Raw genomic sequence first — 103,619 nt, 5'->3', positions numbered from 1 at the left:
GTTCCTCGCTGTCGGTTTCGTCCAATGAAAGCAGAGAAACCCAATCGCTGATGCCAAAAGGACGCGGAAGGAAGCACAGAGATCAGCAGATGTGTGACTGCTGGTGACACCGAGCTCCGCGCAGCCCACGGCCAACAGGGAACCCGAGCAGGCAGTGTGCCACGGCCCCTCCCCTCCACCAACGGCAGAAGAAAACTTTTCCTCCCTTATAGGTAGAAATTTCAACTTCTTTTTCCCAACAATAAAACCTTCCCAGAATACAAACGCTATCGTCAAAAAATAACGAGTCTGCTCAGAAGAGCTCCTGGGATCTCTGTTTCTCATATACAAAACCAATTAAACTTCAGCATCTCATACACAAAACCCACGAGACGTGTTAAAAACTGGCACGTGACAGCAGCTCCCCTTTGCGCCGCCCCCAGTGGCTGCTCACACACACACTGTGCTCCCCTTTTACACATTTACACTGTTAAAAGGATGACTGTTCAAAGCCACGGACACCTGCTCCGACACAGGTTTTCCTCCAAGATCCGTGCCTGACTGGCAAGACAAAACTCTGCTGCTCCTGTACACCCGCTACAAAGCAGAACGCAGCCGTGCAGGGTGAGCCCAGCCGTGCACTGCTGCCCCCACACCCAGCTCAGCTCTTGGCTGCTCTGAGCTTCCTGCGGAAATAATCAGGTGCTGCGTCGTACAGCCACTCCGCATCCACCACGCACAGCTCCCGCATGTAGCACTTGTTGGTGTGGAGCAGCCCGTTGTAAACCACGCAGGAGGGCTTGCAGTGGAAGAGCACAGAAGAGGGGTGGATGGCCACGGACTGGTGAGAGCTCACGGTGCTGTAGGTGCCGTCCGGCTGCAGCTCGGCGGCGTTCATGAAGAGGCTGTGAGCCAGGCAGCGGCGGACGTTGGCAGTGTCGGAGCGGGAGGACTCTATTGGCATGGATAACTGGTGGGCAGTGAGACAGAGAGACAACGTGGTGGTCACATCTTACAGCACCCCACAGCACGGCCCAGACATCCCCAACAACACATGGAGCAAAGCCAGGCAGCACGCTGGGACTCCAGCTGAGCCAGGAGGCACGGATCGCTTCCTGATACTCCAACAGCTTCAATCCAGAGGACAGGGGAGCTAGATCCTACAGAGCCAGCTGAAGCACGACCCTATTTTCAGTGGCAGGCTCTCAGAGAGCCCTTTCTGCTGAGGACAGGCTGTGTCTGCTGCTCTGTCTGGGCTGGCATCCACGCTCTGCAGGGAAGCAGCAGCAGCCCTGGCAAGGTCTGCACACTCCTGAAGCTCCAAAGCTCCTGTGCCCATCCTACCCGTGCTGAAAGACCACTTCCCCTCCTGGGCAGCCTGGATGAGAGCTGGAGGCCACAGCAGCAGGCGTGCTGCAGGAACTGCCATCTGCATGCACTGTGATGCCAGAGAGCACTCACTGCAGCACTGTTCTCATCGTATAAATGTGCACTTGTCCAAAAGGACTGCAGTGGGGAGTTATTCTCATGGTGTACTCCTGAGAACAGACTAACTGCAAAGATAAGAATCACAGCACTGATTGAGACTCTCCTGCTGAGAGAGCTTCAGGTGAGCCAGCATTCAGTGGGACAGCAGTGCACAATGGCAGCTCCCACATAACAAACATCTGCAAGTAATTCAGGAGCAGTTCCCACACTGCCTGATGTTGTGCACCTGGCAGGAACGGTGCTGATGTGAAAGCTGCTGCTAAACTGAACGCCTGACTCTGTGAAGAAGCGAGTAAACGTGGGCTGCACAGGCTGACATCACTCAGTGGCAAGTATAGCACAGCCACATTCACATTAGAGCAGCAAAATGCACTGGGAATAACTGTCCTCTGAGTGAGCACCACTTCTCTCTTCACCCATCCTCCACCCACCAAGCCCTGCAGCTCTGAGATTTTGGGGTGCAGCTGCAGTTGGGACTTCTAGCCAACTGTTTCTGAGAACCTGAAAACAGCCACATTTTCTTGCTCGTAGGACGTGATGCAAAAGAAATCAGTTTGGGGACAACAGAAAAAAGCAAATAGAAGAAAGAGAGAAATGCAGTACAGGAACAAGTTACCTTTACACAAATGTCCCTGAGCTGAGCCCTCACATCAGACACAAGCATCATGTTCCTGCCATTGATAAAGTTTTCTTTGCACCATTCCTGCAACAGAGACATCAGGAGTTAGAAGGGACTGCTCCTTCACCCAGGAAGCACAACTGTCTTTGGATGCCATGCAGAGAAGAATCCTCCAAAGACACATCCTCTCCCAGAGAATACTGCTAACCCCTTTCCTTGTCAGACTGCTACCCCTGATTCCTCCCACAGAGCCAAGAAACTGCTTGTTGTTGTTCTCCTCCTACTCAGAGCTGCTCTGCAAGGTCACTGCACACTGCAAAACAGTTCTTGGCATCCCAAGGTGGTGAAAACAAATTACATGAGAGTTAACAGATGTTGCAAAGTATGGGATACACAGGTCCACAGATCAATCAAAGGAATTTATGGGGAAGTATAATTAAAAATCTGTTTTTAAATATGCCAGGTGTTCTTGCAGTGAATGGGACGTGTGTAGGTACTCAGCAGCAAGTCACAGCACCCTCTCACTCCCACATTTCCAGCTGTAACCAGGCAAGGAAGAGTCCTGGCTCTGTGATTACTGAGCTGTTCTCACAGCTCTGATAACCAGTTCTGCCTGCACCTCCCGGGGAAGGCTTTGGCATTGGAACAACTTCCTCTGTTACCCATGAGTATGAGGGCATGAGTAAGATCTCTGTTCTCACAGCTGCTCTGGAAGGATGCAGACTGCATCAGCTGTGAAGGATGCAGGTGCCACTGCTGTAAGCCAGAACTCTGCTCACCACCACAACCCCTGCAATCCTTGGAGCTTCCTACCTTGTTGCCACTGACATTTCTGAAGGCTCTGTACACGTTGAGCAGGGTAACGTGATCCCCCTCACTGGAGATAAATTTCTTCCTCACAGACTGCACTTCGTCCCTCCGGGATGGGGGGTTGTAAAGGACACTGTCCACTGACAGCAGTGCTACGATGGTCAGAATCTCTTCTGTGCAATGGAACTTTGGGGACAGGAGGATGGTCTGTAAGGAAGAAAAATTATTCCTGGTTGATCAAATGCACTCCAGGTGGGAAGGCCTCTGCTCACTGGCAGCCCAGGAGCTCTACCAAGCACTGCTTAGGGCAATTTCATGTACATTTGGGCTTAGGGACAACAGTAAGTCCTCCTACAGAACCAAAAAGCACCTTTAAGAGAAACTGTCGAGCTCTTCAGTTACAATACAAACACAGTGCCCAGAACCCAATACTGTATCAAACACTTCCCAAAACTGTCAAACTGTGCTGCAGGCAATCGCACAAATGGCAAGGGAATTAGCCTGGTTACAGCTTCAGATGTGTCAGAAGAAATCAAGCAGCATTTAAAAATCTCCTTTAAATGGACAAATGATGGGCAAACAGCACAGCTGCTGTAAAGAAAGCTGTGTTTCATTAAGGTACTGCAAATATAGTGGTACAGCTGCAGTCAGCCCAAATTCTAGACCTTGTTTTAGGGGTTTGAAAGAGAAATGCTAATGGTGCTGGGAAAAGAAGGTGAAATAAAAGTCAGCTAGTTGTTCTGCACTTCTTACTTTAGAGAACTTTGGTTCCAGTGGGAAGGCTGCCATCTTCCTTCCCAGGGGGGTTAGGACAAGCTGATCTTCCTTCCGCTCCACAGCCCCCAGCAGGTCCAGCTGCTCAATGGCTGCTTGAATAGCATCTGTCAAACCAAGAAGGTTTGGGCTGTGTCATAAACATCCCTGCCAGCGCCAACCTAAAGGACCAGCAGTGACCATCACTACCTCTTTCCCCAGACCAGAGGGACAAGCACTTTCAGTTTATCAGTTTAGAGAAACGAATGCCCCAAGCAACAATATATCCCCCTTTGTCCAGGGGAACAATCTTCTTTTACAATTTATATAGCAAGAAAAGAAGCAAAACTATAGGGATTTGATTTAGTAGTTGGGTAGGGATAGTGATAGGAGGATGGTTGGACTAGATGATCTTGTAGGTCCTTTCCAACCTTATGAACCTATGAACCTATGAAGTTGCCATCTCCAGCACTGAGCAGAATTCATGGGAGATTCTCTATTGCCTTCCTTAGTGTAGTCCTGTATGACTCAAAAGAGCTTGCTGCTCTGTTTGGAAGCTGTGCTCTCCGGCTTTCTGCTGTAACCTGCTCTGATGAGCACAAGCAATGAATGAACCTGAGACTTTGGTACCACCAGCAGATGTAGCAGAGAGACAGCTCCCTTTTCAAAGCCCTCGTTTTCCACAGTCCATCTTCTCACGCTGCCCTGAAGGCATTATTTTTAAGCAATTCCTCAGGGACTCATTTTTCTATTTTTTTCTTCCTTCTGCTCACATAAACACTTACCAGGAGATGGTTTGGACATGAAGTCAAAGGTGAGTATGTTGGGAATTCTCAGGGCCAAGAGCTGAAGCAGCACACTGGCCAAGTTACACCTGCATAGGCAGAAAAAAAACACAATTGAGATTACCTCATCTTATTGGCAAATTACAGTCTCAAAAAAAAAAAATGGGGACAAAAGTGAACAGAGTCCTCAGATTTGTGCTGTAACTTGAAAGGAGAGTATTCCAATGCTGCAGACAGGAAAAGCTCCCTGGCCAGATCTCTCAATTCTTTGATATTAATAATTCCACCACATGTTCTCACCTCTGTATCTCAGGCACTGTCATTTTGTCAAACTTCTCAAACTCATCCTCGGTGTAGAGCCGGTAGCAGATGCCACTGTCCTCCCTCCCTGCTCTCCCTGTTCGCTGCCAAGCCTGGGCCTTTGACACTCTCTGAACTGCCAGCACTTCCAGACCGATTTCTAAGTACAGAAAAAGCATCACTTCTGTCAATGACTGCATGATGGAGGAACTCAAATAACATACACTTGTGAAGTTAACAGAAACCCCAGGAGTTTCCTATCCAACTTCTGTACACATCTAAAACCCGGGATGTTAATCAAGACAGTGCAGAGGGCGCTTTAAATCAGCTGCCAGCAGGATATTATTGCCTCAAAAACCCCAAACTTCTACAACAGCACTTCCACTGTTCCTTGGAGCTCCTCACCAGGGTTGAACTTCTTTGCTTTGACCATGCCCGTGTCCACAACATACTTTATACCCGAAATGGTGATGGAGGTCTCTGCGATGTTGGTGGAGAGGATCACTTTGCGGCAGCCCTAAGAGGAGGAGCACACTGAAGTCAGTCAGAAGCCATCTTAGATCAGCTGCACTAGAGAAATGCCACTGATTTCAGCCAGCATGCTACTACAGCATGCTACAACCACATACTATGTTTGCTATACCAAGTCTTGTAAATGAAGATCATCTCCAGTTCCCAACCAGGTCCTGAAACATGCACCTACACTGGTAACAAAATGCCCCACCCAGGAGAACAGTTATCACTGTATCTTTAAACCACTTTGGTTCCATTTCTGTCACAAGCACAAGATCCCAATTCCTGTTTATCCACTGATAAAGGGGATCCAGGGCTGCAGAATTTCCTTTTCTTATGGCCCTGCCAAACACATCCAGGTGCTTGGCTTCCTTAGCACTTGGCTAGTTTGCTAACTGCCATAGCTTTTTTTCTGTGATACTGACATACAGTCACACAAAATAAGGCAAATTACAATCCCTCTGCCCTTTTTCCCTCTCCCTAATCCTTATTTCTTTTCGTGATCCCAGATAACTCATCTTCTGTCTCCTAACTCCATCAAAGCTACATCATCTTACATCACCTGGAATCATTCAGCCTAAAGTCAGTGGAGACAATTACTCACCATCAGTACAGACCATGTGAGCATCAAATTTCTATGTGTTTTTTTTTTTCAAACACTCATACAAGCAAACAGACAAACTTATTCAGATTGCCCATCACATTCTCTCACCTTGGGGGCAGCCTGAAAGACTCGGAGCTGTTGGGAGTAGGGCAGAGAAGCATAAAGAGGCATCACTGCCATCTGCGGGCAGCCATCAGGGAGATGCTTGGCAATGTCTCGACAGGTTTTGGTCATGGCTTCAATCTCTTCCTGACCAGTTAGAAACACAAGGATGTCCTGAGAGGAGGGTGCTTCCTGGAGCCAGAGGGAAAAGCAAGTGAGAAGTTACAAGAGATTGGGCAGGGAGGGAGAGCTGAGGTTGGGATGTCAGCAAGTGTGTCAGTATGCTGTCCTGTGAGCACGTCAGCAAAGCACATAAGAAAGAAAAGGCACATTCTGTGCAAGGTGTGGAGCAGTCCTAAGATCCCAATGGATTCACCAGAGGTGAAGGGTAAATGGCATTCCACAGTGTTGGGTCTTAACGAGGATGGAGGAATCACTCGAATTCACACATCTGTCCAAAACATGCAAGTGAGAGGGTGAGCAAGAACCCAGGTACAAGTCCATACACACAGAAAACTCAGGTGAGAGGAACATTTTGGTATGAATTAACACCAGAGCTTTGTATAGCAGTCTTGATCAACTCCAGCCTTGACGTAGAAGCCCCATAATTCTACCAGCAAGAACATCTTCAAAGCATTACATGCAGGATAACGAGCAGTTTAATCAAATGATTTAACTATCCATCAGTTTTGCGTTCAAACATCTCATCCCATCTCACTGCTACTTTAACAGATTTCTACTGGCAAACCTAGCATGCCCCACAGGTACCCACTTTTCCCAGAGGATGCAGTGAGCACTTCAGGGACACCTCTGATTCAGTGGCAGCAAGCTGAAGCCACCCCCAGGCCAGACAGGCTCAGAGCCTTTGCCACAGCAACCTGAGCCCCCCCAGCTGACAATCTGTGGCACCGGGGAGGTGCAGACTTGGTGAGAGAACCATACCTGGTGGATCTGGAAGATTGACACCAGTGCTGCTTGGAGGTAATCGCTCTGAGGCTGCTTGGTGTAGAAGAGCTGAATGGGATGCTGCCTGCCTTCTAAATAGAGAACAGGAGCTCCGTTGAAGTACTGAGAGAACTGATCGACATCCATTGTCGCTGACATGACGATCACCTACAGGATGAGCACGAAGTGGGTGAGCACTGCAGTTCAGACCCAGCAGGAGAATTACTGGTCAGGACTAACCACCAGCCAGCTTTCTGAGGCTGCAATACAGCAGCATATCACACAGCTGCTATAACACAGAGAAAGCTCCTGTCTCCAAGGCACACTCAGCAACATACTGTAATTTGTCCACTTCAAGCTACTCAAGAGTTAAAGGGATTTTTCAGGAAAGGAAAATATGCACTGCTGGCATCTGAAACACCCTGTAAAGTCCAGGTGTTGCTCATAGGGCACAGAGTCCATGCCCAAACCCTGCCATCCCAGCTGAACATACCTTCAGGGGCAGTTTGCCCAATTCCTTTCGTTTCTTTTGCGCAGCTTTCACCACTCCAAAGAGCACATCCGTATGAATGGTCCTCTCGTGGGCTTCATCCAGGATGACAATGCTGTACCTGCGCAGCATCGGATCCCCAATGGCTTCACGGAGCAGCATGCCATCCGTTAAGAACTTAATTCTGGTTTCATCAGACGTCAGGTCATCGAAGCGCACGCTGTAGCCAACCTAAGGAAGCCCCCGTTACAGAAGGCATAAACACTCAGCTCTCTGCATTTCTCATTGCTGTTGTGCCACGAAGGAGAACCACAAAGTGCCACACATCAGTCAGACCACTGCGACAGCCTAAGGAAGCTCCCAGCACTGCAGCCCATAAGCTTTTTCCCAACTGGAAGCTCATCAGAAATGCTGTAGGTTTCCTCTCCTTCAGCCTGTACTACAAACCACCCCGTGCTCTCTGAACAGTTTTACTGAATTCAACTGGTATCTTTTCAAATAATGGAAAACAGATAACCACCAAGAGCTACAGCCAAACGTGGGTTCCCCTGAGCCACAAAAGCAGCAAAGAGCCATTTTTTTCCAGTCAAGCACATTACTGAGGACTATCCACCACCTTTTAACGTTGTACCCATTCAGCTCACACTGCAGTGCTAAAGCAGCTCTGCAAAGGCACCTACCAGTTTCCCCAGCTCTGTCCTCTTCTCATCTGAGACTCTGGTAGCTAAGGAGATAGCTGCTACTCTGCGAGGCTGTGTCACAGCAATGATGCCCTGGCGGCCAATTCCTGCTTCATAGAGATACTGAGGGATCTGGGTGGTCTTTCCTGAGCCTGTTTCTCCTGAAGAACACCAAGGAAAGAGAAACAGAGTTGTAAGTGTCGGAAGGATCTCTGGGGATCATGAAGTCTGCTGAAGCCAGATCTCTCAGCCATTCGTTGTACGGGAGATGCTCCAGGCCCTGATTATGTTTGTAGACCTCTGCTGCACTCTCTAGGAAAGCCCCGTTTGTCTTTTTTTTTTCCAACCGAGGAGCTGAGAGGTGAACAGAGATCCGGGAAAGCGGAGTTTTCCCGTCTACAGCATCTTCAAACGGCTCATTTCTTACGGCAACCTTTACGCGCTGGCGAGGCCGAAAGGCAGGAAGAGTCAGGCCAACCCGCCCACAAACACAGCGCGCCGGCAGCAGCGCAGCCACGGGAACGTCCCGAGCGCGGCCCCTCCCCACGCCGCCGCCCCAAGCACAGCCCGGGCCCAAAGCGGCGCTCGAAGCGGCGGCCTCGCGACGCCGGCGGAGCGGAACGGCGAGCTGCGGAAAGCCCCCCCGGCCCCGCCCCGCTCACCGATGAGCACGGCGCAGTCCAGGCCCCGCAGCCGGCCGAGCAGCGCTGCCCGCACCCGGAAGATGGGCAGCGCATGGCGCTGCGAGGCGGCGGACGGCGGCGGGAGACGGCGAGGGGCGGCGGGGGAAGCGGGCAGCATGGCGGGGGAGGCGGGCAGCACCGCGGGGACGCGCATCAGCCGCTCCGGCCCGGGAACCGCGCGGCCGTCTCGCGGTGCCCTCAGCGCTGGAAGAGGCGGGCCGGGCCGGGCCGGGCCGGGCGGGGCGGGGCCTTCACTCCGCGCCTTCACTCCGCTCCGCGGCGCCGCCGCTCCCTCAGCCCCGCACGGACGGAGCGCGCGCCCATCGCGCCCCGCGAGCATCTTCTGCTCTGCGGACTCCTGGGAGCCGCTTTTCGCACCTCCGCCTTCAGCCTAGAGGGTTATCACGCAAATCGACACAAGGATCCAGAAAACATTTTATTCGACTCGTTATGTGAGATATCTGAGCGGTTCCGAAGCAGACAGGCTCTCTTTCCCAGTGCTGGTTATCACAGCACACGGCCTCCAGGGGACAAGCCACGGAAGCAGTCACAGCCTGCAGGTGTTCACACAGAGGCACGCTCCAACACGACAGCGTGCTGAATGATGTATTTCTTACACTTCAAACAAGACTGGAGACACTACCATCTCGGACTAAAAAACATTTACCACTGAAATAGGGACTTGCACTCTTACCCATCCTGTAGCTATTTCATCCAAGAATAAAAAAAAGGAGTTAAAGGCTTTTTTGTCCCCCATAAAGTTCCCCATGTAGTTTCCTGTATCAAATAACTTGGAAAAAATACTTTAGAAATCCCTTCAAACAAGTACTCGTGGTCTTGTTAACTGAAGTTAACAAGAAATGGTTTCCAGTTTCAGTTTTTTTTGGCTCCACTGGATTAATATTTGCATTACCAGCACAATAAATTCCCTGGCTACGGAAGACTCAGTTAGCCTGGAAGAATCTTGAATCAGACTGCCATTTCATAAAGTGCTTGTATTCAGAACCGTACAGCTGATGAAGAGTGTTCTTTCTGCGATGGAGAATGAGGGATCTCCCCAGGACAGAACTGCAGGTTCACTCCTCCCAGCCATCACTGGGCTTTGGCACAGCCATCTCATTAGCCTCCAAGACGTTGACCTTCTCCCCATGCAAATCCTCCTGGCAGTTCCTCTGGTAAGGGATTGTAGTTAGGATCATCTTCCGGTGTATCAAATATTGCTTTCCTGGAAAGCACAAAGCAATCTGTTTTCTTTATACTGCATGTTTAATAACAGAATCTAGACTGCTTCGATTCTACACATGCACATAAACTGGGTAGGTGCAGTACTCAATAACATAAACAATGACATCTGACAAAGCTGTGAAATGAGGATGTTTTTCAGATAAAAAATTATTAGCTGTATTTCACTTAATTACTCTGTTCACACACAGCTGGACTCTTACTCCTCACACACACTTTTGGTGCCACCAACAGGCAGAAATTGGTAAAGACTACAAAGCATGAACAATGAAATCGAGGACTACACGAACCCCTCAGCCCTTCCCCTCTGTAAGAAAGCTCCCCCACTTACACACCTGACACCATCCCCTCCCTCGTTTTAACACAAGGGAAATACAGAACTACAGACACTGCAACTCCGACTCAAACTCCCTCACTTGAGGAAGTTGCTCAGATTGAGTTGCATTTCCACACAAGCACTGTTTCTTTATCTGCTCCAAACCAGAATGCAGCACTTACAGGACAGATGGTGTTCTCAGAAGCCTTCTGCCACCAGGCTGATTGGGAAAGACATCCTCTAAGAAGAAATATATATGCCCCACTGCGATGCCTAGTGCACAAAGAAATATCAAATGGTTACTGTCCAATGCTTCCCTACAGCTCACACACTTAATAGGAAATTTCAGGGAAAAAGAAACAAAAACACACACTGACTCCATCACAGAAAATATAACAAGGTACAGAAACACAAAACCCAACGAAACGTTCTGACACCAGGTGATGAGCTTAACTTGCACTATAAGACATTAACACAAGCAGAACAGTTTGTCTTTAGTGATGCCATAATACCATCATTTTATACAGTTACTAAGAACAGTACTATGTCCTGTACCAGTAGTCTCATTCCAGTAACTACACTGTGTATCTGAGCACATTTCAAGCAAGAAGGAGCCAATGCCTGGGAAGCTCTTTTAATCTTTGTTACAGCACAAGATTTTAAACCAGAAAAGCCTGGTACAAATATACCATCATTACATGAGACCAACTAGCAGTAAGCCACAAGAGGCAATCAGCCTTTAGGGGCTTTTTTTTCCCACCCCGCGTTTCTTGTTTCACATCAAACATCAGCAGCAATATTACATTCTTACAGCATCTTACCCAGGAGATCCACAATGATGGAGTTCCCCAAAAGCAGTGAAAAGCCCATCAGAACCCAAGGCAGAAATGGAGCTTGAAAGATGAGAAGACCAAAGAAGTTCATACGGACGTAGGGATTCCTGCGGCTCCACACGTACACGAGCATTATTGTGAACGCCTGACCCAAGAAAACCAAGTTCACAAACAGGCCGAAGATCTCCGATGGGTAGTTAAAGAAATTCACCAGGTAACTGTTTGAGGTCGAACACGACAAGAATTCGACAGCTCGATCCATAATCCCACATTTTCCAAACAATTCTTCCTTCTTTCCCAGGTTCAAATAAGCCACATTTACGGCCAGTCAGATTCAATACCTGTAGCAGGATGCAGCACACCCAGAGACTTACAAATAAAATTTAGCACAAAACCACTGAAGAAGAAGCATTTATTAAATAACCTAGGCGTGATTATGGACCTGAGCAGTCCCCTCATCTACTCCCATAATTCTGTCAAGCAGCAGAAAGAGTGGAAGAGCAGCCTAACATCTGACAGCAGTGACAGTCACAAAGAGAGCTACCTAAAAATACTATTGCTTCTCATGCTACAAGAATAATATTATATACTAAGAATTAAGAGTAATTAACACCATAACTTGAGTTCTCTTCCATTTATCTTCAGCTTCACTACAGCATTTTGAAGACAAATAAAAGGATACAGTCATTAAGAGTCCTCCAAAAAGGAACATAAATACAAAATCTGCTGTCCGACCTCGAAAAGAGCCCTCTTCCAGCATTCGGCAGTAACGGTATCTGAAGTCACAGGTCAGGGAAACTTGACAACAAATGAGTTCAGAGAAAGTCCCAATAGGAAAAGACTGCAGTTACATAAGACGTGTATCAGTTTAGTTCATTCAGTGCCTCACTCTGCATGCCTCAGCACAGAGGTGGCTCCAGGAAAAAAAACACTACTACAGATTTTCTCCTGTACTTCAGAACTCAGCAGCTGGACACCCCAAAGGTCCACATATGAACAGCACATTCAAAACAGCACAGAAATAAATGGTGGAGCACTCGAGACGTTACAGAGGTCGTGTTGATGTCCACACCATTCAGCATTACTGAACTCTCATAAATTCAACGTGGAGCAGAATTGAACCTCATGTTTGTGCACAGAGCAATTACAGAGCTCTGCTTTCCAAAGAGGGAAAGCAAAAGTCATGAAGGATACAAAAAGATCATGTTAAATAAAAAATTAAAGCCAACTGGTCCGAAGAATAAGTAGTTGGTGATTAACCGCCATACCTGGAAACGACACAAAGCAGGGCATTTAGACACGACGATTTATTCCTATTTTCTGAATAGAAAAAATAATAACAGTAAACAGCAGTCTCCTTTACGGCCAAAGCATTTCAAAGTGGGGTCAGAGGCACTGATTTTTTTTAATGCACAGCTGCAATGTGAAGAGCGACAGCCACTTACAGCACTCCACTCCAAGAAGACAAGCACTTCCACACTCACCAGGTAACTTTAAAACCTCCCGCACCTTAGGAACCACTTACCTGGAAGTGTTTAAATATTAATTCAGGGTTGAAATACAGCTGGAATGGTGTAATTAGCTCTAATTGCTGGGAAAAAAGAAAACAGAACAGAATCACTGCACCAAGTAGCAGCTGCATAAACACAAATAAGTCATCCCAAACCGCCGCACACAGGGGGCACGGCCTTGGGGCGCGGCCCCGGGTACGGCCCGGCCCCGCTCACGCTCGCGGCGGTTCGGCTCCTGTCAGCCCCCACGGGGCCCTGAGGCGCTGCCCGCGCGGAGCCGCCCGTTCGGGAGCGCAAAGAACGGGACCTTCTCGCTGAGGGAACCCGCCCGCGGCCCTCAGCCCCGGCCCCGCCACCCATCTCACCACGGCGGCGGTGGTGAGCACGCAGGCCGTGGTGTAGGCCCGCGTCACCGGCGGCACCTGCAGGTACTCCTGCCGGAAGGTCTGGTACGCCATCTTAGTGCCCCTGCGCGCCTTCCGCTTCCGCTTTCGACTCGCGCATGCGCGCCACTCCCCCGCCCCTCCGCCAATCGGCGGCCGAGCCGCGCACCGCCCGCGCAGCCGCGCTGCGCCCTCATTGGCCAAGCGGCGAGCGCGGCCTTTCTCCTTCTCCACACATTCCCCGTCCCCGTGAGCTGGAGCGCTCGGTGATTGGGCGGAGCTTTCATCCTCTCGGTCACTTTCTGGTCGCTGATTGGCTGTCGCGCTGAGGGAGTTCGAACGGAGCGGGAAGTTCGGCCTGAGGAGATCGGGGCGTCTGAAGCGGGTGGGCGGTGGCGGCGGAGCGGATCGGAGCGGAGCGGATCCTGTGCCGTCGCGGATCCTCGTGTAAGGGCACAGGGGGTGAATCAGCTCCCCACCCCCCGCTCCCCGCACACTTCCAGGCCTCGACCACCCTCCCCCCGCCGCCATGTCGGTCCGCCCCATGGCCTACGAGACGCAGTTCTTCGGCTTCACCCCGCAGACGTGCATGCTGCGCATCTACCTGGCGTTCCAGGATTACCTCTTCGAGATAATGGTGGTGGTGGAGAGCGTCATCCTGAAGAAGCTCGAGGCGCTGCCGTCCTGCCGGATCAGCCGCTTCGAGATCCGCAAGAGCACCGAGAAGTTCCTGCACTTCATGAAGGCCCGCTTCGATCAGCTCTTCGGGAAGATGGAGGAGGTGCTCCTGCAGCTGGTGCTCAGCATCCCCGAGAACGTGCTGCTCCCCGAGGACAGGGCTCACCAGCAGTACCCCTGCAGCCAGGAGGAATTCCGTGCACTGCAGGATGAGATTGCACAGCTGCAGCAGCAGTGCAGGGCCGAGGCGGCCGCCGGGCAGGCGCTGCGTGCCGAGCTGGAGGAGCAGAGGGTCGTGCAGGCCGAGCTCGAGAAGGTTGTGCAGTGGTTTGATGGGCTGGAGAACATCTGCAGGGAGCACGGCACCGGCAACTTCAAGGAGAGCTTGGAGTTCCTGACACAGAACTGTAAGAAGCTGCAGGGTGTGCTGGGAGACGTTGAAAAGAAGAGCAAGAAAATAAAGAAGTGCAAATAGTTATTGTAACTGTGCAGTTACTGCACTACGTCCCCAAAAGGCCACAGAAAACATTGGGACGGTTCACTTCTTGCAACTGAGCTTTGTCTTTCCAGGAGCATCTCCTCTGTGCCTTCCCCCTTCAGTCCTGCTGGGATCCAGACCAAGTGCTGTTGGAGAGGGCTGCGTGGGACTGTGTCTGCACCAACGCAGTAAATATGGGAGCAGGGATGGGAAAAAGCCTCTGTTGTCTGACAGTGGTGATTGGGAGTGAATTCTTGGCTGGATAACCTTCCTGCCCTTACCGTTAACTCTGACCAACTAAAAGCATGTATGTGTGGTTGTGTAAATATAGAAGTGAACAGGTGCAGTGCTGCCCAGCCAGCTGACGCAGAAGCCACCAGAGGAGATGAACTCAGTCTCTGTCCCCTACTTCAGCTGACGTGATTTCTTTTTATTGCTCGGTGTCTTTTTTTCCTACTGAACAGCAAAGCTCATTTTATTACTGCTTACCGGGCTTTGCTGTGTGAATGCTGTGACACTCCTGGTGTGCTTGAGCCGTTTCAGGTCACTTAGTGAAGCTCTTTCTGTCTGTAGGTGCTGATCAGCAGCTCCCCTGGCCTCAGCAGGCTGTACCTCTCCATACAGGCTGATTTTCACGAAGTAGCGATGCTAGTTGGTAGCTAACCAGCATGGATGCTTGGGAAGCGTTAGCCATTGCTGCAATAAAAGATGTATTAAGAGCATAAAACGCATTTTGCGATTCATTCATCCAGAACTCGTGAAGATGCGGCGCAGAGGCGGCTCCTGAGGGCGGGCTGCGGGAAGGGCCGAGGTGCTGTGACCCCGCGGCTCTGGGCCCCGCGGAGGAGCTCCGCCCGCTGCAGCCCGTCACCCTCCCGCTGGAACTGATCATTATTCCCTCGCGCCGTTTTAATTTGTAATGACTGCTGCTTTGAACTAGCGCTAGAGCGGAAGTCAGTCCTTAATGAATATTATAATTAGGCGCCAAATTATAATTTGCCGCTGGCAACGCAATCCAATTGGGAGAAAATGAGAGGGAGCGTCCTTCAAACCGTTACACCGCCCCGCCCGCAGCGGAGCTCCGCAGTGGGAGCCTGAGGCGCTGCCCAGCGCGGCGCGGGGACCACCGCAGGAGCCGCGCTCAGCACGCGTCATTCCGTGGACTTTATTGTCGTTTTCTTTCTGGTTCCGGAGTACAAAAGCATGCGAAAAATAGCCTCTGTATTCATGGTACATATTTACAGGTAACGGCCGCACGCCATTACTGCACTGTGCGTATGCATCGTGCTGGAACCGGGGCAGGGTACGCGGAGCACTTCACATGGGGAAGAACGAGACTGCAATGCTCACGGCACAGCGTGAATCAGATACACAGAGCAAGGGTACGGCGCAGAGGATCACAATTATATCCTAAAAGTCACGGTTTTTCTTTTTTTCTCGAATCTACAGTTTTTCAGAGCACTGCATGCTGCTCAGGACATGCTCCTCTACACGGGGCTCTGGGCCAGAAAAGAAACCCCTCCTGCTGCTTTGCTCAGCAAACTGCACTGCCCACGAGCTTTGGCGAAGGGGACAAGTTTGGTAGCCAGTCTAAGCTACACGTACACGACAAGTCGTGACGTGCCTCGTGTCCGCAGCCCCACAGCACTGCGCTGCTGCTCCTGGCAGGGCTCCCCAGCGCTGCGGCTCTCCGTGCTCTGCAGACCCCTCCCTCGCTCACATCCCACCCCTCAGGCACAGCCTTCCCGAGCCAGGACCGTCCCCCTGCAGAGCGGCAGCACCGAGACTGCGAGGTCAACGAAGGAGCGTCTGATTGTGCACGGGATCTTCCCTGCGCGAGTCCAGCTCTGAATTAAATCCTGCCCTGGTGGTCACCTCACCTCACACAGACACTCCTGCCCAAAAGCGAACGCTGTGAGATGCACCGCAGACCCCACACGGCTGTTTCCTGGGGCTGCATCAGTGGGAATCGCTGTGCAGGAGCAGGACATGGACACGGCTGGCTGAGGCAGCTCCTAAGCAGTGTGAGTTGTTACCCATGCATCTATCCATGCTGCAGCGTGCCAGCAGATAGCTGCAAAGCTTTCCTTGCAAGTGTGGGATTCACAGCAATGTTTTCCTGATGAAATGTTAGGCGTACACTGCACTATTCCTCCCTATCAGACAGGAGTTATTACATGAGGATTCTTACTTAGCACAGCGTGCCCAGGTGGCCAAGAAATCCCACGGCATCCCAGTGCCTGTCTGCAGCAGTGCTGCGCCAGGGGGGAGTCAGGTTGGATGTGAGGAACACTCCTCTCCAAAAGAGCAGCGAAGCGCTGGCACAGCCGGGGGAGGGGGGTCACTGTCCCTGGAGGCATTCTAGAAACACCCAGATGTGGTACTAAGGGGGGAATACTGGTGCTAGGGGAACTCGGTGACCACAGAGGCCTTTCCCAACCTCAGTGACTCTGCTCGATGATTCACAATCCCCAAACTGAAGACCTGCAGCTATTAATGGGGCCAGAGAAACACACGACCTCCCAGAGATCAGAAAGATGCGCCGTTTCTCCAAAGGAGACGTTTCCATCAGAGCTTCCTGTGCTGGAAGGCTGACCAGAGCCGTCAGGAGGAGCCCTCTGCACAACGCACAGCCGCCGGGCACCTGCTTGCACAGAGCAGCACGGGAACCGGGGCTTGGGAGAGGAAACGCAGAGTGCCCACACCGCCCAGCAGCCACGCTGCTCACAGCAGCCCTGCCACGCCCGGTCCCACCCCCTGCTCACAGCGAGAACAGAGACAAATATTTGACATCCAGTTAACAAGAATGAGTTTCTAGAGCGAGGCAAAGGGCTGGCTTGCCAGGGCTGTTAGTTTCAAACACATTCTCGAGTCTCTCTCCTACTCTGAAGTACGAGTAGCATTGCTCCTCGCTGCCCTAACACTCATAGAAACGAACAATGGTTTCATTGCAGCGCCGTGAAAGGAACATCCTCGCAGAAGTCAAACCGAGCCTTCGGATGAGCTCAAGCAGTTCTTGCTGCCTGTGCTGCTCCCACCTTTTTGATTCGTGCAGACCATGGAGACATCAAGGGCAAACCCACAAAGCTGCCAGACTGGCTGGAGAAACAAGGTCTGCCAAAAGCTCTGCAATACTTTGTTCCCTGGACCTGCAGAAACAGCTCCAGAAGGATTTCTTTCACCAAAAAGGGCAATTTTCCAAAGCAGATTTTGGGATAATCATAACAAATTCCCACTCTCCTCAATTCCTCTCTAAAATTAAAGCAGTGCTCTATAGTTTCCGCTCTAAGAACATACAGAAAAATCTGTCATTATTTGCTTGGTCTCATTAATTGAGGCTGAGCAGCTTCCCAGCCACCTCACCCCATTAACTCCCCCAGCTGCACATTTTCAGGCTGACCCAGCAGCCACCTGTGTTAGCAAACTTCTCCCCCTTACCATCTGTCAAAAAATACAATAAACAAAACCCCATTTGTGGCCTTCCAGCTCTGTGAGCAGCACCCAAGCATTGCTCAGAGCTCAGCAGGCCCACGCTGACGAGGATTGCAGCTGCTCTCCTCTCCCACGCCCCATCCCCCTGCCACCACGGCCAGCCTCAGGGACCTGCTCAGAGCGCCATCTTTCTGCCCACTGCTGCTGCCCTTCCCCCGGGCTGCCCAGCAGGACCTGGTGGTGCCCTCGTGCTCTGCCACCAGTGAGGTCTCATGTGCCCACTGTGGCCAGCTGCGTGCAGGCACTCCATGCACAGCCATCCCCTCCATGCCGGCCGTGCACTTTGTCCCAGCGCATCCTTCCCCCCGATTTGCAGAGCCCCAGCTGTGCTCTCAGACTTGCCAGGGTCCCATCTTGGCTTTCCCTCCCTTTTGCTGCGTGTTCAAATCTCCGTTATGAGTCAGTGTGGCTCAGGTGTGCAGGGATGGGTCACAGTGCTCGGCTGAAGCAGCACCGCAGCCCTCGAGGACGCTGAGTGCACTGCAGGTGCACGCAGAGGCACAAATGCAGGCTCGACAGACCTGGATGCAAGTGATGCAGAATACAGCCCCCGAGCAGCAATGTCCACAGGATATGATCCTGGTGCCCTGCTTAAAATGGAAAGTCTCCTTGACAAAATAACTACAAGAATGCACCCCAAGCCAGGAGGCTCAGATGATATTTCTAGGCAGGACGTGGGGCAGAGCCCAGGCTGCAGACTGCCGGGCTTCCTCCAGCACTGCGAGGCAGCTGGAGATGGACGGAGAGGTGGCAGGCAGGGCACAGCAAGCAGAAGGCACTGGAAGCAAAGCTCAGCTACAAAATCATTGGGAACCAAACTAAACTGCAGTGAACACAATGGCAAAACTAGTACACCAGTTGCTACTCATAATCCATGTGTGCATATCCCCTTGCACAGAAGAATTGGGGGACTGAAGCCCCACGCCCTCAGGGTTAACCTACAGAAAGTTCAGTGAAATAATTACATATGAACCAAATTTAATCGTGTCCTTTAAGTACAAGAATTCAGTCCAGCGACTTCCTGGGGGCACGTTCAGACCCCCTTTGAAGCTCAAAGGGAAATACAGACGTGCACTGTGATGGATTGATGTCGCTGGCCTTTACTCTCAGCGTGCAGGAGTGACATTCCTGATGGCACAGTCTGTACAGCCAGCAGCTGATGAAACCACTGCATCTGCTCCGTGAGCGCAGTGCCTCACCTGTCACAAAACGTACAGATGGAGCTTCTAATCCCAAGTTCAGAAGCAGTCTATGGATTGCTATCAGCAGCATCAGCACATGCATAAAATTGCAGTCTTAAAGTTAAGAACTATGGCCTTAAGCAACAACTGGTCGAGTTTTCATTTCATCTCACTTGTGTTCTGTACCTTCCTTAGTTTAAAAACCTTCCACCAATGTTTTCCATCTGTAAGAGCTCTCCCATTTTGGGCCATTCATCAGGAAATCCGAGTTGAAAAGCATCAGGCACACATTTTAAAGGAGCTAAGAGGTGTGTGTGAAAGGAAATCACCCTTCAATGAGATAAGTGGCAAACCTGCCACTTCTTCTTAGAGTTCAGAACATCCATGCACACAGGGCTGGGTGCAGGTGGTGGGGTGATATCACAGCTCCTCAGGAAGAGCACAGTTCACGAGCAGACATGCCTGGTGCACTAAAGCCTCCTCGTGTAACAGCGTGTCCTGGTGGCTCAGCTCGCTGGCATTCAAAGGCTCATTGCAGCTTACAGGAAATACTGTGGTTGATGACACTGCCATGAATAAAGTTATCAACGCTGGCAGGATTTACACTGAGGGTTAAGAGGAGAAGGGAAAAAAAAAAAGGCATAGAGAGTGACAGTGTAAACACCAAAAGGAAGATCTCATCCTTCTGTGATTGCTATCGATAGAAACGTTATCACCAACTGGAACATGGCTGTGTCCTGGTATACAGAAGTGCTTTATGAGTGCATTAAATAGAAGTTGCTCTCTGGTATAAGACCTAGCTTTTGATGTCATTTTTTTTTCCTGATCTTTGAAATAGAAGATGAAAAAAAGCAAGAAAAATGTCTCCAGGGTGAACAACCCACGAGACCATGTTTGGTTTGTTGCATTGCAAATAAAAACATTCATTGGTCAAGACACCCAACTACAAAGCTCACATGTGAAGCACAAGTGGAGGGCAGTGGAGGGCAAGGCACACACAGAGGAGCACACAGACACCTCATATGAGGAACACAGCTGCCCAAGAGGCCAAGCCAGCCCTCTGCCAGCTGAGACTCGCTCGTTTCTTTATTGCTGCTCTTTTCCTCCGTGTCAGTTTGCTAGGTTGGTCCGTTTTGTTTTTTGCTTCGCAGGCCCTGGACTTTGCAGTGTGAGCAGATGTGTGTGAGACAACACCACGATGGGTACAGCAACAGCAGCGTGAGCAACCAGCCTGCGACAGCCACGTGGCTTCAGGATGCAGCTTCATCTTCACACACATCGGGCAGCTCCGAGTCCCTGCCTCCTTCTCTGCTCCCTTGTTTTCTACATGAACAGCACAGAAACAGAGAGATCATAGGTAAGTATCAGTGCAAAAACAATCAAGCAAAACTTCTTTTTTTTTTTTTTTTTTTTTTTTTTTCCAACAGGCAACACAGGCAACAGCATTAAGAGTAAGAGGGAACAGCAGCAAAGCAGCCCGCTGTGCTGCCTCCAGGTAGACAGCTTAGACATATCCCAGCTCAGTGCACTGCAGTGCTATGTGACTTTGCAGTTTTACACTTCCCTGGATAGGCCTGACACATTTTTCAATGTCACCCACTCACCTGCCACCCCTAAAGTAAAACAAAAAAACCAACAGCCACAGAAATCATCAAAACTGTGCCTCTGTGACAGTCCCACGACAAACCTGACCTTGAACTCTGAGCACGGACTGATTCCAAGGAGTCCAAAATACAGCCCCTTGTGCAGTGCCTGTCACCCCCTGCCTCAAACAGTGCAGCACCCTGAGCTCCCTGCTCAGCACAGCACAGCTCCACGCCTGCTGCTCCAGCGAGCAGCTCTGTGAGCACCTCGTGCCAGCACTGCCACTGCAGCACAAAGCACACTGACACCACGTCTGCACGCCAATTTGGGTGTTCACTAAACTCTGTATGCACAGCAGCAGAGATGGAGGTGCTCATGCTCTGCAGTCCACATGGGAGCCAGGGCTTGTGCTGCACGTGAGTCTCCACTAAACAGCTCTTCTAAAGAAATGACTCTTTCTGCTGTATTTTTAAAGCACATGCAAGTCAAGCCCAAACTGTACAATTATCCAGACTGCATTGCTGTTAACCAAAGCAACTACAAAAATATCACAGCCACTTAGTATTTATATGGGCTTTTGTGCCCATCAAGAGCCTCACAGCACTTCCAGCCTAAACATCAGTGGTACAGAACAGCAAAGGAGTGGCAAAACAACAAGGAGCTGAATCAGAGCGCACACACCCCTGGGAAATACTTCACACCTTCCCAGTGCCCACTGAGTCACCCATTACAACACCAAAATTCTGCACTCTTTTCAGCTGCTGATGCCCCCTTCCTCTCTTCCAAGAACATGGCCACACAGTGAGTGGGAAGAGAGGCAGGGAAGTTTGAATTCCTGCTTGTTTACAGAAAACTAGAAGCAAGAGTGCCCCTTCCCATCACTTGGAAGTGGTTTTCTATGAGCCCCAAGGACTGCTGCTGTCCCCAGGGGAGGCTGTGTGTGAGCCCTGTGTTAACTGGGGTGGGGGTGGCTGTGGGCTTCCTTCTGGGCCTGACCAGCTCCTGATCAGGACATTTTAGGTTCCTCTAACTGGAGCTGCTTCTTCAAGCCATGTCAGATGCAAAGGACCGCAGCTGTGCTGTGCCACTGCTTCTGAAATAAGGCTTGAGTGAAAAAAGATCGTTCCTCATGAGCAAGGCTTCCTTCACCCCTTCCTCCCAAAAGAAGGGAGCACAAAAAAATGATGAATAGTAATGATGAAAAAGTATGTATAAACATTAATGTCACACACACAGAGAATTACTGCACTAAAACTGCTCCTATAGGAAGGGAGGATGGAGCCGAACGCTCTCACTACCACACAAGTCACACAGGCTGAGGGAAGGTACATTTCTACAGCACCCAGGGGAAATATAAACACCAAATTACCTTAAAGATGGATGCAAATATATAGATGTGTTTAAGAGGAATCTGTCCCTGAGAGCAAAACAATGAGACAAAGGAAGAAAGTGATCATGAAGATGGTGACAGCAGGCAAACAAGCTTTTATTTCTGCACCTAACAAGCATAGCAAGCAGAGTGAAATGGCAGACAGAGCATCAGTCAAGTCTATTTGCAGCCCAAAGGAGAGATGAGGATGAGCAAACTCACAAACTCACTCCAGCTCCTGCCACTGCTAAAAGCTTCTGACTGCTTCCAGCACGCTGCTGACAGCTACAAGCACTTACCTGGGCCTCTCTATTTGGCACTTTGAGGGGAGAGTTAATGTCCCACCACAGCCACAGTGTTAGTAGCATGTGCCATGGGGAGCACTGGCTGACAGCTCAGTGCAGGCAGAGCCACATGAGCATGGGGTCTGTCACTGCAGGATCCTCGTGATGGTGAGGCTTTGTCAGAAGAGAATCCCATGCCACATTTGGTGATTCTGTCCTTAGTCACAGTGAGAATACCTACCTGCACTGCAGGGCACAGCCCTTCCTGGTGTGAGACTTGTGTCAGCTGTCAGCCACACTGCCCTCCTGTCTTGCTCAGTCCTACTCTACACGCACAGAAAGGCCCTAAGGACAGTGATGGCTCTCTGAGAGCAGGGCAGGCTGCTTAAATAGAGACTGATTCCCCATACAACATGTCATCAATAGCAGTAGCAGCCATAATGGGAAAGTAAATTGGGTCTGTCAAAACATAGCAATTAATTTGATAGGTAGTAGTTGCAATAAATGAGTGTAATAAAATGCGGTGAAGCCAGTGCTGATTCAATTAGGAGAAATCTAGAGCAAGCAGAAGAAATATGGCAAATACTAACAGAAACCCAGAACTTAGCTTTAAACAATGACCAGCTGGCTTAAAAAAATCCTCTGTATACTGCAATTGGAAGAATTAAGAAATGATCGGTGCCTTCTGCAAGTGCCATCAATATCAGGTCTGAACCTGGCCGTGGACTGCAGGATCTGCAAGGCTTGATGAATCGCTGCAGCTTCTGGGGCAGCATGAAAGGCAGAGCCAGAGGTGACTCTGCCTGCCTCATGCTGGTGCTGCCTGGACATCCAGCCCCAGCTACCCATGGGATTCAAGTGACAGATGGCAGCTCTCACACACAGCTCATAGACGTGCATGAGGCAGGTGCTGCAAAACAGGGTTTTTCTTTTTAGTTCCCTTCTGACTACCTGGTGAATGGGCTGCCATTCCAACTGCTGCCTTTTTATAACCTCTCTGTGCTATCAAACAAAGCAACACACAAGAGCAGGGACAGGACTGAGTCTTCCAGGCCTAAGCAGAGCTATAGAAGCCTTCCCTTCTGCCGGTACTAATTTAAAAACTACTTCAAATCACTAATGCCTTAATGGAATCCTCTAAAGAAATGAAAGCTACTACAAACATGAAAGATCTCCTTGTATTGCAAAGACTTCTGCCCATGCAATTTCTGCACCTAGCATACTGTTTACAGGCAATACAGAGATCAGGAGGAAATCAGGGAAAATTCAGCTATGAGATTTACTGTTTCCTCCACTGAATTCCAAAGAGTGAGCCATTCAGCTGGCTCCTTTCTCTTCTCAAGTGAAAAAGTCAAGTCCAAGTGTTCTCTGCTCTCTGTCTAAGCATCTCCATGGTGTCTGCCAGATCAGACACCCAGACTTGGACACCAGACAAACCATATCATTTCACTTCTAGCTTATAAAACACAAAAGCTGCTCATCTGATGCCTTTGCCATTATCCACAAAGACAGAAGTTTAAACCACCCAACTTTACTTTAACTTGTCTATCTCTAGTGGATCTTTGATCACAGAGTACTACAAACTTACAGGTTAAAAGCCAGACCCAAGCTCAATACCACAAGTGTGTTCAGGCCAAATCCATCTTAGAGAAAGAACTCCATCTATAAAGAGTCTTTAGCCTGTTTTATTGCATGGGATTTTAACCCTGGAGGACTTGAGGCAGAATTCAGCCTCAATATATGAGGCAAAAGCAAGTTTTGTCCTTAAATGATAAGGGAAACCATCTACAGGTATTTTCCCTGTCTTTTCTGTGCACTTTTACACTGCACACATGGCAGTCAGGCAAGGCTGTATATACGTACATTAGCAAGTTCCCTGGAGCAGACATGGATCTCTCCTCCCGTCTGGTCTGAGCTTCAAATGGATTTCCAAAGGAACGTTTTCTTAGCATGGCCTTCACTAAGATCTTTGAGGAAGAAAAACAGACCAGTGAGAACAACAGGACTGACATATCACCCCCCTGAAGTTAGTTGAGAGGGGACTAACAACAGCTCCTTTAGTAATTTATCAGATGTTTAACAGCATTATATCTAGAGCATGTACCAGGGAAACTCACAGAACAGCTACTTCCAAGCAGTTTCAACATCATTTCCTTAGGCAGTGAGCTCAGATTCCTGGACACAGACCACAGCAAAGCAGATACTGCTGACTGCTGCCTGCTGCCTATAACTTTGTAAGAAGGCAGCCTCAGAGCTCTCCTGGGCCAGGAGCATGCATGTACCCTTCAAACCTCCTTTACCAGTTGAGAGCTTCAAAGTGTCATGCTCTTGGCTCTTGTAGATAAAACTGCTGTGGTTTATACATACCACAGCAGGCAAACTTGGGATTGTCTTCACTGAGTTCTTCACTTCCTCCTCTGTCACCTCCACCACAGTACAGTGCTCTTCTTCCAGTGGCAGAGGCTGCTCACCACCCTTGGTTAGCCATGGGTGTACCTATGTGGAGAGGAACACAGCTCAAAGTCTGCCAAGCAAAATTAACAAACGCAACTCCAAAGCACTTCCCAGTGTCATTGGCTGTGGCTTCCTGGGCACGGAGGGAAGGGATGTCACCCTTCTTCTCAAAGTTCAACCTTCCTGCCATTAGCTTTAACAGAAAATGTGCTGGCGTTGGCCTGAGACAAAGCAGAGAGTAGTAGTGTGCCCTCTAAGGGATGCTAAGGCTTCAGTGAAAGTTGAAAGGAGGACAGAAAGCACACACAGAAACAGAATGAAACCAAACTCTGCAAAGCATTGTGCTCTATCAGGACTACTCGTTCTCTGTGTTAATAAGCATCCCCCAAGTAATACTGATAGAAGCAAATGTGATGCCTTGAGACCACTGCCACACAAGGAAGGCACTACCAGCCCCTGTAACACAGGTCTAGCATTCACAGCACGGCCTCTGAGGCAAACAGTTCCCATGACAGTGTTGATTCTACTGGGGATTCACTGAAGATCAGCCAGCTTTTGAGTAATTTTAATTTAAATAAGTAAACAAGAGAGCTTTTGTCAATATTCCCCAAGCAAGCAGCAGCAATAGAACACTGCAAAACGAGCACTCTCCCTTTCTGGGGCAGTTTGCCAGAAAAAGCTCACAAAACAAATAATGGGAACAGCTCTGTCTCATTAGGAGGTACCAAAGGAACAAAAAAAAATATCAGTTGAGACAAAAGACTGCAATATCAATGCTCAATTTACCTTAATTTCAGGGACTGTTATCCTTGTTTCCGGATTTTTATCAAGCATACGTAAGATCAGTTCCTTGAGCTCATCACTAATCTGTGCTCTGAGGAAAGAAAACAGCAATATACAGTTAACAAGAGAACCATCAGTGCTCAAGGCACGCACAATCCTTCCTGCAGTTACTGCTGTGCTCAAAAAGGTATTTTCTCTGTACACCAGCTAGAAAAAGAAAGATCTAGTTATCTTGGTTCCTTCTCAGGCACCATGGTCACTAAGATATCTAGCTATATTTTTCTGCCAACTAATATAGGTACACGTTTCTGACCTGTACAGCTCAGCCTCAGGATATCAAAAGGAGGGAAGGAACAGATGTAACTAAGAGATGAAAATACATCTGACTTTTTAGCACTGTTTTTGAGACTGCCTGAACCCAGAAGCCACTCTATTCTCATTAAGCCCTTGGTCCTTCTGTCCCACCCATCTCTAGTCAGAAGACTTCAGTGACTTCTGTTGCTAATGATGTATGCCCTATCTTTAAAAACACACTTGATCTGTATCATCAGAAAGTGCGACTGAAATAAGATGCCTGCATATGACACAACTGGATTAGGTTCTTGAAAATCTGTACCACAAATGGCTTTCAACAAAGCACACATCTGCACGGAGATGGATTTGGCAGCATAAAATGTCACCTGCCAGCAGGGCTGGATTTCAGTGCTAACATCACACCCAGAACACTGATGAGAACCAGGTACTGTGCCCACCTCCTCTGCACCCTCCCCAAGAAACAGAAGGAAGAAATTATCATAAAACTAAATGAAGGCCAAATGATAATAAGGGGTATTTTAGTCTGATGAAATCATAGCTGCTGCTGTTCAATAATTTATGAGCACTTTATGGGTTATGAGATCTTTCACAAACAGCCACAAGAAAACACTGCTCATTCAGTGGGAAGGGGCAGAAGGTGAGTGCAATTTAAAGCCCAAACATTTTCAGAGTGACATTGAGGGTCTACAGTGAATAGGCAATACAGCCCAGACGAGGGGATCAGCAGGAGGAGTTCTTGGAGACTTCCCACGTCCAAGGCGACATTTTAGGTGGGAATGGGAAGAACTGTGCTGTTCTTGAGATGAGATCCAGACACAGAGGAGCAGCTTTGGAGAGTGAAAGTGCATTCAGCAGGTCACAACAGACAGACTCCTAAGGGAGGACCACACTGAGACAGAGGTTTGACGGCATTTGTAAAACATTTAATGCCAGATCTGTGCCAAACTAGCAACATATTAACCTAAAATACAAGATACAGATTAAACAACCACCTAACATTTCTGGCACCACGCTGATTATTTCTACACAACAGGATTGATGCTGTAAGGAAAAGCCCTGTGAATAAGATCGCACAGCTCCTAGTGGGTTATAACTAGGTAACAGACTGCTTCACCCTGTCTCTGTTTTCCCTTCTGCCAGGGTCCATCCTGTACCCAATGACATTTTTCAGGTGAAAAGCCTGTTCTATCTGGAATTTCTCATAGTCATAGCACTGTAACAGTTTTCAGGAAAATACCAAGCATCACGGAGCTCAGCACCCATTTGGTGCTGAAGGGTTTGTCAGTCCCATACATCATTCTAGAGGGTGCACACAGGCAACAAGATCAGGGGTTATCGTCTTGAAATTCAGCTCTTTACCAGGAAGAGCTGCACAGAGCTTCTGGCTCTCTCAGCATGTGCCTGGCCAGGAACACAGCGTGCTTTTCGGTCGTGCCAGGATCATCAGGGTGTGAGCTGTAGTTAGCCTCATTCACCTCGTGTCATGCCAAGGACTGAACGACATGAACGAGAACGCTGGAGCAATAAATATTTATCCTACCATCTCTAAGGGAAGGGAAGGGAAGGCATGGGTACAGTCAGATTCATCTCTGTCCCAAAGGTTGTCAGGAAACAGGCAATGAATTTCCACGGACTGTCTGCACAAAGGAATGCATCTTTTGTAGCCATGGTGAAATGAAACCAAAATATTCCAACTGTCACGAGGTGCTAATTCTGTGGGAGGTCAGTGTGGACTCAGTCCAGTGAATTCCAGCTTCATGTGTGTCTTTGTTACTGATTTCGTCTAACGAACAGATGCAGTTTAGACAGGTGTCAACACCCAGCAGCTCTACTTATCCAGCAACCTAATGAGGGGCACAGCTTTTTGTTAGATTAAGAGACCAGGTGACTGAGAAGTGCAAATAAACCACAGAGCTGCATAACTGTTGAAGGAAATGTCTGAATGAAGAAAGCGTTCCTAGCACAACCTGGTTAGCCTGTTAAATGTTAATAACTTACTGCAGAGACAGATGGGAACAGACCCTTGTAAGCTGACTGCTAACCCAAATATACGATGGCTGAGAGGACAGGCACTCTGCCAGAACCCAAGCAAGCAGAGAGACCAGAAAGAAACAAACAGTATATTTTTATTTTTTGCTGCAGTGCTGTTACAGACTGAGTCCTGCATCAACTACAGAACAGTAGGTGGGCACGTAGCAATACAGCATGAATGGTCATCCTTTGTGCTCTCAGTGCTTGACGCCCTGTTGTGTGTCAAATCTCACCCATCACCAGAACTGTCCCACACCAGTGACTGGGGCCACTGGGACCTATGTTTGGCAGCAAATAAAAGCTTAGGTCTTTAGGAGTAGAGGTGTGCCCCACACAGACCTCAGTGTGGCTCCATCAGCCCAAGTAGTGATGGCTTCATGTGAGCTATCTGCAGTGGCTGTGCTTTATATCAGTGGAGAGGCAATTAATGCAGTCAGTGGAGCCTGGGTTATGAGTCATCCTATCTACAGCAGATGTCTAAAATAGGACATTCTAAGTACCCATTTCTCTTTGCAGACTCAGAAGGAAGCCTGGGATTGCTGAGGCAGAGCTCCAGCCCCTCACTGTGACTTGTCTAAAAATTCAGTGAGTATATCACAAATAATGTACCAGTAGATATTTGTACATTATCTGGGGTTGTCTCACAATATCGCTCCCTTCCTCTCTAATACTAGATCTGCTTTTCAATAGGTTTTCAATTTCCTCATGCTTGTTTTAAATCAAGTAATTTTATCTCTAAAAAACTCATGTTGGGAACAAGAAGAGAGACCCCAAAAGAGTGGCGTATGAGCCTGTCTGCCAGCACACAAAACAAACCCACATTTTCTTAGATCGCGTTGGATGAGGCAGAGGTTTGGGATTCTGCAAGCTGTGGGACAAGTACCCTCCAGAAGACATTTCCAGCTCCCAGGTAGGTCTGTGCAAGCTGTGGGTCTTTACTCAGACCAAGCCCAAGGTCTGAGTATTATTACAATAAACAAATTACTTTAGAAAACCATTGCATTGAGTCATTCCAGTATAAGCCACATGGCAGAAGCACAAAACTTCAATGAATCCCAGCTTCCAGCATCTTCATTCAAGTAAGCTGGGGAACTCAGTGGAGAAATAATTAAATCCCTCTACTTCCACCAAAAGTCTCCAGAGCAACTGTCTTTAGTCTCCAGCTGCACAATGTACAAACAGCAGCAGCAAAGGCAGCTTTTACACTGCTTTTACAGCAGGGCTGGCACAGGAACTCATGAAGGATCCAGGAGAATGCCAAGAACCTCACCTGCTCCTGCCCATCTCTCCATGGTGATCCACCAGCATTTACACTGCACGGTAAGCAATGTCAAAGACTGAACTTTACAGTAGCTAAGTAAAGTTTACTTACTCTTCTGGGAACTCCACGGGCTTGCTCTTGATCTTGTTATGAAGACCCAGAATATATTCATCTATAAAAGGACACTGTAAAACAAACAAAGATTTCCCAGTTGTCAAAGATCTTGGCACTGCTTTGGTGTTTGCCATTCATTCAACAGAAGTGAACTTCCTGTGTGCACTGTCTGGATTTGATGCGCAGACAGAAGTAAAAACTCCTCCACAAAATAAACACACTTCATTAAAATAATTAAGTAAATGAATACAGAAAAAAAGCAGAGGGACCAAACAAATACAGAACGTGATTGGGACACCCCCCTCTACCCAGCCTACCATGTGACCATTTTCCTTTTCTCTGCTACATTTTTTCTGTCTGTGTAACAGAGATACTGATACTGGCTGGCTTGTTTCATCGCTTGAAGATCCGTGACAAGCATAACTTAAGAGTTAGGTACTATCATTTAAACGTCTGTTTTTCCGCTCAGAGTACAGGGGTCAACTCTCAAAGTCCCTTTGCATCTGCAGGGCGATTTGGGCAAACAGAAGCCTGTAGGAAGTAGGCCCGTGCTTCTAACATTTGCCTTTATTTGGAAAGGAATGAGCCAAAAGGCAGGCAGGCAGGCACCCCCATGCGGGGCTCCAGCATCTGAAAGCCAGCTTACCTTCCCGTAAACAAAGCAGTACAGGGTAATTCCCATGGCCCATACATCAAGTGCCTGAAAGAAAGCAAGTGCAGGCAGTAAATCGGTTGCAACACAGAAGTGATAGAAATGAGCTGGATTTTCCCACTGACTCAAAGAACATTACTTGCACACATTTAACATTTTCTGCATTTAATTTTATTGCACAGAGGCTCTTTCAAATTGGGCTCCTAAAGGCATTTATGGCCTTCCTGGGGAATGGGACTGTTCTGGGTCAGATGCCACCACACTTGTCCTTGCTGTGGAGGGCAGTGTCCAGCTAGCAGCCCCTTCATAATGTAGGAGATGACAGTTCAAGGCTGAACCCCAAGTTTTTTATGTAAGTTCAAAGGGAAAAAAAAAAGGCAAAAAGCAAATGCTAGGCCCTGTTCTAACACCTGTATTCATCCACGCTGCTCACTTTCAGGGTATCAAGATATGACTTCGGTGCCCAGTAACTCTCTATGAAACTTGATTATTTTAGAAGGAAATGGGGACTTTTGTCCCTTCTTCATTGAGCAGGGAGAGGGTCCTGTTGGACTCCAACCCGCCTCCTTGTATTGGCAGGGACCTGATGTAAGTCCATCTACCTGCTGCACAGAACAACCACTGTGAGTTCTGCCTGGGCTGAACACAGAATTAGAGCTTTGATTTTACTTGAAAACAACACCAATTGATACCATAATGACAGAGAGGGCAAAATTCAAAGGATGCAGGTGTGGTGCTACCCTCTGCGTGGTGCCTGTGAGACCCCAGGGACGCTGGCTGTGAGCAAAGCCCTACCTTTCCACTGAAACTTTTGCCCGTGTCTGAAATGGCCTCTGGTGCCATGAAGGCTGGTGTTCCTGCTGTGCTGGAGAGCTGGGCATCGTTCCCTTCAAACTGATTACTGACTCCAAAATCAGCAATTTTGACATGTCCATCATCTCCTAAGAGCAAATTGGAAGGCTTGATGTCCCGGTGAATGATCTTCTGGTAGTGCACTAATAAAAAAAGAAGAATATGGTTTGCAATGGAGGTTGATCCATCTAGACAAAATCTTTCTGCAGTGATGCAAATAAAGGAGCAGGCTCACACATCCTGCTCTGAAAGCAGGAATCTTTCATTACAAGCTATCAATGAAGTAATACTGCAGCTGCAATAAAGCAATTTCTTGGATGCTAAGGAAAGCAGCAGCAGGGAACTGTAGAAAAATGACTCTCTGGAATGCAGAAAAGAGAATTAAAGAACAGCTTTCAGAACATGAAACGGCCCCAAAAGCAGAACTGCAGAAAATCCAACAGACTTTATTGAACAGAAGTGGAAGTGCTCTAGTTCTTACTGCTTTTCCCAGGAGAACAGACTCCTGCACCACACTGCTCCCCCAGCCTCAATTACCATTTTCATATTAGCTTTTGGTATCTTGTAGGAAACACGCAATTGGGAGGGGAAAATACTGATACCTAATCCTTTCCTGGTTTAAAAACTTGTTTAGCACATTGCCACAGAAGCAGCTTGTTCTACAGTGCAAATCAGCTTGCATTTTAGGAGCAATAATAAACAACCTCCATGTTACCATTCTGCTCTTCTCAAGAAAGCTTTCCAGCAGGCCTTGGCTGAGGAAGGGAAATCATGCTTGCAGATATTTTTTTCTGCAAAGACCTCTCCTTGGGTTAAAGCACTGCTGATTGATGTTGCCCTTGGCACATGAAAGAGAGCTTCAAGCACATGAAAGAGAGCTTCAAACACACGCAGAGATCTAGGATCACTTCCATATAACTCATCTGGGCAGCACAGTGAGGCTGGGTGGGATGGATTTCAAAGGTGCTATGTTAAGCAGCGTGCTGTGGCCAGCTGACTCATTAGCAGCACACACACCCACAGCTTAAGCGAGACATTCTACTCCCCTAAGAGCTGATCTAGAGACAGTGGACAAAAGCTTGATGGACAGCATTAGTTCAAACCACTGGTGGTTACATCCTCTTCCAGATGTGCAGCAACTGTGCGGCCATGCTGCGACGTGAGCCAGTTAACGCTGCAGCAGCCTGGCTAGACAGTCAGATTAACATTGAAAGCTCTGAGACAACAGTAATTATGAGGAGACATCTGCTATGCAGCAAAGCTGGTGGCAAGCTGACATTTCATTATGGTAATGGAGGCAGAGCAAAAAAAAAGAAAATGGGGAGGGGGGGAAGTAATGTTTCCCTTCAGGAAATGATTAGATGCCCTTCACGCACGTGTGTGGGTGAAGGCTGCTGAACAACATGCCTGATATCACAGAGCTGAGATTCACAAAACCTCTACTAAAATACAGGCCACAAAACATGGACCGTCCCTGGAGCTAAGCCTGGAAACAGAGGGATTTGCACTAGGGAAGCAGGTACCCTAGGCTCTTTATTATTTTTCCCCGTACTATTTATCACATAAAACACATTGCCTGCCTTAGAGCAATCAAATGAAAGTAGAAAGAAAATGTGGTCTGTTTTCTGTTTGCTCTGTATTTGTTCGGTTCCCACATCAGCCTGGTGCCCAGAGTGTCTGAGCACTGCAGCAGTATGACTGCTGAACAAAGAAGTAGAAAACATACCCTTTGCAAAAAGTAGTCAAACACTATTGTGCCTCCCAGACCAGAACATCCACTCTTGACACGAGCATTAGGGACAGAGACAGTCTATGACCTAGACCACTTAGAGGAGAAAATCAGCACAAGTGCCTCTGGGGCAGCAAAGCATAGGCTGTGCTTTCAGAAGTGAGACTGACATGTCCCAGGGCACTGCAATGTAACGTCAGCCAGGGGCAAACCTGGCACACAATTTAAATAGCAGTAAAGTGAGATGAGGAGTTAAGCACAGAGGGGATGTGGATGGCCAGGTCAGGAATGGTGGTGCTGGGAACAGTGCCCAACCCACACACCGTGCTGCTTTGCTACGCAGTCCGGGTGACACACAGAGGAAGAGATGGTGTTATCCCTGCAGACCTCCAAAGGGAGAGCGAAGCATCTCAGAAATAAAAACCAACCTCTGGCAACACCCTCCAGATTGCCAATGACTGTACAGAAGTAACAACAGCACAAGGAGCACACAACTTACTGAGACATCTTTAAGCTGATGACAGCCACAGTCAGTCAAAATGGAGAAAAAAACAACCATCAGCACAAATTAACTCTGACATTTCATCCCTTTGAAGTGTCTGGGAGCAAGAAATACACAAAACACAGCAATTCCCATGGATATGGATTTGTCTGCATCCTTCCCAGGGTTAAAATGGATGCTGAGCTGTCCAAAGCAGAGTGCTGCACGGAAGCTGCTTCAAAAAACTGATGAAATGGTTCCCCTCGCTGCTGTTATCTTGAAATAATTTTGCTTTTAAAAGTAGAGGTCAGCAGCTCACTGTAACAACTTCTCTGTGCTCCAAGATGCTCTGCACTCTGTGTTGACAGACCTAATTCAAAAAAAATAAATCGATGCAGTTTCATAATGAAAATGAAACTATGTAAGATATCACAGAGCCCTTAGGAGAAGGTCTGATTCTGGAGAGCTCCATTCAATTTGGTTTTATTAGATGCATTCTTCACTTCTGTGGAAAGGTAACGGTACTTCAGGCCAATCTGCATCTGAATAACAATCCTGAGAATTTGTAGAACATTTCTGAGGCACAGCTTCCAAACTGCATTAGAAATATCTGTTTGCTAAAACTCACAGCCACCCCATGAATGGAGCAGGCATGAAAAGTAAGGGAGCATGTGCCGCATTTCCATCACAACTTGTGTTTGAAAGCACGGCCAGGTATCTCCAAAGTTGGCCTTGGTGAACTCCTGGTTATATTCTGTCATCCAGATCACTCCAAGCCTTCAAAACAGTCTGGGTGCTGACTCTCCAGGGGACTAATTTGTAGATCACAGAACATACCCAGTTAGGGCAATGTTTTGGTACAACTGAACATCATCTCCACAAAAAGCCAGTGGATGTTGTGGGAAGGGTATTAAAGGAAGGCACAGGCTTATGCTGCCTCTGAACAAGTGACTTCTGTAACAACAAAAAGAAGACCTCGCAGAGAGCCATTCCTACAAGTGTCACTGCTTCAATAATCTGCACATTGTCCCTGGGAGGCTCTCACCACTCAGCTGTACCCTTGCCCCTCAGGAAGGCGTCGGTCTAGGAGTATTGCAACTGCAACCTGTACTGTATGGGTTACTGAAACATAAAAGCACCTATCAGGCAGGGTGAACCTTTGGTGCCTATACTGTAGTAGATGGGGCTGAGAAAGGGGGCAGATTTGCATGAGGATCTCTGCTGCTTGGCCAGCTGCTTCTGTGTGAGCAGCACATGGCCCTGCCTGGGCCCTCCACAGGTCTCCTGCAGCTCTGCCATCCTGCTTAGCAAATTACTTGTTTCTGTTCAGTCCCTTTGCTGTCTTCAGTAGGGCAAGCCAGCTTTTTTTGCAACATGCAACTCATTTCTCAAATGCTTCCCAATTCCAGATACCATGGGTTATTCAGGGTCTAAGAAGGCTTTCTTTTTCATTCAGAAGCAAATGCCTGGGAACTGCCTGCCTAGGCTAACAGCCAGTAAAGACCAAAAGGGAGCAGAGAGAGCAGTGCTGGGAAAAGAGAAATGAGATTGTTCCCTAGCCCTTTTTAAAAAGGTGCCTTATACTGCATTCCTTTCTGGAAACCTCAGAGCTCCAGCAGATTAATATCAACTTGCTAAAAGCCCATTTAAAAACTGCATATATAAAAACTTCGCAACGCACTGACACATCCTGCTATTTACTGAGGCTGATGTTGAATTATACTTGATTAAAAACAGAGCCCCATTCCCATTCAAGGGCAAAAGCAATCCATATGGTGCTACTGCAGAGTCTGCTTAGTATTATTTTCACATTACCCCTGTAGCAAAGAAATGATTTAACACTCTCCCAAGGAAGCTGCTGCACCACCATCCAGAGCTTAAAAGAGAGGCTGCTCTTTGAAGCAAGCCTCCCCACTAGTCTGCAATGCACTCAGAACGAGCTAGAGGAAATGATGCAGTGGACTACAGAACAGAATCACCTCCCATTCCACGCTTGGCCCATTGCAGGGGGTCTTGCTCAATGGCCGGGGTGAGGATCCCAGGTCGACTTTCCCAGCTCTATTCACTACCTTCACACTGTTCTCCTACTGATCCAACAAACCTCTGCCACTTGAATATGCATCTGGACAAGTCCTTTCAGAAGAGCCTGGTGAAAAGATGAGAGTTCAGCTTCCTTACTGGCTTGTGGTAGGGGTGCCCAGTCCTTCCAGCCAGGACAGCTGTGTTACAGAGTAACTCAGGCCCAAGGCTGCCTTCCACACCTGTCCTCCAAACCACGAGCACAGTACAGTCACAGAAGACTGGTACTGAACAGGTGCCTGCTGTGGCTACACATATGGCAGTGTTCAAGGGACCACTGGGAAAATTGGGAATAGGATGCATACAGCAAGTACTGCCAAAATGACCCGCAGAGCCTGTGCTTAGGGCTGCTTACAGCCCCAGGCATAACTGCTTACGTAACTCCTCAAATAAAATCACACTGCTTGATCTTTTATAAAAAGTTTTTATGCACCTCTCTGATCTACTTCATCAGCTAATTACTCTTACATATAGTACTCATTGATCATTTATCAGCAACACACACAACTACATTAAAGGAAGCCACCAGGAGAGCACACAACAGGCTGGGAGCTCATTCGAGCTCCACCATGGACTAGTGTTCAAATGTTGCTGCATCACATGAACACAACATCTGAGGAGCTCTCACCCGCCACGAGCCGGCACAGCCCAAACCCATCTGTGTCACTGATACTTGAGAGGCTCTACCCCTGGCTTACGTTGCAGTCGATATTCTTTAGAAGAGACAAGCCTGTGCTGACTAGGCTGTTGATTCACTTGCTTAACTTTAAAGATAATGGAGACTACATTCACATATTGATGACTGAGTAGATTTAAGTCTTATCTCAGGAAAGCCAGCCTTTGATTGGCATACCAGGTATTTTGTTACTGCTCCAGGCTTAGTGCACTGGGACTTTGAGCTCCACAGTCATCTGTACAGGCAGAGAACTGATTCTGTGAAGATAACTTTCCAGTGCCTTTAGCAGCATATCACAACTCTCCTTTGAGCTCAACAGTTCATACAGATGGGATAAGCATTCCTCTGCACAGGGAACCAGAATTGCTACCCTTGGCTTCTCTAGACACAAATGCAGTATGGAAATCATGCATTTTCTATGGAGAACACAGGCAAAAAGTGTTTCTTTTTCCTTTCAGCCACTCTGACAGCAATTCTTTCAGCTTCTCATGAGCCAGAAGGAGGGCCAAGTTTGCAGGCAAACAGCAGAAGGGACAGTCTCTGGGTTTCATCTAGACCATACAAGTCAGCAGAGTTTTCTCTTGGGTCAAGCTCACACGTTTGCCCTGTGCTACGTGTCTGCTCCTGGCTACTGTCAGAGCTAAGCTACCTGCTCAGACAGGCCCTTCACTCGCTTACTCTTATGCCTTACTTAAGCTCTCACTAAACAAAGCCACTTAAGCTCTTACTAAACAAAGCCACTTAAGCTCTTACTAAACAAAGCCACTTGTGTTCCAGCGATAACTGAATACCTGCCTGGCATATCCCTTCTGCTTTTTTACGTGTTCAACTTCCTCATACCTCTCCTGCAGCTCCCACCACTGGGGAAGAGTTTCAGGTATCTGTTCATTGTATTGAACCAATTGTCAGGTCACAAGAAAAACATTCCTTGCCAACAACAATGGGAGAAAACCCTCCCTTGTTACACACTTCACCAGGTACTGATTTCAACTGTTTATCTGACAAAGCAAAAGGGCATCATGCCAAATGCACTATCACTCAGCAAACCCATTCCCTGTGTAATTATGAAGTATCAGTCACCTCTCAGTGCAGAAGGGAACTTAACTACTGTCATGAAACCGAACCTGTACCTGGCTATCACCACATCCAAGGAATCAGAAGGAAAACAGTAAGTAAAGCACAGGAAAATACCTGACTGTCTGGAAAACCTGTATGTTTTCCTGGAGGGAAGAAAATGTTAAATTGTACAGTATTTCCAGCCTTGTTTGTAACTCCAAAATACAGTTGTGCCATCATTAACAAGGCCTGGGGGACTCCATGATTCCTTGTTTCTTCTAACAGATATTCAAAGGGATGGAAGGACATTTGACTTTAAAACGATGACAGAGATAAGAACTCTGTAGGTCCCACAAGACAGCTCTGAAGTACAAACTGTGGGTGGCACAAACAGGGCATGACTGTGTCTAGTCACTCCTTCTGTCAGCTGAAGCCTGCAGGACCAGATCCAAAGCCAGATAGGAACTGCTTCCCACACCAGTAAACAGGTAGTAGATGCTGAAAATTGACACAAGCTTAAAAAGGGACTGAACAAATTAATGGAAAAAAAATATCGGAGGCTATTATATATTAAACAAACAAACAAAAAACTTCTGGATAAGAAAATGCCTGATCCTGGAAGCACAGCTACACATCTGCCTGGCCCAGCATGGGGTCTGTGTGTTCAGCACCTCAGCATGCTGTGCAGTTTCTTGGGCCCACAGAGGAGCACCCCACTCACTCTCCAGTTTTCAGGACTGATTCCTGGTTTGGCTGCTGACTCCTGTGATTTGCCCCCCTAGCACATGCATTTCTCCTGATTGTCATTGGGAAAGCACTGTTCGCCCTACCAGAAAGAAGAATGAAGCTTAAATCACCCCAGATAAATGCTACTGGAGGCAAATTACAAGTGGAAAGGAAGGTAATTGCAAATATCCTTAATTCAGAGGCACTTAGCGCATGCTTTAGTTAATGACATGGATAATCCAGCAAAACTTTTCTACCCAAAACGCTTAAGTATCTTCTTAAATCACCATTCCAGTGGCATCTGCAACACACTGCCTCCCCAGCTCATGAGGGTGCATTCAACACCAACCTACCAGGGAAGTCACTCAAGCAGGAGGAAAAGCACTTTCTCTGCAGAGCCCATTTCACTATGGGATGTGAATTAAAGTATGTGTGCAATCAATTGACTCAAATGACTGTTTGGTACTGCAGCCACTTCCCTTCACTGTGTACCTCTGTTTGCAGAGGTACCTGGATTATCACCTTGCAGGAATCCAGTTTGCAACTTCTAATCGAATAAAACCCAGCCAGCAATGATGCATTTGCTGCTGTGATGACTGTGAGCTTCAAGCAGCTGCATGGTTATTGAGTCTCCCAAATTACATAACAATTATGTATGCTTCCATTAAAATTACCTTGCAATCTCTAGATTGCCTGGCAACACTTTTCCTTCAGTGTGCATAAATGGTGCACTTTCCCCCTGTAATTACATAATAATTGCCATGCATTTACCCAGCAGTTCTGAGAGAACACCATTTTTAACTTTCATTTGCTAATAAAATAAGTGCTTACTCAATAGCCCAAAATAAAGCATCCTATTGTTCCTGCTGTTATGAGTGCTTGGGCATCCTATAATTTATTGACCCATTTCATTCACTTTGCCAAGGACAACAGGAACTTCTTTTTTTACTGTCTTCTAAGCTAAACTTTGTTCTGAGCGAGAACTGTTACCTACTGCAAATGCCAGCATCATCCAGCACAGCACAGCCTGCATCTCCCAGCTGAGGCATACAGGTTCTGCTATACTGTGAATACTGATGAGAATATAAAAAGCTGCAGTCCTTGCTCTTCAAACTCTACTGAAAAACAGCCTTAAGCTTCCCATTCCCATCTACCCTTCAACTGACTGCTTCTTGATAGCTTTCAGCACACAATTCTCTGGACTGCCACAAAAGAGCAAACTGACTTCATTTCCACCCATCAGCTGCTACTTTCCCATTGATGTTAGATAAACAAAAGGAGGTGGTGGTGTATTTCAGTGAAGATGGACCACGGAACTGCAAAACACATTCCTCTGCCTTGGCAAGGGCCATCCATGTTCATCAGAAACCTGCTCTCTGCCAGAACTCTTCTCTGTTTGAAACCTGGTTATGTACCTCCAACAAAAGCCTGCAGAAAGTGAGGGGCTCACCCTGACTTCTCAGAAGTGCTGAGCTTGCAGAGGCCAATTGAAACTGAATGAAGAGGCAGATGAGGCTCGAGGGATTACAGCAGCATGAAATGCTCCTTTCATGTTTGACAGCTACCCGTTAGACCTCTGAAACTACATCTGAAACAACTCCTTCCCATTTCTGAGAGAAACATTTTCTTTCCAAGGTTGTAAGAGCCGGGAAAAATCTCACCTCAAATGATGCAGGGATGTGGCATAGCTCTCTGTCTTGCAAATATCTGACCTTTGCACACTGCTCTCTGGCCAGGGCTGACAACCATTTGATGAAATGTGTTTGCCCCTCCCTGCTGGCTGCTCTGCCTTCAGATTTGTCACTGAAACTATGTGCCCATACTGCCAAAATAAGCCAGGATTTTTAAAAGTTGCCACGCCTGAGAGATCTCAAGCTTAGATCAACCTCACAGGACTGGGCACAACAGTTACCTCTGTTGTCATGCGAGTGCAGCAATAACTTCAAAGACCACATAAGATAAGCTGCTGGAGGAGAGCAAAGGATGTGTCAGGGGCCCTCCTACTCCAGGAGTCCATCTTTTATCAGAGTCAACAGCTTGGAGGAAAGCGTTTGGCAGACAGATGCAAAACATGGAAGTACACACATTCCCAATGACAAACTGCTTGCATTCTCACATATAACAGCCCTTGATACACCTTTCCTCTACGGATTTGTCTAGGCCTTTCTGAGTCCATTAAGTTCAGGTTCTTTCCATCTCTTTCAGTAACAAATGTCACAGTTAATCACCTACCACCTGAAATAGTAATTCCTTTTTAAAACTTGCTACCTGATTATTTTGTTTGCTAACCCTCAGTTCCTTCTTTTGTTCACCTCTTCTCTGACACACAGGAGTTTATAAGTCTCTGTCGTATCCCATGATAATCTTTGAAACTGAAGAGCTTTAGTCTCATCCCTCTGTACAGGATCATTCTGATCACCCTTTTCAGGTTTTCTCAGCTCTAAAGAGCGGTTTCTGACACAGGCAGTGCAGAACTGTATACAGGATTTGAGGTAGTCCTCCCTGGTATCTAAGAGTTCTTACAGATCCAAGCCATTGCATAACGTTACGTTCTGCTTTATTATTTCTTTCATTCCCAGTAATCCACTAAACCCCATTAACTTGTTGACTATCTCTAGGCAATGGAATTTTCAAGAAAACTATCCAGAATGACAACTGAGTGAGCACAGCTCATTTAGAGCCCATCATGACGTGTATATTTTTAGTGCTGTTTCTCCCCCTCATACATTATCTGTATTTGGCAACAAGGATTTTTATCTGCCCTTTTACCATACCATCGCTCACTATCACGCCATCTCCCTACCAGTCAGTTCTAATGATGACTATTCTTGAACAACCACTTTTCATCACCAACCTCTCATATTGCATTGTAGTCTATTCCTGGGCATTTAGGAATATAACGAACAACCTAGACCACATTATGGACTCCTGTTTAACTGCACTAGTGACCTTTCTCCACTGTAAAAGCCGTGTTCCTGATCGTACAGTTATTAATATACAAGAAGTTAGCCAACAAAAATGCTTTTTTATGAGCTTCTGTTAACAAACCAAACCAATGGCAGCTTGGCAATCCAAGCATGCGGTACCAAAAGGATCACCATATCCACATTTTTGTTGACTCCTCCGGAACACCATCAGATCTGTGAGGCATAAATTCCCTCTGAACAAGCTCTATTGACTCTTTCTCCTCTTACAGAACCACGGCCGATTCTTTAGCACACCAGTGTTCAGAGATACCAGTCAATGATGAGATCATTAACCACTGTGGAAGGCCATCTACAAGGACAGCAGAATCAAACAAAAAGCCAAATGCTGCTCACCAGCACCTGACAACCTCCCGGTACATAAGCAGTTACCGTAGACCAGACAACTTATGGTTACACTTCTCGGATGATATCGTACAACATGGGTCCCTGGCAGCACCATGGGCACGAAGAGATTCAGTGTAAAGAGCAACAGAGAGAAGAAAGGCAAGGACCTTCTGTTAGAAAAGGGAGAGGCAATCTTAGGCTAGTATTGGTGACCAACAGAAGATCCAAGTTGTGCATTCTGACCTGGGAACAATGCTGGTACTAAAACTCAGGAGGAGTGGGAATGTACAGCATCATATGTTCAGACACAGCACAGGAGTAAGGCCAGCTAGCAGTGCTACACCACATCAAAGCACCAGGCTCTCTGACCCACGACCTCCTGGGTGGTATAGGTTTGTATCTGCATCCCTAAATGACCAGCTTTTCTGCACTAGCTATTTTCAGAGGCTGCTCTCCCCGTGGCCAGTTCTTGCTTTGCAAAGACGAAGACAGCACTTTGCTCTAGTTGAAGCTACTGACTCAGTTTATGTCACTACAAAAGTCTCTTTCCTAGCTTTGCCACTGCTTTCAAAGACTCTCTCCAAAAAGATAGGAGAGGAAAAAGCAAGCCACTGTTTTCCTAACGTCCCTTCCACAGAATGCTGCTTCCAGCATCTGTTATGCAACCAGGGTAAACCGGAGTTGAGCAGGACCACCAACTGCAAACCCTGTCACATGCAATTAGAGAGGATCTTGCTGGGTAAGCTGACAGCCTACTGATGTCGAGAGGCTTCTCTCCAGCCAAACAGGAAGCTGACATGCATTGCAAACTGCCATCAGTTTTAGTGGTACTCACAGTACTCAATACCCAGCACAATGTCCCGGAAGTAGAGCCGGGCCTGATCCTCGCTGAATGGCTCATCACTTGGTACCTCCATGACAGCCCTGTAAGGAAGAAGGAGAGTAACTGAGTTCTTGGCAAAACTGCAGCAACACTCATTACTGAGGTTTTACATTTCTGAAATTATTCTGCATCCCTGAGGATCCTAGAAGGTCCAGAACCAAGCCTCCATCTGAGCACAGGCTGATCCTGGGGCATTTCTCTCTTCCCCTTTGCTCCCATTTGCATTTTTCGGCCACTGCTTTCTCTCCCTCTTTATAAACATTTTTCTGTTGCTGAAACCAGGGAGAATAATGTGAGCAGCAGGACTGACAGAGCAATTAATGGAGTCTAATTGCCTCCCGCTAGAGGCAGGCAGGCTGTGCTCAGTCAAGCAGCACATTTCCTGGCCCTGGCCTCAGCTGACTGCAGGAGCTTCCCCCACCCACCTACAAGATAGTCATCAGCCTGGTCACCAGGGAGACTGGGAGCCTCCCACCAGCAGCCTGCTGGTGCTGGCAGTCTGCAAGAGGTTTGTTCAAAGGGCTAAAGAGAGAAATAAGCCCTTTGGGAATCTCCCCCACCCTGGGCTCAGCTCTCCCAACATTACTGCAACTCTGCAGAGCTGCAAATCCAGACCAGGTGTAGCAAAAAGTAGTGAGGAGGCACCCACCACCACATCTCTGCTCCTGCCATGGAAATGTGCCAACAAAATCGCCTCCCACAATATATTCATACCGAGGGCAAAGTAAAGCCGCGTGTGGCAAGTAAGCATTGATGTTATTTCATATTCTTGTGTCAGAGAAAGCTATGATATTAGGGAATATCCTACCCCAGCATAATATTCCCTATAAATACTTTATCTTCCAGGCATCTAATGGGGAAATGGCACCAAGTTCAGTATCAGGATCAAAACCTGACACCAAGACACATTTCCTCTGAGCCCATTATGATCCAATTAACTGCCCCAAGCTGTGACAGTATGAAGGTAACTACAGCTGGCTTGTCTCCTCTGTGTTTGTCTGTAGAGGGTGTTTTGCTCCACTGTGCACATCAAAACTTCAATTTCACCTGGGAAACTAACAATGAATACTGAAAATTTCAGCAAGGGATCCCAGGAGGGCTACTTACCCTTTTCTCAGGAGGTCAAACACTGCAAGGAAGGAAATCAAGCCATGAATGAGACAGAAGAGAGAACCAGGCTTATTCAGTTTGTAACACCTGTAACAATGCATTCCTTCCTATACCTACAAAATCAATTTATCTTCTTCACCTTTCTTTGTTCCCACGTGACAAGAACATCAAGGGATGATAAGTGAAAATATTTATCTCTTCAGCAAAGACAAGTATCACCACCTGCTGCCAGTTTCAAGCAGAAAGGCAGTGGGTGCTAATTTACCATCCACACTCCTGGTGATCCCAGTGTCAGTCCTTGTTGATTTGAGGCCTGTCTCATTCAGTACCTCCAGGGAGGGTGTTTGGTGATATTTCTGCCAAATCACTGATACTGAATTAAGTGCTCTAAGAACACACTGCTCTATTTCTGCTGCAAGAATCAGCAGCACAGCTATAGCACTATCAGAGAGGTAAATGCTCCCTGGTGGGTGCAATTGTAGAGAATTTATTGGCCTGAGTTAAGGTATGAAGAGTATGAGAGTTTGTGTGTCTGGTTAGGGGGTTAAATGGCAGCTTGCCTTGGATGCTTTTCTGGTCCTTTGGTGGCAATTACTGAGGTTTTATGAAATACAGTTTGGTAGCAATGCTAGGATATGAAGCAACTTGCAGGAAAACAAGATAGACATTTGATGTCTCCTAGCTCCAGCCTGGTGCTTGTGCCCCTTTGATCTTTTGAATGGGAATGCTCCTCTGCGTCCCCTGACACGTGCAACTTCCGAAAAGCCAGGCTACAAAACCACAGGGAACAAAACAGCAGTGGTGATGGGAACAATACCTCTGGAGCCAATTGGAGGCCTGTGTCCAATCCCTTCTGCAAACTAAAGTGGATACTTAATGTCACTCAGCTTCTGCTCTACAAAAGTCTAAAATGCTCAGCACCACTCCAGGGCCATGTCTGCATCTCAAAGAGTGCAGCACACTCCCACTGGAGGTCTTGGCACCAGATGTGCAGGGCACAACCAGAACTGCTGTCAGAACAATCTGCTGTTATCTGGTAGGAGAGCTCTTTCCTCATGAATTACTAAGGAATTTCTTGCACCTCTGAAGAAATCCTAGCAGACTTGCCCTCTCCAAAGCACACAGCAGCTTTGCTTACAGCTGTGACATCGATCAGCTGCAGTTACAAACACAAGCCAGGCTGCGTCAGCTAATCTTTCTCTCCAAGTTGAAGAAGCTGCAGCTTTTGGTAGCATTTCATTATTCAGCCACCTTGTATCATTTCAGGTTGCTCTGATTTCCATCAGCACTCTCAATCCTCTTTTTTTCTCACTGAACTTGCAGCTGGGTTCTCATAGTAAGTGAGTAACTCACAGTTACTATTAGCAATAATTAGCTACGAGCAGTCTTCTCTTCCTCTAATTGTGTTTTGCAGTGCCAATGAGATCAAGACATTCTCCACTTGCTGCCATTTTCAGCACTGATTATTATTATTTTTTTATTTTCTGCATCTTTTAGAACTGCCTCATGCATTTATTTTCATGCAATGAAAAAACCTGCTCCCTCATCTCTCCCCTTCTCTACATCCACAGGAATTCAGGCCTTAAAACAATGGCCTTGGTCGCCTTCCTCACTATGCATCTGCCATGGCTGCCAACTTTGGGATGCTGCCAGAACGCCAACAAGGCTCCAGCTGACAGGGAAGAGTGGCCTTTCAGAGGCAAATAGCTTCATTTGCTAGGCACAGACTCCTTGCACAGGCAGCTTCAAAGCATCCCATAATTATTTTTTTGAGAAGAAGCCTTTAGGCCTGTCTCAGCAGGAAACACTACAGAGCAGAGATGTAACACCATCAGATGTCCTTGTCTCCAAGGATCTGGCACCCTGGTGCTTTTCCTGTCCCTCTGGGTTTGACTCAAAACAGAGCACTTCCTAGATGTAAGAAAAAATGGACAAAAATTTCCCACCCTTTGCATAAATGCACTACAACCTCCCGGTCTGGACGCAAAAGCTAGGGGCTGGGCTAAGTGGCCAAAGACAGCAGTCCTATCTTAAGAGGTCCTGACAACCACCAAAGAGGTAAATGTGTCTGTTGCGGTCACAAGGAACACCTTGAGATTACTTTCTTGATTACTACCACTGTCCACAGTCTAAGGGAACCTAGAGAGATGATATCATACTGAGTACAAGAAACCCTCCTGCACTCTTCCTTTCTCCTGGCTCTGGTACTGGAACCTGCTGGAAAATATATAAGGAAGAGGGCAGAGCAGCTGTCTCACATCTTTTTAGTGTCTTTATGGTTAAGGACATGGGTGCAGCTCTACTGAGACACAAAGCTGCCTTACCCTAAACAAAAGGAGGGCTGCCTTTTCAGGAAAACTAACTGCTGAAGTTAGTACAAGCTTCCTCTTAGGTCCTGGTACAAGTTACTTGCATCACTAAGTCTAAAGCCCAAACAGTTTTGTTAGCATATAACGACTCACATACCCATGTACAAGTTGTCTTCTGCAGGATCATCAAGGACCTATAGTTGAAAATGGTAATGAGAGGAGAAAGAAAAATAGCAGGGTGTCATTTTTAATCAAATAGCATTTCACTGTTCCTTACGCACTATGCTAAGCTGCAAAGCATTAATAAAGAGTTATGTTGATATTTAGAGATTCCTGAGGGGACTGGTGGTGGTGTTTAAGGACACAGGACACATTTTCCTACTCCTCCCCATATTTGTAGAAACTGCTTACCAATAAAGAGGCACTGTTTATCATGACCTGATACCTGAAAATGGCAATGAAGCCTTGCATTTGTCCACCTTCCCGTGCTTGTCTATGCACAAGGTTCACAGGTCAAAGCTTGCTGCTGTTTCTACCAGCTGCCCTCACTTGGGCACTAGGCCAAAGTCCAGGATAAGTGTGTCAGTCTGTCACACACAACTGGTGTGATCTTATTCAAGATAACCAACCTATGTTTTTGAACAATTGTTTTAAAGCAATTTCAGCTGAAATAAGAGCAGTTGAAGAAATGTCCTCTTGTCACAATACAACCAGATTTGTTTCAGGGTAGCTTAGGGTGGAGAAGTAGCTCACCTCTATCAGTTTAACTATATTGATGTGGTCCAGTTTCTTTAATATGGCTATTTCCTGATAGACTCTGTCCAGTGGTGCCATTGTTTTTGACTGCTCTCCGGAGGATGTTTTTGACCCTCTAGGAGGAGGTCGACCTGCAATCACAATAACACAGTGAGGAAGAACTCAGCTTTCAGCATGCAGAAGTGAGCAGCCACTGTTACCTCTGCAGAGTATCTTCAGCTACTCTGGAAAATCTCATCACCTTACTACGATCCCAAAGCATTACAGGCTCCACCTTGAGCAGTGATTTCCACATCTAGGCTTTCTCCAACTGACTTTCCAGCCTGGTCTGTCTGTCAGATCCCGTGACCCCATCTTTGGGACGAAGTGCTAATCAAAATGGGCAGAAGAGCCCCAGGGAGGAAGGGGGTCTAACCCTACCTAACTTCCAGCCCAACTTCATTAGGCTTCATAGATGATGAACAGGGAAGAGCCGGTACTTCAAAGATTCAGAAAATCAAAGCCAGAAACCTAATTATCAACTGCTTTGAATTTCTCTGTGTTTGGTCTTTCACTACCCACTGTGTTTTAACCAGCCCTCCAACTACTTGGGAAGCCTTCAAACAAGGCAAAATTCTGCACTCCTTCCAGGCAGTGCTTCTATTGAGAGATTTGTCTGGCTGAGGACAACAAGCAGATCTCAGAATGTGAGATACCCACGTGGAAATCCATACTGCTTCAAGAGCTTCTTTTTGGAGAGGACTTTCATAGCCTGAAGGAAAATGAAAAAGCAGTGTTAAAAACCAAGCAAGGACTCAAGTGCTCACTGCTCTGATGATGGAGTATGCTGGCATCCCATGGAAAAAATAACTGGTTTTGATTCATTTCAAATAGGATATAGGAAAATTAGTCCAACTTTGGCATTTAAGGTCAGAACTTAAGGGAAGAGGTGGGTTCCTCAAGCAAACATTTATGTAACTTGTTTTTGGATGACACTATGGCTGTGCTGCAAGTCAGAGAAGTGTCCAGGTTGCTCCACAGTCCTTTTTGCTTTGCCAGAGGGTCTAGGAAGCAAGAGCTGGAGTGTCAAAGCTATACTACTAACATCCTTCATCATACACCTAGACAGCTCTGCCTTGCTGAAGGATGCCTTATGCATTCTCATGGATCATTTTTGCACTATAAAGTCCCTTCCATACTGGTAAAGCAACAGGTAGGATATTTGGTGTGATCTACCACCATACCCAAGGCCATTAGTGAGATATTTCATGGGAACTTGTCCCTGCTGCCTCATCAATGCTGCAGCCAGTTCTGTGCACCTTTCCAGCAGTTTCCCTCTCACCTCCCAGTGAGGTGGCACCAGCACAAACCTAAGAAGTGGAAGCATGCAATGCAATCAGTGTAATTTTTTCTGCCATCCAATTGGTATTAACATCATGAAAAAAGACAGTATGAATTTAATAAACAGTCTCTGTACCTCCACCTGATCTGCAAGTTCATAATCTTTCCAAGAGCCACAATACCGAGTGGCCCAGCAGATAAATATTTCGTGCAAAACTAGTTCTTGGTAAAAGTTGCTTAGAAAGATAGTCTCAACTACCAAGAGATGGGACAGTTACTTACTCCTTCCCCTAGGACGGGTAGTTACTCTTATTAACTCAACATACAAATCTGTAATTCACACCAGAGTGACCCCTGTGAAATACAATTAGCAAAAGACTCCTGCAGAAGACAGTCAAATGCCAAGAAATTCTGTATTACTACATGATGGCAGGCTCTGCACACTGCCTGTTATTAATGCATGCACCAGGAACAGATCACCAAAACCGTTTTGGCAAGCTCCTCCTCAAGCTGTTTTTGCTGGCAGCAATGCTGCTGCATGCCCCAGGTCCTCACCCACACTGCAGCCAGGTTCACAGCTCACTGAAAGGGTTGTTATTTTTGATACTGATCCAGTGAAATCCTTTGGATTTACACTCGTGTAACTGAGAAGAGAACCTGGCTCAGCTCAATGAGGTTCTCAATCTTGCCTGACAGTTCCTGAGCCAACTGTTGGAAATGACAGCATTGAGAGACAGGCTCCAAAGGACTTATCTTTCATTTAGCACAGTGCTGTGTCCCCTACAGGCAGCCAAATGATTCAGTCTATTGAAAGGGGATCCAAGACATGCAATACCACCTCCAAGGATGGCCAGGACCAAGCACAGAGGACTTCTTACATCCCTTACTTTTATCTCTCCACTAGGCAAGTTGTTAAGAAAAAAAAAAAAGACAAAAAACAAACAAACAAAAAAACAACCACAGGGCTCTGTATATTTATTTATCTTTCAACAGCACCAGACTGGGAGCAGAAGGCTCCCCTTGCCCCAGTCCCACCCTGAGACCTCCACCTTCTCGCAATTAGCTGTAGAGAAAGAAGAAACAGAAGATATAATTTGCTGCATAAAACTCCCAAGCTGCATCACAGCTCAAGGGACTGAACTATGGCCACAACATGCCCCCATCAGCCCAGTCCCAGCTGAGGCCAGCTTTGGGGAGGGTCAGATGAAAGCAGTAAGGGACAGAGAGAGGCAATAATGGAAAAGATACGCTGACATCAAGAGCTTCTGAAGTCACACAACCTCTCTTGAAGGATACTGTGAAGGGCCACAGGGAAACAAGTGGGAGTTATTGTATCATATATAAGCTGACTACAAACCACCTCTGCTGTCAGGAATCATCTACACCACCTCAAAGCTGTGGCTCCCGCTACCATTTAAGTAGGGCTGGATCAGAAGGGAGGACCTGTTCTGCTGAACTTTCAAATACAATGTGGGATGAGACTTTATCACGCAGAAGGTCAGAGCTGTTTAAGTACTGCAAGAGCAGAGATGCAAACACATGGCAGTGAGGCTGCCCTGTAATTACAGCATGGGGCTTCCTTGCTGAACTGTAGCTGCACATAACGGGAGCAACACAGAGCTGCTCCAGCAAATCGCTCCTTCCAGGCTCACATAAAAGCGCCAAAGGCATTTCTATTTGCAGGCAGAGCTAATTACCCAGATAATGCTTTTTTTTGATAATCAGCTCAGAGCCAAGCCAAGAGATTCTCCCTTTGTGCTGCTAAGCATTGCTTCAGCTTCCTCAGGAAAAGAGGAGGTCCTAGCGCGTTTCCCCCACGCACACCCTTGAGCCCACCTTCCAACTAGTCACACATGGACACAAGCCATGACATTTTTTTCAGAGGCAGTAGGAATCCTGCACTTCTCTTTGATGTCCATGTGTTATTTAAGTTACCTGCTCTCCACCTAGTAACCCTGCAGCTTGAAGTCACAGGGAAGTGGTTTCATGAGGACATCGAGGGAGGAGATCTCAGATTTATGCAAGAGGAGAGATGCTTGGGACACTGCAGTGAGACTTCAAACTCAACATCCTGCTTGTGCTAATGACAACTGGAAAATGTCCATTATCTTGGGGACCAAACAGTGACAAAGCAGACTGAGCCAAGGGAACCTATCACCTGTACCTTGTGATATTCTCACAACACCCAAGATATAATTTTATTTGGGAACAGGAGGACTTGCATTGAAAAGGACATAAATCCATGCAAGAGCAGAAAACTACACACAGTCCAGACCCACAGCTCCCAAGGGAAAGGGAAATGGCTCAAAGCCTCACTACTAACCACCTAAATCCCTTGCTAGTGCATCACCCAGCACCCCACGGGAGTGCTGAGAGGATCAGAGCTCATTCCCAGCCTTCCACCTGTCTTCTCTGACAGTGACACCCATGAGAGAAAGTGGCTAAGAAGCTCTGCCAGGAGAGAGGAATGCTGTGAGGCTAAAGAAAAGCCAATACCAGACAGGCTTAGCTGCCACATCCCAAAATCCTGCTCCCACTTTTACCCTGGGTGATTCAGCTCCTCATAGCATTCACAACTTGCTGGTGAGCATCTCTTCCTCACTCTGTGCTCATAAACTCAGAAGAGACTTCTCCCTACCAGGAAACTTGGTAGCAAACAGCCCTTGATACGAAGATTGCTAGGTATATACAGATAGACAGCCTGACCGCACAAATCTTGTTTCTTAGGAAACCAGATTTATAAATAAATAAATAAATAAATAAGCAACTCACTGACAACCTACAACGCTATTGCTTTTGTCCAGAACTAGCATAACAAATGCCCATCATAACCACTTTTCTCTGTGAGCTGATTTAAAGATTGAAAACAGGAAGGAGACATGACCTGAAGCATCACAGAATCAAATTCCATCAGCACAATGACTCCAAATTAGATCTCCACCTGGACACATTTCCCTTTGCTTTTTATTTGCTGCTCTTTCACAGAGCTTGGCTTTTTTTGCCTTTTAGCCCCACTCACTGTCAAAGCATCTCCTGCAAATTGTGACACTGAAAGCTTCCCAGCTGTAAAGAGTTCCCTGACAGATCCTTTCAAACATTGCTTTAGGAGCTCCACGTAGTACAGCAGCCAGGATTGTGAGCAGCAGGGGCAGCCTTCAGTCCCCAGCTCTGCAGCCAAACGGGTCTGTTCCCTGGAGGGAGCACCAGACACATGCTTGGCACTAGAAGTTCAGTTTCCCCAGGCTGAGATGTTCCCTGCATCCACTGATGTAACGAAGCACAATTTCACATCCCTTCACAGCGCTGCACCAACAAAGGATAAAAGCTCTTGGAAGCACTTGCTCATCTTTAATGGAAGGAAGAACAATCCACAAAATAAACACAACTCTACATTTTTCCCAGATGTGATCAGCTTTTTTTCTGTAAGAGTTTTCCTAATTCTAGGTCATGCCCAAAATTCATTCAAGCAAAAGCAATATTTCCATTCACTTTGTCGGGAGCTAGATTCAACTCCTGATATTTGCACTTACGAGAAGATCTTGCAAAAGGCCCTGTGCTTCAGCAAGAAACAGAGGTGTCGTGCTCTGAATTATACTCTATAACAAATTTTTCTGCTTCAAGATTTACTTCTTTTTATTGCAGCACACCAACTCAAAGAAAATAAAGCATGCAGCACCACTTTGGTCTCAAGCTAAAGCTGAAGCACTGTACGTGTGAATCAGCTACTGGGGATGCTCACTAAATGCCAACCAAAGCATGACTTCTACCCAATATCTGTTACTGCATTATACCACTAACACAAAAACAACCCTCCAGAGACAAATCTGTGAGAATGTACACAGAAAAGGCTCTCCCCGACTGTCAGAATCACAATTGCTTCTAGTAATTGCTGCTAACATACATTTGCATTAGTTATCCATACCCAGTGGGTCAGGGTGTGTTGCTGTAACACAGACTCAGACAGGAGTGATAAACAGAGCTGCACGGAGCTATCTCAGTGCTGGAAGCAGCACAGTGGTTAGACACACTGGGAGGCGTGGGGAGCTGAGCAACCATTAGCTAATTCTGCAATTTGCTGTTGTTTCTCTAAAGCTTTAAAAAAATCTTTTGCTGTGGTAAACGTATGCACGGCCATTTGGAAGCATGGGGGAAAGAAAAAGCTTCCACTACCCCAGGCAAAATATTAGCAAGGATGCGAAACACAGGCAACAGCATTGCAGCCTTTCTTTCTGCAGGTCAGCAGCATAGACACCTGCCCTTTCCCCTCCCATATGCTTACATTCACAACAACAAAATGCAGGTGACAGTCCTGATGCTTTTGCTCTGATTCCATCTCTGCCACTACTGCATCTCATCTCCCAGGCTCAGCTTCAGCCCCGCAGTCCCTTTTCTGTTTCAGCCCCTGTGTTAACACCCCACAACAAAGGAGAGCTGAAGAGTGCATCCCTGCAATGCTGGGTTTGTGCACCCTGTCTCTCTTAGGCTAGTGATGCTGAATCAGAGGTGTCCTGACATCAGAGCCACTCTCAGGTTACAGTAGCTTTAAAGCATTTGCCTAGATCAGGAAAAGAACTGGAGATTAAGCGGGGATTAACTAACACACAGCAGGCTAACCTGGACACAGGCTTTCACTTTTGACTTTGATTTGTCCAGTTAAATCTACATCCACGGTGCTCATCTACAGCCAAAACACCAACTTATACCAACCTCTTCCCTGCTGCAGTGTGACAACTGCTGTGACTGCTCTGAGCAGCCAAAGCACAGCATCAGGATTTCCACCACCAACTGAAAAAATACGCTCAGAGCAAAGTAAACATGATGTGGTGCACTCCTTACTTCATGCCATTGGCCCTGGCACTTCTGTAGGCTGATGAGACAGACAGATCAGGGGAGCCACAGCTGGCACTGCTGTTCTCGGCAGAGCTAACTATGTTGCTCCAGGACGCCGGGGGAGCATTCAGAGAGCAGCAGAAAAAGGGAGCCAACAGAAACAGAAACTGCTCCAGTGCGGTGGGTGAGTCAGCTTGCAAAGCACAAGGGATGGAAAGAATTGCAGCTCCTCTGCTGGCCAGCTTCAGGGCACCTCTTCCAGATTTTTGTCTCATCCCTTCCATCCTTCAAGGTATTTCTATAGTTTCATACTCTCTGGTAGGGAGGAAGGACTAAGGATCTTAACAGGCATGCAACTCCCACACAATCTCTCTAATCTTGTATGTCACTTGTAAATCCAAGAACCAGGGAGAAAAAACTAGCTGGGCTGACTGCAGTCACTCTCTCATTGCCAAAGGAGTGAATACATTTTACATTTCCATAGAACATTCCTATTCCCCTCTGCACTGCACCAACAGCACTGCACTCAGGGAGAAGCAGCAGCACACCAGTCTGTCAAAGCAATCCGATGGCTCTAGTCACAATCACACAAGGCTGCATCATTGCATCAGGGAAAGCAAGACTGACACATGCTTGCACAGGCACCGTCAGCAGCTGCACTGCTGGGCCAGACTGACAAGGCTGCTTGGAAGGCAGCTGGGTTTGGGTTTCACAGCACTGCAACACTGGGCCTTTCCCAGTACACACCTGCCCTGTCATTCAACAGAAACTGCTCAAAGCAAGCTGCTTTCCACAAGCCTTCAGGCACATCCACACACAACAAGGCAGTTTTCCTTTTGCCAGCTGCCCAGCTCCTGCTCTCAGCCCAAACAAAATTAACATATTTTTCACAAGTAGGTTTTACAGGAATCCCAGCTTGAATATTTAGGATTTGCCTGCTTCTGAAAAGAGAGTGACAGACAAGAAGCCTTCAGTATAAGCAGCCTTTCCGAATCCCAAACCCTCTAACTCTGACCTCAGCTCAGTGAAGCATTTAAAAGCCAAGGCTTGCACCCTCTGCACTGCATCCTACACCTGCATCCCTGTTTAGTTTATGGTGAGTCATTCTGCAAGGAGGTAAGAAGCACCAGAGCACGCACTACCCAGCAGAGCCACACCATTCAGCGTCTTTCTGATAAACCCTCCTGTTTCCTTTAAAGAAATATGCATGCTCATTGCAGGCTGATCTTCCAGCACCCACACATACCTCTCATTTCGGGTGACCTGCTTCACAGCTAGACAGTGTCAGGACAAATCACTGATACGCTTCCTGCCTGCAAGGCCCCTGTCTGTTACATAATGCAGCCCATCCAATTCCCTCTCACTGCAACACAGTGGTGCATGAGCAGGTGCACAGACAACTGCATATTGCTCAGTGCCCAGCAGGGGTGTTGGAGTCCTTGAATGCCACTCAAATCAGAAATGCATATGTTAAAAGCAGCAAGGCAAGGGAGACGTAGCTCTCATGGGTGCAAAAGGGAATGAGAAGCAGTGGTGGCAGTGAGGAGCGAAGGAGAGAGACACTTACATAATACTTGTCATCATCCTTGTTGTAGGCCAGCTTCACAACACCATAGGAACCCTGAAAATAAAACCAAATTGCAGTCAGTTCAGTAGCTTTGCTTTGTCTCCTTGCTGCTCCGGGCTGGTAGTACGTAGCCCTGTACGTTTGGTCACTGTAGGAGCCATGAGGTATGTGCTGAGGATTAACACTGACTGGTAGAGCTGTGTGTTAGTCCATTGCCTCCTGCCCCAAAATCAAGCTATTGTGCCTCAGCTGGCGAAGGGAGAGAATAACTTAAGCAGACTTTTTTGTACAAGTTTATATGCTTTTCATGGACAACTTTCTGCACTTCTGAGCAAAACCATTTTCAGCCAGAAACCCCTCCATTTCTTCAGAGTGAATGAACTTCAATCCAACATCTTGCTGGATTGTTGCTATTTCCACAGCTCCAGAAACAGCCTGAAGCCAAACTCCGCTCTTGCTTTGGAGAAGAGTTTGGGCTAATAAAACTTCCGGTGAAAGTCTCTGCAGAATGATATGCATTCAGCTGCAACCACCCACTGCCAAAGTAGATACAGCTTCCAGAAAGCATAATTGTTTGTGGATCCATCTGCGGTGATGGCAGATGTCCAAACATGCAGGTGTCTGAACTGCTCAACAGCCCAGACCTCTAAATAACTTTGAGGAATCTCTTTTGAATCATTCTGCAGCAGTGAAATATGGACTACAATTAGACTAGCAACTCATTCATAGAAATGAAAACTTAAGCTATTGCTGGCATGGACCAAACACCTGCCCCAGTCTTTTTGTTTTTGTTTTCTTCCCCTGATGGGTTGTATTTACGCATTAAAGTGATTTAGCGTTACATTTGGCAAGCAAATATCTTGGAAAGAAGCCAACTTAACCACCTTCAGAGGGAAGGAAAACAAATTTAGATCTCAGAGGAAGTCATTCCACTTTGACCTTGAACAAAACCTACTCAAACTAATAAGGCAAAAAAGAAAATAAGCAAAAAGCAAATTAAACCAAACACAAGTTTCAAGAAGTCTTGGCCAGTAAGGCCTCCCAGGTTAGCATAGTCTTTTCACCTACACTTTATGTGTGTGTATGCAGGCCTCTTATGAGGAACACCAGCTCCAGGAACATACCTTGCCTATTTCACTCTGCAACTTGTACTGGTTTAATTGCACACAGTCCTGTGGATTGAAAGGAAAACATAATTAGAGTATTGGTAAAAGGAAATTGTTTGATCCAGCATCAAGCAGAGGCCGAGTGTTGAACAGCCAAAGACTAAATCTTATTTAAACCATTATAAGTTGCACTGTAAACACTAATTTTATTTATGTATTTACTAAAGACAGCTCATAACAAAGTAATTATGAGCTGAGTTCCAACTCTGCTGCATTGGCTCCTATAGCAAATTCACCTCCAAAGCACCAGCACTGCTCCAGGCTAAGCCTGATGAGCCTGCCAACAGCACCTGACCCTTTACACTTACTGACTGCATCAGACTACAATGTCCAACACTCCAAGGACAAACACCAAACCCAACTCCACAGGGGACGTACAGCTCCCACAGACTACCATCCAGGCCCCCACGTCAGCCCCAGGGGAGCTGCAGGAGTGACACCATCCCTGGCATCAGCCTGGCAGAGGTGTCCATGCTCTGTGGGCTGTCTGTGAAAGCTGTGGCTGCACCTAGTGGAAGTCCCAGCTAACTCATGGATCGCTCTTTGAGCAGAAAATACAGAACCAATCTCCTGTGTTGTGTCCTGTGAGTAAAAGAACAAAACTCTGACATGCACACTGACAACAAAAGCTTAACATCCAGAGCCAGTGGGCTGCTGTAACCCCCTCCCAGCTTCCTTGGGAACTGAGTCTGAAGGTCAGGCTGCCCTTTCAGCAGCTTGTACTGAAAGGATGAGATGTTGAGGAAGGGAATTATGTATAGCATTAAAGGATTCTTGTAAGCATCCTGGCCTGTATTAGAAATAGTGTAGCCAGCAGGAGCAGGGAGGTGATCATCCCCCTGTACTCAGCTCTGGTACGGCCGCACCTCGAGTACTGTGTTCAGTTTTGGGCCCCTCACTACAAGAAGGACATTGAGGCCCTGGAGCGTGTTCAGAGAAGGGCAACAAAACTGGGGAGGGGTCTGGAGCACAAGTCTTATGAGGAGCGGCTGAGGGAGCTGGGATGGTTTAGTCTGGAGAAGAGGAGGCTCAGAGAAGACCTTATTGCACTCTACCACTTCCTGAAGGGGGGTTGTGGTGAGGAGGGGGTGGGCCTCTTCTCCCTGATAAATAACGACAGGATGAGAGGGAATGGCCACAAGTTGTGCCGGGGAAGATTTAGATTAGATTTGAGGAAAAAAATGTTCTCTGAAAGAGTGGTCAGGCACTGGGATGGCCTGCCTAGGGAGGTGGGTGAGGCACCGTCCCTAGCACTGTTCAAGAAGCATTTAGATGACGTGCTAAGGGATTGGATTTAGTAGTTGAGTGGGTAGGGATGGTGTTAGGAGGATGGTTGGACTAGATGATCTTTATAGGTCCTTTCCAACCTAATGTATCTATGAACCTATGTTTGTCAGTCTCAGAAAAAAACCCACAAACCAAACACACACACAAAAAACAATAACACAGAGTGCTGGCAGCGCTTCTTGAGAAATAAAGGTGAAATTCCATCCTGCTGGAGCCCATGTGTCAGTATTTTCTTAAGCCTATCCTGCACACGTCCCATGACAGCACGAAGTTCACACACCAGCACAGTGTGCGACAGCTCAGGGCACCAGGATCTTTCAGCACTAAGGACCTGGTCACGTGGGGTGCAGAGGCATCATCTCTTGTCCCCACCAAAGCACTGACATGTCCCTATCCCCAGGGTGAGTGCAGCATTAATCTGCAGTGTTCAGCAGCAATGCTGACTGCTCTCAGCTCACTATTTTGCAAACATTTATTCAGGACGGGATTCTGGGGATGCTGCAGTGTTGTAGGTTTTTGCTTTTTGTTTTGTTTTTTTTCCCACCTCAATCCTGACTTAACAAACAGCATTTAACTGCATTGCAGGGGACAGCACAGTCCTAAACTCCACTGAGTGAAGTAAGCAGAGAGTTTCCAACTAATGCAGATGAAATGTGCTGAGTCTTAGACAGAACGTGCTTCTCCAGACAGCATTTCTGTCTGCATTTCAGTACCAGCTCTCTCCCTGGGACTGCCAAGCACTAAAAAGCATGCTAGCAACCCACTTCTACCCTCTGCACTAGGCACTCTGTGAGCAAGGCTGACACCGAACATGCAGATAAGTGGATTAGACTTCCCACAAGCCTCAAAATACTGCAACCTACAGCAGCAGCACAGCAAAAGGGGTGCCAGATGTCTTCAGTGCACTTGAAAGAACAGGCAGATGTTACAGCCACATCCTCTTGCAGCATCCTCCCCACTAAAAGCAATACTGGTTTACATATAAAGATGCATTAGATCACTGATGCAGTAAATGATCGTTTTGGCACTTCCCCCATCACAAACCAGAAAGAATTTCCAAGGCAAGTGATCATCACAGTGAAGGAGAATAAAGAAATGTGGGAAATATGACTTTTTTTAGCTGGCAGTGGCTTGTAAGGAATAAAAAGAATGATTTAAGCCTTCATCTTGTTTCCAGTGAAGGAAGTTTTTTCCACCACCGTAACAACAGGGAGAAAGAGCCAACAGTGAGTAACGGACCCGCAGAAGTGCATTAACTCTATAGATAGCAAAGCTCATAAAATCTTAGCAATGGCAAAACCCAATCAATTAGAACTAGGAGCAACAAGAGAGGACACCACAACCCAGCAGAGGACAAGACATGAAGGAGAAGATCACTGAAATGTATGGAAGAGAATAAACTCAATGCATTTTAAGAAAAAATACTCCTTCCCAAAGAAGAGGCAGCGCTCAGAACCCAGGATATAGACACACGGGACAAATTCCCACAAAAGCACTAAGTCAGCAGATTCACTTCCCAGCCTGAAGCTGTGCTTTGCACTGTGGTGATCCACATGGATTAAGAAGGAACTGTTTTCTGTAGCTGTCTCCTGTCCTGGGTTCCCCACTTGCTCACCTTCATGCCCCTCACCTTGTCCAATTTGCTCCTTCTCTCACCACCCCTGGTGGCATTGTTTCCTACCAGAAGACCAGGGTCCCTTGTATGGGACACAAGCCATCCAACCTGACAAATCTTCCAAACATTTTATATTTACCACAATCAGTGACTGTCAGCCATGTGTGTCTGAGACACCAAGACTTTGACACTAATTGTCACCTTCCCATCATGCTTTGTACCTCTGGCTAGGAATTGTCACTTTTTCCAGCAAGATTTCTCCAGGGTTTCATAACTAACCCAACAAGATAACCACGTAGCTCTTTTATCCCATTCACATCCAACATGCTGTCAGATGGCACCCAGCACTGTTGCTCCCTACCACACCCACCCACCAGGCTGCTCACCTGTTATCTACTGGCCTTCTGCTACACAGATCTCATGAGCTATGGACGTCATGCCAGGACACTGGCACTGAGGAGATGGTTTTTCAAAAGAAATGGGTAAATGCTAGAATAGCAACACCAAGACAAGGGCCAAGGGAAAGCTGATGTCAGGGCACAGCTAGCTCACAGCCAGGGATCCCACAGCTCCTTCACTGCAGCACAGCTTCTGGACCTGACTCACACCTGCACTGCTCCCCATTCAGATGTGCTTTTCACATGCAGTTATCTTAGCTTCTGCAGTGCTCTGAGCACTTGTGCTCAACTCAGCAAAAATGAAACCAGCCTCTAGGTGCTTTTTAGCTCTTTTTTCTCCTTTCTTGCAGAAAGGCTGTAATTCACAGCTCCAGTGACTCCTGCCACATTGCCACATGTCACTGCAGATTGGCAGGTTTTGGATTACGTTCTTATTTGGTTCTCCTGCAGGAGGTGGGATAATTGTACTATTCTTTTATCAAACAGAAACACTTACCCCTGGGCCAAGTTGTTTTTTGGGTTTTTTTCCAAAGATATCATTGAACAATTCTCTTGATTTCATCACGCCAATGTTTTGCAACTGCTGGTAGCGTTCCTTATCTTGTTTGTACTTAATGAGAAGTGTCAGTAAATTAGACTGCTGCATCCATCTAAGCATGCAGCAATTGCCATTTGTTAGCATGTCCAAAATGTTACTCAAAAGAAAAAGGGGAGACGTCAGAAAATACAAAATGTGATCAAAAAAATCAAACTGCTGTGAAGTCCTGGCCCAATCCATAAATCCTGCTGCCCCCACTGTGTTACAGAAGCTTTGAGAAATGGAGAACTGAACCCTTGCTGCCCAAAGGGTTTGGGGTGGAAATGAAGAGCAAGGGCTGATTTCCAAAAGAAGACGTTTCCAAAAATAATTAGGCCAGCCACGTATACATACATTGGGAAATATTCTACCCCTGAAAAGAAGCCAAATTCACCAAGCTCAAAATAGTTACAAGTTTCATCAATGTAGATACACTTTGGAGAGAAAACATGGGAAAGGAAACAGGGAACTTCAAGTCACTAATGGAAATAGCGCTGCTTTAACCCCCCCCCCCCCCCCCCCCCAGCTGAAAGGGGAAGTGAAAGCAGTTCTAAATACAGACTAAATGAAAATAAAAGCCAGACAAGGGGCAGGAGGGGCAGCAATGCATATAAATTACAAAGCTGTTAAGGGACAGCGAAGGACACACAGGAAGAGCAGCGCTCATAAGAAGAAAAACAAACATTTTTAAACATCATCCAATAAGTGCAGGAATTGCAGCCCAGCACGGCGACTGGTTGTGCAGAAGGAACAACACAAAGGCTGAGCACCACAGTCTGGGTTCACCCGCCCCAAACCCCAGATCTGAATGCAGCATCCCAAGCATTTGCTGAATCCCTGGCAGCTCATTTGGAGAGTGGCTAAAAGACATTTTTTTCCAGACTTTCTCTCAAAGCTTGCTGGCATGGCTAATGGCTTTATATTTCCCCAGTACATAACGTGACAGCTCAGCTTCCCACACAGCTCTCGCTGAGACAAGGGTGAGGGGGCTGAGGGCAACGGATGGAGGCAGCCCCTCTGCAACTGTGGCTTTATGCTTTCTCCTCCTAACCATACCATTAAATGAGCTTTAGGTAAATTGGAAACGTAACTTTTAAATAAAGGTTAATTAGTCCTAGGAAAAGAAATTAGCAGTGTCGGTGGGGAATTGTTCTTTGAAGGAACCTTTTACAAGCATCCTTGATCTTTTCAAGAGAACTGCTTGAGCATTGCAGCAAGACTCTACAAGAAATAAGTTTGGCTGGAAAGGGAAGTGCTGCAGCCCATGCAAAGCCTCAGTCCACATTGCTCCTTTGGTCCCTAGAGAATTTATCTTAGTGTAAGGCAAGGAAATCGTGACCTTGTGAACAGAATCAGACAGCTCTCAGGGATTTGAAGAAGACAAAACCTGAGCTGACCCAACACCAAAGCACAGCTCCTGACACCAACTGCATCCACCCAGTTGAACAGACAAGCAAGATGTCTGTTGTAAAGCTGTGGAAAACTAAGAGAAGGGACAAAACCCTGATTTATTTTCTGTGCCTTTGGGGTGAGCTGTGGACAATGAGCATAGGAAAACACCTTTTCTCAGCTCACTGTCTGCCCTTGTGCTCAGGTCAGCAGCAGTGCTGAGGACCTGACTTCATCCTTTGCACTCCTGTTCAAGCATGCTTGGCTCCAGTCCTACCGGGCTGAGCAGGGCCACCCATGCAGCACAGAGCCAGAGCACCCTGCTGGCCCCAAAGGGAGACACTGCAGATAGAGGGTGGGAGAACCACACTGTCAGGCATGGGTGGATCCAGGAGAAAGGGAGGAATGATGATTCTAACAACCAGCAGACTGGAGAAGTATAAATTAACAGTGCTGGCAATTCTGGGGAAACATAATATTCTGTTCTTCACCTAGCTACTCTCCGAATGAAACTTTTCTCAGCTACCTCAAAAGGTTGGTTTAGGATGGCCAAATAAAAACAACACTGCATTTTCAAATGCAACTTCCCAGCAAGGAGCACACCCACCTGTGCAGATGCATGCCCTGCAATTTAGGTGGCACAAGCTCTGTCAAACCCAGTGACAAGATCCCTGTTGGTCTGTATGAACCTGTTTACTTATTTGCTCTTCTTACAGTACACAAAAGTGCCAGGGCATCATCCATGCAGCAAAGCAGAAGGTGCTTTTAGAGCCCTGTGGAAAGCTCTCTCCTCCTGCCACATTGGCAGTACGAAGCAGGAGCTGGGAATGATCACACCAATAAAGGCTACATGAGCCTGTGACCTAAATTCTTGGGCCTGTGCTTTAGTTCTGCAGTTCTGCACTTTTAACAGCTTCAGCTCAATAACTTCTGTGCCATAGCTAAAGGCAAAGCCATTCCTTTGTTAGAGCAAAGAGTTGGTGAGAAAAGCAAGAATGCTACCAACCCTACAGGCACCCCCACAGGGGAACACAACGCTGGAAGGACCTTCCTAGGCAATGGCCCACACAAAGCCTTAGACAGGAGATGAACAAGCAGGGAATCTGCCTCACACCCCATGGTTTGAAACTTATGGATTTGTTATCAGAGATGTGACAGACTGGGTTAACTAAGTACACAGTAACAGTGTCAGGAGAACAGAACGGGTTACTTCTTATACAGAGTTAATACTGCAGATCTAGATGTGTCAACAGAAGCTGCAAGACACCAGGCAGTTACCAATACTTTGTCACAGGGCAAACAAATAGCTGGTGGCCTAACTGCCAAATGACAACAAGCCCTGGCTCTGCTTCAGCCCTACCAGTCCAGGAGTCACTGCCTTCCTCAATCCTCACAAGGCATCCCCCTCCAAAGGCATATGCTGGCAGCAGAGTACCAGGGATGGGCTGTCATTGCCCACAGTGTCTGCCACAGCTTCAGCTCTCAGCCCTCAGATCTCTGAATATCAGTTTTCCTCCCAGCCTGTGAGCAAGCGTTAAACTAGAATTATAAAGCACAGCAGCACCACTAACGGAATGCACAGATCTTCCATAATTCAGAAGAGTACAACAGAAAACTCACACTGTCACATCCCTGCATCCAGCCTCCCCGGAACGTTTCTCCATTACTCTCCAGATGAAAGCATCACTGGAGGGGGAAAGCATTTTCAATCCTAGATCATTATCAGCATAACAAAGGAAATTTTGATATACAGCTGTGCCATCCATTTTGGCCCCTGATGGACGATGCCTGCACACCCTGATAAAGCCTGAATGCTCATAAGCTTCACCTTCATGCAGACTGCAAGTTACCCAGGTGGCAGCTGCAAGCTGTATCATATCCTGCCACTGGGAAGGCAGTGCTGATATCAAGTACTCATTGCAAGGAGAAAGGAGCAACTCAAAGGCTTTAAACAGGTAAGAGAGTGGTCACCGCCATGGTCAGCCTCAGATTTACCTCATAAACAACCATGCATCATCCCAGTCCTTCTGCTGTTTCTTACAGGATATGTACAGCAGCCCTATGAGCACTTCTGTCGAAGCATTGCTCCCAAGGGCCCTGCTGAAGGAGCGAGCGCTCACAGCCCCCACCTGACCTTCCCTTCCATCTGCTACTGCAGCAATTCCCTATTAATATGAGTGATGATTTCTAACAAGCACAGCTCTGTTAAGCACCCTCAGCTGCACTAGAGCAATGCTCTAAGCAGTTACAGCACATGACCATTACAAACACACTGCTGCCTGACAGACTGCTGCTGGGGCAGGGAAATGAAGGACTGTGCAGCTGCATCTCAAACTGAATGTTTCCTGTCCCAAGGTATTGCTCCCTGAGATGCAGATACTGTGAGAGGGGACTTGGTATTTTCAATTTCTTTTCAGACTGGAGTGCACCAGAGTTGTACTTGACTGCAGGTACTTAGAAGCAGATTTCAGACCATCCCCACTCTTGGCACAGGCAAAGCACTGCAGGAGGGCAGAGCTGGCACACCAGCTGGTACGTGTCTGAGAATCAGCTCCTCTCACTTCCACACCTCTCATTAAAGCACGTGGCTGCTGTCAAAGAAGTTGCAATCTCTGCAGTTTACCTCACACAGATATTCGCTTATCAGCCATGACCCACCGCACAGCTAACATGACTTGCAAAAATTCCCAGCACACAGTGGTTGATTTGCATGTGCACCCCACCAATCCTCTCAGCTGTACAGCAGGAAAATACCTGCTTTTCAGGAAGGAAACACTGAGCCACATGCATTAAACTCCAGGCCTAAATTCCAGTGATTTTGATCACTCAGTACACAGGGCAGGACTGGAGCAAGATTTAGGCCTTACAGCAGGGAGCAGCATAACACCCAAGAACAATGCAAGCTCCACTAAGGAGACATTCCCTGTCTGATACTCCAGTCAGCCCTCTTCCTACTTCACAATGATCCTAGCCATCAGCATTTAAGGAAGCATTTTTTTATTCAAAAAACATCCATTTACTCCACTTCTATCATGTTCAACTTTCTCTGAAAGTTCTGCTGAAGTTTCAGTTTGATCTATACCCAGTCCCTCACTGGCTCTGCTGCACCATGCACGTGACAGCTGCAAACTGTGGCATACTTGGCATCCTGTGTCCTTGATGTGACAAGGCAGCAAGGCCCCTCTCTGCTCCCAGTCCTCCCCAGTAACTCACATCACAGCATGCACACCAGCAGCTTGGCTAGAAAGAAAAGCTCTAAGTGCCATCCTGCTCCTTTCTCCTGGGATAGCAGGCAGCACAACCCACCAGCACTGCATCCTAGCATGACCCATGGAGCTGTAACCAGCAGCTGCTCCTGTCAACATGCTTGGCCAAAAGCAGTGTGTCATACCTCTGGGTATGACATGTCTGAACCCAGCTCTAATACTAGGAGAGGAGTTACAAGACAGGGCAGGAAGGACTGCAGCTACCCAAAGAAACTCATCTAAAGGAGAGGTAGCCCCTCAGCTACCACTGCTCTTATAAACACATGCAAACACTTTAAAGACAAAAGAAAATCCTGTTAAGTGTAGGAAATGCCAATGCATTTAAGCTCTTTATATAATAAAATCAAGCCTTCAATAATGGCTGAACACAATAACAGATGTATAAACTTCAGAAGTTTAAATCCATGAAAGACTACGGATTCACATTACCAGTTAAGACTTATCTGACCTCAACACCACAGTTACAGTGGAGAACACACCTACCTCAGCATCTGAGATGGAGACTCGATTGGACTCTATCGTTGGTCTCCGCATTATTCGTGGTGATGGCCCTGTGGCATAATGACCAAAACTCGGAGTGTTGCTTGAAGCCAAATGACTTCCTGATGATCTCTCCTGAAGAGACAACTTCCTACTTGATAGTACAGGTCTAGCAAGAGGTCTCTTGGAAGCATGCCCCCAGGGAGCACTGTCTGGCTGTTGGGAGAGTGGGAATTCATTTGTTTCAATGTCACTGTTGACTCCATTTCTTTGGATGTCTTTGGCATTATCAGAAAAGACTGTATCATTTTCTTCAGTGATGTCTTCACCGTTTTGGTCACTTCTGTCTGGGTGAACAGATACATCTATGGCTGCTACCCGCTCTGCCAGTTCAGCCTGTGTGTCTTGGAAGCTTGTGTCTCTGCCTTCACCCACAACATCTGCTGGAGAGTCCCCCATGGCTGCGTCCTGCCCGCACAGTCTCAGGTGGCACTGCAGAGCTGTGATGCTAGCACTCACAGACAGGATACAGCATGACTGAATGTCTCCTCAAAATATCTACAAAGAAACACAGAGAGGTGAGTGGCAATGTCTACTCAGCATAGCATAATCAAGGCACCCACCTCTGACTCCTTCCATTAAGAAAGAAAACGAAGACAAAGCACCATCAACAAAAGGCAAGCAGCCACCCAGAAGGGAAGGAGCATCAAGCTAGCTACAAAATTTATACCGGCGATAAAGATGAGATTTTATCTGTGTGCAACAAGTAACACAGATAAAGGGAACTTCTACTTCTGCAGTTGGAGTGACAGTCTGCCTAAGTTTACAATGAAGTGAAGAAGTATGGCTTCTTAACAAGCCAAGCATTAACGGACAAACTTTTGGCCTCTTGAATTCTTATTTGCAGAGTATAAGAACTTCCAGTACATATCCAAACACAACATGCAGAACAACAAACCCACAACCATTCAGGACTCCACCTGAGCCTCCTGGCTGCCCTGTATGGCCCCACAGAGTATCTCAGAACAGCCTGGAAGCCAGGCTATGGTCGGTGACTTGCTCCTGTCAGTTTAAGCAACTTATTCAACAGCAAAAAACGAATTTAAGAGTGAGTTGTGTTCTGGGACCTCCTCTGGACACTCATGGTTGCAGCCTATGTGAAAGCAAGCATCATCCTTTCTGCACACCATGTATAAAAGCTACACTGAGTTGCTTATGAGACTTAAAGATTATGAGCATGTAGAAATAGGCTTTTCCTTTGGAAAAGACCTATGAAACAAAAATGTAACACAAAGCTATAACTGATGAATAAAATTCACTGTTTCCTGCATGCTAATTTCAGTCTCAATTTAAAGCAGAGATTTCAGTCTTTCCATTGTGGTCCAGAGCAGGAAAAGATCCTCTGCAGCACATCTGTCAACCCTCAATCACTTCTGAAGATGTGCTACTGCCAGACACATCATTTGATCACTGTTTCTGGGGAGACTGAGGGAGAATCTAAACAGCATTAGTCACAGAGTCCTGGACTACATCCAGTGAACTTCACTGTAGGCTTAACATGGAGACATTGCAACGTTTGGTTTTCTACATGCAAAGCATCCACAGAAGCTAGATGTCACTCACAATGCCTTGTTTTCACAGTGACTACACTTAATTTACAGGAGGAACTGGTGGGCTGAGTGAGTTTAAAAAGCCACATCCAGCCACCAGCCTGGGAACACAGGTGACCTCCCCAAGAAGCAAGGAGCAAGGGTCAAGCCTGGCTTGAAGTTTCCCAGTGATGCTCAGTGAAACTCCAGCCCAATGCTGCTGCAAAGAGAAGCAACCTCCAGGTCCCCTGCAGAAGCACAGCAGTCAAAATCAAGCAAACCTTTTATGTCAATAGAGAAACCTGAGAAAGATCTGGATGGCAGATTTAACCCCAGGTCGCAAGCCAACCCCAGGGAAAGCATGCCGTGCACTGAACGTCACAGGAAGGAAACATCCAGATCCAACACGATCTTCACCACAGGCCTGCTGTTCACCTCCCTCTTCTCCTTCTCCTCCCTGGCATAATCTTCCCCCATCTTCTGCCTTTTCTGAAGTCATGGTTGAAACAAACTGACAGAAACGTCAGTCACTCAGAGCAGAAACAAAATGATGAAATCAACTTTAAAAGCATCTATTAAAACTATATTTAAATCCTTCAATCCTAAAGCACAAATCATTTCTGGTGCAGGAGGCAGGCAGTGGGGGTGACCTGCAGCAGCAGGGGAAGGGGTGCAGGACTCCAGTACAAAGCCAAAGGCAAACCAACACTAAAATCCCCTTTGCTAGACCTCCCTGCTCTCTCTAACCCCAAAACATGTTCACCTGCAATTCCCATTATTGAGCCTCACCAGTTTGTGCTTAATAACGAGCTTCATGATGGAGAGCCAGCTGCAGCCTGGAGCTGGCTCAGCAGTGAACCTTGTCTTCCAAAGTGCAATTGCATGAAACCTGTGGAGGATTTGCTGTCTGCAACACGGGCAGGGCTTACTCTTGCGAAGCTTCTGGCCCAACTTAGGAACATCAGGTTAGAGTGACTGCAAGCCTGTGCCTGCCCCATTACCTCCAAAGCTGCTCTCCTTGCGTTCCAGGACACCTCCAGGGCTGGGCTGCAAGCCCTATCCTCTTTGAACACTCTAGCTTCAAAGAGACAAAAGATTTTAACGAGATGGACTCACTGAAAGACTAACTGAAGGGAGCAGCCCACAGCTCATCTGCTTGCCTCCCGGTGTCAATGCTTCGAAGTAAATCTTCAGGCCAATTCACAACTTCACAAAAAGAAATCAACCCACATACGTGGTTCACCAGGTCAAAACAAATACATCCATACAGCATCAATGCTGTTAAATTATTAAAAATAAACTGTGAAACTGTAAATAATTGCTCATTTTTACAGTAAGGTTTGTCTTGTGCTGTTTTAAAGGATTTCTTTTCACAATTGGACCTCTCAAAAATGATCAAAAAGCAGTATTTTCTGACTAAGCAAATCAGTTACACATGGAGCAGTCTCACTGTGCAGAAAATTCAGGAAAAAAGGCAATTGTTTACTTCTGCAAGGCAAAATCAATGGTGGATTTGCACAGTTTGTCAGGCTGTAACACACCTGCACCTTGTTGCAACAGGAAATCACAGTGAAACAGAGACACCACAACTACCTTCTTAGAGCTCCTGTGTCTGAGGCTCCTCTCAGGCTCACCAGTCTGATCCCACACAATGCCGACCACCTGCTGCAGATCAGAGGACTCTGCTGCAGACAGGAACTAAAGCTGCAAACAAGCTTATATGAGCAGAATTAATTTACTTACACATATCTTATTTACCTTTAGCTATTCCTCTCCTGCAGGGAGACTGCGACTTCACCAGTGTTTTCTGCAGTGTACTTATCAAATGGCTGCACATGTTTCCCAGAGAGGCAGTGAGCAGAGCACAGTAAAAAATACATTTTAAAAGGAGCATGATTCTGGAAAACCTCTCTGTATTGTATGTGGAAGCAAGAGATGAGTGTATGTAATTAATTTTGCTGCTCCATGAAGTATTTCAAAGCACTGTCTGAAAAATAAAAATTGTAATCCTAGTTTACTGCTTGGTCCTTCCTTACAGCTAACTAGAAATGCTCTTACAGAAAGGACCAGGAGGTCACGGGGCCCTGGGCTCAGCGTATCCAGCTTCATTTCCTGACTTTGCTACAGGCTACCTAGAAAAATGACTTCACAGCTTCATCCATCGCAGTTTCCAGGTTAAGAATAATTATACTGCCCTCAGCCCACCTCATCCCGCTTCCTCTTTTTTGTCTCTGAGTATGTATCTGCCCTGTGCAAAGGAAACGAGGTAAAACAGATCACAGTGAAACATAACTACAACAAGCATTTTCAAGCAAAGCATTCAGGCAGCAATTTAGCTACTGCTCAAAGCTGGAGATTCCTTCAAATGCCTGTGGTTTGTGTCCTCTGTGGCAGCTTGGGGACTGGCAGGGACACCAGTGTATACTCATATGAAGGCCAACTCTATTTGGTGCCTCTAGATCTCACCAGACCCACAGGCACTTGCACAGAGAGAGATTCCAAAGCTTACGGATGGTTTAGTCTGCTCCATCAATATACAACAGCAAGGTTAGGAATCAGAGCAAGTTTTCTACACAGTGCAGACAGCTGTCTGCTGGGACAGACCACCTGCAGAGGTGATGTCAACTCCATGACAAGCATCTTTCAGGGCAGCACCCAATGCTGCCAGGTCTTCAGCCCTACCACGGGCCAGAGACAGCTGCACAGGCTCTCGTGGCTCCAGACAGCCCTCCCTCATGCTGCATTTCCTTCGGATATTCCCCCACAGCAACGCAGGATTAATAACCTGCTCTGGCTGCTGTCAATTAGAGCCAGAAACTCCCTTTAAGGAGAGAAGCAGCGAGACCTAGATAGGGCTGCCAAGTCCTGAACAGCTCCTCAAATGACATTTTTGAAATATTAGGTCAGTAAGTTCCTTGCAGAGCCTGAGCTGTCTCTCCACACCAAAGAACACAGCCTATCACTATTTCCATACCGAAGTCTCTCCTGCACTCCCTTTTCTGCATCTGGGTCTGCAGCACTTATCCAAGTGTAAACCCGCTACCCTGACACCAGGGAGATGCTGCCACACACACCACCCTGATGCCATCAGCCTCTCACACCTGGACAAGGCCCATGCCCAGAGTCCAAGCAGCTGGCTCAGACACCTTTAGCCTGGAGAAGCTGAAGGGGAACTCACCCTGAGCTGCCACAAGCCCCTCATGAAACACTCGAGTCCCAAAGGGTTTTTCACATGCTCCTTTGTACCTGAGAAAGCCGCCTTCAGGCATCCTCTGCCTGAATGGTGTCTCAGATGGGACACCAAAGAGCTATGAGAAGATGCAGCTCTGTGAAGCCCCCCCCAAAAAAAAGCAAATCCCGGCAATCTGTGTGGAGATAATCGAGACAGATGGACACCAGACCAACCATTCCTACTACGTTCTCACTGGGAAAAGGGTAAGCTACTTTCAGTACAGACTCACAGACCAGGAGACATCAATACAACCCAAATAATAAATAACATAGCATTTGTGCTTTTTACATACATGCCATACACGTGCCTCATTCTGTGCCTTTCAAGGCTCTTGTTTCACAGCACAATCACATCTTGCTGCAAATCTGCACAATCCTGCTATAATAATTCTAGTCTTTCTTCTCTTCTCACCACAATTCTTGGCAGTGAGCCTGGTTGTTTGTGGCACAGCTGCAAATTAGATCATAAAAGAGAGGAGCTTTGATTACTTCTGTGAAGCTCATAGCCCAGCTTCAAATGTAACCGCTGAATGACAAAAAATCCCCACAGTATTTCTGCAATTCAAGTGTTGTGTGAGAAATCTGAAGTGAGGTTCAGGCACCTGCCCTGCCACACTTCCCAAATGACAAACATCTGCCTGCCACATTCCTTGTTCTGGAAAACAAAGGAGATCTCCACCTCCTTCATCTTAGCAACTACGTGCCTTACAGAGGCAGGGTGTTTCCAAAAGGCATTTTAGGATCAGTTCAGCCCAAGCCACAAATGATGAGCACCCCAGGGACATAAGCCTCCATCCCTGACCTTCTCTTCCTCACTCCCCCTCAGCGAAGGAGACAGAACTGCTGCTTCTGTGCTCCTGGTGCAAGGTATGTATGCACATGTCAGACAGCAGACCTGAGCTCAGCAGCAGCTACCTAATACAATGCAAAATATATGCCTTTAAACCAGGAATACCATGATATCAATGTTGAGAGTAATAAAGAGCACATCTTAACTATGTTTTGGAACTAGATGGGATGCTGAACTAAAAGCTGCAGTCTACCAACCCACAGCATGAGAGATAACAACCACCCCATGCACAGGGTTCTGAGCTCTGGAAGTTTTACAACAGATTTTTCCAACTGCATTATATTTCATCGCTCCATGTTCTAATTACATGATTAAATAAATTTGCATAAGCAGATGCAATTACACTAATTGCATATATAAGCAATAATCAACCAAAAATTACTCTGAAGAAAAAGTTTCTACTTAAGGAAATTCCTGTAACAAGAAACACTGTGGAGTGCCAAATCCATCTAAGCAAGAGTGATATTAAAACACTAAATGCTCCAGATAATGCTGGTAAAGTAGGAGTCGAGTCAAGATCATTTTACTGGGTGCAGCAACACCTTCACAGTTAAACCATGGCTTTGGTGGGAACAGCACTAAGAAATTAGAGGACTCATGCTATCCTATATTCAGACTGTGCTATAAACATTTTCATGCAGCAGGTTTGGCTGATGTGTTTTGTAGCAGACAGAGGTTCAGCAACACTGGTTATCAGACTCTGATTCCAGACTACATTCATTTCTGCCTGAGTCTTCTAAAGCTGTTTGTCAGCATAGGAACATTAGAAGTGGTTTTATTTTGCAAGTTGCAGCCAAGGAGACATGGGGAATGGTCACTCAGCCCATGCAGCTGCAGAATGAATACTTCCACTCACCACCTCTACAGCATCCCCAGAGTGACCACATGTGGCACATGCCAACACCCACACCATCTCTGCAGACAACCCAAGCTCAGATTATAACAAATCCCATTTGCCCTTGTGACCACTGACATAATAAACTTGCAGGGAAAGGATCCTAGCTGCTGAACCAGGCTGATGATGTTAGCCCTACACGCAGTGGCTAAGAAGGATGGAGGTGGTGTGGGATGAGGGCACTGAGTCTGGTTACAATGGATGACCAAGCAGATGTCCCAGCACACCCCTGGCAACATGAGATTGGTTGCCCTACCTCCAAAAGACCCTGTGGACATTAACATGGAGGAACTGGGCTTAGTATAACAGGCACACAGCCTGAAGAACACCTAAATCCCACACAATTTGATATTGGAGGAGAGACCTGGCTTCCGAAGCTGCTCTTGTGCATGCTCCTGTCCAGCACTCAACCAACACTGACCTGGACCTCAGAACCTGCATGCTCCGCTGCCTTCTTCCAAAAGCCATAAAGAACACAGGCAACAGCAAAATGCAACCTGTACTGTGCACAGAATAAGCTGAACCACTCAATCCACAGGCAAAAAAAATTCTTCTGACCACCACCAACCAAAGTAAGAGCCACTACAGCTTGAGATTGCACAGGTAGGCACAGGCAACATCTAGTCACACAACACAGGTGCTCAGCAACAGGTCAGGCAGAATTTGTGCATCTTGGGACAGGACTCTTAGAGCTGAAGCTGAGCAGGGAGTAGGAGGAGGAAGTGTCACTGTTACTGTCACTTGCTGAGCTGAAAGGCAGCATGATTCCCTGGAGAGGGGGCAGCAGTGGCAGGGAACACAGCTTGCTGGAGGTGGCATTTGAACAGCCAGTGAGGGGGTGCTCCAAAAAATAACCGAGAACATCAAATTACACGAAGTTTGAAAGAGTTAGATTATTTTAAAAGTATTAATGAGCAAGGCAGTAGCCAGACCCAACTGACACATGAGCAAGAAACTTCAATATTTAGGGTCTTCATTCCAATAATGGCTTTTCAAATGTCTGTTCCACGTGAAGGTAAATGGCAGGTTAAAGAAAAATAACTGTTCTATGAGAGAGGATCAGTCTTAGATGAGCCATCTGCTGCTGCAGTCCACAACGATGTCTCAAAATTGCCACAGAGGAAGATGCAGTGAAGCTAGAACAAAGAATTCAAGAGCAGCTGAACAGCAGATCAGTCTCCACAGGTGAGTTTTAACTCTCTACAATGGCAAAATCCTCTCTGATCTTACAGGAGCAGAAGCAAGCACAAATCAAACCTGTTTCTAAAACCCTGCAATTGCTAAAAGCACCTTTGGGTGACTGTACAGCAAAGCAGGATGCAGCTGGTCAAAATAGGCCCAGGGCATGAGCAAGCAGGCAATGAAAAGCATTTCATCTAGCATGGAGAGAAAGGAAGGAGGGAAATAAGAGAAACAGAACCAAAAATGGAATTATCTTTATTGTAGTTTGTGTACATTGCTTCTTGATGAATCCAGATGTTTTCTTTCTATATCCTCCCCTGAGGCACTTACACACATGGAAAAGATGTACTCAATCCTTCTCTTCTCCAGGCTGAACAATCCCAACCACCTCATCTTCTCCTCACCCAGGAGGAGCATCAAGCTCACAGCCCACATTTGTGACCTTTCACTGGACAACAGCTCCATGTTTTCTCTCTTGTGCTATTTGTCAAGAAGCACAGTCATCTTAATATACCTTCAGGGCCCTGTTTTACAGCAACACTGGTTAAAAATCCAGCTTTTGAAAGTTTATATAGGTCCCATACTCCAATACCAAAGCAGAGGCGATCCCTGTCCCCCCTAGACTGTGTAACAGAGCATCCCACAGATATAATATCCCACAGCAGCCCACAATAGATTATCCCACAGCAAAGATCCTCCCACCCTTATCATTACCAATGGGAAAGGCATGGGATGAGCACTGCAGGGAAATCTTCTACTCAGGTTTGAGTTCCCTATTTCCAGTGAGCTGACAAGTTTGGTTATGTCTCTTTTTGGAGAAAAGATGCGTAAATAAGTTGTGCAAGCAAAGAAACCAATGTAGCTTGCTTGCCTCCAGGCTGTTCTCTCATCTCGATGGTTGCCAAGGTCAGGAAGCATATGCCCATGAGGGCATCTGATGGGACTGGAGCCTTCTTCCAGCCCTCTACCTCTCCACTCCAGTATGAGTGTACAGAAGTCTTATTAAAAAACAGGTTAAACTGCATTGCTTTGATCTCTTTCGCATCAAACCTGCTATGGTTACAAGCAAACCAAAGGGTTTCCTAACCACAAATGCCAGCTCAGCTGCAACTGTATTTCTATTGGAATTCCCTTGCCTGGAACAGATTCTGTAGTACGGCCCTGCGAGTGAGCAGCACTCTGTTCCCTTGGCTGAGCCTGCAACGTACACTGGTGAAATAAATAAACAGGAAGGAGTGAAGAAGCAACACAAGAGTGAGCAGACAGCCTTCTTTTCCAAAAGTGGTGTCTCAGCTCACCACTGCATGCTGGCACCCAGCACAGACAGCCTGCATACTTCCAGGCTGCCTCTTACTTCCTCACTAATTTATTGGTTTCAGCAGCCTATTTCCCAGGCTCAGCTGAAGAAGTAGGTGCCTGCCTACCTCCTCCCCCAACAGCATCTTGCTGTACCAACTGCCATGGCTTACTCTGCTTTTGAGATGCTCATGAATGCTCAGACTTCCTAGTGCTGCACAATATGGACGAGCTTGATGATACAAAAGCAAATCATTTCAGATCAACACTGTTGTCATTTAGAGCTGCAAAGTGGAACTGTGGAAAGTGCACGTCAAGTGTACAGCAGCAAAGTAACTCAGCATCCAATATCTCTGGCAGCCCCACATCTTCCAGCACAGACAACCACTGAAGTTAGTGCTGTTTAAAAAGCATCCCCAATAAACTGAACAAGTTCACGTTTTTACATGCTGGTCTTATAGGTTTATCTTCCTCTCAGATAAGGAGAAAGCTTCCAGCTGCCTTTGAGAGGTCTGGAGGTATTTCAGGGGATATACTGAGTTGCTCGGTTTTGTGAGAAAAGCTGCACTGAAAAATCTTCCTAAAATTTTAAAAACATGACTTCCCAGCTGCACCAGGATCACCAATAAGAATGTACAACAGAGAATAGCAGGCTTTCTTCTTCCCAGCAGTTCAAACATGAGTGGAGATTTCTGTTCAGGGTGATCTCTTTGAAAAGTTTTTACTTAGGGAAATTATCCCAACATACATCTCTCATCATCCATGGCCTGAATGTTTTCAGCTCTGTACATTTGCATGATCCAAAGTGAGACATCAAGTTCTGGAGAACTACACAGAGCAAGACAAAAACAGTGACAGCAATAAGACAACTGGACTTCAAATCCAGAGCTCTTTTTTTTTTTTCTGCATTTCCACACAAGTAACTCCCATCTTCTGATAATCCTCACATCTTTAGAAACCCCAGGACTTGAAAACACGGCCTCCATTCACCTGTGCAAAATCTAAAGCAGAAGTGGAGAGGCGGTCCATGCAGAGACCATGAGCTCCAGGGATCAGAGACAGCAGAGATCCCACAGAAGTCACAACCAGGTAACCTCCATGGCAGCTAACATTGTTAGTGCGCACACAGCCCACGCTGTGTGGAAATTTAAAGGGTTGCAGGTTTCTCAATTCCTTTGAAGCCTTAAGCTTTAGCTCTCTAAGTCAAATACACTTTCAAAACCCCAAGGTCAGTGACTGGAGGTTATCCAATGAGGCACTAAGCAAGCTGCTCAGCAGAAAGCTGTTCTTTTGAGTTCCTGCAACACCATTCCAGGAACGCAGGCATTCACTCAGAGCACAAAAAAAGGCCTTGAAATACCAAAGTACCAATGAAATTTTCCATGGGCAGGGTCACATGATAAAAAGGAATGTGAAAATGCCACCTGGGACACCTAATTTACCTCCCAACGATTCTGGTTCTGCACAGTAAGCCCAAGACCAATGGCAGCTGTGGCTGGGGTGCCAGCAGCCTTGGGACACCAAAGCACTGTCCCCATTTTCTGTGGCTCAGGACAAACACCACAAGCTACACCCAACCAGCCCAATCAAGTCAACACATGCCAGAGAAGGATGGGGAGTAAACCTGCTTGTACACAGATGTCCCTTTTCTGCAAGGTGCTGCTTTTGATGGCAATTTCCACCACCTGCTTGGCCAACACAGCCCTTCTCGTTGCCTTAAGAGCTCAGCAGCCTGAATGGCTGATCCTTTCTGCAAGTTACCTCAAGCCTGCAACCAGGATTAGGAAAGCCTGAGACACTTTCAGGCTCTCAAAAGCCTCCCCCTGCAGACATCCTGAGACAAAAGGCAGGGAAGCTCTTAGCCCTCCTCCTGGCAGCTAGAAGGATAAGACAGTCCAGGCCTTGCTCCTGGCTAAAGAGACATGCTGAGATACAGGAAATCTACCACCACAGAAAAAGCAGGGACAGAGCTGACAGTGATGGCAGAATGCAAGGGACTTTCTTTTAACAGAGTTACAATCTTCCTTCTGAGGCCATCACACCTTTCTCATGAACACAGCAGGCAAAGCTACAGAACAACACTGAAAACTCCACAAGCCAGCAGACCCCAGAGCCCTTATCCTGAGAGCTCCATCGTAGGCAATGCCACTTAAAAACACAACCTGAATTTGGCAGTTTGCCTGCAAAAACTAAAGTAACAGAAAACACGGGTCAAGAGGAGAGGCAGGAAAAAGTCCTTGAAGTTTAAGCAAGCACAGACAGGTGAAAACATGGCATGTGGTTTGCAAATGCAATCTGATCACGGCCTGGCAGTACGTCCTACCCCAAGCCCAGCAGAGGAGCACAGAAGAAAGAAGATGGAAAGCCAGCAGACCCAAACACCAGCAGCAATACCTGCCTGTGTCACAGGTCCCATGAGATGTCCCTGCAGTACAGATCAGGGTATCACTGGGAGATGAATTACACAGCTCCAGCTACTCAAGTATCCTTCTCTGGTTGCCGAGGAAGAGAAGTCAAAGAACAAAACTAGTAACAAGATGGAGTAAAAGGAAAGAATGTGTTTAAAAGCCTTGCTGGCTCCCAGCCACGGTGCTCAGCACCGTCCAGAATGCATCTCCAAGCAATTAGCTTGCACACTGCCACCAAGTTTCACCACGCACTGCTTGTCTCTGCAATGCAGATAGCAGCTCTACTACAGCAGAACACTTAAGCACATATCTGAACTTTAACTACAGTCCCAGGACATCAAAGGGGGCAACACTCACACGCATAACACTGAACAGCTCAGCTTCAAAAGATTCAATCAAGTGTCTGAATCAATATGTTTCATACATATCAAAATGAGAGCGCTGCCCAATCAGAGCTGTCCCAGGACTTCTTACCCAGGGCAGACTGAGGTCAATAGTATTTTCTCCCACTTGGAGCCATTCCTTAGGATACCAGGACTCACAGTGAAGAAGCACTGGAAATAATTCTGATTACATCAATCCCCTTAAATGGGGCTACCTCTGTCCAGGTATCCTCGCTCCACCTGCACAAGCTGCTCATGCAAGATGTGAAAAATCTAATAGGCACCTTGAGCCTTGTGCCCCTGTGCAGTGAGTGAGGAAGGGGCACTGCCTGTCAGCCCCAGGGCCCATGCACACCACAGCAGCAGGGTTAGATCAGGTGAGTTTGCAGCTGTGCATACAAGATGTGGGGTGAAAGGATGCACACTAGGCACGGGGCAGCGGAGCACTGTGGGAAGGTATCACCTGGTTATTCATATCAGCTACACCTGGAGTCAAGGCCTCCAAAAATCACTGCTACCACCATAGCAAGTAGACGCTCCAGCAGCTCACCAGGATGCAGCTCCTGCTCTGTTTCTTTCACATCATCCCACTCCAGCTCTAACCTACCGTGTTTGTTTGCTTTACAACTGCTCGAGTCCACAAGAGGTGCACGGGGAACAGGGAGTGAGGTGTTCTCCCATGCATACTAATTGCTTGTTGACATCTGGGAGGCACGCACACTCTTTTGGAAGGGCACACCACAAACACCCAATATCACCAACCAACCACTCAACAGAAATACAAATAAATCCACACCTGGAGGCAGGCAGCTTTTATCTGCAGCTCTATCTGCATTCTCTGCAAGTGAAGTAAGCCTCTATTGGAAGGATTTCTGTGCAGTAGCAAAACCAAATAGCTAAAATTTGCCTTTATTATTATAATCATTATTATATATTATTTCATAATTATATATTGCCTTTGAGGTTTAGCAGTAGTTTTGCAAATTAGTTAGGTCAGAAAACAGAACACAAACTTCTATTGGAATTAAAAATACAAAACAAACTGGAGAACATATTAAGTAATAAATTCCACTTTACTCGAATTCTCTCAAGGGAACTGCTGGTAAAGTCGTCCATGCCTGTAACCCAGGAGATCCAGCTGAAGCAAATACAGAGACCTTAAAACCTACAGGCCTGTGAATTATTCCCGAATACTTCAGAGAAGACGCTCATTAGAAAACTATTCTCAGCTTTCCTTCCACCAGTTCTGTTAGCAGCAAAACCCCATTCGTCAGCTTCCTGATTTTGAAATTGTTGCCTAATACATTTCACTGGGAAATCATCATTTACATACTATCCATCACCCATTGTAATCTATCCATATTCCAGAGATGCTGCCTATTCACCCAAGGCCAAAAGAACATTTAGAGAGAGGAGTTGGGACCAGACAGTCTGGATTCACAGAAGTCAGATACAGAACCCCAGACTTCTGATGACAAATCTCTGGCTATTTGATTTGCCTTTATACTCTTCCTACAACTGAACACACTCTTCTAAAAGTAGATCTAATGTCAGATTTTTTTATTTATTTTTTAAATACCATCAACACATCATTCCTGATAGAAACCAAAACATCTGCACCAGAGCTGTGATTAGTGACCTGGTTTTGACAGCCAGTGCATCCTCTTTTTCCATATTTGACATACTGGTTAAGAGTTTAGCCACATCCAGCTTAGCGAAGCCTACGCCTAAACTGTCAGCAACGCCCCACATCACTCCTAGTACAGGCCTCCCACGAGGGCTGCTACCCAGCTGTGCAGGCTGAGTGAGAAGCAGAGATCACCACCAGCCACTCCAAACTTGTCTGGTTAGATGAGGAGTGGCCTTTGTTATATTTGTTGCAGCGTGATTGTGACATTAGAAAGAAGATGAAAGATTGGAGGGAAAAAGGGAAAACCTCAGCTTATTTGCTATACATATAATCCACGTCCAGCTTTATGTAATGTAACTTCATTTGTTCCCCCAGGTTCTCAGATACACTGTTCACTTGTTTAAACACACGCACATTACTGAACAATCTGATTTCAAGGCAACTTCTTCAATATTCTAGTAATGGAAAAATATAGTTACAAATAAACAAAAAAGTAGAAAACAGCAAGGCTTTATTTGCACAGCAAGCTCAAGAGTGTTTCAAAGGACAGCTTCTAGCTAAACAAACTTTAATGTGCTGCTGGTGGCACAGGAATTTGAGAATAGGCTCAGACTGGTACTTACTCAGAATCTGGACACACTCAAGTACCCTGAGAACAAAGCCTGAGAAGTCTGACTTGGAAGCATGAGGTCACTGTGCCTGACCAAGAAACAAACAGCAAAATTAATCAGAGCCCTCCTATGAAATTCAGGCTAAGTTCCTGGGATACACCTTAATTGCCAGATAGAACTGTTCCAACTTCTGTCTGATGAACCCTTCATCACGTTCTTTCCAATGGCCTCGATTTAACAGCATTATATTCCCTCCCACAATCATTCTTTTTTAAGACATTAAAAAAAATCAAAGAGGGAGGTAAAAAAAATTTAAGCTTATCTCTAGCCATGCCATTCTGGGAGCACCCAAAAAGAGAAGCACTTTATTCTAAAGTGACTAAGATGTGAGTCATCTGATGAATAAGCACATTGGCTCTGGAAATCTCATCCAACTCACTACCAAATGCAAATCATTTCATTACCTAAATCACTTGCCATTCTCTGTGTTAATGCAGCAGCACTCTAAGGTCAGGAAGGGACTCCCATTTCAGATACAAGCATAATTGCTGCTGATCTTGTCATGCTAAGGTAGACAATGCGCTGCTAGGAAATCCCGTGATAAAAGAGTGGAGGAAAACCATGGTGTGAGCTTACATTTTAAACTGTTCTGAAAAAACAGCTTTCAAGACTCCTCCAAGCTCAGCTAACACTTGGGGTAAGTCACACAGGCTGCAGACATCAGCCTCTCGTTCAGCTCTGCACCCTGCAAATGCCCAGCTCTCAGAGCCAAAAGGGCTCTACGTAGGCAGGTGCCAAGGCTGCAGCCAAACTCAACATTCTGCTGCTGCTCTCAAAGCAGTTCTTTTATGAAGCTGCAAAAGCATTAAGTTAAGCCACTTAGGGTACTTCAATACTCCTCCATTCCAAAGGAAACCAAGCACCTTCTAAAACTAATGCATGGGTCTTCACGAACATGCCATGGTTTATGTCCTGAGGCAGGGGACAGAGCACCGGGGTACAGGTGTCTGAATTGCTGGCCTAAGTTCAGAAAGCAGGCCTAGAGCACATAGTCCATGTGCCCTCTCTCTAAAATGCAGACAGGAACATCAGTCAGCAAGTCTGGTCCCTCTCCCGAAGTCCCTTGCACAGCTGGCCCAGCTTCAGTGGCCACACACAAAGCAGCTGCAAAACATGCCCAGCAAACAGCCAGGCACCCCACGCTGGCAGGAGTGATTAGTCTGGTCAGTCTGTTTCACAGTCCAGTGCACAGCCTTTCTCTGCAGCCTCTAATTTCTTCATGTTCAATTAGCACAGCACAAAAAACAAACAAACAACTACAGTAAGTGGAATAAGTTCACAGAAATAACTTAAGTTGTTCTGCACCATACTACTGTCAAACCAAACACTGAGGTCAGTGCCTTGGTATTGCATATTCAGCTCACCTGCCATCCAAGAACACACAATTTAGGCTTTTTTAAGCTTTCTATGGACTCCCTGAATGCACCCAGGGTTTTCACATAGCTGGCCATCAGCACATGTTTTTGCATATAAAGGAATATAAAAGAATAGAGATTTCTCACTCAAGAGTGAATTCACAATTTGCATGTGCTGGACTAATGATGTTAACAGCCAACAATGCACTGGCTTTCTTCCATGGAGCTGAGACTGTTTCACCTTCATTTTCCCCTTTGGCACATAGGAAAACCTTGCTAGCAGCATATGCTAAACCCAGCTTTTCACAAGGTGCGGGTACAAATTCAGGGAGAGAAAAGCTGGCTTTCAGCATCCTTACAGCCAACAGCACTAATGCTGCAGGTGGGTCAAGGCAGCCCCCACTAAGGACTGAGAGCTTCAGGACTGACAGCTCAGATCCCACTCAAAGCCAGGTCTGGTGGCTGTTATCATTTAGATCCCTCTGGCATTATCAATTGCCCTCCATGGAGGTCATACCACTAAGAAGAGAGCGAGGGGGGAAAAAGATTAGACTTCAGGAAGTGCACAGAAGCTCCATGGAAATGGACACAGTACTGCAAACTAGTCACCTCCCCCACACTAAAGGCATCCTTCAAAACAAAGGGTAATTATCAGCTCTTACACCATGGCTATAGCATCATGAGATGCATTTGCTCCCTGCTGGGATAACTGCTCTGTTTGCTGCTACCCAAGCCACTCTCCAGATCACCAGTGCAAGACCTAACTAGCCACCTTCAGTTCCCCAGCCACAGCAGTAGCAACCACTGACTGCTAGGAGACTGCAAGCTAACCCACTACCACTGCACTTCGAACAGTAAAAACCAAACCCAAAAGGCAGATCTTCTCAGCAAATAAATAGTTGTACCTTGGGGATAGAGAGTCAGGGAGAAAGGAGCTTACTCCTATCAGGACACCTTAATCCCTTTCTCTAGAAGTGTGTTGGAGATGCAATGACAGCCTCACCCCTTTGTAATACTCCTGAAGCTGTCTGCATCCAACCAGCAGGCAAGGCAGGCCTGCTGCCAAGGGTCACTGACACTGATGGAGCTCTCTTTCCTGGCTGTTGAATTCCCAGAGCACTGGCGGGAGGAAATGACCACTAGGAAAAACACCCACAATCAAGCAGTTCATAGAGGTGCAGCCACTACAAGCCCATGGTTCCAGGCTAAGAGTTTAATCCTGTTCCAGATGGAAATCACTGGTGAGATACTGTTGACCCTCAGCTCTGCAGCAGCACAAGTCCCAGGGAGGTTACACACTTCACATACATTTCTCAACCCTGTAAGACTCCTTCTCACCTCACCATTAGCATGTCAGTAAAGTCAGCAATGACAGAACTCCCCAAGGACAGAGCTGGATGCATCTGTCATCATGCTCTCCTGCCACTGGCTCTGGATCTGCTCCACAGAGCACTTCCAGGGCAACTTCATCATCACTCTGTTTTTAAACAACCAGAGCTCTCTGAAGTCATTAATACATATAAACAGTTTGTGTCTGTTTTGGGAGCTCCATTTTTACAAGCATTCATACATGAAAAGCAATCACTAACTGCATTCAAAAAGAGGTGAAATTAGGAAGAAGCCTTTGCAGCAGACAGTGGAACATTTCTGACAGCACTCAGGCTGGGTAGCCTGGTTCACCCAGCTCTACACCACACTGCACTGTGTGCCTCACAGCCTTTAAACATCTGCATCTTCACTTTAAGTGCTGTGCATCCCTGTACTGCTGCTGTATTTTTCAGAAAGTCTAAGCAAGGCAGAACATTTGTAACCTATCCAGGGGACACACCATGGATAACTGGACGTTTGTTCACTTTCCCCACCACAGGGCTGCTAATTTCTTGCTATACCTTGAATATCTTGATCTTCACGTAAGAAGATTTTGAGCCTAGCTCTGTTACTGACTGCCTTGGTCCAGCAGCAGCGAACTCTACCCTGCCACCCCAGCAATATGAACCAAAAATAACAGAAAAGTAAAATTCTGCATGTACAGGTTCTGGTACAAAGCTCAGTGGAAAGATGCCTTTCTACAATGGCATGTAGACCAGAGCCATAACCAGCATGCAACAAAAATTGCTATTTGCAAAGCTAGCTATTTGGGGAATACAATCATGCAAAAACAGTCTTCCAGAAGAATGTCCTTCACACTTTCCACAAGACCAGAAAAAGTATGCATGCACATATATGTATGTACTTATCAAGTGCTTCTGGCGTAGGAAACATTGCGATGCCATGGTGACGGATGCTCCTGCAAAACCATGACATAGTAGACACAGATAATGCTGAAGCCAACTGGGAAAGCAGTGCTGCTTGTGCTTACACACACTGCAGCTACTATGAAAGGGATGAAAATTTAACTCATGAAAAAGATCAAAATGAAAACCCCCATCCATTGTTAAACAGATTAATCAGACTCCCAGAAAGCTCATCAGGGATTGAGTTCAATCTCTACTGCAGTTATTAGTATAAACCCTATTCAGCAATAACAAAAGACACCTAAACCCCACACTCTTAGTTTACTTTGCAGTGAGACTGCTCAGGCTCAGGCATTTAACACGCTTAATTAAGGGGACAGGGCCAAGAGGAAGAATTTAGCTGAAGTTTATCCTGCAGCAAAACAAAAGTCTTAATGGCCCTTTTTATAACAATCAAGCCACCAGTCCCTCCTCTCCTGAGCAAGGCTGGCTGACTCCAGAGCACTTGGGCAGGAATGAGCCACAGGCCAAGACAGTCAGACTGGAGAACAGCTGAAAGAAACCCAAGTGCAGCTAAGGCAAACCAGCTGAAGAGAAACAAACTGAAGTGCACCCCAGCACAGTTCTCCATGCTGTGGGGGCAGTTGGGTCCCTGCGTGCTGCTGGCTCTGTGACGCTGGGTGAGGCTGCAGGTAAGTTTTGTGTGAGGCAGGTTAGAGGCATCCAAAAAGAGGAGTCTTCACAGGAGTGCTGACAGGTAAATGGAGTGCAAGAATGACAACCTGATGAGAAACAACATCCTCAATTAGGTGTCAATCACGCATTCCCAAGAAACTCCCCAGCTTAGAATTAAATACAGTGCTGCTGCCTCTGCATCAAAAATTGTTCGACCCATAAAAAGCACATTCCTACATCTCTCCCTCATGACTCTCTGCAGGCCCCCTCACTCGTCTCCCCCACAGGAGTCATTTGGTTATGGAACTTTTCTGATTGCAACATTCTGCAAACTTCGCATCTCTACTGGGCAGCTCAGACACAGCTGTCTGATGCTGTAGAATAGGGCCCACTTCACGTTATGCTAACAATAGTGAGGGTAGGGCATTCTCATCATCACAACTGAGCTTAGTATCAGCTTAGCTGCATTGCAAAACTGCTCTGCAACCTGAGCATCGTTGCATCAGGTCACTCAGGCCTCAAGACAGCATGCCAAACGCACACCTATGTGCCCTGCAGAAGGCAGAGGGAGTCACACCACCTCTCCAGTGGAATTTAATTGAATTACTCCTCCAGATGTACAGACTGGAACTAAATAAGAACCTCAAAACACGTCTCATTTGCTTAGGTCTCATTTAGATAAGCACAAGCTTAGAAACTCATATTACTTGTGGAGATTAGCTTGATGGGACCTGTGCTTCACTCACTCAGTATGTCAGGTGGGTTTTTTAATAGAGTTCCCAGTCCACTCTGTAAGCCCAGGCAGGAAGGGAGATAGTGCTGCATCATCTTACTGCAGCATTTGGCAATGGGCCTGCAGAGGGCGTGGAGCAGACAAGGAGCTGCGTGGCATGCACTACAAGCTCGGGGAGTAAGAACAGTTTGCATGCCTGGGACAGGCAAGAGTCACCTCCTTCTTTCAATTACTTTAGACTTCTCCACTCCAGATGAGGAGTCACTCCTGCAGAGACAAGGAGCCTGCGTTCCTACTGGAAACTCGATGCTTGAGAATCAGGTTTTACTCCTGCCTGACACTACTTTATCACACAAAGTGAGTCACATTCACCACACCTTCCTGCCCTCCCAGGAATAGGGCCAACAGCCCCCCAGCCTGGGGCTGGGAGAGCTGAGCTGTCACCAGGCCTCTCAGTGCTCCTGGCTGCAGCAGATCTCACCCACCTTCACCCGGTCCCGCACTATCATCTTCCATCACCCAAATTCCTAATTCCCACAGATAAACAGCTGCACTTTCATCTCCAGTGATGTTTATCTGGGACAAGTGCCAGGACATGCACTGCCAGAGCACTGTCTGGGAGAGCACGCAGAGCCGAAACAGCCACCAAAAGGTTTCAAGTGATAATTAATCAGGTACAATAATAAATAATACATATACTTTCAAGCGTTCGCTCATTTCCTGAACATCTCCCATAAATACCTAACCAGTAAAGCATGCTTTGAACAGCAGTGTGTATCTTCTCGTTTCTAAGCTAACTCTGTGCTATTTACTTAAAATAGAAATTCAGTAGGAAAAACTTAGGTTGAAAGGGAAAAGGATTTTGGAAGCATTTTAAATACTCAGACCTGCTCTGAACAACAAACACTTCGTACAAGTGTTTACGCTTTTCTCAGTTTTTCATTATTTTAAAGTCAGATATTTTATATAGCAGTTTTAATCCCTTCAGTCAGCCAGCCTGCTGGTGAACAGCCCTCCGTACCGTACAGAAAGGTGCCAGGGCAGAGGCTCAGCAGCTGCACACTCAGCATCACAGAAACCAGCACCAAGACAAAAGCCTGGCCTCAATACAGCCTGAAGTGACGGTCTCTGAAGTATAGGAGTTTTGTTTTCAAGAATTTCTAGTACAGGATTTTGAAAGCAAGAGTTGCATTTAATAAAGAAACCAGTGCAGATCACACCTAGAAAACAAAGCAGAATTGTCAAGGCCTTTGCAATAGCACCATGCTCTCCATGGCCTCTAGCACTTGCTGAAGAACAAACTGGAAACGGTCACATCATCTGGCTCTTCCAAAGGATCAGACAAGCTTCAGCCCTTCAGGCAGTGCCTGACCAATCCAGCAGGGTTCACTCACAGTGCTTAGCCCTGATTCCCAGGAGAACAGTCCAGCACAGACAGAGCCAAAGATGTGCCCTACTCCAGTGCTCCTAGGGGACAGTCCTCAGTGTCCCCAGCCCCCCGCACAGCAGCAGATCCCCTCTAGCAGGGCATAGGCACACAGCAGCAATCCCCCATCCCATCAGGGCTGACTGGCCGTTTAAAGCTACAGATTTAGAAGGAAGTTGCCAAAAACGTACCTTAATATTCCAGCTGGAACCTAATCCCTTAAACTCTGGAGAGTACCTGGAGAGGCACTTTTCATTTCCAAATAAAAGTGAGTTAATGTTCTTGTCTGTGCTGTTAATCAGAGCAGCAAAGCCTCTTTTCATCAGGGAGGGCCCAGGTGACTGTTTCCAAAGGATTAGCTGTTACCACATTTAGTTCAGTAAAGGGTTTATCTCAGCCACATCCACAAAGGCCGACTATGAAGACATTTGCCTGCTGAATTCCTGCAGGCTGACACCTCTGAGCAACCATGAGGCTCAGAGCACACCCAGGAAAAGTATGAAATAATTGCTAGGAGAAGGGAGTTTTTCCAGAACAAAAAGCAAGGGAGAGCTCTCTGAGGGACATACCACTCAACGGGGCTCTGCAGACAAGATAAGGGTTGGGAAGATGGGCAGGAAAAGGCAGATTTTCAAAAGGACACTCAGGGCAGGCATCAAGTCTTACAGAAATCTGTCTGCTAATGGCTGTAGCAGCAGCTGACAGGCGTATCTGGTTGCCAAACCCATGAAAAAGCATATTCCAGAGAGCCTCTGAAAATTGGATGGGTTGAAACCACTGGACTTTTGCCACCAGCTTTAATCTAGAGCACAATCAGGCTCTGCTAAACGCTGTGAGCAAGAAGCAGAGCTTAAGGAAGCAGCAGTATCCGCAGCCACCTCTCAATGGAGACAGCAAGTTAAAAATCCAGGCTCTTGTCAAGCCAGTGCAAGGTTCCAGCTGACAAAAGCAATCATGTTTTAAATCTAGGTTTTTGTGTGCTATTGTTTCCTCTGGCATTGATCAAGTATTTCAGTTCCCAACTGAATTTTCCCTCACTGCCTGCTCCATCTTCTCGAGCAATGACTCCAGTTTCACCCGTGCCAAGGAGAAACACTGAAGCTACGGGACTGCTACCTAAACTTCTCAGCACACCAAAGGAAAATTTGTATTATCCCTCTTGCTCATAGGGAAAGCAAGCTGGGGTGTGTCTGGAAAGACTTAGAGCCACGGACACCCAAGGATAAGAAATTCCACTCAGAAGTTGCCTCCCCTGCTCCCCCCGAACTCACTGGCATCTTACTCTAGCCGCCCCAGGCTGAATGGGAGGGCTCCTTGCTGCATCACAACAACACAGCTGCCTGCGGCCACAGGGAGCTCTGTAACAGCAATGGCAAGTAGTGGAGTGAAGAAGCATCAGAAAAGGACTGGAAGGAGACAACCTGAAGATAACAGTGAGCCCGATGTCACCAGACATTTAGAAGAATGACAAAGGCAGTTTTCACAGTGAGAAGGAGTTGAGAGAAATGGGACTGAAGGATGAAAATTTCCTCGTGTTTGGCACGTTCTAAAATTAGTGCTGTAATGGATCTCATCAGCCAGCATTTATTTTCTGTTCTAAAGAACAGAATCCAAATAGGCAAGCTGCAGGACAAGAAGTGCTTGCTTGCCTGAACAACCAGCTCTGACACAGGCAGTGATGCAAACACAAACCCAGCAATTCCAATTCTTGCAGATTTCTGCAGAGGATTTTCGTAAAAGACGACACAATTTGGGATCTGTTTTACTTGATGACAGCACAAGCCCACCAGCACACAGAGACTCAGGAGCAAGCACTGACAGAAGTGCCTGCAGAAGTGCTCCAGAGGCTTGCTGTATACACAGCTGTGCAAGAGGAACTGGGGAGTTCCAAAATCATTCTGCCTGGACTCGAAGCAGCAGATTACATACTGCATCCTGACAGGTCTTCTTTCTGCAGCCCTGAGGAACACAGCCTACTCACCTGGCACCACACACCCGGTGCAGCTGTGAAGCTGCTGAGACATCAGCACTGCCCATATACCCCTGGAAAGTCCCCAAGATCAGCCAGGAGGGCTGATGTGATGCACCTACTGACCTGCCGAAGTTTCAGAACAAGTCCCTGATGGTGGAGCAGAGCTGGCAGCTTTGCTGCTACAAGGCGGCAGGGATATTTCAAGCAGCCAGATATTTCTGTACAGAAAGCTAGAAAAAGTCACCTCCTCACTCCCCCAGCTGCCTCTCTTTGCATTATTGCTAACATGAATGTGACTCACTAGAGTCAGGCTTATATTAAACTCCTGAAACAGATTGTTTGGCTGTTATGTAAATCCAGTAAATGTTAAAATACTAGAAAAAAATCAGTCAAGGAGCTACCATAGCCAGCTCTCTGGAGACATCTGAGAGAATTTTTTTGTTCTTAAAAGAAGGGAAAAGTGGCAAGAAATGAGCAAAAAAGAAAAAAGAAATCATGGCAACTTTTCAGGAGAAAGATGGGTGGGTGGTTGCAGGACCCCATGGGTACAGGCTGCCAACGGGCCAATCCTCCAGCTGCTGAGCTGCATAGGTGAAGTCGCAGAGCACTGCCTGTACAACCCTCACATTCTGTGGCAGTAGGACAGCTGCTGTACTGTGCCAAATGAAACAGAAGTGTAACCTTGGGAAGCCCAGCACAACAGCATTGATGCTGAGGTTAGGACTTCAGCTCTAATAAGCTTTAAAAAAAATAAACTTATAACTGGGTACAAAAGTGCCACTTAACATTCTGCCTGCCAGGAAGAAAACTCTGCTCCAGGAGCTACCCCTTTCCTGCAGAGCAGAGGGCATCTGCTAGAGGGAGAAGTCTCCAGCTAATGGTGACATCAGGGAACAGGCATAGAAACAGATCTGAAAATTTGCAAACAAGTATTCATAGCAGAAACCCGACTCCAGGATTCTAAACAGCCTACAGGCCAAAGCTTAGTCACAAAAATTAGCTGGCAAATAATCTGCAATAATAAGCAAAACCAGAGCACATGACCATCTGCTCACACAAATCCCCTAAGACAGAAATAAGGAACTTCCAAATTACAGTCTTCCTGTTGTATCTAACTGCAGACAACTGAGCCATCATATTTCAAACACCCCTATAAAACAAAGGAAACAGGTAGAACTTAGGACCACAAACCTCAGCTGTAATTTAAGGCATATTAGATGAGCCATCACTTGAAGAGAACACACTGTTCCACTCAAGCACCTGCTCAGATTTGGAGGCTGCCACAAGGTCTGCGTCCCCCCATCAGTACCAAGGAGCACCCAGAGCCTGCAGGTCCCCACGCACATCAGCATGCCACTGGGTCCATGGGGCAGCCCGACACAACACACCCCAGCCTAACTGCAGGCAGAGCACATGCTCCACACTTCTGCCTGCCCCAGAGGTAAGTTGTACAGCAATACAGTCACAGCACTGAAAAGACATCTCTGAGCTCTGTTTAATTAAACACAGTCTGGGAAAGTCTCTGCTTTTGTTAAACACTCTCTCAAAAGAAAAGAGAGCTGAGTAATCCACCAATGGGGAAAAACAGGCTCTTTAGCTGCAAGGTGTTATTATAGGCTTAATATCAAAATGGCTTGTTCAGCTTATAACATTAGGCTTGAATAAACACAGCCTTGGTGAGACAGATACGACAGATCTACATTACATACCCACATTAGCACCGAGGCTCACAGGGAAGAGAGTCTCCTGCCTAGAGAGGTAGGTTATTAATTTGCAACAGGTTCTAGCAGCACAAGAAAGCTAGTTAGAGACTGGTAGAAGAGTGCATGTGTGTGCACGTCTGTATACATGCGTGCAGCAGGCTAACAAATCCTATGCACAGCTACATGCAGACTGAGGCCTTCCTTAGGACAGGGAAGGCAATGGCAGCAAGTGGTCCTCTCAGGTGGGCCAGAAGCACTACAGTCAGGTGACTGTGTGTCCTCTGGGCAAGGCCTCCCAGCACCCCTCCACTGGAGCCCTGAACACCGAGGGCACCTTTAGCAGCACCATATGTTTGACATTGAACTTACCACCTCGCTGCTTAACCTCAATCTACTATTTCTACCCTTTCCCCTTCTCCAGAATAGAGGTGATCACATAAACACTTAGGTAAAAGGCTTTGTAGCAGCAGGTTAAGCAGTATTACTGCTACTGAGTCTGTCCCTGGGGATCCAGCTTATAACCACAGCTGCTGATGGCTCCGTGCCATGCCAGCACAGCTCTGCTGGAGCCAGCAAAGCACTGCTGTCACCAGCACACCCACCTCCCCACAGGTGCAGCCAGCCACAAGCCTGCACCTGGCTCCCAAATCAGACTCCCAAGCCACCACAAGTTCTAACAATCTGGAGCTTGAAAGAAACCACAACACTTAAGGCTTTTTTGAGAGCGCTCAATAGGGAAGAATCCCTCACTTAAAGTTGAAAAACAAACCCCTTTCTGTCTTTTATTTGCTAATTAAATACATTCATTGTATTCAGGACTCATTTTTGTGCATAATGTTTTGCCTGTCTGTTTGATTTAAAAAGAACACAGCCACCCAGCTTCATTAAGCTAATTAAATGCATTCAGCCATTGGTTAATATTCTCAAGTACTTCACAATTATTCTTCCCAGTTATTAAATCTCCTTCATGGATTTTATTTTCTGTTCTACTCCTTATTACCCAGCACCCAAGCCAAACTGCAATTGCTCAGTCAGAACATTCGGTTACCCTGTTGACTCCCTCAGCAGGAGTTGGATCCCAGGTGGGTATATTTGTGCCTCTATCTGACACTGTTCAGGTCGTCCTGACCTCAATGCACAGCATCTTCCCCTCCCTACACAACAGGCTTCAGCTTTGCCTGCTCAGGGAAAGCTGGAGGATGAAGTGTTAGAAGGAGAACATTGCAAATCCTGTTTCCAGCTGAAAACAGGCCCACCAGGGCAGCAGTCATAGCACCAAGCCAGCCAAATTTCATGAAGTGTTTGGACAATGCTCTCAGGAGCATAGTTTGATTTTCAGGTGTTCCTTTTTGGTGTCAGGAGTTGGACTCTCTCATCCTTGTGCATCTCTTCCAACTCAGTATATTCTTTGACTCTGTTTTATGTTTCAGGGTTTTCTGTATTAACTCTCCACATGAATTATGAAATGAAAAGACAGTCTCAGGATCAGCAATCCAATTATCTAGAGGATGCCAACTAATATCAAAAGAACAGCAGTGTGGCATCACACTTAAGCTTTGCTAGCATTCCTCTGAAGACCTCCTAGGAGAAGAACTAATTGATGGGGGCCCTCACCTTAACACCTTCCCTCTCTTCCCAGTCTACCATTTCCACGAGAGCTCATGACAACATGCATCTAAAGCCTTAACCTGTTGTGAAGCATTTGAGAACAGGAGGATAAAGGCTCCAGAATCAGATGCACAGCAGGGTAGGAGACAGGAATGACAGACTCACAGCAGATATATGGTTCATCATTCACAGAGGGTCTGGTTTCAGAAGGAAACTAGGTTATAAAAAACTGAAATACACTAAAAAAAAAAACAAGAAAGCACGTGCTGATTTACTTGGTTCTGGTCCCACCTTGGGGCTCCAACTGACACTAAGATCTCCCATCTTGAGGAACTGCAAAGGACAACAGTGAAACAGCATATCTGTATTATGGACTCATGGCTGTTCTTCAACAAGCACTACATTTGAGATGCAGGAAAGGGCATATATCCACTTTGCCCTGGTTTCTGTTTCCAACAGAGACCAACAGCAGATGCCTGGAGGCAGAGGGGAAATACATTAACAGCTTAGAAACGAAGGAAGAGAGCTCTGCAGTTTGACACATTGCTCAAAAAGCACTTCTTATTTTTGCTGTATCTACTGGCCACACAGATGTTCAGGCAACTCCAGTACTCAGAATTGGAAAAAATAACTCACTCACATACCCACTGCCCCAGACAGACCTCAAGGAAGGGTCATTAGGCAGTCAACATAAATATTCTGCACAAAGAAAGAATGGAAGGGAATAAACTGTCCTCAGTTTGCTTTTGCAACTCCAGCCCAACCTTTAATATTTGAATTCTGGCCATTTCCTCTAAATCCATTCTTGTGGTATTAAATGTAGTTACACTTCCAAGAAATCACTTGGTGGTAATTTAAATTGAAGGAGGAAGAAATTAAGAGATTGATGCAGCTGTGATTTGACATGTGCTGACCCAGGCTCTGAGGAGAACCTTAATGACATTTCCTTTAGGCCAGTCTGTTCTCTTTGTTTCACACTATAATTAGTTTTCCTTTTTAGACATCCAGGCATTGAGCCTACAAGAGAAAACTTGGCCAGGTTACTACAACTTCTCAGTAGCGTGACAACAGCACCAATTAACATAGAGCTAACTGCCCTACTGCATTTAGTGCTTTAGGAGAAACCAAACTGCTAACTCCAGCTCAGAGAGCATATAAACAAAGCAGGCATTAAAAAGAGAAAACTTCAGAACTGATCCCCAGAAGGCAGTGCTCTTAAGGGGTGTTGAAATCCCCTGAAAGTCTAGCCTCAACTGACATCTGCATAAACAAACTTGCATGTACTTGATTTAAGGAACAGCAGGACAGAAAATCCTGTGAAGAGGACCCTCTTTTAAGGTATGATCTCTCAAGGTGTTTGCAAAACATGCAGCAACCATGGCTAACAGAACACTTAGTAGGTGAATTATATTCCCATAGCAAAAAATAAAAATAAAAATGCTTTCCTTTGTTTTCCTTTTCCTTTGTCTTCAAGCTCGAGGTTTCAAATATTTCTGTCACCAAGGTACATCTTGCATGCCATTTTAAGCACCCAGTTCCACAAGTCCCCAGTAGGTCTTAAAGGCACCCATGCCTTTCACAAGTAAGAAGAGCTGGGGCAGTGACAGCACACACAGCTCCTCCTTCAGCCCTGTGAAACTCATCCAGAGCATGATAGGGAGACAGAGCTCTGAAAAGCTCCAGATGAGGGATAAGCAGCTTGCAACTTCCCCAAAGTTTTTGTGAAGTCTGACTCCAGGTAGCCTAAAAAGCCAACAGTCCCCTAACTCCCCAGAAAGAAGGATTTGGGATCAGACTTAATTCCTGACTAACTGCCTACCTGAACCCACTGCCTGCCCCAGGGAGATAATCAGAATCAAAGGGAGAGCACTGAGAGCTGTGTCTGAGGCCAGAGAAAACAAGAACTGCTCTTCCACATTTTTCTCCCCATCAGCCACAGTATATCCTAACCTTTAGGTGAAAATAAAATTGTCAAGGACTGGTTCTGACTGTGAAACAACAAAGTGCAAGTGAGCTCCACTACACACCCCACCGGCCCCACAGGAATCAAGGAACAAGCAGGGCTAGGAATCTAACACCCACACTTTAGTCAAATTCAAGAGCACTGCTGGCTTTCAGTCAAAGATCCATACACCTGAGTAATCCATCTTTATTCAGGATGAATAAGGCTCCTATCACTATCTGCAGCCACTTCCCCAGCATAGCATTCAGGGAAATTGGTCTATACCATAGCGATTGGAAGCACCATCCTACTCATCAATTTGGGGAGCAAGCAGCAGTCTCACAGAGAAAGTTGTCCCCTCTTAACCCAAACAGAGAAAACAAGATGGTGTTTCATCTCATCTTCCCATCACCGTGACTTGTGCCAAAGCTGAAAAGAGCGAGAGCAGCCTTATGGCTTTATGTGAACCATAGATTTACATCCTCTAGGGAAACCACCCCCCAAAAAAGTCAATTCAGTTGCCTCTTCTTGGAATCAGCCTATACACCAGCCAACGCAGAGGACAAGAGAAGGATCCTGCTGCCTGGGAGTGACCTGCAACAGTACAGAAACACAGCAGATGGGACACCTACCCTTCAGCTCACTCCCCTCACTTCCAGGCTTCCTTTTTGTTTCTCTTACAATGTCTGCAGCTAAATGAACACGTCAGCTGAGATTTTGTTCTTAATTTGCCCCTTGGGTGTTTTGCTGACCCTACTGAGAACTATATTTAAATGTGCAATTTCCTGGCTAACTAGGCTCATTTGCAGTCCCTTCCCCCGGATGCCTGTGTGAGCCTGGCCCAGAATCCAATTAGCTACTACCACTCTTTAAATCAAAGGAATAAAAAACTCATACACAAAAAAATAAAATTAAGAATTTTAATTACATCATTTTTACAATATATCTCAATACTTAACAATTCCCATACTCTCTGGGAAGTGGGCTTAAAAGATTAGAAAAATAACAAGTTTCCAAGGAGACTCAAGTTGCAGGCAGAACAGTTTGACAGGAGAGACTCTGCCCACCCTAATCAGAGCACATGTGGCTTAATGCACTGTAGAGCCAGATGCAGGTCCTACCCGACACCCAGGAGCAGCTGCTTCCCAGCATGTGAGATACATGGCAGGCCCAACACCTTGGGTATGAAGGAGCAGTTGTCATCTATATGGATTAATTGTGAGATGGGTCCTTCAATCAGCATCACCTCTACATTCCTAAGAGGTGTTACAGCTTCAGAGGAACACAGATTCAAGAGAACCAAAGAGCACAGACCGCCTGAGCATTCCTTCTGCACTTAGACCACAGATCGTGGCAGCTTCAGCATGGAGAAATGTAACAAAGAGCAGCAAGACTGCAGTTCGTGCTTGGTCCAAGACAGTCACCTCCAAAAGTGAAGTCCAGAATGTATTCAGCTAGAGACCCAGCTATTGCAGGACTGACTTGCTTCTGGTGTTTGCTGGTACCACACTGCTCCTAGACTAGTTTCAATAGCCACACAATGGTCACTGCAGCAGCAGAAACATGTTTCCAGTTGCCCCAGCTTTGTAAAGGAAAGACTCGATCCCCAAGGCCAGATAGTCCAGCTCTTGACCATGACAGAAGGGTGCTAGGTGCTACATACCTTGCTTCATCTGCCACAACCTTTACAGCTCCAGCTTTTGCTTGTCACATTCTAGCACTGACTGCAGTTCAGACTTCACAGTGACCTCAGAGCACCTTCAGAGTCAATTTAGGGCACACTTCTCCATGCCTCCTACCACTCAACAGTCTCTGTCCCAGCTCCTGGCTTCCTGCCCCCACGCAGAAGCTGCGTGTGTCCACAAAGCCTTTGGTGAACCTCCACAGAACTGTCTAGCTGGAAGATAGGATTGTGAAGGTCAGGAAGAATCAGGCCCTGCAAGGTTAAAAGTCACCAGGAGAATCCTTTCGTCTCAGAGCTGGCTGACTGCAGGTGCTTCAGCCTGGACACTGGAGTTCTCAAATGCCACAAAGACACAGTCTGAAAGGTATCAGAGCTGTAGAAGGGTTCAGAAAAGGTCAGGGCTTTGGGTAAGATGAGCTGCTGCTGGAAATGCCACTTCTCAATGTCAACAAGTAAACCATGTCAGGAATAACTTTGCTACAAGGTATTAACTGAAAAAGTATGAGCAAGTTGCCTTGGATGCCAGCAATTGTTAGTCCTGAACAGTACAAGTGCCTGTACCTGCTCCTGACAACCACTGGGACTTCACTAAGGCCCCCTCTGCCTGCCAGGAAACACACCAGGCATCAAGTTAAGTGACTGCTGAGAATTCACAAGAAAACTAAGGAACTCTTACTATCATAAGAGTCACCCAGTGATCTGCAGGTCATGAGGACAGAACAGACCCTTCAATGAGGCTCAAACCAATACACCTGTCTGGTGGCACAGGCTGCAGGCAGACAGCCCTGTCAAAATGAATTATTCAAGTACGATAATGCAATTCTCTTCAATTTCCCTTCCCCACATCCCCTCCTTTTATAGGGAAGCAGCTACACATACACAGCTGTCCATTGTCAGATACTGCAGAAAGCCATCAGCTAGAAAGAATAAATACCTCAGGAGATGAAGTAAGCCATCATCTTCCCACAGCAGCTGCAATGACAGCATGCAAAGAAACTCCAGAGCTCCCCAATGTGCTAGAAGAAACCAGTCTGACAGTGAAGTGCCAGAAAATTTCTAGGTTAAAAAAGCTGGGGCATGGGAGGAGAAAGGGAAGGAAGGAGATGTATTGTCTTAGAGGCCGCAATGAATTTAACAGCAGGGAAACATTTCAGGGCAAGGAAATATTTATTCATACCTAAAGAACACTGAATATTAAAGATTCTGGGAACTCCACAAGCTCTTAATGGAATGAGACTCAGTACTTTGCAAAAGCCACAGCACACCCTTAGTGAATCCAGGAATTAATATCCAGCTCACACCAGAAAGTGCAGCATTTTCAGCCATGAGCTGAGTGGCCCTTCAGCCTTCTGAGCATTGCAGCCATGCTATCAGGAGGAGGCTAGCATACACACACCAAGCAGCCTCAGCTTTGGGAGCAGCAATGGACATGCCCTCTGTCCTGCAGGGAGAAGGGGCTTCTCCCCAGGGAAGCTGAGCAGGCACTGAGCCATGGCAGCCCAGCAACACACTGTGCTGGAGTCAAACCAAATACATTTCTGTAGCTAACAAATTGCCCTTTGGCCTTGTATCCTTCAAGTGTCTGCAGTTCAATGACTCTGATGTACAGGTTTCAGATGTGGAAATGCCACTGATGTGGCATTTCAGGCTCAAGTTATCACCTATGCCTGACACTGTATGTGGACAACACTGGTCCCTGGAGCAAAATTTATGCTCTTAGTATGAGAAAACCACAAGATGAGTAAATAGATGTTTGGAACTGCTTTACTTACTCATTCATTTGGTGTCTGGAAGCATGCACCACAGAAAAACTGATTCCCATGAGCAGGGCACAACCTGATACTGCCCTTTCATGTCAGTGATTATCATTTTGGATGACTGCTTTTTAGTTCCTTTGAAACAGCAAGCTGAAAATTCAGATCCCTACAAAAAAAGGCCAGCCCCATTCTGCAGTCTGACTTGAAGCAATCTATCTGGCATTTAGGAATGAACTCCCAGAAATTGCTATGAATAAGTCATGCCTTTTTACTATTGCTTCAAGGCAAATTACAGGCACTGCTTACATCAATACTGCATGAGAAAGGAAAAAGCAAAAGCCTGAACACAGAAACATACTGGAAGAAATGCCTGATCTCTGTAAAGGTGCAACAGTAATTTGGCCTGATTTGCCAGCTGAAAGCACTGAAGTTCTTGAACTCTAGCACAGGACAAAGGTGGAAAAACCTACACAGCACCTTTTTATGACCCAGGCTGATTTGCAGCAATATAGAGTTCTCCCACAAAATATTCCTCCTCAGATGATCACACTTCCCCAGTCTCACCTCTGACAGCACTGTGTGCATTAGACAAACTGAAACAGAGGAACTCCTGACAACTCCAGCAAATCACACACCACACATGTAGTAACCACATCATGCAGTCCCAAGGCAGAGGCACATTTCTGTTCCCTCCTCATTCAGTAAGTCTGCATGGCAAGCCACATTCAGGCATCTTCCACTTCCCCAGCCTCAGATGCCAAAAAACAAACAAAAATACAAAAATCTCACACCCATTTCAAGTCTGTTTTATACTTTCACAGAGCTGGGAGCCTCTGGTATTATTAACTTCTGTCAGTCAAGCTACCTGACAACTGTGGAAGGGGTTGTTCCTGACCTCAGCACCAAAGCATCTAATCAACCATGGGAAAACAGCAAGAGATCAGTGCATGAGTCTTCTGCCTTCACACTGCCACTCACTGTAGGCACACTCAGTAAAAGGAAACACAAGCTCCCAGCTCCAGAACAAATATCACAGAACAGCAACACTCAGACAGCATTCTCAGAATCAGGTGTGAGGAAGTGCCAAAATGAAGACTCATTTAGGTGGCTGGCATACAGGCATGTGTACTACAAACTCTACTTTTTTCCCTCCTATTTCTTTGGCACAGGGCTACTGCCTTCTGTATCCAAACTACCCAAACCCAGTTTTCACTCTTTTCCATCCAGTTTTTCCTCAATCTGATTTGCAATCATTCATAAGAGACAAAGAGGGATGCTCTGAAGAAACAAAGCCTTTTCCAGGAAAGCACTTGACCTCCTCCAGGAGTAAAAACCATGAATTTCCTACCACATTACATCCACCACTTTTCACGCACTGCAGCTCCTTCCCCAGTGGAACTGTGATTCATCCTTAGATTCATCCCAGGTTCCTGATGAGGTCACAGCTCACACTTCTTGCAGCTTCTTGCCCACAAAAAAGGCAAAGCCTCTTGTGCTAGAGCTGTGCAAGGGGAAAGGAGAGTTTGGTAGCAGACACCTGCCACGAAGCAGCAGTTACAGATTTCTTCTAGCAGGGTTCCCATTGAGCATTCCAATTTCTCTCTGAGAGCCCACATCAAAGTAGATCAAACTAAGACCACCAGCCACATCTAGCACATGAGGAGGTCAGGAAACAGGAGAAAGGCTCTGGCAATTCCTGCGTGCTGCCACTACTGTGGTGAGGAGCCACCAAAGCAGGAGCTAGTTGAGAGCAACTTGACAGCTAAAGCAGCAGCAGAACAGCACATGAGGTGGTAATTACTCAGCCTCAGGTAAGCATGCATACATGCAATACTCCTTGAGGCTATGCTGGCATACTTTTTCCTGCTGCTGCTCAGTTCCTCAGCTTTATCTATTACAGGCTATCACAACTATCTCCGGGCTTCATCAGGCTTCACCCCAGCTATGTGCTCAAAAGCAGTCACACCATCACCAGCTCATTTGTGTTTTCAGGACTGTTCTTTTGAACAGAAACTGAACCACTACCTTCAGGTGGCACCCATCTTGAAGCTTTTCTTTATTGTAAAAGACTGTTGTGCTGTCAAGTCCTAAGTTAATAAGACAACACAGACCTCAGTGTCTATAGAACCTTGCTGCATTCACAAAGATAGCAAGGTAAAACTGTGTTGCTCAGCTGAATCATAGGGATAACTGAGAAACATCAGCCACCAGAACAGCAGCAGGTGGCTGCACAGCACTGCTCCAACAGAGCACTAAACTGCCAAATGTAGGTACTGAAGTCCAGGTTAGTAGAGTATGATTTCACACTCCTTGGTATGACTCATTTGTATCCTCACCACAGAGGCTAGCAGTTGTAAATCCAACACTAATGCATCCTCAGAAGGTCTTATTCAGCCCGGACTTCCACAGCATTTCTTTACTCCTCACTTAGCCACCCCAGCTGAGCCCCTCATGTTTAACACCTCTGCTACATACACAAAGTTCAGGTCCACCTGTGAACTGAGGCTTGATGTAACCAAGGAAATCTGTAGCAGAAGGAAAATGAATCAGTATGTGTTAATACTCTACATATTAGGCCAGCCTTTTGCAGTTCAGTGTGTTGTGGATCTATAGGAATTGCATCTATTTAGTACAGAGTTGAAGAACCAGAGCAGAAATAATGCGAGGCAAGATTTCTTTTTTCCTTTGAAGGTAAAGAAAATGTTATCTGCACAGCTGTACAAAGACTAGACTCTTGCCATGCACAGTGGAAGAGCAACCTAATAGTCATAACAATATGTCATTAATGCTTTGTCCTCACAAGGTCACACAACTATGGAGCCACTTGGCTAAGAAAAACAAGCAGCCAATTCTAGAAACATAAATGGGATATTACACCAGAACCACAGGATTCAGTGAGCTGCCCTCATCCTCCCACCTTGAGAAACAACTCTGTGCTTCTGACCACTTTTTTTTTTTAAAGAAACAAAACAACAGAAAACAAACAACACAACTCTTCCACCCCAGCTCTGCAGCAAGGACTCCAATCAAAAATTCAGGTTTTTCTGTCTGCTGAAGAGGATGGAGTATGATCCTTCTCATTTACGGTGGTATGGGAAAGCAGAGACTAACAAGGAAAAGCAATTGCAGAAGGCAGCAATAAAACAAATGAGTGAGGCTTGTCAGTCTAGCTTCACTGACATCAGGGGAGTGTCTAGCTAGGTATCAGCCAAGCAGCAGGCTATGCTTCTGTGGCCTTCCTGCTTGTCTGCAGAGTGGACAGCATGGATACAGGGAAGAGAGGAAGGACACTTCCATCTCAGAAAGGCAAGTATACCAGTGCTGCTCCAGCAGAGAATGGCACATCACAGCCTCACTGTTTATATTAACACCAGAATAATTAGAGCAGTCACTGTTAACTAGCTAACATCTTCACCATAAACTCTGAACAACATTGAAGAATTAATTACAGCACTTCAGAGCATTCCCAGAACGCGGCCACCAATCTACAAGAAAACACTGAGACCAGCCCAGAGACAAACAGGCTAAATTAATCCCAAATGGCTTCAGGAAAAAAAAAAAAAAACACACAGTTCTCTCAGAAGTACTCACCCTAGAATAATGCCTGTCCAGGGCAGCAACCCAACAGAAACAAGTCCTCAGCAAACCACACCTTTATCACCAGGCATGACTCAGCTCATGAGCTGGTTGCCATCAAAATATAAAATATAGGGATTTATTTTCAGCCAGGTTCACTCCCTAAACCTGAAGGTTTCCAGGATGAGCTCTCAGCTGCCATGGGACAGCCTTCCCATTCAACTACAAGGATCAACTCACAAAGAAGCTGTGTCCTCAAAAGGTTTTGACCTTTCAAGGGAACTTCCCCATCCAGGGACACAAGCACATGGAAGCAGTGAAATCATTCTCCAGTGTCACATATTTGACACTTATGATAAATATTTATACTTCTCCATCTGTTTCTGTCCCTATCACTTTTGCCAAAAATAAAACTGAAGACTGCAATGGAACACAAAAATGTTTCTGAAGACTTAACCCACTCTAAGAAACATTACCAGCAAGTTTGGTCCTTAAATCCCTAAGCAAGTTAGAATAACAACTATTCAGTGTTTGACTGCACCCTGCCATTAATGATAAACTTTGTCTGATAACCATATTCATATAGGTTACAGGAAAAAAAAAAAGATGGAAAGCAACACCTCAGTAGCTGGAAAATAGGAGAGGCTGAGTCAGATTCCAGATGGCTTTTTTGTGGGTTTTTTTTTTTAATAGCCTGAAGTTTAATCCTGGAAAAGAAGTTATATTTGTTAACTCGTGGCAGCCATAGAAACAAGACACAAGCCTTCCTCAGGAACCCAAGGGCACCTCCTCACTTTGCCACATCTCCTGTGTCATCTCCAAACAAATCTGCAATTCTGGTCTAGTGTGCATGTCCCTAACTAAACACATTTTCCTATGATCAAGGACAACCCTTAAAGTCACCACCTGTATGTCTTTAACATAACTGTACACATCTGAGAAACATCTGAGTTTCTGGAGAGACAAAAACAGGTACAAAGACCAACTTACACCCACCAACTACCACAGCAACAGCCACCCTCCCACACATCTATGAAGCCACTGATGTTTCTTTCTATTTTTACCTTCCAGAATGGTATCCCATCCCAATTTACCAGTTATCAGGAATTCTCTTAAGCACTTCAGGCAGTTTCTCCAAGCATGTTAAGCCTAACCACTGTTTTAATTAAAATCACATGCTTAAATGCATTATTTTACTTGATATCGTTCATTTTTCCACTGTACTCAGCTCTTTGATGTTTTATCATAAAGATTACTACTTCAGATCTGCCACAATGACTGAATTATGTCAGCAGTTGCTTCTATACACTTCAATCATCCTTACTGCTTTTACAGTCAGATACCCACATTCATTTAACTGAATATTAGATGACTGGGTCACCTGCACATCAAACGCTTGCTACAGGATGTCACTTGCTTTGAGAAGCTAGTGACAAAATGATATCAGAGAAGAGGAAATTAAAGCTACGAAGAAAAGAAGGTAAGCAGAAGAACATTGGTGAGGGCTACTGTCTGCCTATTTTTCCTGAGATGTATTTGCTTTCTTATTTTTGAATGCATAAGCCAGTAACATTTAACTATCAAATTTATATCACGTGCAACCCAGGCCTTGCTTTTGACAAGTAGCTGAATGGTTAACTTGCCTCCTCACCATCCCTCAGTAAACTGGCTGCACTGCCTGCATCCTCCAACTGTCCAGCAGCAGTGTAGGGCTGGGCAGCAGCCAGCATCTGCCAGAGTATAAATTAGAGAGATGGTCCAAAGTCACACAGAAGCAGCATTTGCTCACCTTCACACAGGCATCAAGAAGAGCTGCTACTCAAAGTGGCCTTTGCTATTGACTTCAAGTAAGCCATTTTTCCCTCCCATCATTTGTATACTTACACTGCCTGCATGCATTTAAGCAGAACCTGCCTCCCCCTGCAACCACTGTTTGCTGGTGCTTTGAGATCAGTTGTACAGATCCATATACTCTTCTCCTGTCCATCAGCTACCTGCACTTCACAGCAACAATGGGCAGGCTCTCCCCAGGCATCTTCTCAAGGCAGAGTAATCACACATTGATTTCAGATGTTATCAAGCAAACTGCCTTCCACAACTCCAAAGAACACAAGCCTCACTCTGAGCTCTCCACTAACACATGTCCCTTCCCCTCGAGTAGAGCAGCATGCCCTGATTTCCACCAGATTTATCCTCTCGGCCAGGCAGAGACTTACTCTGGAGACTTTGAAGCCATCCAGCTCCCCCAACTTTTATGGTAGCTTTTCCTGGAACTTCTTACAAAAGTTCTTCCTTTTCCTGCTCTGGGAAAGCAGGGGGATCGTAAAGGCTCTTCTAAGGTCAGCACTGATACTGCTCAGGAAGCTGGCACAAACAACTGGGTTAATACAACCTTATAATACAAACACCAGCAAGAGACAGTACTCTGACAAAAAGACTCTCAGCTGAAGCACCAAGTGGCAAGCTCAGCATAGTGCCACCTCTTCAAACCCAGCTAATGCCTAAACCACACAAGCTCCTGTGGTGACTGCTATTTAAACAGCACTTCTTCACAGCAACCACAACACTGCTACACTGCCCTTTTAAGTATTTCCTCTGCTGCAGCAGAACCAGAATTCCACCAGAACTAGCAGCAGCTGTACAACTGCAAAGGAGACTACTGCACACATGCAGTTTGAGAGAAAGTATCTTCAAAGCATCCATCATAGTGCTGCAATACTGCACTGTGAAGGGAAGACAAGCTGAACAATGTTCTTCCAATGCATCTAGGTCTGGGTCTCATAGGTCTGCAGTTCTCCCCCACTTCGCCCTGCCCAGCTCCATCAGCTATTGATCTAATTACAAAAATGCAAAAACCATGCACACAGATGACTGCTGCTGCTCCCCACCCAGAACCTCCCATTCCTTTATGCAGAGAAATTAAGTTTGTCAGACTGCACATAAACATACTGCCTGCAGCGTTACCAGCAGCACACTGAGTAGGAACAAGGACTGGTTCTACATGGGGTATATAATATTTATCACTGAAGACAAATGTCCCACAACTTTCTTAAAATATGTCAAGCCCTTATGGAACGCCTCCTCCTCACAGCATATCGAGATGCTTTCCCTCTTAGAAAAAGTGGGGACTTTGGTTGAGATTTGTATGCACGCAAGCAGGACTCAGCACCCTCATACTCACCAAGCTGGCAGCTGCAGAGTGGCACACAATCAAGCAGGGACCCCTCCTCTTCTGTACCTAAAAAGAAAGAACATGAGACTCTTCCTTTGATCTCTGCGGCAGCGTTTCATTCTGAGATTCAGGAGCATGATAATATTTTATTAGCTTAAAGCAAAAAAATAAAAAGCTTCTGTGGGAGGAAGAAGCTCGCAGCCAAGCCCTGTACTGCAGGCTGACCAGTTGCCCACTGCAGATACCTCCCAAGAGCCCCTGGGGATGAGAAACTCCACAATTCCTTCCAGCAAAAAAAAAAGCTGGTCTTCGAAAACCTGTTAGTGCAAGAACTTTATGTCAGGCAAAGACAATCAGCAATTAAAGAACACCTAATTAGGAGCACTGGCTCTGAAACCCAAGACAGAAGTAAGGTACCAACAAGCGATGTGAAACACATCATTACCCTCCGAGGCAATACTGGGGCAGTCGAGAACTCAAAACACAGGTCCCCTTCACATCTCAGCTCCAGAAGGGACGGGATGAGCTCAGAGAGCAGCTAATTGGTGCCAGGCGCTGTCCTATGAATACGTGCCACACACCAGTGACCAACTCCGAGTACACCACTCCAGCCAACAAGACATACCCCAAAAGCAACGAGAGAAAACAGCTCCAGAACAGGGTCACCCCCGGCAGCAAACACAAAGCAACCAGCACGCAGCCACTCAGCACCTACTGAAGCTTAGAGCCTAGCTTCCACCCTGCATTAATAACATGCCTGAACTCCTCGCTGGAATGATAAGAGCCCGGCACTGGTTGCTAAGACCCGGCCTGGAAGCTAAAGGAGCGCTCTGGGGAAAGCAGATGGTCGCGGTGCCCGGAGCTCGGCCCTGCTCAGCGCGCAGCCCCAGCGCGGGGCTTTCCCTTCCAGCGCTCCTCGCTCCGCTTTCCTCACCCGCCCGCAGCAGCGGCGCCGGAGCAGCCCGCGTCACACAGGAAAGAAGTTCACACCTCATCGGGAGCGGCGGCGAGCGGAACTTGGGAAGCGCGGAGCCCGACACACCGCTCGCGAGCCCGGCTTTCAGAAACGGGATTATCCTCCCCGCTTCGTTTCTTCCCGCAGCAGCGCCCGGAGCCCCACCGGCCGCTCCCGCGCACAGCCCCCCGGGACACCGCCGGCGAGGGCGGCCCCGCACCTGCCTCAGCCCGGTCTCAGGCCTGCGGGGCGGCGCCGCGGGGCTCCTCACGCCCCAGCAGCAACGGACGCAGCGTGGATGCCGCTGAAGGGATCCGGCTCCCGGGCGCGCTCCCGCCCGCTCACCTGCGCTCGGCCGCGCGCCGCTCCGCTGCAACGTGCCGCTGTTCGCAGCGCCCGGCCAAACTCCCCGGCACGCGCCGCCCCCGCGGCCGCCCGCCCTCCATTGGCCGCGCGGGGCCGGAGCCCCCCGCCCGCCGCCTGCGAATAACCTCCCGCGCGCGCGCTCCTATTGGCTCGCGGCGGCCGTGAGGGGAGCTGAGGTTGTGAGCCGCGGTGCATCGGGCGGGCGCGTCCTGCACAAGAGTGCTTTGCTGCTGCGTAGGTCACGTGCGGCTTTTCCACGCTCTCTGTGCGTGGAAAGCTTCGTCCAAAGTCAGTGCCCTCTCGCTTCCACCTGGAGTCACATCTGGCTGGCAAAGTGCTTTTGAGCTGGGTTCCTAAATTTCCCATCAAACCTCTGAGGACTTGTTTGCTTATTGTTAGCCTTTACATCGGTTTGTTAGCCATTTTAAGGGGTCCCACTATGTGGCTACAACTTTTTTTGTCCTTAATTCATTTTGCCAGAACAAAACAGAGTTAAAAAATAAATCAGACTGTTTGCTCTTTAACCAGCAAGCTAAAAGTCAGGTACGTGTGGTTGCAAGCTTGATTATTAAAGAATTGTTGCACCAGCTAAATGATTCCTATGTTAGAAACCTAGAAAGGATCACGAGACAGAAAACCCAGAGAACGTTCTTCATGAATCAGAAACACTGGGGCAGAGAAGAACTCTTGGATCTGGTGAAAGCAATGTGATGTGAATGAGAGGGAGGTTGGTAGAGCCTGCTAGATTCTA

The 103,619-nt window shown here is 46.7% G+C and overlaps 4 protein-coding genes across 4 annotated transcripts; 1 reads left to right on the top strand and 3 right to left on the bottom strand.

Moving 5' to 3' along the window:
- Window positions 1-597: 597 nt before the first annotated feature.
- DHX33 (DEAH-box helicase 33) lies at window positions 598-8,829 on the bottom strand. The gene is made up of 12 exons (XM_065731749.1): window positions 8,731-8,829; window positions 8,069-8,229; window positions 7,392-7,619; window positions 6,896-7,066; window positions 5,960-6,145; window positions 5,140-5,251; window positions 4,735-4,894; window positions 4,435-4,523; window positions 3,650-3,777; window positions 2,900-3,103; window positions 2,084-2,170; window positions 598-949 (listed from the first exon to the last, which is right to left on the bottom strand). Exons 3-12 carry the CDS (start codon window positions 7,548-7,550, stop codon window positions 641-643), a joined length of 1,605 nt encoding a protein of 534 aa, XP_065587821.1. The 5' UTR covers window positions 7,551-7,619; window positions 8,069-8,229; window positions 8,731-8,829; the 3' UTR covers window positions 598-640.
- Window positions 8,830-9,854: 1,025 nt separating this feature from the next.
- DERL2 (derlin 2) lies at window positions 9,855-13,116 on the bottom strand. The gene is made up of 7 exons (XM_065731720.1): window positions 13,019-13,116; window positions 12,668-12,733; window positions 12,337-12,410; window positions 11,825-11,918; window positions 11,131-11,326; window positions 10,492-10,582; window positions 9,855-9,976 (listed from the first exon to the last, which is right to left on the bottom strand). The coding sequence occupies exons 1-7, from the start codon at window positions 13,109-13,111 to the stop codon at window positions 9,871-9,873; spliced, it is 720 nt and encodes a 239-aa protein (XP_065587792.1). The 5' UTR covers window positions 13,112-13,116; the 3' UTR covers window positions 9,855-9,870.
- A 420-nt stretch (window positions 13,117-13,536) lies between these two features.
- On the top strand, window positions 13,537-14,198 carry MIS12 (MIS12 kinetochore complex component). Its single transcript, XM_065732175.1, has one exon. The coding sequence runs from the start codon at window positions 13,566-13,568 to the stop codon at window positions 14,187-14,189; it is 624 nt and encodes a 207-aa protein (XP_065588247.1). The 5' UTR covers window positions 13,537-13,565; the 3' UTR covers window positions 14,190-14,198.
- A 4,408-nt stretch (window positions 14,199-18,606) lies between these two features.
- Window positions 18,607-101,611, bottom strand: CAMKK1 (calcium/calmodulin dependent protein kinase kinase 1). The gene is made up of 16 exons (XM_065731751.1): window positions 101,557-101,611; window positions 63,579-64,133; window positions 54,522-54,569; window positions 53,398-53,451; window positions 46,380-46,431; window positions 45,678-45,811; window positions 45,082-45,118; window positions 42,613-42,634; window positions 41,458-41,546; window positions 30,508-30,707; window positions 29,707-29,760; window positions 29,058-29,131; window positions 25,343-25,430; window positions 24,470-24,598; window positions 23,966-24,069; window positions 18,607-20,188 (listed from the first exon to the last, which is right to left on the bottom strand). The coding sequence occupies exons 2-16, from the start codon at window positions 64,032-64,034 to the stop codon at window positions 20,116-20,118; spliced, it is 1,614 nt and encodes a 537-aa protein (XP_065587823.1). The 5' UTR covers window positions 64,035-64,133; window positions 101,557-101,611; the 3' UTR covers window positions 18,607-20,115.
- Window positions 101,612-103,619: the final 2,008 nt, after the last annotated feature.

Source organism: Cyrtonyx montezumae, unplaced genomic scaffold (assembly GCF_038088225.1).
Source record: "Cyrtonyx montezumae isolate F1298 unplaced genomic scaffold, pur_monq_1.0 scaffold_15, whole genome shotgun sequence".
In the NCBI taxonomy this organism is placed as follows: domain Eukaryota; kingdom Metazoa; phylum Chordata; class Aves; order Galliformes; family Odontophoridae; genus Cyrtonyx; species Cyrtonyx montezumae.
The sequence above is the reverse complement of the archived record's forward strand: the minus strand, read 5'-3'. Positions and strand labels throughout refer to the sequence as shown.

Bases quoted from the DNA above. Each gene is read 5' to 3' on its own strand.
- DHX33 (XM_065731749.1), bottom strand. From the start codon at position 7,550: ATGCTGCTCCGTGAAGCCATTGGGGATCCGATGCTGCGCAGGTACAGC. The intron at 4,524-4,734 runs GTGAGAACATGT...CTGCCTATGCAG, and splicing joins ACAGTGCCTGAGATACAGAG to GTGTAACTTGGCCAGTGTGC. The intron at 3,104-3,649 runs GTAAGAAGTGCA...TCTTCCTTACAG, and splicing joins TGGAACCAAAGTTCTCTAAA to ACCATCCTCCTGTCCCCAAA.
- DERL2 (XM_065731720.1), bottom strand. From the start codon at position 13,111: ATGGCGTACCAGACCTTCCGGCAGGAGTACCTGCAGGTGCCGCCGGTG. The intron at 11,919-12,336 runs GTATCCTTCATG...CTGTGACTTCAG, and splicing joins TTATTTAACATGATCTTTTT to ATACCGTTACTGCCGAATGC. The intron at 9,977-10,491 runs GTAAGTGCTGCA...TGTGCTTTCCAG, and splicing joins CTGAGAACACCATCTGTCCT to GAAAGCAATATTTGATACAC.
- MIS12 (XM_065732175.1), top strand. From the start codon at position 13,566: ATGTCGGTCCGCCCCATGGCCTACGAGACGCAGTTCTTCGGCTTCACC.
- CAMKK1 (XM_065731751.1), bottom strand. From the start codon at position 64,034: ATGGGGGACTCTCCAGCAGATGTTGTGGGTGAAGGCAGAGACACAAGC. The intron at 54,570-63,578 runs GTAGGTGTGTTC...TTCAATCCACAG, and splicing joins TCTCCATCTCAGATGCTGAG to GACTGTGTGCAATTAAACCA. The intron at 30,708-41,457 runs GTGAGTACCACT...TTTTTTTATTAG, and splicing joins TGTGCTGGGTATTGAGTACT to TGCACTACCAGAAGATCATT.